The 144,179-nt window shown below is 41.8% G+C and overlaps 6 protein-coding genes across 6 annotated transcripts in view; 1 reads left to right on the top strand and 5 right to left on the bottom strand.

The window, feature by feature from the left end:
* The window catches only part of LOC120064664 (RNA-binding protein 12-like), a 21,123-nt gene extending 14,820 nt beyond the window's left edge, over positions 1-6,303 (bottom strand). The window contains exon 1 of the mRNA XM_039015291.1: positions 6,215-6,303. The gene's annotated coding sequence lies outside the window, so the exon portion shown is untranslated. The remainder of the gene's footprint in view (positions 1-6,214) is intronic.
* Positions 6,304-24,328: 18,025 nt separating this feature from the next.
* Positions 24,329-25,324, bottom strand: LOC120022236 (odorant receptor 131-2-like). The gene has a single exon (XM_038966122.1). It carries the CDS (start codon positions 25,322-25,324, stop codon positions 24,329-24,331), a length of 996 nt encoding a protein of 331 aa, XP_038822050.1.
* Positions 25,325-31,367: 6,043 nt separating this feature from the next.
* Positions 31,368-67,673, bottom strand: LOC120022226 (matrilin-4-like). Its single transcript, XM_038966111.1, has 12 exons — positions 67,601-67,673; positions 67,181-67,356; positions 66,545-66,935; positions 64,459-64,581; positions 63,566-63,688; positions 54,117-54,239; positions 44,487-44,609; positions 44,262-44,384; positions 43,329-43,445; positions 32,235-32,639; positions 31,743-31,895; positions 31,368-31,504 (listed from the first exon to the last, which is right to left on the bottom strand). The coding sequence occupies exons 1-12, from the start codon at positions 67,671-67,673 to the stop codon at positions 31,368-31,370; spliced, it is 2,067 nt and encodes a 688-aa protein (XP_038822039.1).
* A 10,632-nt stretch (positions 67,674-78,305) lies between these two features.
* Positions 78,306-103,547, top strand: rbpjl (recombination signal binding protein for immunoglobulin kappa J region-like). Its single transcript, XM_038966099.1, has 11 exons — positions 78,306-78,334; positions 78,657-78,791; positions 79,153-79,223; positions 79,334-79,449; positions 91,027-91,201; positions 91,712-91,849; positions 92,314-92,426; positions 93,592-93,732; positions 94,161-94,316; positions 94,652-94,755; positions 103,274-103,547. Exons 1-11 carry the CDS (start codon positions 78,306-78,308, stop codon positions 103,545-103,547), a joined length of 1,452 nt encoding a protein of 483 aa, XP_038822027.1.
* An 11,974-nt stretch (positions 103,548-115,521) lies between these two features.
* LOC120026745 (cytochrome c oxidase subunit 6C-1-like) lies at positions 115,522-115,977 on the bottom strand. Its single transcript, XM_038971468.1, has 2 exons — positions 115,873-115,977; positions 115,522-115,647 (listed from the first exon to the last, which is right to left on the bottom strand). The coding sequence occupies exons 1-2, from the start codon at positions 115,975-115,977 to the stop codon at positions 115,522-115,524; spliced, it is 231 nt and encodes a 76-aa protein (XP_038827396.1).
* Positions 115,978-125,102: 9,125 nt separating this feature from the next.
* On the bottom strand, positions 125,103-129,470 carry LOC120026736. Its single transcript, XM_038971459.1, has 3 exons — positions 129,309-129,470; positions 126,639-126,765; positions 125,103-126,387 (listed from the first exon to the last, which is right to left on the bottom strand). Exons 2-3 carry the CDS (start codon positions 126,686-126,688, stop codon positions 125,583-125,585), a joined length of 855 nt encoding a protein of 284 aa, XP_038827387.1. The 5' UTR covers positions 126,689-126,765; positions 129,309-129,470; the 3' UTR covers positions 125,103-125,582.
* Positions 129,471-144,179: the final 14,709 nt, after the last annotated feature.

Genomic DNA, 144,179 nt, shown 5'->3' with positions numbered 1-144,179 from the left:
TCCATGCCATTGAAAACTTGTATTTCATTGCTCAAGTTTCCCTCGATAGCTTATCCTTACTTATTACTAAAGTGTTCTATGTAAAATGATGTCAACTATATGGCCTACATATGTAAATAAGGTATAGTAATATGGTAATGGACCGGTCAGTTGGAAGAATGATTCTCATCTCCCACCAAACACATAATCTGATCATGATTATCAAGAGACTCTGAAGCCCAATACCTGAACATACTATGGACAAACCTAAAATCAGGTCTGCTGCGTCATCAGTCTCGCACTGAGGATTGTATTCAGACCCTGCCCCATGAAAAACGTACGCCTGGGCCTACACTAAAATGTAGCCTCGCATATTCCTTATTTTTTATGCAAAATGCTAGAGAAAAAACAATCACCTGCAAGTGTGTGAACTCAAAGCTTCAGCACACTACAATATCTAAATTGTGTGGGAATCTTTCCACAAAACATACAGGGGACAATGGTCACTCCTGTGAAAGCACCTAACAACATGGTCCACATCTGCAACAATGGACAATAAGTGAGGTCATCAACTGTGGTTGTCCCACCTAGCCATCTTAAAGTGGCAATCTGCAGTTGAAACAATAACAAAGCGGCACCTTGCCTCTATTTTGGGTAAAAACTGAGGAAAAGGCCTGGAGAAATGTAACCACTTTCAAATTCATAGATGGCTTTTGATGCAATGACTGGCAATCCAAGATATCAAAATCATATTTTTAAGCATAATTTGAGGCCAGTATCATTTACTCAAAATAGTCAATCTAAGATTAAATAAATTACAGATTTCTTGAGTTTACGTTTTTGCAGAGGAAGTTTTAGTCGCGCAATTTTACTTCTAGCCAAGGTGTGACATGTCTTATGTAAACAAACTCTGATCTGTTGCACTGCTAGGCAGGTCTGTCTCACTGTATGTGTATTCTGTGGTAGGATTGGATAGTGCGCAGCAGTGTGTATCCCGTGTTAGTGGGCAAGTTAGCTTTGTTGAAATCAAAACCAAACCCTCAAGTCATGACATACTCACTTTTTTTTTTTAAACTGTTTTGGATGAGACTGACTTTATGACCAACATTATCCTATTTACACTAGTCGATTTTGAAACTAGAATAAATGTTTGACTTATCTGATAGAAAACGGCCTAAGTGGCATCGATATGAGTTGTTTATTGCCTTCAGTTGCGCTTTAAACACGTGGTAGGCCCCCATCATTACGTTTGCAGACGACACAACAGTGGTAGGCCTGATCACCGACAACGACGAGACAGCCTATAGGGAGGAGGTCAGAGACCTGGCCGGGTGGCGCCAGAATAACAACCTATCCCTCAACGTAACCAAGACTAAGGACATGATTGTGGACTACAGGAAAAGGAATGACCGAGCACACCCCCATTCTCGTCGACAGGGCTGTAGTGGAGCAGGTTAAAAGCTTCAAGTTCCTTGGTGTCCACATCACCAACAAACTAGAATGGCCAAAAACAAACCAAGACGGTCGTGAAGAGGGCACAACAAAGCCTATTCCCACTCAGGAAACTAAAAAGATTTGGCATGGGTCCTGAGATCCTCAAAAGGTTCTACAGCTGCAACATCGAGAGCATCCTGACTGGTTGCGTCACTGCCTGGTACGACAATTGCTCGGACTCCGACCGCAAGGCACTATAGAGGATAGTTGCGTACGGCCCAGTACATCACTGGGGCTAAGCTGCCTGCCATCCAGGACCTCTACACCAGGCGGTGTCAGAGGAAGGCCCTAAAAACTGTCAAAGACACCAGCCACAGACTGTTCTCTCTACTACCGCATGGCAAGCAGTACCGGAGTGCCAAGTCTAGGACAAAAAGGCTTCTCAACAGTTTTTACCCCCAAGCCATAAGACTCCTGAACAGGTAATCAAATGGCTAGCTGGACAATTTGCATTGTGTGCCCCCCAACCCCTCTTTTACACTGATGCTACTCTCTGTTTATCATATATGCATAGTCACTAACTATACATTCATGTACATACTACCTCAACCAGTGCTCTAGCACATTGGCTAACCGGGCTATCTGCATTGTGTCCCGCCACCCACCAACCCCTCTTTTACGCTACTGCTACTCTCTGTCCATCATATATGCATAGTCACTTTAACCATATCTACATGTACATACTACCTCAATCAGCCTGACTAACCGGTGTCTGTATGTAGCCTCGCTACTGTATATAGCCTCGCTAATGTTATTTTTCACTGTCTTTTTACTGTTGTTTTTATTTCTTTACTTACCTATTGTTCACCTAATACCTTTTTTGCACTATTGGTTAGAGCCTGTAAGTAAGCATTTCACTGTAAGGTCTACACCTGTTGTATTCGGCACACGTGACAAATAAACTTTGATTTGGTGGACCATTTCAGATTGTCAGTGATGTGTACGCATCACTGAGGAACTTGAAGCTTTTCACCTTCTCCACTGCGGTCCCGTCGATGTGGATAGAGGCATGCTCCCTCTGCTGTTTCATGAAATACACGGTCAGCTCCTTTGTTTTGTTGACGTTGAGGTTATTTTCCTGGCACCACTCCTCCAGGGCCTCACCTCCTCCCTGTAGGCTGTCTCGTCATTTTTTATTGTTGGTAATCAGGCCTACTGCTGTTGTGTTGTCTGCAAACTCGATGATTGAGTTGGAGGCGTGCATGGGTGAACAGGGAGTACAGGAGGGGGCTGAGCATTCACCCTTGTAGGGCCCCTGTGTTTAGGATCAGCAGTGGAGGTGTTGTTTCCTACCTTCACCACCTGGGGTCAGCCCATCAGGAAGTCCAGGACCCAGTTGCATAGGGCAGGGTTCAGACCCAGGGCCCCGAGCTTAATGATGAGCTTGGAGGGTACTATTGTGTTGAAGGCTTAGCTATAGTCATTTAGTTCAGTTACCTTTGCTTTCTTGGGTACAGGAACAATGGTGGACATCTTGAAGCAAGTAGGAACAACAGACTGGGATAGGGAGAGATTGAAAATGTCCGTAAACACTCCTGCCAGCTGGTCTGTGCATGCTCTGAGGACCTGGCTAGGGATGCCGTCTGGGCCGGCAGCCTTGCGGGGGTTAACACGCTTAACTGTCTTACTCACATTGGCCACGGAGAACGAGAGCCCACAGTCCTTGGGAGTGGGCCGTGTTGGTGGCACTGTGTTATCCTCAAAGCGGGCGAAGGTGTTTAGCTTGTCCGGGAGCAAGACGCCGGTGTCCGTGTCTTGACTGGTTTTCCATTAGTAATCTGCCATATACGTATCGTGTCTGAGCCATTGAATTGCTACTCCACTGTCTCTGTACTGACATTTTGCCTGTTTGCTTGCCTTACGGAGGGCATATCTACAGTTTGTATTCAACCATATTCCCAGTCACCTTGCTGTGGTTAAATGCGGTGGTTTGCGCTTTAAGTTTTGTGCGAATGCTGTCATCTATCCACCGTTTTTGGTTTGGGTCGATTTTAATAGTCACAGTGGGAACCACATCCCCTATACACTTCCTGATGAACTCAGTCACTGTATACGCCAATGTTATTCTCATAGGCTACCCGGAACATATCCCAGTCTGATGTGCGAGTACTATAGGCAATGTTTTGATGTGTCAAATGTGCTGAGTTAAAATTCCCAGCTACATAAATGCAGACTCAGGATATGTGGTTTCCAGTTTGCACAAATTCCAGTGTAATTCCTTGAGGGCCATCGTGGTATCGGCTTGAGGGGGAATAAACACGGATGTGACTATAACCGAAGAGAATTCTCTTGGGAGGTAATACGGTCAGCATTTGATTGTGAGGCATTCTAGGTTGAGGGAACAAAAGGACTTGAGTTCCTGTACGTTACCACAATCCCATTATGAGTTGTTAATCATGAAACATACACCACCTTTCTTCTTCCCGTAGAGTTCTTTATTCCTGTCTGAGCGATGTACTGAGAACCCAGCTGGCTGTATGAACGGGGACAGTATATCTGGAGAGCGCCATGATTTTATAAAACAGTATGTTGCAGTCCTGATGTCTCTCTGGAAGGAAATCCTCTCCCTGATCTCGTCTACTTTATTGTCCGGGGACTGAACATCAGCGAATAATATACTCGGAAGCGGTGGATGGTGTGCACGCCTCCTGAGTTGGACTACAAGTCCACTCAGAATACCTCTTCTCCACCAGCAGCGTCTTGGAGCAGCCTCTGGGATAAGTTTAGTTGCCCTGGAGGGTACGAACAAAGGATCCAGTTTGGGAAAGTCATATTTCTGGTTGTAATGCTGGTGAGTTACCGCCGCTCTGATATCCAAAAGTTATTTCTGGCTGTATGTAATAACACAAAAACCGTTCTGGGCTAATAATGTAAGAAATCACACCAACAAAAAAATAATAATACTGAAAAGTTGCTTAGGAGCTAGAAGCAGAGCTGCCATGTCTGTCGGCGCCATCTTCATATACAATGGTGCCACTGGACTCAGATCTACAGTTGCGCTCAGCTCAACCACTGGAGTCGCTATGGAGTGAGTTTGGGGGGGGGTGAATGTAGCAGATGGGGATCTGTGAAACTCACTCATCAGCCTGATGTGTGACCCCTTGCGCAATTGAAGGACTTTTTCAACAGCGCGGGGGGTTGGAACTCTTCAAGAGGGCAGTCACATGTGTTTGCGAGGCAGAGGTCCTGAGTTCGAGTCTCGATATGAGCTGAATCGGGGGGAAACGGTACTCAATAAGAAAGCAGCGTGTCGTCCTTTACATTAACTTCCTGAACTTATCCCTATAGGCTTTAGCCAAGTGGGCCAACACAGTCTTGTGACATGCAGGAGACCTGGTTGGAACCCAGTCAGTCAAAATATTAAATATAGAGTGAAAAGTTTATCCATGTTTTTTTTGTGCCACTCCCTTCTATAGTATCCTGGCGAGGCCTGTGGTCATCATGCCACATTGGCTTCAGAAACCACCAGAAGCTTTTGTTTACCATAGAGTTTACCTATCCTGGCTGGCAAAGTACCAGGGTGTTGTCTCTGGTTTTTAATCTGAAATTATGAAACTTTGATCAACTTTAAATGATAGTCTGTAAATTTGATACAAACAATGAATGCAATCTACCATATTCAAACTGAATATATAAATATTAAATTCGAAATCACATTTTAAAACTGAATGCAATATTCATTCAATTCAGTTTCAAATCATGAAATATAAATTCAATTTATGAATTCAATGATTCAATTTGTGCATTACAACCATGTTTGGACTAATGGTTACACCCCTGCTGGGTATACCGTTGTAAAACTTTTGCAACAGAAATCGTTCACTCCAAACAGAAACCCTTTCCAACGAAAACGAGTTTCTATTGGACAAATCCAGGTAGGTCCCTCCCCGTTTCGTTCTTAAACGGTGAACGGTTTCCGCTGCAAGACGTAATGAATACACCCCTGGACTGCCCAATCCATGGTTGTTGTCCCCCAATCTCTGGTCACGACAAATAGCACACATTGGGGGAAGTTGATGAAATAGCAATGGAATTGCATGGGCACGAAAACGCTGTCAACATGAACGAGACTTCATTGTAAAACACATTTGCCAATAACGTAGCTAAAAGCTCAGTCTGTCACAGTACTAAAGCGGTTTCCAAATGTGAAGGGCTACAGGAAGAGACCACAGACAAATTATATCCAGCCATTTCAACATTTTTGCCAATATCCATTTGGATGTGTACAACATTACTCGAGTAAGGGCGTCGTGCTAGCTAGCTAACGTTACTTGGATTGATATTAAGAGCAGACAGCCAATATGGCGTTGGTCCTGCAATGAAAACCCCTTCTCCGACCTAGAAGCTAGCTAGTTAATTAGCAAGATGGGTAGCTAGCTAGCTAGCATCATTGGCTAAAGAGAACAAATGCCCTTCAACGTAGTTATTCAGACTAGTAGCTACCTAGCGAAACACGAGAACAGCAAACCCAAATGTTTAGCTAGCTAGTTCCCACATTCCTAAAGCTCACGAAAAGCATAACGTAATACATGAGTGATATAGCCTGTTGTTCGCTAAACACATAGCTAGCTAACGTTACCCCATGTGGGCAGGCCGAACATCTCAAATGCACACCCAAATAAATATCTAACGCTATAGTCACCACTAAATGCAGGTTTATATTTTCACTCATCTGTAACAACCATTTCATTATTACTGTCTCTGTAATTGCATGTCTGCTGTGTTTTTATTTGGTCCTTACCGAAATATCTGTTAACAAACAGATCTGTATTTTATGGTGCGTCCTCCTCTCTTGCTCTTCTCTCTCTGCTTGTGTAGCTTTTCTTTTTTGTAACAATAAATAGACAATACAATATTAAATTCAGGCAAGAACACATCAAAAACCACCGTACACTATTTTAAATACATTTTTAAAAAGCTAATCACATCATACATAAAATATAACATTATAATATTCTACAGTACAGATCCTTCAAATTACATAGTAACATAAGTAATTTAAAAGCTACAAATTCATAGGGGAAGGCTTGAAATCTGGGTTCTTGGGAAATGTACATATCTTGAATTTACTCAGTGTTGAAGTTAACAATAAAATCTAGCTTCTTATTAATGTTAAAAAAAAATTAAAAAAATTGCTCAAGGTAAGGTTTAAACAGACTTATTTGAGAAATGTCCAACAAGATCCCAGAATTTGGATATTACATTGATACAAAACAACTTCTAAATAGAGGCGTTTGTTGGATATACACTGAGTGTACAAAACATTAAGAACAATTTCCTAATATTGAGTTACACCCCTTTTGCCCTCCAAACGCCTCAATTCGTCGGGCATGAACTAAAACAAGGTGTCGAAACCATTCTTGATACACACAGTAAACTGTTGAGTGTGAAAAATCTAGCAGTGTTGCAGTTCTTGAAACACAAACCGGTGTGCCTGGCACCTACCACCATACCCCATTCAAAGACACTTAAATATTTTGTCTTGCCCATTCACCCTCTGAATTGCACACATACACAATCCATGTCTTCTTCTAGATTGGGTTGGCGGATCGCATCCAAATTTTAAAGTGCATACACTGCCAATTACTGTACTGGATTGTGAGGCCAGTCACAGCCTAACTACATTCAATTGTCTTCATTAGTCCGGTTCCTTTAAGAAAGTAAAATAGAGTCCTGGACAACACTTCCCTGCCCCCACTACACCACCCAAACCCCACCCAGCCTCTCTAACCCTTTCACACACTCTCCCTTCCTCCACTAAACCCTCACACAGACCTGTTTCATGTATCCCTATTATCAACAACGTGGCATTCAAACCTGTGCCCAAACCATAGTCTACTCTACACAGCTTCCTCTCCTAAATCCCATACTGCCCACCTCTTCCTTAACTGCGATAAAATTGTCTCCCCTTACTACTAGCATCCTACTCCCTTTGCCAAATGGAGCCCTTTTGCCCAGATCAAGGACTTGACTTCCCTGCGGCCCAACGGGACCTGAATATCTAACCCCTCTCCTCATGCACTCTTAGCCACCACATCAGCCTTCTCATTACCCTCCACACCCACATGGGCAGGAACCCAGCAAAGGCTTACCACCACTCCCATCCTCTCCAATCCCATTAACAGCACCATCATCTCCACAAACAAGTCTCCCCTATCTGACCAGCCTGTCTTCACACTACAACATTGCAGCCGATTCAGAGCGTTTCACCTCCTCCACCCATCTCAAACCTATAATCACGGCCATCAACTCGGCCACATACACTGACACAATCAGTTAACCGCTTACATACTGACATTTAAATCTGGGATATACACCCTTGCCCCCACCCTACCATATCACTGACTGCATCCTTTGAACCATCTGTATATTTCCTTAAAAACAAATACAACTGATCTATGTATCAATCCATTAAGGCTTAAAAATCCTTCTTTAACCCGTCTCCTCCCCCTTCATCTACACTGATAAAAGTGGATTTAACAAGTCTCAGAATCTCAGATCCAATATGACCTCATTAGGTGAATAAGGCCATTGGGGATCGCATTGATCACAGCACCAAATTATGTATGTATGTATGTTTTGTATTATAATGAAGTAACTCATTATTCAAGATTTTGGTTTGATAAAGGGAAAAGTTGTGTACGAAGCTCAACTTCCACACCAACAGATGCTCATTTTTATTTCTCCTTTATTTAACCAGGTAAGCTAGTTGAGAACAAGTTCTCATTTACAACTGCGACCTGGCCAAGATAAAGCAAAGCAGTGTGACAGAAACAACAACACAGTTACACATGGAATAAACAAGTGTACAGTCAATAACACAATAGAAAAAAAGAAAGTCTATATACAGTGTGTGCAAATGGCATGAGGAGGTATGGAAATAAATAGGCCATATTAGCAAAGTAATTACAATTTAGCAGATTAACACTGGAGTGATAGATGAGCAGATGATGGTGTGTAAGTAGTGATACTGGTGTGCAAAAGAGCAGCAAAGTAAATAAAAACAATATGGGGATGAGGTAGGTCGATTCATGACGTTTTGATAGTTTTACGGGCAATTTAGATGTAGTCACATGTTAACAAATTCTAACCAACAATCTTCTCAAAGATATAGTGGAACGAAGTACCAAATGGAGTCAAGTGCAACGATACACCTCTTCATCCAGTTAACTTTAAAAGGTATTATTTCCATCAAAAAAGTCTAACATATCAAACCCTCCTGCTTTCTTCCCAGCTTTAACTGCTTCCTTAAGATTTGTATGCTTATTCTTCCAGAAGAAATCCACAAAGGCCTTGTTAATGTCTTTGCAAGTAGTTTCATGGACAAATAATGAAAGTGCAGGGTATATGAAACAAGACAACCCATCTGCTTAAACCAAAATAACTCTGCCTAGTATAGACAGGTCCCTTTGTAACCAATTATTGAACAGGAGAGTCACTATCTTAAGTCTGGATGAGAAATTAATCTGCTGTCTGACAATGTGGTTTTTGGGAATATGAATACCCAGATACCAACACTGTCTCTAACAGGAATATTACCTATTGTAGTTTCTCATTATCATATAAACAGAGATCACACTGAGACGTTCCAACTTTAATCATATAACAGAAAACAAATCAATAGGTGTCAAGTGCTTTGGCAATTTGATATTTGCTTTCCAGGAATATTGTCAGCCAACTGTGAGATCCTAACCTCTCCCAAATATTGATAGACCTTTGATGTATGGGCCATTAAGGATACTTAGAGATATTAATTCCAAAGTTAAAACCAGAAAAGGTGAAATTCCGCATAACTGGCAAACCAGTTACTATTGATAAATAGTTTGATTGTAAAATTACTGAACTTAATGTCCTTATGTCCTCATTGACAGTTTTCAATTTTTTTCCAACAAACAACATTTTTTCCAAAGAAAAAGGAATTGATGTTCAATGGTATCAAATGCCATGTAGAAATCTAGAAAGAAAATAACAGCTTCTGCTTGTGTGGCTAGCTAGTAAAATGTCAGCATTTCTCTCCCTAATGAAAAAAATAATTATATACAAATATTGCTCCACAAGGTTGGGATTCAAATTCACAAATTGAGATGAGGCAAAAACAAATTCTCCATTTTCTCCTTTACTGTGACATGAAACCAGTGTTACTGTCAACCTCATTAGCATGCTGAATGTTGTCAATGTATAGTGAATAATGATCCATTAACTAAATGGAATGTAACACATACAGTTGCAGTCGGAAGTTTACATACACCTTAGCCAAATACATTTAAACTCCGTTCACAATTCCTGACATTTAATCCTAGTAAAAATTCCCTGTCTTAGGTCAGTTAGGATCACCACTTTATTTTAAGACTGAAATGTCAGAATAATAGTAGAGAGATTGATTTATTTCAGCTTTTCTTTATTTCATCACATTCCCAGTGGGTCAGAAGTTTACATACACTCAATTAGTATTTGGTAGCATTGCCTTTAAATGTAACTTGGGTTAAACGTTTTGGCTAGCCTTCCACAAGCTTCCCACAATAAGTTGGGTGAATTTTGGCCCATTCCTCCTGACAGAGCTGGTGTAACTGAGTCAGGTTTGTAGGCCTCCTTGCTCGCACACGCTTTTTCAGTTCTGCCCACAAATTTTCTATGGGACTGAAGTCAGGGCTTTGTGATGGCCACTCCAATACCTTGACTTTGTTGTCCTTAAGCCATCTTGCCACAACTTTGGAAGTATGCTTGGGGTCATTGTCCATTTGGAAGACCCATTTACGACCAAGCTTTAACTTCCTGACTGATGTCTTGAGATGTTGCTTCAATATATCCACATAATTTTCCAGCCTCATGATGCCATCTATTTTGTGAAGTGCACCAGTCCCTCCTGCAGCAAAGCACACCTACAACATGATGCTGCCACCCGTGCTTCACGGTTGGGATGGTGTTCTTCGGCATGCAAGCCCCCCATTTTTCCTCCAAACATAACGATGGTCATTATGGCCAAACAGTTCTATTTTTGTTTCATCAGACCAGAGGACATTTCTCCAAAAAGTACAATCTTTGTCTCCGTGTGCAGTTGCAAACCGTAGTCTCGCTTTTTTTTTTATGGCGGTTGGCTTTTTTATGGCGGTTTTGGAGCAGTGGCTTCTTCCTTGCTGAGCGGCCTTTAGGTTATGTCGATTTAGGACTCGTTTTACTGTGGATATAGATACTGTTGTACCCATTTCCGCCAGCATCTTCACAAGGTCCTTTGGTGCGAAAAGTGTAAATCAATCCCAGAACAACAGCAAAGTACGTTCATCTCTAGGAGACAGAAAGCGTCTCCTTCCTAAGCGGTATGACGGCTGCGTGGTCCCATGGTGTTTATACTTGCGTATTGTTTGTACAGATGAACGTGGTACCGTCAGGCGTTTGGAAATTGCTCCCAAGGATGAACCAGATGTTGAAGGTCTACAATTTTTTTTCTGAGGTCTTGGCTGATTTCTTTTGATTTTCCCATGATGTCAAGCAAAGAGGCACTGATAATGTTGCAAAATAAAAGGCTAATATATAGTATTCCATTAGCTCAGGGATGGGCAACTTTGATGGGGGTGTGGACACAACAAAAAAATAGGAACTCATGAGGACCGCAATGGCTCACGGGTCAATCTAAAAAAATGTTAGCTGACATGGGCTAATTGAGTGACTGTCAGTGGACCAGAAGACCAAATTCATAAACAAAAATGTATTTAAAGCAAATTGTGTATTCTACTATTCTAACTCTCAACATCGGAGTTCCTCCCAAAAAATATGTGTCTTTGGAAATTGATCCACAGTCCTAGAAAGGGCCGGTTTCCTGGACACAGATTAAGCCTAGTCCTGAACTACAAGGCAAATTCAATGGAGATTCTCCATTGAGTTTGCTTTGTAGTCCAGGACTGGGCTTAATCTGTCTCTGGTAGAACTTTGTATGAGAATGTTCTACTCATAATCTCTCACATCTCTCTCAGGCGTTTGACCTGCTGAATGCACTTGTCCGCTGTATAGTCCACTTCTGCGCTAAATCGGCCAATTCCAAATCATCAGGCAATTTGGAGAAACAAAAACAGACTAGGTAAGACACCTAAATAATACCATTCAGCTGCAAAATGTTCTTCATGACCCTGCACTTTTTCAATTAGGAATAATAAAAAGGAAAGTTTACATCTTTCAAATCCCATGACCATCAATGTGAGGTCCCCCGGTTTGTGTTTCTGTTACTCACCTGACAGAGGAGTGGGCCAGGTCCTCATCTGTTCCAATTGCTCTTAAGACACATGAAGGCTCCAATGAAGCAGAGGTGCAGGCACTGCATGGAATCAATGTATGAACAGTGTTTCATAAAGTCAGCAACAACAAAAAAAGCGTCCCTTTTTCAGGACCCTCTCTTTCAAAGATAATTCGTAAAAATCCAAATAACTTCCCAGATCTTCATTGTAAAGGGTTTAAACACTGTTTCCCATGCTTGTTCATTGAACCATAAACAATGAACATGCACCTGTGGAACAGTCGATCAGACACTAATAGCTTCCAGACGGTAGGCAATTTAGGTCACAGTTATGAAAACTTAGGACAGTAAAGAGGCCTTTCTACAGATTGAAAAGCCCCTTAGAGAAAGATGCCCAGGGTCCCTGCTCATCTGCGTGAATGTGCCTTAGGCATACTACAAGGAGGCATGAGGACTGCAGATGTGGCCAGGGAAATAAATTGCAATGTCCGTACTGTGAGACACCTAAGACAGCGCTACAGGGAGACAGGATAGACAGCTGATCGTCCTCGCAGTGGCAGACCACGTGTAACACCTGCACAGGATCTGTACATCCAAACATCACACCTGCAGGACAGGTACAGGATGGCAACAACTGCCCAAGTTACACCAGGAACGCACAAACCCTCCATCAGTGTTCAGACTGTTCGCAGTAGGCTGATAGAGGCTGGACTGAGGGCTTGTAGGCCTGTTGTAAGGTAGGTCCTCACCAGACATCACCGACAACAACGTGCCTATGGGCACAAACCCACCGTCGCTAGACCAGACAGGAGTGGCAAAAAGGGCTCTTCACTGACGAGTCACGGTTTTGTCTCACCAGGAGTGATGGTCAGATTCGCATTTATCGTCGAAGGAATGAGCGTTATACCGAGGCCTGTACTCTGGAGCGGGATCGATTTGGAGGTGGACGTCCGTCATGGTCTGGGGCGGTGTACCACAGCATCATCGGACTGAGCTCGTTGTCTTTGCAGGCAATCGCAACGCTATGCGTTACAGGGAAGACATCCTCCTCCCTCATGTGGTACCCTTCCTGTAGGCTCATCCTGACATGACCCTCCAGCATGACAATGCCACCAGTCATACTGCTCGTTCTGTGAGTGATTTCCTGCAAGACAGGAATGTCAGTGTTCTGCCATGGCCAGTGAAGAGCCCGAATCTCAATCCCATTGAGCACGTCTGGGACCTGTTGGATCGGAGGGTGAGGGCTAGGGCCATTCCCCCCCAGAAATGTCTGGGAACTTGCAGGTGCCTTGGTGGAAGAGTGGGGTAACATCTCACATCTGGTGCAGTCCATGAGGAGGAGATGCACTGCAGTACTTAATGCAGCTGGTGGCCACACCAGATGCTGACTGTTACTTTTGATTTTGACCCCCCCCTTTGTTCAGGGACACATTATTCCATTTCTGTTAGTCAGATGTCTGTGGAACTTGTTCTGTTTATGTCTCAGTTGTTGAATCTTGTTATGTTCATACAAATATTTACACATGTTAAGTTTTATGAAAATAAATGCAGTTGACAGTGAGAGGACGTTTCTTTTTTTGCTGAGCTTATATGGATCCAACTTAAAAGCCCTAAACAATCTAATAGGTCTTAATCTAAAATAATATACTTTTTTTTTTAAAGAATCTAATAGCTCTTAATTTGCCTCCGACCTGCCGGATGAAAGAGCAACATCCTTCAGGGCCATCAGACTCCCTCCCTCCACATAGTCATAAGACAAAATAATACATCCTGTGTCAGACCGAAAACATTCAAGTTAATAATAGCGGATCAACAAACATTTAAGGAATTCTTCCATAAAGTGACTACAGAGTACAATCCACCAACTATTAAGTGCTATACTTAATCTGTTGGCATATGCAACATACTATTGCTCTAATGTGATTAACTCATACACCACTTAGAACATAAATAACAGCTCAAAAAGAATACATTTCATGAACAAATTACCAGCCAATTACATCTAGATGGTTCTTGTGAAAAATATAATTCTACCCACACATCCCCTGCTCTGTGCTTCACCTGAGTATCTTTGCTCTGGATCACCATTCATCACAACATCAGGGATCTCTGATATGATCTTCTGTACAAGGCGGTTTGCCAACATGGACACCTGGCTGTGATCATACTGGAAAGGAGATCAATAAGTAACAAAAAAAATCTACTACTACACGTTTACATTTTTTTTTTATCTAGGCAATTCAGTTAAGAACAAATTCTTATTTACAATGACAGCCTAGGAACAGTGGGTTAATTGCCTTTTTCAGGGGCAGAACGACCGAATTTGACCTTGTCAGCTCGGGGATTCGATCTAGCATCTTTTCAGTTACTGGCCCAACGCTCTAACCCAGTGGTCACCAACCTTTTCTGAGTCAAGGTCACTTTCAGTCAAAATGCATGCCGAGATCTACCGCTCTGATTTTTTAAATTAACATGACTTAAAAAATGTAAGACTATGCAACATTAACCAATTAAAAACAGTACTGTAGCAATGATGTTTGTGCAGTAAGCTATAAGCCCAATATAATATCACCGCAAACGGACTTTGCTTGAATTTACCTGCCAATGCATTGTTGTTTGGGACATTTAAAAAATATATATTTCCAGGGTGGGTATAATTTCCGGTGTTCCTGCCTTCGCCGGTGAACTCTGTTGCTCCTCAATTAGGGAATCGCTATGGTTGAAATGTAACTAATGACCGCTAGCCCCAGTATTTTATTAGCTAGGTAACTTTTACACAACTCTTACCGATGATACTGTATATACCAGCCTACTCGTACTACAGAAACATACATTGTATTTTGCCAAATTCTCTCTGTGTTAATCCTATTTCCCAATTATAGCAGGTAACTTGTGTGGATGTTGTTGAGTTCATGTTGCCTAGTTAAATAAAGATTAAATAAATTAGAAAATGTAAAATATATGATTTGACAAATTTCAGGTAACCTCAAGATGCTTGATTCACTACAGTTGCTTTTGAAGAACTTTCCAGTCGTTTGTGCTTTACATTCCGACTTTTGAAAGTCTGTTTATTGGACATATATATTAGTGTCTAATAAAAAAGAGCTGTTTTAAGGTTATAGAGTGTGTGTGTGGTGTAGTTCCTCTTGATGTCCACTAGGTGTGAGCACAGTTTCAATAATGACACACCAGGTTCACAACATGTTTTCATGTGTAACAAATCAAATTGTATTTGTCACATGCGCCAAATACTACATGTGTAGACCTTACAGTGAAATGCTGATTTACAAGCCCTTAACCAACAATTTAGTTGTAAGAAAAATATGTGTTAAGTAAAAAATAAGAAATAAAAGTAACAAATAATTTAAGAGCAGCAGTAAAATAAAAATAGCGAGGCTATATACATGGGGTACCGGTACAGAGTCAATGTGTGGGGGCACCGGTTAGTCGAGGTAATTGTTGTGTTCCTTTCTAGTCCATTGGTGTAAATTACTTAACAAAAATGTATTTAAAGTACTCCACTATATTCCGTTTATATCTGTTTTTTTTGTATCTGTACTTTTACTCTTTCTGTTTCTTTACAACTTTTAATTTTACTTCACTACATTTCTATAGAAAATAATGTATTTTTTACTCCATAGTTTCCCTGGCACCCAAAAGCATTTCGAATACCAAGCCGGATAGGAAAATGGTCCAATTCACACACTTATCAAGAGAACATCCCTGGTCATCCCTACTGCCTGATCGAGCGGACTCACTAAACACATGCTTAGTTTGTAAATTATGTCTGAATGTTGGAGTGTTCCCATGGCTATTTCTTCAATAAAAAAATAAGAGAATAATTTATACTTTTACCACTGATACTTAAGTATATTTTAGCAATGACATTAACTTAGTATTTTACTGGGTGACTTTCACTTTTACTTGAGTCATTTTCTATTAACTTTTACTCAAGTATGACAATTGGGTACTTTTTCAACCACTGTTCAAGACATTTAGCACCCAAGACCCAACATTCACTTGGTGGCTTGAAGTAGGAGTGCTGAACTAGGATCTGTTTAGCATTTCTGAGTAGAAATAATAACATTACTTTGACGGGGGGTGGGGGGGGCTGATTCGAGTTCAGCATTCTTAGCCTGAGACATTTCATAAATGCGTACAGAGGAGTACTGTTCTATGACCCTAGGTCATACTGAATCAGTTCTCTCCGGAATAAGATTATGGATAATAATCCTCGTTTGGAGATCAACCACCATAACCACAACTCTACCGGTCAGACAACTCAAAATGTTAAGGGGTACTTCAAAATGCACACACCAAAGACAACATTTCAGAGGTTGGAGAATGGTGTGGGGGCTGGTACTTTTTGGATCTATCAACCATTCCTCAATCTTCTTCCGATGACTACAATCATAGAATATGAACCTTCAAAACCTACACTATAGGATGGATGTGATTAGGAATGGGGGACGAAATTCGAAAGGTACGTGTTTCACATTACCAGCAAATAGACGCTAGAAAAGTTATACCATTAGTTTATTATTGTACTTTTTTCCCTTCATTTGCCTACTACTGTTTCTAAGCTATCATAACATGTGGGTTTTTTCAGGGGGACCAGGTATCGGAACGCCTTTGAATGGTCTACAAGGCTTGTTCAGAATTGCTGTGGGCTCTCCATTTATTTCCAAGTTGGTTCTTTACTCATTTAATGAAAGTTGTGCATTGGACTTTTATTTAAGTCCAGGTAAAAGTAGGCTTTTGCTGACAAGGATTGTTTGTTACTCCACAACATAATATGTTATCACAACACTATTAAAAGGACATTCTATACAAGGTGTCACTTCATTCGTGCTATTTTATGGGAACTAGCCCCTATTCCCCTACAAACCTCAAGTTGTTCTTTCATGCCCAAAAGGCAATAACAAAAATGTTTCGCTATTAATTGCTCCTCTGGGATTTGAACTCTCAAATGCTCATTTGGAGAGCAACCACCTTAACCACTACTCTAGCAGTCAGACTGAGTTAACCCTGAGCATTTGGATGTATTGAGACTCCTTCCCCTTTTTCACATGCTATTACCTTACAACCTTACATTTAAAGTGTCCCTCAATCTACATGCAATACCCTATAATGATAAAGGTAAAATCGGGTTTATACATTTTAACAAATTCATTACAAATAAGAAACAGAAATACCTTATTTACATAATGATTCTTCCTCTTTGCTATGAGACTCAAATTGAGCTCAGGTGCATCCTGTTTCCATTGATCATCCTAGAGCTGTTTCTACAACTTGATTGGAGTACACCTGTGGTAAATTCAAATGATTTGACATGATTTGGAAAGGCACACACCTGTCTATATATATATATTTTACTTGTCACATGCGCCGAATACAACAGCTGTGGACCTTACCGTGAAGTGCTTACTTACAAGCCCTTAACCAACAATGCAGGTCAAGAAATAGAGTTAAGAAAATAATTCCTAAGTCAAATTTTTTTATAAAATCCATAAGTAACACAATATAATTACATAACGATAACGAGGCTTTATACATGGGGTACCGGTACGGAGTCCATGTGCAGGGGTACAGGTTAGTTGAGGTAATTTGTAAAGTGACTTTGCAGTTATAATAAACAGTGAGTAGCAGCAGTGTAAAACACTTGGGGGGGTGTCTTTGACAAATGTTTGGCCCTTCCTGTGACAACGCTTAGTATATAGGTCCTTGATGTCAGGAAGCTTTGCCCCAGTAATGTACTGGGCCATACGCACTACCCTTTGTAGAGCCTTATGGTCAGATGCCCAGCAGTTGCCATACCAGGTGGTTATACAACTTCTCAGGATGCTCTCGATGGTGCAGCTTCACAACTGTGTTGGTGTGTTTCGACCATGATAGTTTGTTGGTGATGTGGACACCAAGGAACTTGGAACTCTCGACTTGCTCCACTTCAGCCCGTCGATGTTAATGGGGGCCTGTTCGGCCCTCCTTTTCCTATAGTCCACAATGAGAGAGAGAGAGAGAGAGAGAGAGAGAGAGAGAGAGAGAGAGAGAGAGAGAGAGAGAGAGAGAGAGAGAGAGAGAGAGAGAGAGAGAGAGAGAGAGAGAGAGAGAGAGAGAGAGAGAGAGAGAGAGAGAGAGAGAGAGAGAGAGAGAGAGAGAGAGAGAGAGATAACAGATTGACCCTAGCCCTCTGACACAAACTATTGCAGCATAAATACTGGAGGATGAGATACGAGGGGTAGGGAGACACTGTGGCCCCGTCCGATGATACCCCCGGACAGAGCCAACATGCCATGTAGTTGTAATTAGTTTAAACCTCTGGACATTATATCGATTCGACACAGTATCAACACAATAGTAGCCTTGGTGTGCAGGTTTCCAATGGTGGCAGGGTGGGCACATCCATTGTAAGGCAGGATTATCTCTGTGTTGATGGTAAATGGTGATGGATACCCCAGTACAGGAGGTGTAGTACCAGCTGGAGCATGTGGAGCACTCCATCTGTGAAAGTAAATGTCAATGAGGCCATTGATTCCATTATATGATAGCTCAACAATCCAGAATTGAGTTTTGTTTAACTGGCCATTTCCATTACATTCTAGGTGAAATCATTCACCAACAATCTACGCAAGAGATTATTTGGCCATGAATGTGGCAAAGAGGGGAAATTGACAGTTTGGTGAAGAAATTACAATTAGCATTTGTTGGCAGTGGCTAGTTAAAAAACCTGAAGATATAAGTCACCTTGCAAAGTATTCATCCCCCTTGGCGTTTTTCCTATTTTGTTGCATTACAACCTGTAAATTAAATTGACATTTATTTGGATTTCATGTAATGGACATACACAAAATAGTCCAAATTGGTGAAGTGGAATGAAAAAAATAACGTTTCCAAAAATATAAAAAATTTCCAAATGGGAAAGTGGTGCGTGCATATGTATTCACCCCCTTTGCCATGAAGCCCCTAAATTAGATCTGGTGCAAACAATTACCTTCAGTAGTCACATAATTAGTTAAATAAAGTCCACCTGTGTGCAATCTAAGTGTCACATGATCTGTCACATGATCTTAGTATATATACACCTGTTCTGAAAGGCCCCAGATTCTGCAACACCATTAAGCAAGGGGCACGACCAAGCAATTGGCACCATGAAGACCAAAGAGCTTTCCAAACAGGTCAGGGCCAAAGTTGAGAAGTACAGATCAAGGTTCGGTTATAAAAATATATCCGAGACTTTGAACATCCCACGGAGGCAACTGAATTTCCCTTGTGCACTCGTGAGTTCTAGTCCATCTTTTTTCCTTGTTATTAAAAAATGGAAAGAGTATGGCACCACAACAAACCTGCCAAGAGAGTGCCACCCACCAAAACTCACAGACCAAGCAAGGAGGGCATTAATCAGAGAGGCAACAAAGAGATCAAAGATAACCCTGAAGGAGCTGCAAAGCTCCACAGTGGAGATTGGAGTATCTGTCCATAGGACCACGTTAAGCCATACGCTCCACAGAGCTGGGCTTTGGGGTAAAGTGGCCAGAAAAAAGTTATAGTTCAAAGAAAAAATAACACATTTGGTGTTTGCCAAAAGGCATGTGGGAGACGCCCCAAACATATGGAAGAAGGTACTCTGGTCAGATGAGACTAAAATGTTGCTTTTGGCCATCAAGGAAAACGCTATGTCTGGCGCAAACCCAACACCTCCCATCACCCCGAGAACACCATCCCCACAGTGAAGCATGGTGGTGGCAGCATCATGCTGTGGGGATAATTTTCATTGGCAGGGACTGGGAAACTGGTCAGAATTGAAGGAATGATGGATGGCGCTAAATACAGGGATATTCTTGAGGGAAACAGGATTCAGTCTACCAGAGATTTGAGACTGGTATGGAGGTTCACCTTCCAGCAGGATAATAAGCATATTGCTAAAGCAACACTCGAGTGGTTTAAGGGGAAACATTTAAATGTCTTGGAATAGCCTAGTCAAAGGCCAGACCTCAATCCAATTGAGAATCTGTGGTATGACTTGAAGATTGCTGTACACCAGCGGAACCCATCCAACTTGAAGGCGCTGGAGCAGTTTTGCCTTGAAGAATGGGCAAAAATCCCAGTTGCTAGATGTGCCAAGCTTATAGAGACATACCCCAAAAGACTTGCAGCTGTAATTGCTGCAAAAGGTACAAAAAGCTACAAAGTATTGACTTTGGGTGGTGAATAATAATAATAATAATATGCATATATTAGCAACTATGACTGAGGAGCAGGCCGTTTACTCTGGGCACCTCTGTGCACCTTTCATCCAAGCTACTCAATACTGCCCCTGCAGCCACAAGAAGTTAACGACTTTATTCATATTTACAGATGGCATACAAGTTTGTTATGTAGGCACATGAAAGTTCACATGTTCCAGAAGGCAATTCTGCCAAAAATGTTGTTTTGATAAATAAAAATAAATGTTCAAATGCCTCTCCTGTGAAGTCGTGACTTGTGACATTATGCCTAGTTTCCTGAAACGAATCACAATTTGACAAGCACTTGATAATGCCTCGAATTTCCCGGCGGCAAATACATCATTCACAAGTCATAGGCTAATATTGTCAACATCAGACTATTTTTGATTTAATTTTGCCTTTACATATACTAAATAATATACAGTGCATTCGGAAAGTATTCAGACAGCCTTAATTTCTCCCAAAAAATTACATTACAGCCTTATTCTAAAATGTATTAAATCTTTAAAAAAGAAAATATCTACACACAATACCCCATAATGACAAAGCAAAAAACGTTTTTTAGAAATGTTTGCAAATGTATTAAAAAGAAAACTTATCACATTTACAGAAGTATTCAGACCCTTTACTCAGTACTTTGTTGAAGCACCTTTGGAAGCGATATCAGCCACAAGCCTTCTTGGGTATGACACTACAACCTTGGCACAACTGTATTTGGGGAGTTTCTCCCATTCTTCTCTGCAGATCCTCTCAAGCTCTGTCAGGTTGGATGGAGAGCTTCGCTGCACAGCTATTTTCAGGGTTCTCCAGAGATGTTAGAACAGGTTCATGTCCGGGCTCTGACTGGGCCACTCAAGGACATTCAGAGCCACTCCTGCATTGCCTTTGCTGTGTGCTTAGGGTTGTTGTCCTTTTGGAAGGTGAACCTTCTCCCCAGTCTGAGGTCCTGAGTGCTCCACATCTGGAGCAGGTTATCATCAAGGATCGCTGTACTTTGCTCCGTTCATCTTTCCCTCAATCCTGACTAGTCTCCCAGTCCCTGCCGCTGAAAATTCCCACAGCATGATGCTGCCACCACCATGTTTCACCGTAGGCATGGTGGAAAGTTTCCTCCAGACATGACACTTGGCATTCAGGCCAAAGATTTCAATTTAGGTTTCATCAGACCAGAGAATCTTGTTTCATGGCTTTGTTTTTGCTCTGACATGCTAAGTCAACTCTGGGACCGTATAGAAAGGTGTGTGTGCCTTTCCAAATCATGTCCAATCAGTTGAATTTACCACAGGTGGACTCCAATCAGGGTGTAGAAACATCTCAAGGATGATCAATGTTAACAGGATTCACCTGAGCTCAATTTCGAGTCTCAGAGCACAGGGTCTGAATACTTACGTAAATAAGGCATTTCTGTTTTTTATTTGTAATAAATTCACCAAAATTCTAAGAACCTGTTTTTGCTTTGTCATTATTGGGTATTGTGTGCAGATTGATGAGATTTTTTTTTTATTTCATAATTTTAGAATAAGGCTGTAACGTAACAAAATGTGGAAAGAGTTCAGGGGTCTGAATACTTTCCGAATGCACTGTATGTGTGAAATTTGTTTGGATTTAAAATGGACCATTATCATGCACCTGTCTCCAAGCAGGGGGAAAAAATGTCATATATGCACTTAAATAGCAACTGGAGGAAGCTATTCCTTTACTTAATTTGCATTGCCCTCCTGTTATAAAGAGATGCATTGTGCTTAATATTAGGAAAGTTGAGAAATAAATATAATAGGCCTAGCCTATAGAAAGCTGATGGGATCCTCTTTTTAATGGAGGCCATCACTCTGTTTTCTCACACGATCTTAATTTTTTAATTTAAGCTTTATTCAACTAGTCAAGTCAGTTAAGAACAAATTCTTATTTACAATGATGGCCTACCCTGGCCATCTCAGATGGCGCTGGGTCAATTGTGCGCCGCCCTATGGGACTCCCAATCACGGCCGGTTGTGATACAGCCTGGAATCGAACTAGGTCTGTAGTGACGCCTCTAGCACTGAGATGCAGTGCCGTAGACCGCTGCGCCACTCGGGAGCCCCCAATTGCATAGCCTATAGAAATGTTGCGCAACATGAGCTCATGGGCTCTCATGAAGTGTTTGATTTAGATTTCCGAAACATTTGCCCTTGATATTAGAGGGACAATGGAGTGCTGAGTACCAGGCAGTTAGCAAGTTTGGTAGGCTACTAATGTCCATCCGCTGCATCGGAGCTTGAAGAAGCCTAATTACCATGACTAAACGGTCACGTGGAAGTTGACTGCCATCATGACTCGTGACCGCTGGTGTGGTGGTAATACGGTCACCGTAACAGCCCTACCCATAACATAATGCAGCCACCACATCAGCTTGAAAATATGGAAAGTGATACTCAGTAATGTGTTCTATTAGATTTGCTCCATACATTGCGCTTTGTATTCAGGATAAAATGTTAATTGCTTAGCCAAAGTTTTAACATTATTACTTTAGTACCTTGTTGCAAATAGAATGCATGTTTTTGAATATTTTTATTCTGTACAGGCTTCCTTTTCACTCTGCCAATTAGGTTAGTATTGTGTAATAACTAATATTGTTAATCCATCCTCAGCTTTCTCCTATCACAGCCATTAATAACAGGCTATAAGTAACATAAAACAATCCCCATCAAAAATCTGTCAATTTATGGCTGTCCGCATCTGCGTTGGAAGGTCGCCGAGCTACAGGGGTGTTTGTCAGACCATGAGACATTCCGAAAATCAGCCTTCTCACGAAAACGTCTGTAGCGTTCGAATCATTTGGGCTACAAACTAATATGACCCCACTTTGGAAAGGGGAGACTCTCACAAACATGGTAATGGTTGGTCTACATCACCAAACAGTGTCACGGGACTCTCTGAATTTAAACCATACAAATTAATGGATGTATGGAGGTAGTTTTGTGCCAACAAAAATATATATTTTCCTGAGCTTTCTTATATCTCCTAGACATAGGACATGCATTTTAAAACATTATGATTTATTTTTTTGTAAATGTATGAATGTGTTATTCAATACATTTCTATGGGCTGTAGTAGTAAAGGCCAAATAAAATATTTTATCAAATAACTTGTACATATTTTTGTACACCTAAAGGGGTCCTAAAATTCCAAATCAAATAGCTAAATGATCCATGGTATGGCCACCTTAAAACAATTCCATATTTTAGCTTAGTAGAATTTTTACCCATCTACCAATAGGTGCCCTTGGCAAGGCATTGGAAAAGCTCTCTGGTCTTTGTGGTTGAACCTGTGCTTGAAATTCACTGCTTGACTGTGGAACCTTAAAGATAATTGTATGTGATGGGTACAAAGATGGTGTAGTCATTCAACAATCCTATTAAACACTATTATTCCATGTCCATGCTTTTTATGTGACTTGTTAAGACATGTTTTACTCCTGAACTTATTTAGGCTTGCCGTAACATAAGAATACTTATTGACTCAATACATTTCAGCTTTACATTTTTTATTAATTTGTTTAAAAAAATGACTCTGACATGATGGGGTATTGTGTGTAGATCAGTGACACAATCTGTTTTTTTTAAGCCATTTTAAATTCAGACTAACACAACAAAATGTGGAAGAAAAAGTCAAGGGGTGTGAACTTTCTGAATGCACTGGTGTGTATACATGCATACATACTGAGTGTACAAAACATTAAGGACACCTTCCTAATATTGAGTTGCAGCCCCCCTTTTGCCCTCAGAACAGTCTTAATTCGTCAGGGCATAAGGTGCCAAAAGCATTCTACAGGGATGCCTGCCAATGTTGACTCCAATGCTTCCCACAGTTGTCAAGTTGGCTGGATGTTATTTGGGTGGTGGACCATTTTTAATACACACAGGAAACTGTTAAGCATTAAAAACCTAGCAGCATTGCAGTTCTTGACACAAACCGGTGTGCCTGGCACTTACTACCATACCCCGTTCAAAGGCACTTAAATCTTTTGTCTTGCCCATTCACCCTCTGAATGGCACACAGACAATCCATGTCTCAATTGTCTCAAGGCTTAAAAATTATTCTTTAACCTGTCTCCTCCCCTTTATCTACAATGAAGGGGATTTAACAAGTGACATCAATAAGGGATCATAGCTTTCATCTGGATTCACCTGGTCAGTCTGTCATGGAAAGAGCAGGTGTCCTTAAGGTTTTTTTACACTCAGTGGATAGATAGATATTGAATTACAATTTTTTCCTACATTTTCATTACAATTCAGCTTGCTGCCATAATTATTTGGTGAAGAACAATAAAACTCTTTCTCTATATATATCATGAGAAAATTAATTTAGTTACACACCTTTCAAAATAAACCACTGAAAATATAGAGTATATACACATGGAGAAGAATTATCCTGCTATGTGATCTATAAAGACCTTTTCATTTGGCTGGTGGTGTTTGAAAGGGACACATTTTGAGGATAAATGCTCATTCACCCTACATATCAAGTACCTCTTCAGATACTTACGAAAGGTCTGATCTCTAAGCCCATAAACTATTGGACTAATAAACCTGGGCAAAATATGAACAATTACATAGCTAGTAAACCGGATCTCCAGCGCATGTGTGGAAAATATATATAGCAGCAGGCTGTCAATCAAAGGGCCTGTGTAGGTGAACATGCACATTAACAACTGTACAGCATGAAGCAAGATGGTGTTGCGAGCCTTCTTGGCATCCGCATTAGCCGCCTTGGCAGTGAACATGATCCTGAAATACGTATAGAAAAGAGTGAACCAAACAACAGTCAGATACACAGCGTGGGAAATGTTTTTCTTCTCTATCAGGTACGGGTTGCGGAAAAGTGAGTCTCGACTACAGAATATTTTGGAGTGGAAGAACTGAAGTGGTTCTGTGGCCAAGAGAATGAAAAGGTCAGGTAAAATTGGAATGGCGGCCATGATCCAAATGATGCCAATGAGAATGTAGGTCCTGTGCACTGTACATATCTGAGAATGGCGCAGCGGTATACATATAGCTATATAGCGCTCTAAGGCCATGGTAGCCAGGTTCACAGGAGTATTCAAAGTGGTAAAAATGGCGATCATCAAAAGAAAGCTGCACAAAGACACATTGATTGTGAACAGGATGTAGCTTATGACATGCAGGAAGACAGCAATGGTCAATTGGATCATGTCATTGATCACCAGGTGGATGAAGAGGATGTAGCGAGGGTTGACATTGAAGATCTCGTGTTTGAAGAAGGTGTGGACAAATGTGCCATTGATGTAGTTGATGGAGATCCACAGCGCCACCACAATAATGTTCTTTGTCAAAGCCGTGACAAACGTGTCTCTGACCTTGAGAGAGATGTGTGTGACGTTGCCATCGACTGAGAAATTCATCGCTCAATAGTTGCAACCTGTAAAGCAGTAGATTAGCAATATTTGGGCTGAAATATAAGGTAAATCAGATAGCGCTTTGTCATTTACATCCTCAAAAGTTCAGATATTTACCTCATCATCCATGAGTTTATCATACTGCTGCTATTTCTAAATCTTGCTGTAATAATGACTTGGTTAGATACAGTAATGTACCATCTACTCACCTTTCTAGATGTCCTCTAATCTCAAGATCAATCTAACATAATATGTGAGTCTTCATCTCTGGCATGAGTTTATATAGTATAATTTGAGTCCTGGGACTAACTTCTGACAAGGAGGGGCATTCCCTTAACACGGGCCATATTGCTCACACATACAGCTTTGCCACATGAGGGTGTTGATTACATTATATTTTTTAAGTGATGTTTGACTCATAATCTAATGTAACACCTTTTTCCCACTTACTTTGGCTGTCATCGATTGCCCAAGACAGATTCTTTGATATTTTCCAGCTAAATTACATTCCTTTAATTGTTTTTTTTTCTGCTGCTTTGGATTTGATAAATGGGTATGGTTTGATTTAATATTTGTCATTCTCACATTCAATTTCAAATCAGCATCCCTTTGAAAATAATCGGATCCCCAATGGACACGTTAGAATAGATCATTCACAGCTTGTGCATAATCAAGGGAAGGCTACAAAGCCCACGCCCAAATAAATGTTCATATATTCATGCTTATTGACATAGCCTAAACAAATACACTGTACATATTCAATCTCCAATCTCCACAGTTGGATCTGTGGAGAGCCTATCCCTCTCTCGCTCAGATTTCTGGCTCACAGCCTATGAGTACATTAGATGTACATTATGTACTTACTGACCTCTGAAGTGGGTTTAGTGGGTTTAAGTTGACTGCAAATGCCACTTTAACACTATGGTTTAAACAGGTGTTATCCCTGTTACCACCAAAGTTCATCAAAATCACAATTTACATATGTTGAACATTTTGTCAAATTTATTTTACCAGTTTCTTGTGGTTCCTGAATGGGGAAACATCACTGTTAATGTGTTAGTTGCTAAAGGGTGGTGACTCAAATATGAACTGCTGTAATAAAATCACCAAAGTTGTATATCATCAGTGCTTTAGACTCCAAATAACAATGTGCAATTCTGTTTACTAACTTAAAGGCATTTTGATACTGTAGACCATGCACTGCTTTTAAAAAGGTTACACAATATTCAGCTATGTACAACTGCTATTGTTTTGTTGAACTGTCTTTCCATACATTGCTGGCATTGTTAACCGAGTGCTTAATTGCAACATGCATGTTTGCCTATGGGTTCTCTTTTCCTATTTCATTTTAAAGAGTGGAATATTTGGTATATATTCTGTCCACTCATCTATGATTTATCACTTGATGTGATTATTAAAATAATTATTTTTCATCCAAAATTAACCAAAGCAAACTCAACCATGATGCACTTAACACCCGGTGAATATACAAGGCCACACACTGTTTAGCATTGAAGGTGTAGTGGGCCCCACTTCAGGACCCACAGGATGGTCATAGGTAGGCTGATATGTGCCTGGGCTTGTGCCATCATGGCCATTGAGGCCAAAATAAATGATTTGATTGGCTGAAGATTGTGCTCTTTAGCTCAAATTTCTGTAATCAAACCCAGTAAACCAACACATAAAGCATGGTATGAAGGGAAGCTGAATCAATACAGGTGTCTCAGGAAGTGGTTTTACTTTTAGACAGCTATATGGTGTGTGCCAACACTTCCTTGTCTGAGCTCCTCTGCTTCTTCCGTTCACTTGGCAATGTTACACCAGACTGAGAACTTTAGAGGCTGATTGTTGTTGAAAAGCAGTTGCATATGTTTTTCCACGGCTCCTTGTGAGTCGAAGGCCAGACTACCTATTGGGACAATTAACATGTCTTTACCAAGGCTTGGGGGACCATCTGGCATTTCACATTCTCCAGTCTTGTCTGGGAGTCAGCAAACACGGCAATGGAAAGGGGAGCTCCGTCCCATTAGCCTTAATTAGAAGCTACTGACAAAGGTCATCCAGGGCGGGACACTTGTGGAAAGACAACATGGCATCCCAGGGACTTATTAGAGCGTCTATGGAGATAAGAACTGAAGTTCATCACCATAAAGTATGTCTCTGTTTGCAAACAATATTGAAGCAAGATCCCATTACACATTACTTGTCAATTTAGTCCCTCAGGGGTACACACCACAACACTTCTCAGCCCAATTACAGGGTGACTGCTCTCTGGTTGCAATGATTCTACGCGTCGGTTCAGAGTTATGAAGAAACAACACAGAGAACAGTTCAGTCTTTATTACCATCTGTGCCAGAATAGAGAGTCTTCAACCATTACAAAAAAGGTTATTAGAAAAAATACAAAAAGTACAGGTAACCAAATATAGGAGTATAAATCTTTCCATCACATGGTCATTTAATACAAGACTAAATAAAGAACAACAAGAAACTAAAAGGCCCTCTTGTTCATTTACATAGCTCAGTGACATTCTCTCGGTCTCAAGAAAATGCAGTAAAATGCTTCAAAGATAGGGCAAATCAGTTCAACTGTAAAAGCTCACTCCATTTAAAAGAAATTATAAACAGGGTGGTTCGAGTCCTGAACGCTGATTGGCTGACAGCTGTGGTATATCATACCATTTACCACGGGTATGACAAAACATTTAGTTTCACTGCTCTAATTACATTGGCAACCAGTTCATAACAGCAATAAGGCACCTCGTGGGTTTGTGATATATGGCCAATATACCACGGCTAAGGGCTGTGTCCAGGCACCCCGCGTTGTGTCATGTGTAAGAACATATACCACACCTCCTCAGGCCTTATTGCTTAAGTAAACCACAGCAATAGTTGGGCATAAACTTCCCTTCCTTTGTGGTGGTATTTTGATTTCACATAATATACCAGTAAATTCATGACCTCATTCAACTTCATACATAGTTACAAAGTAAGACAATCAATGTGATCTTAATTACTCATTAAGGATGTCTTTTTGGAGCTCAAATTAATACAGAACTTTCTCATCCTCTTGACAGTAATGTTTTGCTTTGATCTAGGTAATTTTGTGACGCTTGGTTTCACTTTTGTGAATCCAGGAACCCTAATTTTGTATTCTTTACGACTCTCCCATCATTTATTTCTCTGAAAATATTGGATTATATTACTTTCTATGAGAAAATGCGTCCGAATTTGAAGTGGTAATAATAATAATACTTATTAGTTATTTTTTCCCCCAGTTTTCTACTGCTGATATCAAACTTGCTATAAACACATTACATTAACAAACCATATAAAACATATTAAGGATTAATAGAGCACAAATAAAAACCGTCTGGTGTGAGAATGGAAAAATACTGTGTATTTAAGACGCACTATGCAGAAATCGCCCCGGCATTTCCTGGTTGCTAAAATTCTAATAGTTTGCCTAATTGAAGTTCATAGTGACATTATAGAGAATCAGAATATAGAGAATCATTGTACCATGTAAACCGTTGTGAAATATATTTTCCATAACCAATAATATTTTATTTTCAGCTGTTTGAAGATGTACAAAAATAAAAGTTAAAAGACACACAAACAAAACTTTAAAACTGGAAGCATAGAACCGATCTACCAGCTTCTTAGACTTTCAATGACAGATCTATAACTCATATTTCTATGTGAATTTGGTTGGGTGCCCAAAAAGTTACATATTGGAGCTTTAAGTTATAAAAAATGGCTGTACTTTCTAGTTGCCTGTGCTTATGTCTACATTAAGTATGGATGTGCTTGACATGACTTAAGTCCATTGCATGTCCACATGCATGCGCTGAAATGAAATTTTCTACATAAAATATTGTTTTGGGTCATTTACATCATGGAAATTCGACATTGATAGGACTTGTGTTTTTACTGTTACATTCTTGACAGAAAAATGATTCTATGCTCAACGCATCTCCTTTTTCTTGTTGGGTTACTTGAATGACATCCCTCATTTTCGTGACAGCAGCTGGTTCTAAATAAGTCTAAGTATAAATGGGTTAAGGAAATAAACACATCATTCAATTTTATTGTCAAATGGCCTGTATGAAAAAAGTTGGGCTGAGTTTAATGATATTGTGGTCAGTAGTAGTAGAATGGGATGGCATTATCGGATTGATGTTGGGCTGAATCTGAATTTGAAACTGGGCTGAATTTGAAAAGTGTGCACAAAATTTGGACTTTGGTATAAATTATGCATTGATGTCAATGGAAGATCTCTGCAACAACTTGAGTTACACACACACACACACACACACGCACACACACACACACACACACACACACACACACACACACACACACACACACACACACACACACACACACACACACACACACACACACACACACACACACACACACACACACACAGGCATTAGGATTTGGGCCTACAGTATATCACTTAAATGCATATTTATAAAGTATCTAAGGTAATGATAAAAAAAAAATATATACAGTACCAGTCAAAAGTTTGCACACCTACTCATTCAAGGGTTTTTCTTGATATTTACTATTTCCTACATTGCAGAATAATAGTGAAGACATAAAAAATATGAAATAACACATATGGAATCATGTAGTAACCAAAAAAGTGTTCAACAAATCAAAATATGTTCTTCAAGGCTGCCTTGATGACAGCTTAGCACACTCTTGGGAACTGGGAACTTGGAAAAATACGAGAACTTGGGAAAAATACAAGGTCAAATCATGATGTCAGTGATCTTCAGGTCAGAAAGTCAGGGCTCTAGAAACAGGCTCGAGTTTCCGAGTTGGAATTCCGAGTTCAATGACCGTTCAAAACGATTTTTCCCAGTCGGAGCTCGTTTTTTTTCTGCAGAGTTCCCAATTGTTTTGAACGCAGGAATAATCACAACCCATACTAATTGTCATAGCTCTCCACCATGCATGAATCTGCAGTTAGCTAAAGTTAACCAACCAGGTAAAGTGTTAGCTAGCTCGCTAACATTAGGCTATAACTAGCAAGGCAAATTGCTTTCTGAGATACTAATATTACTACACAGATCATACATGTAACGTTAGCTAGCTAGCTAACCATACACTTTAATTTGCAATGAAAACAACTTTCTGACAAAATTATAAACTTATATCTGAATGTTGCTAGCTAGATTATCTTACCCGTATGCATGGATGAATGCTTCTCCCTCTCTGTCACGGATGCCATGATTGCCCTTAGTTTGAAGATGGAATCCAGAGACCGGTGTTTTATAAAACAGCTCTTTTTGTTCTCTTTTTGACTCCCTCCACATTTTTGCAATCAAATGCCAGAATTTTTTCCATCTTCTTAGCTATCATACTCTGCTTCCACCGGGTAATCCACTGATTTCAAAACTCGGTCAACGTCTTCCGTGACAATAACACTGTTGATCTCCATTTCAGAAGACTCTACAATGTCTGGTTCATTGAAAATGTTTTTACGTAAATCAGGGATTTTCTCATGTTCTGATTCATTTTCAGTCAGAGAGAGTCAGCATGGCTCGATTGTTCTCCAGAAAGTGGAGGGCATTAGCAACACTTTTGCACTTCTTCATGATATCTTTCACAAAAGGCCACGGTAGAAAGGATTACCTACACATACTGAGCAGCACATGCTACATGGCAGCACATGCTACATGGCAGACCAATCCGAACTCATCTCTCGGCATGTCCAGCCCACCCATTATCTCAGCCAATTATGGCTAGCAGGAAGGTTCCCCTTTTTCCGGGGCTAAACCAACTAGGTTAGTAATTTAACAATTTTATTCGTATTTACAGATGGCATACAAGTTTGTTATTAAGGCACATGAAAGTTCACATTTTCCGGAAGGCATTTCTGCCAAAAATACATTTGATCAAAAATAAATGTTTAAGTTAAAATACTTCTCCTGTGAAGTAGTAATGTGCGACACGCTTATTTTCCTGAAACGAGTCACATATACAGTAATCGGTCATGCTACAACAGGGAAAAGACAAGCTACAAAGTGTACCTTTAATGAACAAGTGCAGTATATAGAAGGATATGTTTTGTTTTCAGCTGCTCCAGAGTGGACATTGTTGCTTGCTGGAACTCAACCAAACTCTCACAGGCACATGGGTCTTTCACCTCAATCTCTCCCTGGCTCTCCTCTGAAACACACACACACACGATTTGTTTTACTATCTTTGTGGGGTCCACAACAGACACAGACACACAAACACACACACACACACACACACACACACACACACACACACACACACACACACACACACACACACACACACACACACACACACACACACAAACATTGCCTGACTGTAGATAGTGTTCTAAAATAACATGTTCTAATGTGTTGTGATTTGCTTTGATCATGGAATACAGTACCTGCACAGACATTGAGCTTGAGGTTCTCGGCTATCTGGTTGATGAAAGTGAAGTCAGTGGTATAGAAGAAGTGCTTGTCTAGTGGCTCTGAGGCAATCTCACGCAGCTCATCCTCCACGGCCTTCCCAACACCAACAGCATACATGGTGATACCTGACAAGGAGGACAACACAGTATGTCACAAAAATGTTGGATGAAGTCCTAAATTGTATTTAATTGCAAGAACTGTTTTGTTGAAACAGCCAGTCACACTGCGAATGGCGAATGGCAACCGATTTGGACACATTTGTTGTCTGTAAGTAGTACGTATTATGCTTTAAAGAAAAAGTTATTAAACTGTTTTCATGTATGAACCAATTGATTCCATATTTCCTAATCATGTTATATGAGCTCTTATCAAAGCAAGATATTCTCATTTTAATGCAATCTTTGTCATTCCCTTGGCTTTATGTAAACATTACTGCAGGCGCTTTATAAGTTTATGTCACCGACCTGCTTCTTTGGCCTTCTTGGCCCACTCAGTGATGTCGTCCTGAGAGCGGCCGTCAGTGAAGACCAGGCCCACGCGAGGGATGTTCTTGCGGGCCCCCTCGGCCTCCGAGAAGCTGTTCTCCACCATGTGCTTGAGGGCCAGGCCCGTCATGGTGCCCTTCTCCATGTACTCCACGTTCATCACCGCCTTCTTGATGTCATTTGCCTTCTCGTACATTTTGAGGGCGAACTCTGTGCGCACGTGGCTGGAGTACTGCACTACGCCCACTCGAGTCCCATGGGCGGACACATCCAGGGAGTCCACCACCTGGTTGACAAACTGCTTGACCAGCTCAAAGTTCTGGGGACGCACGCTCTTGGAGCCATCGATGAGGAGGACCAGGTCAATGTTGGCCGATCTGCAGGCTGGGTGGGACATGGGGGTAATCAGGGCCCTTTTCATACAGTAACATGCCCCTTTCATTTACCATGCATGGATTGTAGGTCTTTCATAAAACACTGTGGGATGTGCAGTTATTATGCATTTTACCAGATCGGCATTGTAAAAGATAATTTGTTCTCAATGACTTACCTGGCTAAATATTTTTACTGTATTTATTTGTAGGTTATGTCATTTCAGTAGCAAGGCTCAAGCCACGCCCACCTGAAAATACAGCTCAGTTCAGCTTTCATTTGGTTTTGTTTGAGAAGTGGATTATCCATTTGTCAACTAATTGTCACGTCACCGATTGAACTGACAACATTCATACAATTACCTGTGCAAACCACATTTTCTCTTGGGATTTATTATCGTGGAGAAGTGTGTAACTATGTCTCAAAAGGATGGGGGTATTGTCAGAAGTCGTAGACATGGGGGTTCTATTTTTACAAAGCTAGCGCAATGATAAATCTTAGCGCTGGCGGTATGGCTATAGGTCCGGGGGTGTATCAAAAATATTTGATCTATTTTCACAGGGAATTGAGTGAATAGCTGGCGGTGGCGCAAAAGGGTTGGGTTTAACTCATTATAGGTGTGAAGAGGGCTTAGAAACTCACAGGCCAATCAATGCTGTTCACTGCTTAATACGGCATGCCGTTGTCTCAAGTTCTGTAGGTTACTGACGGTCTTTGTGTTGTCTTAATTCGGCTGGGGGCACGGAATAGTCTCTTCCTAGTCCATTGCGGATTGATACAGTTTAATAAATAGCAGCATACCACCCTGCATCCCACTGCTGGCTTACCTCTGAAGCTAAGCAGGGTGGATCTGGGCCAGTCCCTGGATGGGAGACCAGATGCTGCTGGATCTGGTGTTGGAGGGCTAGTACGGGGCACTCTTCCCTCCGGTCTAAGGAAATCCCAATTCCCAAGAGCAATGAAGTAGGGTGCTGTCTTTCAGATGTGACATTAAACAGGTGTCCTGACTATTTGTGGTCATTTCAAAATCCCATGGCACTTATTGTAAGATTAGTGGTGTTAACCCTGGTGTCATGGCTAAATTCCTAACCTGGCCCCATTCCATCATGGCCACCTAATCATCCACCTCATTCCTAATTGGCATATATCACTTCTAAACGGATGTGTGATGAGTGTTCTGGCACAAAAATGGTTGCTGTGCATCACCCAGGTGGGTGCCACACATTGGTGGTGAGTTTCCCTCTACTATGTAAAGTGCTTTGAGTACCTCAGTTGGTAGAAAATAGCTATATTAATTATTACAATAACCAGTAATAGCAACAGTGAAAAACATGGTTTTATATGATTGAATATGTTTGGCGTGTATTTGGTAACCGGACAAGAGCCGCTCTTTGGAAATGGGGATGGATACAAGCCGAATGGAGTAGCTTATGCACTGCAGGTATGCCTATGTGAATTGTGAATAATGCAAAAGCCTCTTGAGTAAACCATTTTAGAAACCTTTTATGGATAGGCTACTTGGCTAATGCATGTCCAGGATAAAAAAAGACACTAGACGCATTGCTATTGAACCAGCTTTCGTTATAGTAGGGTAGCCTATACGGGCTTGCTTTTTAATCAAACAAAACGTAAAACAAGCAATTGTTAGACATGTACACATATACAGGTTTAAAATAGCATTTGGCACTGATAAACGCCTAAATTGGAACGCGGTTGCTGTACAGTAACATGCTATACATAACGTCAGACTTCAGGCTATGCGTGTAACGGTTGTCGTTGGTGGAAGGAGAAGAGGACCAAAGTGCAGCGTGGTAGGTATTCATAATAATTTAATAAAGAATGAATACTGAACAAAAACAACAAACCGACAAACGAACAGTTCTGTAAGGTGCAAACAAAAACACGGGACGTGGACCCCACTCCACCATAGTCTCGGCCCACTTATGTGGCACCTTAGGAGTAGCGACCCTCGCCACCGACTCCGGATTGGAGACCCTAGTAGAGGGCACCACTGGACTGAGGAGCGCCTCTGGACAGACGGGCGGCTCAGGCGGCTCAGGACAGACGGGCGACTCAGGCGGCTCAGGACAGACGGGCTGCTCAGGACAGACGGGCGGCTCAGGCGGCTCAGGACAGACGGGCGGCTCTGACTTGGATAGAGAACCTGGAGCTCTGGTGCGCAGCCTTGGCACCACTCCCCCAGGCTGGATGACTACTCTAGCCCGGACCCTCCAGAGTGCAGGCACAGGTTGAACCGGGCTGTGAGTGAGCACTGGAGATCTGGTGCATACCACTCGCACCTCTCCCATAGGCTCAATGCACACATTCGCCCGGCACGAGCGGAGCGCAGGCATAGGACGCACTGCACCCTCCCAGCGTCCCGGAGACACAGCACGCAGAGCCGGCGCAGGATACCCTGGACCAAAACGGTGTACCGGAGACCAGACACGCTGAGCCGGCACAACACGCCCTGGCTGGATGCCCACTTTCGCATGGCACTTGCGGGGGGCTGGCCTATAGCGCTCCAAGCTATGACCGCGTACTGGCGACACCGTGCGCTTAACCGCATAACACGGTGCCTGACCAGTAACGCGCTGCTTACAATAAGCACAAGGAGTGGGCTCAGGTCTCCAACCTGACTCTGCCACACTCCCCGTGTTCCCCCCCAATTTTTTGGAGGGGCTGCCTCTCGTGCCTGTCGCGCTGCCGTGCTACCTCCTCATATCGCCGCCGCTCAGCTTTCGCTGCCTCCAGTTCTTCCTTGGGGCGGCGATATTCCCCAGCCTGTGCCCAGGGTCCCTTACTGTCTAGTATCTCCTCCCATGTCCATGAGTCCAGAATCCTCTGCTCCCGTTTACCACGCTGCTTGGTCCTTGGTTGGTGGGTAGTTCTGTAACGGTTGTCGTTGGTGTAAGGAGAAGAGGACCAAAGTGCAGCGTGGTACGTATTCATAATAATTTAATAAAGAATGAATACTGAACAAAAACAACAAACCGACAAACGAACAGTTCTGTCAGGTGCAAACAAAAACACTAAACAGAAAATAACTACCCACAACCCATAGTGGGAAAACAGGCTACCTAAGTATGATTCTCAATCAGAGACAACGATCGACACCTGCCTCAGATTGAGAACCATACTAGGCCAAACACATAGAAATATAACGACTAGAACAAAACATAGAAAAACAACATAGAATGCCCACCCCAACTCACGCCCTGACCAACTAAAATAAAGACATAAAAAAGGAACTAAGGTCAGAACGTGACAATGCGCTTATCAGCGCTCTATGGGTTTTGAATGGAAGCCATTCTGAACATGATTACAGTGCGCAACAAGATGTTGCCCCATCCCTCCCGCTAATTGGGTAACTTTTGCTAATGTTTTGTAGACTTAGTGAGGGAAATGCTATAAATTAAGAGGACTTGCCACGTTCAAAAGGGTTTATGCTGATTGAACTTTCTAGTTTTTCATTGTTTTCACTTAATGTACTTTGCCATCTCCCTTGAAGTATGGTGGGCGGCTTGTCTAGCCAGCAATAAAGGCATTCAAGCAAAAAACAACACTGTCAGAAATCTTAAAGTAAATGATGTTGTCACATCGTTGTTCAGTGATGACAGTAATCCGTCTGAAGGTCATAATACATTTCTTAATGTATTTGATGATGTGTTTTGAAAATCTTGGTAAAATAGTGTTATTCTATCATTTATGTATTCAAATAGCTACCGTTTTCTTAAACTGAACATTACTAATGTTGTGTGAGATAGAACCTTCCCACTGGTTGAATCAACATTGAATAAAAATATTCCAAAACATGCATCCTGAACTTTATGTCCTGAATACAAAGTGTTATGTTTGGGGCAAATCCAATACAACACATTACTGAGTACCACTCTTCATATTTACAGTTTGTATTCAGGACAAAATTGCTTGCTTTACCACATTTTTTTCAGTAAATATTTGTATGAACATAAGATTTAACAACTGAGATATAAACTGGCCACCAGCTGAATTAAGTACTGGAGTGCATCTCCTCCTCATAGACTGCACCAAATTTGCCAGTTTTTGCTGTGAGATGTTACCCCACTCTTCCACCAAGGCACCTGAAAGTTCCTGCACATTTCTGGGGGGAATGGCCCTAGCCCTCACCCTCCGATCCAACAGGTCCCAGACGTGCTCAATGGGATTGAGATCCAGGCTCTTCGCTGGCCATGGCAGAACACTTGCAGGAAATCACGCACAGAACGAGCAAAATGGCTGGTGGCATGGTCATGCTGGAGGGTCATGTCAGGATGAGCCTGCAGGAAGGGTACCACATGAGGGAGGAGGAGGTCTTCCCTGTAACGCACAGCGTTGTGATTGCCTGCAAAGACAACAAGCTCAGTCCGATGATGCTGTGTCACACCGCCCCAGACCATGACGGACCCTCCACCTCCAAATCGATCCCGCTCCAGAGCACAGGCCTCGGTGTAACGCTCATTCCTTCGACGATAAACGCGAATCCGACCATCACCCCTGGTGAGACAAAACTGTGACTCGTCAGTGAAGAGCACTTTTTGCCAGTCCTTTCTGGTCCAGCGATGGTGGGTTTGTGCCCATAGGCGACGTTGTTGCCGGTGATGTCTGGTGAGGACCTGCCTTACAACAGGCCTACAAGCCCTCAGTCCAGACTCTCTCAGCCTATTGCGTACAGTCTGAGCACTGATGGAGGGATTGTGCGTTCCTGGTGTAACTCGGGCAGTTGTTGTTGCCATCCTGTACCTGTCCCGCAGGTGTGATGTTCGGATGTACCGATCCTGTGCAGGTGTTGTTACACGTGGTCTGCCACTGCGAGGATGATCAGCTGTCCGTCCTGTCTCGCTGTAGCGCTGTCTTAGGCGTCTCACAGTACGGACATTGCAATTTATTGCCCTGACCACATCTGCAGTCCTCATGCCTCCTTGCAGCATGCTTGAGGCACATTCACGCAGATGAGCAGGGACCCTGGGGATCCTTCTTAGTGGGTAAAGCCTCTTTAGTGTCCTAAGTTTTCATAACTGTGACCTTAATTGCCTACCGTCTGTAAGCTGTCAGTGTCTTAACAACCGTTCCACAGGCACATGTTCATTAATTGTTTATGGTTCAGTGAACAAGCATGGGAAACTGTTTAAACCCTTTACAATGAAGATCTGTGAAGTTATTTGGATTTTTACGTTTTATCTTTGAAAGACAGGGTCCTGAAAAAGGGATGTTTCTTTTTTTGCTGAGTTTACATAGAGCCATGACTACATGGAACTCTATTCCACATCAGGTAACCAATGCAAGTAGTAGAATCAGATTTCAAAACAGATCAAAACAGTACTGTTTTATCTTTTGTTTTATGTGTGATGTAAGTGCCTTAATGTATTTGGACCCCAGGAAGAGTGGCAGCAGCTAATGGGGATCCCTAATAAATACAAAATACTTTCTGAAGGCACTATATGCATATTGAAATGAGTTATTTAAAACTGAATTATTCTGTCAATATAATAATAAAACATATACAGTAACAGTCAAACGTTTGGACACACCTACTCAATCAAAGGGGTTTTCTTTATTTTTACTATTTTCTACATTGTAGAATAATAGTGAAGACATCAAAACTATGAAATAACACATATGGAATCATGTAATAATCAAAAAAGTGCTAAACAAATAAAAATATATTTTATATAGAGTTGAAGTCGGAAGTTTACATACACCTTAGCCAAATACATTTAAACTCAGTTTTTCACAATTCCTGACATTTAATCCAAGTAAATATTCCTAGATTTAGGTCAATTAGGATCACCACTTTATTTTAAGAATGTGAAATGTCAGAATATTAGTAGAGAGAATGATTTATTTCAGCTTTTATTTCTTTCATCACATTCCAAGTGGGTCAGAAGTTTACATACACTCAATTACTATTTGGCAGCATTGCCTTTAAATTGTTTAACTTGGGTCAAACGTTTCAGGTAGCCTTCCACAAGCTTCCGACAATAAGTTGGGTGAATTTTGGCCCATTCCTCCTGACAGAGCTGGTGTAACTGAGTCAGGTTTGTAGGCCTCCTTGCTCGCACACACTTTTTCAGTTCTTTAGCTAAGTAGCCCAGAATTGTAGCCTACTCCCGACCATCACGTTGATCAGCGCCATATTTTCTGTTCCATCCTAACGGAAACTCAGAGCAAAATTTCTTAATCAGTCCCATATACTATGTTTTTACAAAAAAAGGTTTTCTATTCTCTAGTACAGCCACTATTGAAGGCTGTCAAATGCTTTTCAAAGATGCCCTCTGGTGGTCCAACTAGCACTAACTAGCATTCATGGTACCAGTGGGTGGCACTTAAATAACGTGCCATAGAATTCTGCGGCACCACGCAAGCTTTGCTGCAGTACGCTGCAACTTGTAAAGGATGAACCACTGTAGCCATCCTTTGCCTTGATGACAGCTTTGCACACTCTTGGCATTCTCTCAACCAGCTTCATGAGGAATGTTTTTCCAACAGTCTTGAAGGAGTTCCCACATATGCTGTGCACTTGTCTGATTGTCCTTCACTCTGCGGTCCAACTCATCCCAAAGCTCAGGTGTGTTTTGGGTCATTGTCCTGTTGAAAAATAAATGATAGTCCAACTAAGCACAAACCAGATGAGATGGCGTATCGCTGCAGAATGCTGTGGTAGTCATACTGGTTAAGTGTGCCTTGAATTCTAAATAAATCACTGACAGTGTCACCAGCAAAACACCCCCACACCATCACATTCCTCCTCCATGCTTCACGGTAGGAACCACACATGTGGAGATCCTCCGTTCACTGACTCTGTGTCTCACAAAGACACGGCGGTTGAAACCAGAAATCTCTCATTTGTACTTATCCGACCAAAGTACAGCTTTCCACCAGTCTAATGTCCATTGATTGTATTTCTTGGCCCAAGCAAGTCTCTTCTTCTTATTGTTGTCCTTTAGTAGTGGTTTCTTTGCAGCAATTCGACCATGAAGGCCTGATTCACGCAGTCTCCTCTGAACAGTTGATGTTGTTACTTGAACTCTGTGAAGCATTTATTTGGGCTGCAATCTGAGGTGCAGTTAACTCTAATGAACTTGTCCTCTGCAGCAGAGGTAACTCTGGGTCTGTCACGACTTCCGCCGAAGTCAGTTCCTCTCCTTGTTCGGGCGGCGTTCAGCGGTCGACGCCGCAGGTCTTCTAGCCATCGCCGATCCACCTTTAATTTTCCATTTGTTTTGTTTTGTTTTCCCACACACCTGGTTTACATTCCCTCATTACGTGACGTGTATATAACCCTCTGTTCCCCCCATGTCTGTATGTGGAATTGTTTGTTGTAAAGTGTATGTGCATTATAGACTGTTGTTCTGGGTGCTGTCGGTTTTGCCTCAATAAACTGCTCCGGTTATTACCCAGTTCTGCTCTCCTGCGCCCGACTTCCCTGCAGCCAGTTACGCACCTCTTACAGGGTCTTCCTTTCCTGTGGTGGTCCTCAAGAGAACCAGTTTCATCATAGCGCTTGGTGGTTTTTTGTGACTGCACTCAAAGTTCTTGAAATGTTCCAGATTGACTGATCTTCATGTCTTAAAGTAATGATGGACTGTCGTTTCTCTTTGTTTATTTGAGTTGTTCTTGCCATAATATGGACTTGTTTTTTTACCAATAGGGCTACCAATAGGGTATAACAACCCTACCTTGTCACAACACAACTGATTGGCTCAAACGCATTAAGAAAGAAAGAAATTCCACAAATTAACTTTAACAAGGCACACCTGTTAATTGAAATGCATTCCAGGTGACACCCTCATGAAGCTGGTTGAGAGAATGCCAAGAGTGTGCAAAGCTGTCATCGAGGCTAACTTGGCTACTTTTAAGAATCTCAAATATAAAACATATTTTGATTTGTTTAACACTTTTTTGGTTACTACATGATTCTATATGTGTTATTTCATAGTTTGATGTCTTCACTATTATTCTACAATGTAGAAAACAGTAAAAAAATTAAAAAAGCATTGAATGAGTAGGTGTCCAAACTTTTGACTGGTACTGTTAAAGTGCCATATGTTGTTTAAAAACATTTGTATCATTTCAAAGAAGAAACAATTACATTTGACATTCAACTGAATGTCTGAAATCCCACCAAAATATATCGATTCCATAGATTTACTCTCATTATACTAATGTTAATGTGCTATAATGCAGTCAATATTTGAAGGATTTTTTAAAATTCAAAATGAGTTGAGTATTTTACTCCATTATGCAGCTGTTACATTTACAGAACTTTATTTTTGACCTTTAATCAATTTTGACGACCTTTGCTAATTTCATTTCTGGAGCACGTTAGATACTGTTTCCAAGATACTACAGAGACAACTGTATAGAAGTAGTTGTATAGAGCCATTGCATCCAGGGGTGTATTCATTACGCCGATTTGTTTGCAATACATCTCTTAAATGGAAGCAAATGGAACGAAACCGGACCTAGCTGAATTTGTCCAATAGAAACTCTTGTTTTAGTACACAACATTTTACAACTGTTTGAACTAATGACTAAACCTCTGGTGAACCACATGAGATGTACACTCTTAGAAAAAAGGTGCTAAGTAGAACCCTTTGCAGAGAGTTCTACCAAGAACCCTTTTATCTTTGAAGGGTTCTTCCTAGAACCCTCTATGAACAGTTCCACCAGTCTTATTAGCCTTTAAAATTCAACTCTATTTTAGTGATGAGTCATTCGCGAATGAACTGCTATTTTTGAACAGATCTTTTTGGTGAACGTCAGGAACCGAATCGCATCTGTGAAAGAGCTGTTCATTTGGTTCCCTGATTTGCATACTGCTACTGTTGCTTTTTGAGCTCCAGACAATGACTTCTGTAGATAAGTTATAAAAACATTCTGTGAAGATGGTAATTCCTCACTGCAGGAACAATAGGCAGTGAGAAGAGAGCCTTGTTATGGTCCATGCAACATTTTTGCAAGCTATCTAATATCATCAGGTAAAATGTATTTGAACACAGATTTCAGGATCTGACATAATGATAGGCAACCTTTTAGGCTTTACACTACAAATTAGCTATTTTTTCATGGTTTTTCATACATTTTTAAGCACTACTGAATGACGAGCCATTTGGGAGCCAAATTAATGCCTCATTTAGGTGAGCAGAGCCAAAAGATCCGGCTTATGGAAAATATTTGGAATACCCATCAATACTCTTTATGACAATACATTACATATATCATAAGGCATTTATTTGAGGGCCTTGTTATACCCTAACAGTCGTCAAACTCCTGGTTTACAGGCCACATCAGGCCTGCAAATCACATTATGCTGGCATGTAAAGTGATGAGTAATTCTTATTGGAATCCAGCCAGAGTCAGGATATCCAATAATTGGAACTTTTTGCATTCAGAATGACTGCCAGGGTAGGAAAGACTATCTAAAGCATCTAAACTGGTACAACCATCTTAGTAATGGGTGCAATACATCAGACTCCTAACAGATTGGATTAGTTTAGAAAAATTTATGTTATTTATCTTTGTGTAGCATATGATTAATCAACCAACTAATGTATACTACCGTTTAAACTTTTGAACGGTAGTGTACATGAAAAAACACAGATATTGAAAAACAATTCTGAAAATCAACCTACAATAGAGAATGCTGGGAAATACAGTATGATAATTATGGGTGTGGTTTTGTGTGTTTTACTCTACACAGAGTTGAATGACACAATCACACTAAACTTATTATTTAACTCCTGAATCAACACTAGAAATGTTACACTGAATAATCAACTCAAGGTTACACTGGCCAATTCTCTGTGGACCATACATTACACTGCTGGTTCACTTGTACTTTGATTCTCCTAGTCTCTGCTCAATAAAATCACATAAAATACTCATTTGAAAGACAGAAATCATGGCAAAGATATCAACTATGTCAATACTGTCTATGTAAAATGATTAAGGGAATACCAGATATATGCACAAATATTCCCATATAGGTACAATTTCTCATAGAACCCTTCTTGCCTTCCAAAGAATCCTTCTTGCCTAACAATGAATTATCAATGAACCATTTCTTGCAAAAATATTTTTTTAGGTCAAAAAAAGTTCTAGGTAGGCCTCCCGAGTGGCGCAGTGGTCTAAGGCACTGCATCGCAGTGCTAGCTGTGCCACTAGAGATTCTGGGTTCGAGTCCAGGCTCTGTCGCAGCCGGCTGCGACCGGGAGGCCCATGGGGCGGCGCACAATTGGCCCAGCGTCGTCCGGGTTAGGGGAGGGTTTGGCCGGCAAGGATATTCTTGTCTCATCGTGCACTAGCGACTCCTGTGGCGGGTAGTGCATGCTGACACGGTTGCCAGGTGTACGGTGTTTCCTCCGACACAATGGTGCGGCTGGCTTCTGGGTTGGATGGGCATTGTGCTAAGAAGCAGTGCGGTTTGGTTGTGTTTCGGAGGACGACCTTCACCTCTCCCGAGTCCGTACGGGAGTTGCAGCGATGAGACAAGACTGTAACTACTACCAATTGGATTCCATGAAATTGGGGAGAAAAAGGGGATTGAAGCAAAAGTTTTAGGTAGAACCCTTTGCCTTTAAAAGAAAGGTTCTTCAGATGAAGAGAAATAACCATTTTGGAAGTGAGTGTAGTGAGGGTGTTAACAATATTTTATTTAGTGGGTGTGTGAAGTATACTTACTTCTGCAGGCCTTGCCATCCTCCGCCAGTAGCTGTCCCTCAGGGCAGATGCAGTAGTAGGAGCCTGGTGTACTGATACACTGGTGCTCACAGCCATGCTCCACTGTGTTACACAAGTCTGTGGAGGGACAAACACACATGGACACACTGAAAAACTGGAGGGCAGTGGATGAGAAGTGTGTGGTGTCATAGGTTAGGTCCAGTATCAATGGAACGCCGTGAGGGACAGCACAAGGATGCTGTTATTGGTACCATTTTCAAAAGCTGATGCTAACAACGTGCACATTTTATACAATGTCTAATGTGGTTACTAAAATTCAATTTGGATATATTTGGCATATTATTTAGATATTGTCCTTTTTGGGTGTAGAAGAATGTTTGCTAAATGGTAATTCCATTTGTAAAAGCTGAAAGCATAGATAGTCAGTAATTGCATTCTGGTTACCAATGCAGTTAAAAAGTAACTAGATAGCATAAAAGCAAGATAATGTTATTTGATTGTGACCAACAGCATAGGTGTTTCTATAATAAACAGACCTTCGTTCAAATAGTATTTGTATTGTTTTGACTACTTTAGCTGCTTTCGATTAGTCCCAAAAGTGCAAATGTCGCCCACCTGGCATTCCAATCATGCTCAAAGAAAAAACATACTATTTGAACGCAGATCAGAAATATGAACAAAGTCCTGTTGTGTGCAAGTAATAAGGACCAAAAATAAGACCTTTAATCTTCACAACCTATTTTCAAGTGTGGATTTCCAATATCTGTATGTTAATGCTGGGTCTCAAGCTTGATAAACACGGAATAGTACATACTTTAGGTTTATTGCGTTGCAATGTTCACCGCAAATCTCACCCAGCAGCTGCCTCAAATATGCTGCCCCTAGCTACAGTAAATACATTCTACTGTTTGGCCTGATGATGGCCTCACTAACTTGTGCAGGTATTCTTGTCATTGTTGAGTTTAAAGCCAGCGTTGCAGTCACAGGTGAAGACACCAGGGGAGGCGATACAGATCTGCTCACATTCATGCTTTCCCTCAGCACACAGGTCTATCACTGGATCATAAAAACAGAGACACTGATTATTGCTTGAAGGGAAGGTTGTAGTTTCATATCTGGGCTTCCTCAATTGTTTGGCCTGATGATGGCCTCACTAACTTGTGCAGGTAATCTTGTCATCGTTGAGGGTGTAGCCAGTCTTGCAGTTGCAGGTGAAGGTGCCCGGAGAGGTGATACAGATCTGCTCACAGTCATGCTTCCCCTCAGCACACAGGTCTATCACTGTATTATAAAAAACAGAAACACTGATTACTGCTTGAAGGGAAGGTTGTGGTTAATGTCCAGAGTTCTATTGTTTGAGACCTTCTATACCAACTTGGGCTCTCAAGTATTCCTAAGGAAGACACGATCATTCTTCTTGGGGATTTTATTGCCAGAGTCGGCCAGGACCACAATATTTGGAGAGGAATGATTGGGAAAGAAGGTGTCAGCAAACCAACTAAAATGGAGTTATTCTCCTAACCAAATGTGTAGAACATGATCTTATCACCAACACATTCTTCCATCAGAAAAAACAAATATCGTGGATTTATCCCCACTCTGGCATATCGTTGACTGTTATTGTCTGAGGCAAGGATCGTCTCAGACTGAGGCATTGTCTGAGGCAAGGATATGAACATCACAAGAGCGATGACAAGTTCAGACAACTCTTGGACAGGACAGACCATTCCTTTTTCTACTTCACTATGTCCATTTAGACTGATGGAAAAAGAATGGTGCATACTAGGGCTAAGACAGCCAATGCTTAACAGTATGGGTGATAACATGAAACTACAACACCACAAGACTGTTTCTGGTGATGAATTCCCGAAAGAATAACCGAATGATATAAAAACATCATGTAGCATGCTCAAGACCTGCAAGCATACCATTGGCTATAAGATCAAAAAGCACAAGGACTGCTTTGATGAGAACAATAATGAAATTGTAGAGGCCATCAACACAAAACCAAGAACCGTTTGCGCCTGGCAGAATGGCATAAGCTGTTAAGGCAAAAGAGAGACTCATGCCAGAGCAAAGGTGGATGTCCAAACCTGGGTGAGGGGACTCCAAAAAATAGTGGACAGGTAAGGCACTGGAATTGCAGTAGCTGGTAGACTCTGGCGATACCCAAGTCTTCTTTGATGCCACCAAGGCAGTATACAGACCCAGTTACCGTGGCCTAAATCTGTTTCGCTCCAAAGATGGACAAAAGCTGCTGAAGGATGATGAATCAATCCCATCCTGGTGGAGAGAACACTTAGAAGAACTCTTCAAACCGAAGTACAACCGTTGAGACGGAGATCCTCGACCAAACCCTTCAGCGAATCATAAAGGAAGACCTAGGAAAAATAGGAAGGAGCAGGTACAAAATACCATCAAGAAGGTAAGAAATAGCAAGGCCACATACCTGAGCCTAAGTGCTCTTTCTTACACCACATACATGCCCTGCTCCTGAAGATCTGGCACAAGTAGAGAATTCCCACAGAACTCAGATTTTTACCATCTTTAAAAAGGGGGACAGGAATATTTGTGGGAACTACATAGGCATCTATGTAGTATCTTCCTACTGTCCACCACTGGGAAAATACTTAAATCACATACTGGCCAACTGACATCTACCCCTCCCAGAATCACAATGAGGCTTTCGCCCATCCAGAGGCACAACGGACATGATTTTCACAACACAATAACTGCAAGAGAAAAAGCAAACACTTTACATTACTTTTTATAGATCTTACAAAAGGATTTGACTATGTAAAATATCAGCTGCCCTGAAAAGCTCACCAGGGTACTGTGACTTCTGCATGACAACTTCTGCATGTCGGCAACACTGATCATTTACAGTGGTGCTAAAATGGAACCCTTCAAGATGGAAACTGGGATGAAACGGCTACATCAATGCCCCACCCTTTTTGCAATCTCCATTGCTGCCATCCTTCACTTCACATGTAAAATCTGTCGCAGGAAGTCCAAATCCCGTAAAAACATACAGCAGATTCTTCAACCTAATTAAAGTCAAGGCAAACAGCAAATTCACTTCTATCATGGAGCTCAAGTTTCAAGTGTTATTAGTCGTACAATATGTACAGGATACACCGTCCACTGAAATGCTTACTTCTTGACAATACAACAAAATTAAGAAATAATAACACATAAGAATACGAACAAAGTAAACGGCTCAGTAGAATATAATTTTTTTGCATAAAACGGAAGGCACAATTTACAGTCCAATATTTACTTGTTTTGGGGAACGTGGGATTAGGGGGCATTTTTTTAATTGTGCAGCATTGCTTGTAGATAAACTGTCTCTGAGCCTGTTGGTATCAGACCTCATGCTCCGATACTGTCTGCACGGCGATAAGAGAGTGAACAGCTCGTTGCTGGGATGTGTGGTCCTTGATGATGCTGGGGGCCTTCCTCAGGCACAGTTTCAAGTAGATGTCCCGGATGGGTGGGAGCATGGTTCTAGTGATATACCGGGCTGTCTTCACCACCCGCTGGAGGGCCTTGTGGCCGTGGACGGAGCAATTCCCGTACAAGGCTGTGACGTAACCGGTCAGGATGCTCTCAATGTGCAGCGGTAAAATTTGGAGAGGACACGGTGTGGCATGCTGAATTTCTTCAGCCACCTTAGGAAGTAGAGATGCTCATGCGCCCTCTTACAAGAGTGGTGGACACAGATTAACTTAAAACTGCTGACTCTCTACTTCAGTCCCGTTGATGTGAATTGGGGCATGTTCCTCCTCTGCTTCCTGAAGTCTACAATCAGCTCCTTTGTTTTGCTGACATTGAGGGAGAGGTTGTTGTTCTGGCACCACAATGACAGTTCAATTACCTCCTCCTTATAGGCTGACTTGTCATTGGTTATCAGGCCTACAACCGCAGTGTCGTCAGCCAACTTGATGATGGAGTTGGTGTCAGCCTGTGGTCTGCCCGTCAGGAAGTCCAGGATCCAATTCCAGAGGGTGGTGTCTAGACCCAGGGCTCTGAGCTTGGTGTTGAGCTTGGAGGGAACAATAGTGGTGAATGATGAACTGTGGTCAATGAAAAGCATTCTCACATAGGTGTTCCCCTTGTCCAGATGTGTTATGCCTGTGTGAATAGCGATGGAAATGGCATCTTTTCTGGATTTGTTGGAGAGGTAGGCAAATTGGAGTGGGTCTGTTTGTACATGATCCAGCAATAAAGACTGCTTACAAGTAAGAGGATTTTTGTTGGTTAATGATCTTGTACAGTTCGCCTTGGTGTTTGCTTGTGGCGGTATGTACACAGCTGTGATAACACGTGAATTCCCTCTGCATTTAGTGGGGTCGGCATTTTAGCATCAGGAACTCCAGATTGGGAGAACGGGAGCTCGAGATATTTTCAACTTTGTTTTACCAGGAATTGTTGATGAAGAAACATACCTCTCCCCCTACTCTTACCAGGAGCCGCAGTTCGATTGATAAGGAAAAGGGAAAAGCCATCTGGTTGAATAGCAGTCGAGTGTATCGTCTGTAAGCCAGGTCTCTGTAAAATACATCCTTCTGTGATTGAAGCCTTGCTCTGAGTTCAAAGTATTTTCCAGCGATTGGACATTGGCCATCAGGATACTAGAAAAAGGAGGCTGTGTAGCCCGTCCGACTAGCTTGGAGACCCCTTTCCTTCCTCTTCTTCATCAACGGTGTTGCCTTTGGTCATCTTGTTTAACAGCAACATATAAGCCGATGTGCGGTGAACAAAGGAGCAAACAAAGTAATATATATTTTTTTAAAGCCATAAAAAAGCAAAGTCGAGCAGGAACCGGCAAGACGCGCACCCTCCTCAGAGCCGGCATATGTCTCCAGTATGCACATGACAAAGCAATGCCTGCCCACTTAGAAGACTTTGCAAAAACGTACACACTCCTGGGTCTGGCACCGAACATAAAAAAGACACAAATTATCCACTAAGCCCCACCAGACAATACAACACCAGTGACAACAATACTTCTTGACAATACCAGACAACAAAGGTCACAATAATATATGTTGACAATACCACCCGTGTAAATGTGGATCACTTTCGATACCTTGCCAGCTTTCTCTCCTCCACAGCTGACATAGACGCAAAAATACACCACCTCCTAAAATATGTCAGTGGAGCCTTTGACAGACATGGGAAATTTGTCTTTGATGACTGTGATATCTAAACTAAAGTCCTCATTTACAAAGCCGTAGTTCTCTACACCCTACTGTATGGGGAAACCTGCACCAACTCCTGAAAAAGCTCTTGTACTCCCAGCTTAACATAGGGCAGTGGGGCCCGCAGGAGGATGGAAAAATCACTACAAGCACAAAATCAGGACCAACCTGAAAAAGTTCCCCATCAACACCACTAACTAGGAGGACATTACATGGGACAGAATCACATGGAGGAAGACCATCCACATTCTACAAGATCTCTGCTGGATCGCAGAAGACAAGTGGCAACAATGTAATGAGAGCTTTACCGCCAAGAAGGCCCAACAATCATCCACCACCATCACATACCCTTGTCCACACTGCAGCAGAATCTGTATCTCTCGGATTGGCCTTCAGCCATCTAATGACCCACAAACAGGACCCAACAGGAGGACAATTATTCTCAACTCACATGGTAGACTAGCCGTCCTGGAAAAAGTGCTTGCTCTTTTTTGCTTGTTACTGGCTAGATCAAACAATGATGGGATGATACACAAAGTTAGGCCAGATAACACATTACATTTGGATTCTGAAGGAAATGTTCAATGGGTTATAGGTCAAATCTGGTGAAAATGGGAGTAATGGAAATAGTCATATATTTCTGTTAAATATCCAGAAATTCACAACAAGTGGATTGTGTGGATTGTGGATTGTCAAACAAACACTTAGACTATGGAATGGATGCATTAATAGTTACTTTTCTTGAAGTTATATTTAAGGCATGCAGATATACAGAAAGCATAAATTCTGATGTTTTCAGCTACAGTTGTTGTCACGCCCTGACCGTAGAGAGCTTTTTATGTCTCTATTTTGGTTTGGTCAGGGTGTGATTTGGGTGGGCATTTTATGTTGTATGTTCTATGATTTTGCATTTCTATGTGTTGGGCCGGGTGTGGTTCTCAATCAGGGACAGCTGTCTATCGTTGTCTCTGATTGAGAACCATACTTAGGTTGCCTTTTTCCAAACTGTATTTGTGGGTAGTTGTCCATGTTTAGTTGCCTGTGAGCACTATGTTGGCTTCATGTTTCGTTTGTTAGTTTGTTAAGTGTTCTTCATTGAATTAAAATATGTATTCCAATCGCGCTGCACCTTGATCCACTCCTTTAAACGGTTGTGACAGTTGTGGTCAGTAACACCACCAAGGACCCTTCTCAGATGACGTAGAGTCTCTGAGAAAACTGTGGGAGACCCCACTAAACCAGGATAATTTTTCCTCACAAGAATCTGACTTTCTGGGCCAGAGATAATGAAACTATAATTTCTTATTTAATCTTTATTAGGACAGGGATTCAATGCTGGGAGTCAGTAAAAAGGTCCTCCAACAACAATTTGAAATGCCCTAGAGCAGGTTTTCCCAAACTGGGGTACCGCGTAATGCCGTCGGGGGTATGGAAAATAAAAATGTGATCCATGAAAAGAAAAGAAATCTTCACATTTTCAAACAGTACATTTCTGTTTTCCAACGGGGCTATACATTTGGGTGAGTTTTTTTCTCTCTCCTGAGTAGCATCGTTTCACATCCAAACATAAAATGAAACCATGTCGTGTTCAGCGAATAACAACACAATGTCAAATACAGGTAGCCTAGTCAAATAATTAACATCCAATCACATTAACCGTTACTCTCTCGTGGGAAACCTTCACTCTAGCGCAGACATTTAGAAATTAAACATGACAATGTTCTCAATGGGATAGTTTTCCAGGCTCTTCCATGGCCATGGCAGAACACTGACATTCCTGTCTTGCAGGAAATCACGCACAGAATGAGAAGTATGGCTGGTGGCATGGTCATGCTGGAGGGTCATGTCAGGATGAGCCTACAGGAAGGGTACCACATGAGGGAGGAGGAGGTCTTCCCTGTAACGCACGGCGTTGAGATTGCCTGCAAAGACAACAAGCTCAGTCCGATGATGCTGTGACACACCGCCCCAGACCATGACGGACCCTCCACCTCCAAATCGATCCCGCTCCAGAGTACAGGCCTCGGTGTAACTCATTCTTCGACGATAAACGCGAATCCGACCATCACCCCTGGTGAGACAGAACCGCGACTCGTCAGTGAAGAGCACTTTTTGTCAGTCCTGTCTGGTCCAGCGACGGTGGGTTTGTGCCCATAGGCAACGTTGTTGCCGGTGATGTCTGGTGAGGACCTGCCTTACAACAAGCCTACAAGCCCTCAGTCCAGACTCTCTCAGTCTATTGCGGACAGTCTGAGCACTGATGGAGGGATTGTGCGTTCCTGGTGTAACTTGGGCAGTTGTTGTTGCCATCCTGTACCTGTCCCGCAGGTGTAATTTTCGGATGTACCGATCCTGTGCAGGTGTTGTTACACGTGGTCTGCCACTGCGAGGACGATCAGCTGTCCGTCCTGTCTCCCTGTAGTGCTGTCTTAGGCTGTCTTAGGCTCACAGTACGGACATTGCAATTTATTGCCCTGGCCACATCTGCAGTCCTCATGCCTCCTTGCAGCATGCCTAAGGCACGTTCATGCAGATGAGCAAGGCACCCTGGGCATCTTTCTTTTGGTGTTTTTCAGAGTCAGTAGAAAGGCCTCTGTATTGTCCTAAGCTTTCATAACTATGACCTTAATTGCCTACCGTCTGTAAGCTGTTAGTGTCTTAACGACCGTTCCACAGGTGCATGTTCATTAATTGTTTATGGTTCATTGAACAAGCATGGGAAACAGTGTTTAAACCCTTTACAATGAAGATCTGTGAAGTTATTTGGATTTTTACGAATTATCTTTGAAAGACAGGGTCCTGAAAAGGGGACGTTTCTTTTTTTGCTGAGTTTAAGTACATTTCATTTCTAAATCCAAATGAGCGGTTGTTGGGGTGCTAAATATACATATTTAAGATGAGCGTATTATTCAACTGTATTTACGATAGGTGAATTCCTTTGTCTCTTCTTCTCCCGCTCTTTCTTACGTGCCCCTCCCTTTTCATTGTGTAACAAGCCGTCATATAGGGTTAGTCCACTAATGTCCTGTTGGAAGGTGAACCTTTGCCCCAGTCTGAGGACCTGAGCACTCTGGAGCAGGTTTTCATCAAGGATCTCTCTGTACCTTTCTCCGTTCATCTTTCCCTCGATCCTGACTAGTCTCCCAGTCCCTGCTGCTAAAAAACATCGCCACAGCATGATGCTGCCACCACCATGCTTCACCGTAGGGATGGTGCCTGGTTTCCTCCAGAGTTGAAACTTCCCATTCAGGCTAAAGAGTTCAATCAGACCAGAGTATCTTGTTTATCATGGTCTGAGAGTCCTTTAGGTGCCTTTTGGCAAACTCCAAGCGGGCTGTCATGTGCCTTTCACTGAGGAGTGGTTTCCGTCTGGCCAATCTACCATAAAGGCTTGATTGGTGGAGTGCTGCAGAGATGATTGTCCTTCTGGAAGGTTCTCCCATCTCTACAGAGAAACTTTGGAGCTCTGTCAGAGCGACCATCGGGTTATTGGTCACCTCCCTGACCAAGGCCCTCCTCTCCCCCGATTGCTCAGTTTGGCTGGGCTGTCACATTGGTATAAAGGGTCAGGAGACAGGTGTGTGCCAATTAATTGAATTTACCACAGGAGGACTTCAATCAAGTTGGAGAACCATCTCAAGGATGATGTGGAAAAAGTCAAGGGGTCTGAATACTTTCTGAATGCACTGTACATTTCACTTTAGCATTAGTTTAACATTTTGCATCATTCCATTACATTGTTAGTTTACCTTTCTTTCCTCTGTCACGTTCATTTGGTAGTTCCTGAGTATTGCGAGCAATAGAGAATCATATTAGGCTAAAGTATTACAAGTTGTGCAATAATTTGGGACGTGTAGCCTATTTGAATTATTATGGAACGCAGACCATACATAGCAGTTTAAACCTGGAGCACGCTTCATGACAACTGGATCGTTGTTATCACAGTTCCATAATTAGTGAGGATTATTAGGGTTGATGTTTTGGGACTACTGTTCAACCCCTGTCACTTTCCAATATTTCATGGATTGAATATGGCAACTTTCAGGATGAATCAAACCACTGTACTTTTGATTTTGATATTTTGAAGTGGTGTAAAGTACTTAAGTAAAAATACTTTAAAGTACTACTTATGTCACGATCGTCGTAAAGATGAGACCAAGGCGCAGCGTGCATAGAGTTCCACATACTTTTAATAAAGAGAAACTCACTTAAACAAAAAACAATAAAGAACAACGAACGAAACGCTATACGAATAGTGCAGACAGGCAGCTAAACATAGAACAAGATCCCACAAACACAAAAGAGAAATGGCTACCTAAATATGATCCCCAATCAGAGACAACGATAAATTGTCTCTGATTGGGAACCATATCAGGCCAACATAGACATACACTACACCTAGATGACAACACCCCTAGACATACAAAAACCCTAGACATGCAAACTAGCGTACCGACCCTAGTCACACCCTGACCTAACCAAAATATAAGAAAAACAGAGATATCTAAGGTCAGGGCGTGACAACTTAAGTAGTTTTTTTTAGGGTATCTGTACTTTACTATTTATATTTTTGGCAACTTTTACTTTTACTTCACTGCATTCCTAAAGAAAAGAATGTACTTTTTACTCCATACATTTTCCTGACACCCGAAAGTACTCGTTACATTTTGACAGGAAAATTGTCCAATTCACACACTTATCAAGAGAACATCCCTGGTCACCCCTACTGCCTCTGATCTGGCGGACTCACTAAACACAAATGCTTTGTTTGTAAATTATGTCTGAGTGTTGGAGTGTGCCTCTGGCTATCCGTCAATTAAAAATGTATATTGTGCCGTCAGGTTTGCTTTAAATTAGAAACTTTAAATTATTTTACTTTTATTTTTGATACTTAAGTATATTTAAAATCAAATATGTGTATAAAAGTATTGCTATGGTAAATATGCATTACCAGGAGATAATTGCATACATTTGTGTGAGTGCATTTGATGGACCAATGGGACCAGATGATGAAGTAATAAATTAATAAAGGCTTTGATATGTTTGGCGGTACAGTCATCTATGGATGTGGTCTGGGAAAAATCTTAGGTTTCACTTCAAGGGACCTATCTTTGAAAGAATGGTTTTGTTGATCTCAATATTCTTGAGACTTTCTTGAGTGTTACTAGGCAAGTGAACATATCAAGTTGAGTAAAATTGATTTAAGTGAGTTGCACAACTCAATGAAAGCAAATTGTATAACAAAGGTTTGGCTGGATAGATTTTTTGTATGTTTGTTTTTAAGTAGAGAGGTCATAAAGCTTATTAAGCTAGTGTTGGTTCAGAACATAAAACAGTAAGATGTATGGACTACCTGTAACAGCACACAGATATTTGTCACCACTTTTTATGAACATCCAAATTACAGTACATTTTCCCCCCATTCAAATGGCTGTATAGACTAATGTAAAACAAGTCAATGTATCTTACATAAAGACTTCGCTTTGGTATTTGTGCTAAATATTTGTTTCTATTTGTCAGTTTCAGCTGAAGTAGACCTTTGGCATTATAAAGGTTAAATCATCTTACAGTCTGTCGAACTTACTCTGGCAGGTCTTTCCATCCTCCTGGAGTGTGTATCCCTCATTACAGTGGCAGAAATAGCCATTGAGGACACTCACACACTCATGCTGACAGCTGTGATTCCCAAATGAACAGTAGCCAATCACTGAAGGAGAGAAGAATGCAATTAAATGATATGCAAAAGCAGCAAAGCAACTGAAATATGGCATTGAAAAATTATTCATTATGCTTCTAGAAATTCTATAAAGTTATAATGCATAATAGGAAATAGTAATTCAATAATGATCTTTAGTATAATGAATAATGTTTCTGAGTGGAAGTATACTTACTGTTTTTAAAACTATTTCCTCACCCAGGTTTTCACCATGGCATAAAAAATACTGTTTCCAGAGTATTTAATAATCCTCTTAGATGTAAAGTCCACTGTTTAAGGGACCTTCATGGTTCTGGTTCTGACCGACAATTTCACTTATAAATTGATCTGTGGACACCTCCGATTGAAATGGCTTGCATTGAGCAATAGCCCTGGTTCCCATGGACACAGTAGAGCCTGTGACTTAGGATGTGAAATCTGAAACCCCTTGAAGCTGTGCTGTCCCTCCTACCATTTAGTTCGCTCTTCCGACTGTCCATCAACTCCTGTCTGAACCCTACGCCACTGACAAAGCACATGCTTGCAATCCATATATCGTAGTGCAGCGGGAGAGAGTGGTTCCATTGCTGTAGCACATTCAGACATCAGTTTATAGCAATTGTAAGAATATTTTGAAGATAAATACACAACGAAGAGGACGAGAGGTCAAGAGAACTAAAAGTCAATAGAGTACTAACGATCGATGGAAATATTGTTTTTTTCTGTAGTAGAGGATTAATGATCAATGGGGTCAGAGAGACATGGGAGAAATTTCAGTCCAGGACTCATAGATACATGGCAAGTTCTCATTGGTCCAGATTGTTTATACATTGAACCTGAAATAGGAAACTTGTTATTTGGCCATTGGCCCAGTTTTATTGCAAGGAATTCTAATTGGTCAACCACAGGCTAGGGCTGGGTTATAAAGTACACCCTGTCCCTTTGTTCTGTGGAGATAATCACAGGAGAGAATCACTGAAGAGAATCCCTGAGGACAGGGGAGAATGAACATCTAACTCTCAGCATAACACCTCCTCTTTGAATAAACCTATTTTTCTCACCCTGATTTGCTTTGGGGTCTGTGTTATTGAAGAGTAACATCAACGTTAATCTAAAATAATTCATAGATTTTAACCTCTCTAGGGTATGTGGGACGGTAGCGACTCACCTCGTCAACAGCCAGTGAAACTGCAGGGTGCCAAATTCAAAACAACAGAAATCCCATAATTAAAATTCCTGAAACATACATGTATTTCACACCATTTTAAAGATACACTTGTTGTAAATCCAGCCACAGTGTCCAATTTTCAAAAAGGCTTTACGACGAAAGCAAACCAAACGATTATGTTAGGTCAGAGCCAAGTCACAGAAAAACACAGCCATTTTTCAAGCAAAAGAGAGGAGTCACAAAAAGCAGAAATATAGATAAGATTTATCACTAACCTTTGATGATCTTCATCAGATGACACTCATAGGACTTCATGTTACACAATACATGTATGTTTTGTTCGGTAAAGTTCATATTTATATCCAAAAATCTGAGTTTACATTGGCTTGTTATGTTCAGTAGTTCCAAAACATCCCGTGAATTTGCAGAGAGCCACATCAATTTACAGAAATACTCATAATAAACACTGCTAAAAGATACAACTGTTATACATGGAATTTTAGATCCACTTCTCCTTAATGCAACCGCTGTGTCAGCTTAAAAAAAAATTACGGAAAAATCAAACCATGCAATAATCTGAGTACGGCGCTCAGACGACAAATCAACCCAAAGAGATATCCGCCATGTTGTGCAGTCAACAGAAGTCAGAAATAACATTATAAACATTCACTTACCTTTGATGATCTTCATCAGAATGCACTCCCAGGAATCCCAGTTCCACAATAAATGTTTGTTTTGTTCGATAATGTCCATCATTTATGTCCAAATTCCTCCTTGTTGTTCGCGCGTTCAGTACACAATCTAAACTCACGACGCGCGTGCAAGTCCAGCGGAAAGTACGGACGAAAAGTCCAAAAAGTTCCGTTACAGTCCGTAGAAACATGTCAAACGATGTATAGAATCAATCTTTAGGATATTTTTAACATAAATCTTCAATAATGTTCCAACCGGAGAATTCCTTTGTCTTCAGAAATGCGATGGAATGCAGCTAACTCTCACATGAACGCGCATGGTCAGCGCATGGTCAGCTCGTGGCACTCTGGAAGAGACCTTACTCAATCTCCTCTCATTCGCCCCCACTTCTCAGTAGAAGCATCAAACAAGGTTCAAAGACTGTTGACATCTCGTGGAAGCCTTAGGAAGTGCAACATTACCCCATTTCCACTGTATCTTGGATAAGAAAAGAGTTGAAAACCTACAAACCTCAGATTTCCCACTTCCTGGTTGGATTTTTTTCTCAGGTTTTTGCCTGCCATATGATTTCTGTTATACTCACATACATCATTCAAACAGTTTTAGAAACTTCATAGTGTTTTCTATCCACTATCTGCTACTAATAATATGCATATCCTACCCTGCTACTCAGGATCTGGGCCTGAGTAGCAGGCAGTTTACTCTGGGCACGCTTTTCATCCGGACGTGAAAATACTGCCCCCTACCCCAAAGAAGTTTTAGACAAAAAACACTTTCTGTTTTTCACAGAGATGAAAGGCACGTTCCCAACGAGTTCACAAAGCCAAGCTAAAATATTCACAATTTCTCTAACACTAAACACACATATATATTTTAAAGTTATAAGGAAGGTGAAATCTTATAGTTAGTAATTTTATAATTTGATTGTACTACAGTTGAAGTCAGAAGTTTACATACAGCTTAGCCAAATACATTTAAACTCAGTTTTTCACAATTCCTCACATTTAATCCTAGTAAAAATTCCCTGTCAGTTAGGATCACCACTTTATTTTTAGAATGTGAAATGTCAGAATAATAGTAGAGAGAATGATTTATTTCAGCTTTTATTTCTTTCATCACATTACCAGTGGGTCAGAAGTTTACATACACTCAATTAGTATTTGGTAGCATTGCCTTTAAATTGTTTAACTTGGGTCAAACGTTTCAGGTAGCCTTCCACAAGCTTCCCACAATAAGTTGGGTGAATTTTGGCCCATTCCTCCTGACAGAGCTGGTGTAACTGAGTCAGGTTTGTAGGCCTCATTGCTCACACATGCTTTTTCAGTTCTGCCAATACATTTTCTATAGGATTGAGGTCAGGGCTTTGTGATGGCCACTCCAATACCTTGACTTTGTTGTCTTTAAGCCATTTTGCCACAACTTTGGAAGTATGCTTGGGGTCATTGTCCATTTGGAAGAACCATTTGCGACCAAGCCTTAACTTCCTGACTGATGTCTTGAGATGTTGCTTCAATATATCCACATAATTTTCCTTCTCATGATGCCATCTATTTTGTGAAGTGCACCCTCCTGCAGCAAAGCACCCCCACATGATGCTGCCACCCCCGTGCTTCACGGTTGGGATAGTGTTCTTCGGCTTGCAAGGCTCCCCCTTTTTCCTCTGAACATAATGATGGTCATTATGGCCAAACAGTTCTATTTTTGTTTCATCAGACCAGAGGACATTTCTCCAAAAAGTACGATCTTTGTCCCCATGTGCAGTTGCAAACCGTAGTCTGTCTTTTTAACGCGGTTTTGGAGCAGTGGCTTCTTCCTTGCTGAGCGGCCTTTCAGGTTATGTCGATATAGGACTCGTTTTACTGTGGCTATAGATACTTTGTACCTGTTCCCTCCAGCATCTTTACAAGGTCCTTTGCGGTTGTTCTGGGATTGATTTGCGCACCAAAGTACGCTCATCTCTAGGAGACAGAAGCTGTCTACTTCCTGAGCGCTATGACGGCTGCGTGGTCCCATGGTGTTTATACTTGCGTACTATTGTTTGTACAGATGAACGTGGTATCTTCAGGCGTTTGGAAATTGCTCCCAAGGATGAACCAGACTTGTGGAGGTCTACAATTTTTTAGGGCTGATTTCTTTTGATTTTCCCATGATGTCAAGCAAAGAGGCACTGAGTTTGAAGGTAGGCATTGAAATACATCCACAGTTACACTTACAATTGACACAAATGATGTCAATTAACCTATCAGAAGCTTCTAAAGCCATGACATAATTTTCTGGAATTTTCCAATCTGTTTAAAGGCACAGTCAACTTAGTGTATGTAAACTTCTGACCCACTGGAATTGTGATATAGTGAATTATAAGTAAAATAATCTGTCTGTAAACAATTGCTGGAAAAATTACTTGTGTCATAAACAAAGTAGATGTCCTAATTGACTTGCCAAAATGACTCCAACCTAAGTGTATGTAATCTTCAACTTCAACTGTATATTTAGAAAGCATATAAGCCATTTCAAGCCTTATTCATACTGTTTTGTTGAATAGGAAATACATCATAAAATATTTCATATTTTCATAAAAAAACAAAACATATTTGTACTCTGTACTTGAGCTCGTGTCCTCAAACGTGACTACACCTCAGTAATTATTAAATTTTTTACCAGAAAGGTGAGATTTTAACCTTTCTTGTAGTATGCAGCATTACTAGTTATCAGTGGTCGAAAAAGTACTAAATTGTCATACTTGAGTGAAAGTAAAGATACCTTAATAGAAAATGACTCAGGTGAAAGTCACCCAGTAAAATACTACTTGAGTTAATGTCTAAAAGTATTTGGTTTTAAGTATGAAATGTAAAAGTACAAGTATAAATAATTTCAAATTCCCTATATTAAGCAAACCTGACGGCACCGTTTTCCTGTTTTTTATTTACGGATAGCCAGGGGCACACTCCATAACTCAGACACCATTTACAAACGAAGCATTTGTGTTTAGTGAGTCCGCCAGATCAGAGGCAGTAGGGATGACCAGTGTATGAATTGGAAAATTTTCCTGTCAAAATATAATGAGCACTTTTGGGTGTCAGGGAAAATGTATGGAGTAAAAGTACATTATTTTCTTTAGGAATGTAGTGGTTTAACGGTTTAAAACAGTTATTCATAGATTTACTGATCCAGATTTAAAATTAAGTGGTGCAACAAAGCTCTGATTAATTATAAACCCAGATTTACAAAACCTAGATTAGCTCTAATCCATGTTGGTGCAACCCATCCTTACTTACATTTAACTGGTTTAAGGTACTTGCTGAGACCTGCAGATAGACAACATCACCATAATCCACCACTGATTTAAATGTGCTTTGAAAAAGATCCTTTCTGACTGACATTGAAAAACAAGATTTGTTCCTAAAATAAAAAACACATTTCAACTTCAGTTTCTTCAGCATATCAATGTGTTGTTTAAAATTCAGCTTTCATTTAACCAAATCCCAAGAAATTTATAGGAGGTGACCTTATTAATTTGCTGGCCTTTTAGAGTTAAACTCTGCAAGCGACTCCTATCTACTTTCAGAGAAGAGAAAATCATATGTTTAGTTTGCCTTGCATTAAGCACCAGTTTCAATTCGGAAAGTTGCTTTTGAACAGCATCAAAAGCCAACTATCCTGAAAAGCCTTCTCAATATTACATGTGCTAGAATAAATAGTGTCATCAGCATACAGATGGAGATTTGCAAAGTCAACAGTCATCCTTATATAAGTTATATACAGTGTAAAAATGATCACACCTAAAATTGAGCCCTGGGGAACTCCTTTCGTAAGCCTTCGGAACTCCGATTTCATTCCCTGCTGTGCACTGTTCTGCCACAAAAGTAGTGTTAGTGTCACGCCCTGACCGTAGAGAGCTTTTTATGTCTCTATTTTGGTTTGGTCAGGGTGTGATTTGGGTGGGATTTGGGTGGTTTGGGTGATTTGGGTGGTTCTATGTTAATTTTCTATGTTTTGTATTTCTTTGTGTTTGGCTGGGTGTGGTTCTCAATCAGAGGCAGCTGTCTATCTTTGTCTCTGATTGAGAATCATACTTAGGTAGCTTTTCCCCACCGATGCTTTGTGGGTAGTTATGTTCTGTTTTGTGTTTCTGCACCTGACAGGACTGTTTCGGTTTTCGTTCATTCTCTGTGTTATTAGTGTTCAGTTGTAATAAAAAGCATGAACACTTACGACGCTGCGCTTTGGTCCGATCCTTCTTCAACAGATGACCGTTACAGTTAGAACCAATCCAATTCTTCAACACTTAAACCTATTTTTTTTTGGTCTATAGGGCAAGGTCAACAGTGTCGAAAGCCTTTGATAATTCAATAAAAAGTGAAACGGTGATGTTTCTTGTCCTGAGCATCTAGAATATCACCTATAACTTTAGTTACCGCAGTAATGGTACTATGCTTGGCTCTAAAACTGACTGGAATTGAGAACTTATAAAGAAAGTATTTCAACTGTCAGTTCACCAGGTTGTCCAAAACCTTTTCCAGTGCAGACAGTTTGATATGGGACGATAGTTATCCAACTGGGACGGATCTCCACCCGTATGTAAAAGTGCGTTCCAGACCTTTGGAATCGTATTTATCAACAATGAAAGAAGTTAATATATGAGTGAGAGGGGCAGCAATTTTTGAAAATAAGGGTTAAATTCCAGCTACTTAATATCAATAGATTTGAGTGCCTTTACAACTTCTGAAAACTCAATCTCGGTATAATGAAATGGATGAACCACAGGCGGCAGTTTCATTCACAGCCTCATTCGAGATGTTAGGATGGAGTTCATTATCAAATAAATGCCCAGCCTTAGCAAAATGCTCATAAAAAATGTCAAGCAGTTGATTCTTGTCTATCACTTAATGGTTTTCCATAATTTTGTTGGGTTATTGAGGTTTACCTTGGTAGATTCGTAATAGAAGTTAGATTACCATTTCCATATTAACAAGGTGCACTTGTTTCTCAGTGCCCTGAATAACTGCCATTCAGCCTGGGAGTTACCCCTTTTGGCTTTAGCCCATTTGTGTATTTTGTTTTTGGATCAAATCAGATAATTCCTCTGTAAACCAGGGATTGTCTCTACCTCTTACCCAGTACTTTTTGAGAGGGGTATGTTTATCACAGATACTAGAAAACATGGAATGAAAATAGGAGAATGCCTCCTCTGTCTGGCAAAAACAGCAATCCTATCCCAGTTGCATGTGTAAAGTTCATGCAGGAATGCCTGCTTACAGAACTGCTTAAAATGTTGTTTGACTATGTACCGAGGGGGCACTTTAGGGATTTTAGTGTCTCTAATGCAAGCAACTGCACAATAATCGCTTAAATCATTAGGGAAAATACCAACGGCCAAGTACTTATGTGGATTGTTATTTAGAATAACATCAATAAGTGTTGACTTGGAGATGTATTTTGGATTGGGTCTTGTGACTGCATTTATCAATTGAGTAAAATTCAATGTTTTGCACAGTCCTCTTGTGGTCTTGGAGTTTGGAGATAACCACTCCCAGTTTAAATCGCCCATGAGAACCATTTAATTTCCCCCCCAACCACGCTGTAGTTTAGCCAGAGAATCCAGGGATTCTTCTTTTGCAGATGGAGGTCTATAACATCCTATTAACCTGTCTGGGAACAGGACCCCGTTCCGCTAGCGGAACCTCTCGCCAACAGTCAATGAAATTGCAGGGCGCCAAATTCAAACAACAGAAATCTCATAATTCAAATTTCTCAAACATACAAGTATTAGACACCATTTTAAAGATAAACTTCTCGTTAACCTGTTTGGGATAGGTGGCAGCATTTTCACGTTCGGATGAAAAGCGTGCCCAGAGTCCTGCTACTCTGGCCCAGAATCTAATATATGCATAGTATTAGTATTAGATTTGGATAGAAAACACTCTGAAGTTTCTAAACCTGTTTGAATGATGTCTGTGAGTATAACAGAACTCATATGGCAGGCGAAAACCTGAGAAAAATCCAACCAGGAAGTGGGAAATCTGAGGTTTGTAGGTTTTCAACTCTTTGCCTATCGAATATACAGTGTCTATGGGGTCATATTGCACTTCCTAAGGCTTCCACTAGATGTCAACAGTCTTTAGAACCTTGTTTGATGCTTCTACTGTGAGGAGGGGGGAATGAGAGCTGAATGAGTCAGGGGTCTGGCAGAATAGCATGAGTTGGTCATGCGCGCTCACGTGAGAGCGACCTGCGTTCCATTGCAATTCTAAAGACAAAGGAATTCTCCGGTTGGAACATTACTGAAGATTTATGTTAAAAACATCCTAAAGATTGATTCTATACATCGTTTGACATGTTTCTACGGACTGTAACGGAACTTTTTGACTTTTCGTCTGGACCTAGTGATCACGCGTCATGAATTTGGATTTGTGAACTCAAGGCGCGAACAACAAGGAGGTATTTGGACATAAATGATGGACTTTATCAAACTAAACAAACATTTATTGTCGAACTGGGATTCCTGGGAGTGCATTCTGATGAAGATCATCAAAGGTAAGTGAATATTTATAATGCTATTTCTGACTTCTGTTGACTCCGCAACATGGCGGGTATATGTTTGGCTTGTTTTGGTCTCTGAGCGCCATACTCAGATTATTGCATCGTTTGCTTTTTCCGTAAAGCTTTTTTGAAATCTGACAAAGCGGTTGCATTAAGGAGAAGTATATCTATAATTCTGTGCATAATACTTGTATCTTTTATCAAAGTTTTTTATGAATATTTCTGTAAATTGATGTGGCTCTCTGCAAATTCACGGGATGTTTTGGAGGCAAAGCCAAATGTAAACTGAGGTTTTTGGATATAAATATGAACTTGATCGGACAAAACATACATGTATTGTGTAACATGTTGTCCCGGGAGTGTCATCTGATGAAGGTTAGTGATTCATTTTTATATCTATTTCTGCTTTTTGTGACTCCTCTCTTTGGTTGGAAAATGGATGTATGCTTTCTGTGACTAGGTGCTGACCTAACATAATGATATGTTGTGCTTTCGCCGAAAAGCCTTTTTGAAATCGGACACTGTGGTTGGATTAAATCTAAGTTCACAGCTTTTTTTCTCAGCAAGGTGCATTTTTGAATTGCAACACAAAAAAGCTGTAGCCAGGAACATTGCCTTATAGTTCTCTAGAGCCTGAGCTGAATCAAGACATCTAACTTTCAGTCCTCACTAGGTTGTAAACACATAAATTGCATCCACAGTACCCAGTGAAAGCTGATGAAATGTCTGTAATAATTTCTCTGAGTGCTTAAGTGTGTGTGTGAGAGAGAGTGTGTGCATACGTGTGCATGTGTGTGTGGGCGGGGGCCAGCCTGTGTGTGTATGCATGTGTGTATGTATATTTTGGTCTATATATCTCTATCGGGATGGGAGGATTATGCTAACCATGTTGCTTTTAGTGCATTGTATTGTTTGGCCTGCCGATGGCTTCACTAACTTGTGCAGGTCTTCTTGTCGTCGTTAAGGGTGTAGCCAGTGTTGCAGCCGCAGGTGAAGGCTCCAGGGTAGGGGATACAGATCTGCTCACAGTCATGCTTCCGCTCAGCACACGGGTCTATGGCTGTATCATACAAAGAGACAAAAATCACTGTTGCTGTTAAGTCAGTAACTGCTGAATCTTAACTTGACCTATCCTACATGCTCACAATTTCTGACTAGTTTCCCATTGATATATACAAGAACCAGACCCAGTTACAGCTTACCCAGTTACATGCACTTGACTGACATATATACTGAGTATACAAAATGTTAAGAACACCTGGTCTTTCCATGACATAGACTGACCAGGTGAAAGCTATGATCCCTTATTGATGTCAGTAAATTAAATCACTAAGTTAAATCCACTTCAAACATTGTAGCTGAAGGGGAGGAGACAGGTTGAAGAAGGGTTTTAAGTCTTGAGACAATTGAGACAAGGATTGGGTATGTGTGCCATTCAAAGGGTGAATGGGCAAGACAACATATTTAAGTGCCATTGAACAGGGTATGGTAGTAGGTGCCAGGCGCACTTGCTTGTGTCAAGAACTGCAATGCTGCTGGGTTGCTCAACAGTTTCCCGTGTGTATGAAGAATGGTCCACCACCCAAAGGACATCCAGCCAACTTGACTCAACTGTGGGAAGCATTGGAGTCAACATGGGCCAGAATCCCTGTGGAACGCTTTTGACACCTTGTAGAGTCCATGCCCCCAAAAATGTAGGCTGTTCTGAGGGCAAAAGTGTGTGTGTGGGAGGAGTGCAACTCAATATTAGGTATATTCAGTGTATAGTTCATTAATAATAATACAAAATGATTAAGTTGGCTCATTTCTCGCCCCATTGACAGCCTATACCTTTACAGGTCTTGCCATCCTCGTTGAGAGTGTACCCTGGCAGACACAGGCAGCGGAAAGAACCAGGGGAGCTCTCACAGAGGTGCTCACAGCCATGGTCAGACTCCAGGCACAGATCCATCCCTGGAACCCCAGCAGACAAGCAACAATTCAACCTTTAATCACTCTCATACTATTGGCATTAGGAAATATAAGGATTTCCTCATACTGTTTTGAAAGACTGTCAAGTTCCCAAAAGCTAGTGATGCTCTTGTGAGAATTAGATGCTTGATATTGTGCTGCCAAGGATGCAACTAATAGCGAGGGCTAAAAATCCCACAGAGCTTTATTCTGACTTGAGTATATTTTTTATTTAATTTATTTAACCTTAACTGACTTACCTAGTTAAATAAAGAACAAGTTCTTATTTACAATGACGGCCTACCCCAGCCAAACCCTAACAACGCTGGGTCAATTGTGCGCCGCCCTATGGGACTCCCAATCACGGCCAGTTGTGATACAGCCTGTATTCGAACCAGGGTCTGTAGTGACGCCTCTAGCACTGAGATGCAATGCCTTAGACTGCTGTGCCACTCGGGAACATTTTACAAGCTTTGAAAGTCTCAAGTACGAATACAAACCTTTGTGGACACTGGCGATCTTGACACACTTCAGCAACAGTAAAGTGGGATTTGTAAAGTGGGATACTACGGTTGGAACAATAACTTTGATTTATCATGGCAACTGAGTAATGTTGATAATTGCTTATATTGCACATATCGCTGAACATACACAGTACCAGTCAAAAGTTCAAGGGTTTCTTTTATTTTTACTATTTTCTACATTGTAGAATAATAGTGAAGACATCAAAACAATACATGGAATCATGCAGTAATATAATTTTTCTTTAACAAATCAAAATATATTTTATATTTCAGATTCTTCAAAGTAGCCACCCTTTGCGACAGCATTGCACACTCTTGGCATTCTCTCAACCAGCTTCATGAGGTAGTCACCTGGAATGCATTTCAATTAACAGGTGTGCCTTGTTAAAAGTACATTTAATGCGTTTGAGCCAATCAGTTGTGTTGTGACAAGGTAGGGGTGGTATACAGAATATGGTCTTTTACCAAACAGGGCTAAGTCTATATTATTGCAAGAACAGCTCACCTCATATTGCAGCCCAAATAAATGCTTCACAGAGTTCAAGTAACAGACACATCTCAAAATCAACTGTTCAGAGAAGACTGCGTGAATCAGGCCTTCATGGTCGAATTGCTGCAATAAAACCACTACTAAAGGACACCAATAAGAAGAAGAGACTTGTTTGGGCCAAGAAACACGAGCAATGGAAATTTGTCCTTTGATCCGATTCCAAATTTTTGATTTTTGGTTCCAACCACCGTGTCTTTGTGAGATGCAGAGTAGGTGAATGGATGATCTCCGCATATGTGGTTCCCACCATGAAGCATGGAGGAGAAGGTGTGATGGTGTGGGTGTGCTTTGCTGGTGACACTGTCAGTGATTTATTTAGAATTCAAGGCACAATTAACCAGCATGGCTACGACAGCATTCTGCAGCGATACGCCATCCCATCTGGTTTGGACTTAGTGGGACTATCATTTGTTTTTCAACAGGACAATGATCCAACACCCCTCCAGGCTGTGTAAGGGCTATTTGACCAAGACGGAGAGTGATGGAGTGCTGCATCAGATGACCTGGCCTCCACAATCACCCGAGCTCAACCCCATTTAGATGGTTTGGGATGAGTTGGACTGTTGAGTGAAGGAAAAGCAGCCAACAAGTGCTCAGCATGTGGGAGAGCCTTCAAGACTGTTGGAAAAGCATTCCTCATGAAGCTGGTTGAGAGAATGCCAAGAGTGTGCAAAGCTGTCATCAAGGTAAAGGGTGGCTGCTTTGAAGAATCTAAAATATATTTTGATTTGTTGAACACTTTATTGGTTACTACATTATTTCATAGTTTTGATTTCCTCACTATTTTTCTACAATGTAGAAAATAGTAAAAATAAAGAAAAACCCTTGAATGAGTAGGTGTGTCCAAACTTTTGACAATAATTCGATAATATCGCTTATCGACCCAACCCACCGCAGAGCTTGTCCTGGAACTGCAGGCCAAACTGGTAGATCAGGTCAAAAGACTCCACCAGGAAGACATGGTCCTCGATGGGCGGCGACGCCATAGCACGCAGCGAGGTCATATCCGCCCGGGCGACGCCCACCGCATAGATCTCTATTCCCTTGTCACGAGCCTCGGCTGCTACCTCCGCCACGCGGTCCTGGGGCCGCCCGTCCGTTACGATGACGGCCACATTGGGCACCTTGGGTCGGTCGCCCTCGGCTGCCGTGAAGGCATGGTTCATGACGTACTTGATGGCCAGGCCCGTCATGGTGCCCTGCGCCAGGGGGAGGATCTCAATGATGCCTTTCACCATGCCCTGCAGCTTGCCGTGGGTCTTGAGAGAGAATTCGTTCTGGACCTAGAGTCATAGAAACATGCAAAGCATCAGTCACCTCTTCGTACGCAGGGTTTGCATGTCTAGCTAGCTCTATTTAGGTGCAACTGAGTCTTCACCAGTGGCATTTAGCCTTTACAAGAACTACAACTGGAAAGGGAAGCCAAGCTAAGAATTCATCAAGAATGATCTTCCCTTTCCAAGCGTAGTTCTTCACTAATGTGTATAAACAAAAGGATAAATTGTGAAGTTGATAAGAGGTTGTGGACCTGGCTGGAGTACTGCACCACGCCCACTCGGGTGGAATTCGCCTCCATGTCCAGCGTGTGGATGATGTCAATCATGAACTTGCGCATGGTCTCAAACTCGTGGGGCCGCACACTTCGAGAGCTGTCAATAATGAACATGAGGTCCACTGGGCCGGACTTGCACTTCTGCTCCGGTCCTGGTTTAGGCAATGTGAGAATGTGTGAAGCCAGAGTAGGAAATCATGAATATCACATTAGCTACGGCATAAGCAGACACTTAAATAGTAGTTTTGTATTAATTTCATTAACTTCCTTGCAAAGCCAGTTCTCATTTTGATGTATTCTTGGAATAAAATATAAAATGCAAGAAGCAATTGAATGTGGGCTGAACTGCAATCCATTTATGGTCTTTTTATTACTTCACAGTTGGACTTGGCTAACCTGCTTTAGGCCTAGCCACAGCCATGGTGGCCAAGGCTAGCAGGACAGACACACAGATACAAAGCTGTCTCATGTTCAGGGTGCTGGTCTGGGAGCCGGACCTCTCGGGGCTGAGTTTAGGCAGGCTTCACACTGCACCGCAACGAGAGAACACAGAACAAAACAGGTAATCTAGAGTACTTTACCACCAGCACATTCCTGCGATAAAAACCTTGACACCAATCAGATGGCGGAGGTATAGAGGAGTAATTCCTATCCTGATAGACGGCTGCACACAGGACTAATCTGCGAAAGGCATGCTGTCAATTCAAAACAGGCATTATAAAAGAAACTTCTCTTCTTCAGTCCTGAGAGAGGTGTCCAGGTGAAATTTATCGTTATCGCTCAGATAATTGTACCTTGAATAGTAGTCATTCATTGGCCTCATTTTGGTCAATTTGTGAAGGCCCAATGGGAACAACTTCCTCAGAGAGCATAGACAGACATCATATCAAAGACAACTGTGCCATGTGCTTTGCCTACTTGGCAGTTAAGTTTGAGTGAAGGAAACATTAAACCAATGCCAATTGACATGAGCCGGCAAGCTCTCTGATATGAAAATGGATGTCAAAGCCAACAGACTAATTTCATAGATAGCAAGAGAGCGATTGAAAGAAAATAGGGATACAGCAGAATAAAGTGAGATGGAAAGTAATCATGTTTTCAGGTAATCAGACAAAACAAAAAGACGCTAGACAAGGTGGGATCTTTTTGTGTCGGTAAAATGAATTATGCGAGAAATGTTGGTGGAAACGCTTTTATGCACAAATATTGATATAACCATCATATTGAGTAAACTTGGAGTCATTTGATGATATGTTGTGTGGTCCTCCCACTACGACTCGTCAAGAAAGCATGCAGTTTATTTGGCTACAGATGAGGATATTTGCACGAAATGTAGAATGTTTACACGAAAATCTGTCACCAATTGGATGGAAACCTAGCTAGACAGTCGTGAAGAGGACCCGACAGAGTACGACAAAGCCTATTCCCCCTCAGGAGACTGAAAAGATTTGGCATGGGTACTCAGATCCTCAAAAAGTTCTACAGCTGCACCATCGAGAGCATCCTGACTGGTTGCATCACTGTCTGGTATGGCAACTGCTCGGCCTCCGACCACAAGGCTCTACAGAGGGTAGTGCATACGGCCCAGTACATCATTAGGGCCAAGCATCCTGCCATCCTGGATCTTTATACCAGGCGGTGTCAGAGGAAGGCCCTAAAAATTGTCAGTGACTCCAGCCAACCTAGTCATAGACTGTTCTCTCTGCTACCGCATGGCAAGCGGTACCGGAGCGTCAAGTCTAGGTCCAAAAGGCATCTTAACAGCTTCTACCCCCAAGCCATAAGACTCCTGAACAGCTAATCAAATGGTGATCAGCTAATCAAATCAAAAAATTGCTTTTCTTTCAAAAACAAGAACATTTCTAAGTGACCCCAAACTTTTGAACGGTAGTGTACATATTACCTTGACGAACCCCCTGTAAATAGCCTCTCTTCTGTTATCTTACTGATGCTCTTTAATTATTTGTTATTTTTCAGATTTTTACTTAACCGCATTGTTGGTTTAGTAAGCATTTCACTGTATGGTCTACACCTGTATTCGGCGCATGTGACAAATACAATTTTATTTTATTTAGTTAGAGCAAATTAAGGGGTAGACAGACAGAGGTTTATTAAGACAGACACAAAGATGGAGAGATCAGGACCTCGCTAAGAGCCCATATCCAGCTGAGAGAGACCCTTATGCATTGTGGTCTTGATCAGTATCCTCTGAGACCCAGTGCAAAACTCTAGAAGTGTGTTTCAGTAGCCTCCTTCTGTAAGTGCATGTGTGCAGGTACAAAGATGCGTCAGTGTGCCCCACTACTACCTAACTAACACAGCAGTGCCCATACTACCAGGCCCCCTATTCTCACAGGTCACACCACAACAAATACACTATAATTATGCATTAAGAAAAACATTCAGTGCACTTTACTATTCCCCTGTTAATCCACTGCACTGAATGGACTGATTCAGTGTCTATATGGGTGGTGGAATTCTACATTATGTAATGGTATGAGTTGTGAATTGCATACAGTATAATATGTAATTGGATGTTAAATACTGGAGCAGTAATCAAGCAATTATAGCACAATTGACAAAAGAAAAAGAAGACCTAGCCCACTATACTGAATGAAAATATGAACGCAACATGCAACAATATGTTACAGTTCATATGAAGAAATCAATGAATTGAAATGAATTAATTAGGCCCGAATCTATGGATGACAGGGACTACAGATATGCATCTGTTGGTCACAGATACCTTTAAAAAAAAATACCTCACAATGGGCTTCAGGATTTCATCACGGTATTTATGTGAGTTCAAATTGCTATCGAAAAAATGCAATTGTGTGTGTTGTCCGTAGTTTATGCCGTACCATAACCCCACCACCACCATTGGGCACTCTGGTTCACAACGTTGACATCAGCAAACCGCTCGCCCACACGACGCCATGTACATGGTCTGCAGTTATGATGCCGGTTGCATGTACTGCCAAACTCTCTAAAATGACGGTGGAGGCAGTTTATGGTAGAGAAATTAACATTATCTGGCAACAGCTCTGGTGGACATTCCTGCAGTCAGCATGCGAATTGCAAGCTCCCTCAACTTGAGACATCTGTGGCATTGTGTTGTGTGACAAAACTGCAGATTATAGATGGGCCTTTTATTGTCCCCAGCACAAGGTGCACCTGTGTAATGATCATGCTGTTTATTCAGCTTCTTGATATGCCACACCTGTCAGGTGGATGGATTATCTTGGAAAAAGAGAAATACTCACTAACAGGGATGTAAACATATTTGTGTACAACATTTGAGAGAAATAACCTTTTGTGCGTATAGAAAATGTTACGTTTATATTTTTGTTCAGTGTAGGTATGAAAATGAACAGATTGAACTCTGCATACAATTCTTCATCACATGGGAGTAGGTAAAGTAGTATGGAAGAAGATATGTACAGTTGAAGTCGGAAGTTTACATACACCTCAGCCAAATACGTTTAAATTCAGTTTTTCACAATTCCTCACATTTAATCCTAGTACAAATTCCCTGTCTTAGGTCAGTTAGGATCACCACTTTATTTTAAGAATGTGAAATGTCAGAATAATAGTAGAGAGTGATTTATTTCAGCTTTTATTTCTTTCATCACATTCCCAGTGGGTCAGAAGTTTACATACACTCAATTAGTATTTGGTAGCATTTCCTTTAAATTGTTTAACTTGGGTTAAACATTTTGGCTAGGCTTCCACAAGCTTCACATAATAAGTTGGGTGAATTTTGGCCCATTCCTCCTGACAGAGCTGATGTAACTGAGTCAGGTTTTGTAGGCCTCCTTGCTTGCACACGCTTTTTCAGTTCTGCCCACAAATTTTCTACAGGATTTCCTCCAAACATAACGATGGTCATTTTGGCCAAACAGTTCTATTTTTGTTTCACCAGACAAGAGGACATGTCTCCAAAAAGTAGGATCTTTGTCCCCATGTGCAGTTGCAAACAGTGGTCTGGCTTTTTTATGGCGGTTTTGGAGCAGTGACTTCTTCCTTGCTGAGCGGCCTTTCAGGTTATGTCGATATAGAACTCGTTTTACTGTGGATATAGATACTTTTGTACCTGTTTCCTCGCATCTTCACAAGGTCCTTTGCTGTTGTTCTGGGATTGATTTGGACTTTTCACACCAAAGTACGTTCATCTCTAGGAGACAGAACGCGTCTCCTTCCTGAGCGGTATGACGGCTGCGTGGTCCCATGGTGTTTATACTTGCGTACTATTGTTTGTACAGATGAACGTGGTACCTTCAGGTGTTTGGAAATTGTTCCCAAGGATGAACCAGACTTGTGGAGGTTTTTTTTCTGAGGTCTTGGCTGATTTCTTTTGATTTTCCCATGATGTCAAGCAAAGAGGCACTGAGTTTGAAGGTAGGCCTTGAAATACATCCACAGGTACACCTCCAATTGACTCAAATTATGTCTATTAGCCTATCAGAAGCTTCTAAATCCATGACATCGTTTTCTGGACTTTTCCAAGCTGTTTAAAGGCACAGTCAACTTAGTGTATGTAAACTTCTGACCCACTGGAATTGTGATACAGTGAATTATAAGTGAAATAATCTGTCTGTAAACAATTGTTGGAAAAATTACTTGTGTCATGCACAAAGTAGATGTCCTAACCGACTTGCCAAAACTATAGTTTTTTAACAAAACATTTGTGGAGTGATTGTAAAGCGAGTTTGAATGACTCCAACCTAAGTGTATGTAAACTTCAGACTTCAACTGTACATTCTTTCTGCAGCTTTCTACAGCTCTTCTGTGAAACATTTCAAAAACCATGTGGCATATGGTAAATAAATAACAGGCTTAGATGTCAGTGCTCACCCTTGGGGAGCAATGCCACTAATGCAACTTCCATACTTCCTTTACACCGGCCCCCATATGCCCTGAGTTCACAGTAAACTATCAGTTCTACTGTGTGGGTTGTGGCTCCCTGGAAGTCCATATTACTTTTATTCTGGTTTCCTACTTGATATAAAACACAGGTGTCTTATTCTCTGCCATTTATTTTCAGAGACACACCACTCAATTCTTAATGCAATTAAAAGCTACTGCATAGCTGTTAGACAAGCACTCACTGTCTGGTTGGACGTCACTCTTGTCTTTGGGCATTCTCTTGCTATCTCCTGCATTGTTTGCGGAAGCAAGAGGGGTGTGAGAACCCTGTACCTGAGAAACAGGTGACTATCTCTCAATACAAACAAACGGAGACACACACACACTGCCACTGGAATAAGAGATCCGGAATGGAGAAAGGGGTGGGGGTAACAGTAATACACTAACATTAGCGCTAACACACAGTATCCATATTAGTGTGTCACAGTGAATTCACAGGCAGAGCTGTATTGAATGGAGCGGAGTGGCTTCTCCGAGGAAGTAAAGCACAGTAGCAGCAGAACCCCTGTTGTTGGGACATGCATGGTGTAGCTACAAAAGGACTTCCTCTTTTCAGGTTTAGCACTGCTACCAGACCATGCAGAGCCTCATCAGGGAGGCAGAAACTGGGGAAGAGAGGCGAGAAGGTAAGTGAACCAGCTCCAGAATAAGCCACATAGAAGGAGGAATGGATAAGCCAGATGGGTTGCCCAAAAAAATAAATAAATGAAGGTCATTGTTTGCGTTTTCCCTGTAATCATCAAGATCAGGATTTGTGAAGACTGAGCTATCCCTAGATCTGTTCCTAAGAGCAACGTCTACCTGGGGCTAGGGGAGATGAGAGGGGGGAAATAAGGAGGGGGATATGGAGGAAGAGGGGCTAGGGGAGATGAGAGGGGGGAAATAAGGAGGGGAATATGGAGGAAGAGAGTAGGCATGCTGCGAGTTAGCTGTAGGCCTACATTTCTCTATGGGATATCTGTTTATGCTCTACATAAAAAATCTGCTTAACCCGAAGGATCTCCAAGGCATAAGTCCTGACAGTTAAAACATTCTTCACAGTTTGAGTTTGACAGGGGGCTCAGGCACAAGGGGGAGGCTGATAGAAAGTAAAGGAGGTAGTGAGGGGTAGATAGGAGAGAGAGGTGGGAGAGGAATGGGGAGAGAGGGAGGGAGAGACCGGGAAAGTGAGCGACACATTCGGAATGAGTGAAGAGAGCAGTTATGTGGCTGGTAGCGAGTTGAGTGACAGCTTGAGCCCATATTCAGATTAAGACACAGCAGCTTCTTGTTCTTGCTCGATTGGAAGCAGATGTGGACTTTGCTACTGTTAGCAGTTTCTCCTGCCTCCTAACCTCCTCACCTCCAGGCAGCCACTGTGCACCAAGCAAATACAGCCAGTCAGCACCCTCCACATACTCTCACTCTACAGTACACAATGTTGAGTTGGTTACCAGATGGTAAAGAAGGCATTTTTTGAGATGTGGGTTTGTTGTATATTATCCTGTTTGATGATAGTTTTGAAATATTGCATTCTACTAAATAATATAGTGTAAGCCAAGTGTTGTTTAAGGTATATGTTTCAATTTAATAATAGCATTTCATCAAATTATATTGGCAAATACAGATTTTTCTAATTCCATACCATCCCCAGGAACTCTCCAAAAGACAACCATCTAGTCCAGCACAAACAGATATAGGCTACCAGCAACTACTGCTACTATTTCTACTACTATAAAACAATATAAGTTGTAGTAATAGTAAATCAAATTTTATTCATATCAATTAAGTTTGACTTTCATAATACACTCTTAGAAAAAAGGGTTCCAAAGGGGTTCTTCGGCTGTCTCCATAGGAGAACCCTTTTGGGTTCCAAGTAGAACTACTTTGCGTTCCAAGTAGAACCATCTGTGGAAAGGGTTCTACCTGGAACCAAAAAGGGTTCTTCAAAGGTGTTGGGGACAGCCAAAGAACCACCTTAGGTTCTAGATAGCACCTTGTTTTCTAAGAGTGTATGGCTCTGTATAAATTAGCTACACCTCAGGTCTAGACTGCATTTTGGCAACTCTTATTACTACCTTATGGTGGCAAAATCAGAAACAACATCAGAACACCTAAAAAAAATCCCACAGCAGCACTAATGAAGGATCAGACAGGCATTTCCTCACTGGGTCATGTTGCCTGGTTAACCAAACTATTTATTAGCCTATAGACGAGTAGCAAAACAAAACACGTGTTTGTTGTCTTATTTTAAATATACACTGACCTATAGAGACGGAGTCAGACTCAGCGAATACTGACAAATGACACAAACGCACTCTCTCCTTTACATTTTCAGCATCATTGCAGATAACGGATTCATTGGACACCGCCCACACGTACCAACCCTGGGATTCGCTAACTCACCTGGCGACGGTGCTGGGTAGGACAGAACCTCGGCTGTCGGAATGGAACAGGTACTGCGGTAAATGCGACTTCCACACACACGAAACTCCCGCTGTGACTCACAAAATGTCAGTGCAAAAGCAGTGGTATCCAAGCCTCTCCAAAGTCACCAAGCTGGGAAAAAAATTAGATTTCCTCTGCAAAAAGTGAATGGAAAGATCGTCCTTTTATGTTGTGCGGTTGTTACGCCTTGTCTCAACAATTATTTTGTCATGGAATGAAGGAGCGGAGGCTCGTGCAGGTATTAAAAACCAGGGAATGAGAGTTGAAGTGTAGACCCCACCCACCTTTGAAATAGGAACAGCTGGGGACGCATGCCAGGGCTGGGATGCTCTTGTGCCTTTTGTACAGTGTAGAATAGGCTACAATAAATTCGAGCTTATTACGTTAGTAAATATAAATCGAGTACATTTAGCCAGTGTTGGAAAAAGTACCAAATTGTCATAAAGATACGTCAATAGAAAATTACCTAAGTAAAAGTGAAATTAACCCAGTAAAATACTACTTGAGTAAAAGTATAAAAGTATTTGATTTAAAATATACTTAAGTATCAAAAGTAAATGTAATTGATAAAATGTACTGAAGTAACAAAAGTAAAAGTATAAATAAGTACTTTAAGGTGTCAGGGAAAATGTATGGAGTAAAAAGTATATTATTTTCTTTAGGAATGTAGTGAAGTAAAAGTAGTCAAAAATAAAAAATAGTAAAGTAAAGTACAGATACCAAACAAAACTACTTAAGTAGTACTTGAAAGTATTTTTTCTTAAGTACTTTACACCACTGCATTTAGCATTAATAAAATGTGTAGCATTTATGGCATTTCTAAAGTTGTAATAATAGGCTACTGGCCAATGTGGCCAATGGCCAATGTTAAAACTGTATCAACAACTTAACAATAACAACAATAAAAGTAATTTAGCATAGATTTGGCTTAGTTTGTGTAACTACTGGAGTGTATTTATCCTTATGTGGCCATGGTGTGAAATACCAGTACGTCTGTGCTCCTGACACTGTGGAGAATGTCACATTTTAAACTCATGACACAGTGAAGCCAGGGTCAAATAAGAGCCCCAGTCACCTCTTATAAGGTTTATCCGCTGTTGAAACAATAACAAAGCATACCCCCACTGTTTTGGTAAAAAGCTGAGGGATGAGGCTGGAGAAAAGTAACCACTCTCAAATTCATATATGGATGCCAAGACTGACCATCCATGATATCAAAAGTATAATTTTCACCATGTTTTGAGGCTATACGGTGTTTACATTTACTTTTATTTTGGATTCTGATTACCGAATGACAGTTATGTATAGGTTTTATAGGTTATATTTATTCAAGAATCAATGGGTACAAATGATTAATGAATGTCATTAAATGGATATCGCAACTGCAGATTGGCCCTTTAAAGTCTTTACAAGGGGAAAATGACAGTGAATATATAGTGTGTCAATTCTATGAGACATTTTAACATCATGTTAAATGTCTATAGAAACATCATTCTATGTCTATAGAAACTGAGGCCAGCATATAAAACTGAACATATTCCTCTGGTACATAAAGTCAGTGGGAAAACTTGGGTGTTTTTATTGTATTGTTATGATGTGTTTGGCTTATGGGTTTGCCAGTGATTGACAGTTGTTGTCCAGTGTGTTCATGTCCCAATTGTATTATACTGATCTGCTATCTAAGCAGATCACTGTTTTCTCACAGTGTCTTTGGTTGTCTAGTTTGACCTCTGGGAATTTACGAGGAACTCTATTACTTAGGTCGTCTGCACAATAACCACAGCAAGAGTGTGTCAGTACCAATTATGGGTCCTCCATCTTCACAACAGTATCCTTGGTTTATTTTCCCTCTTATCTGTCTATGTCCACCCTACCACTCGTATCAGATAACCTTTTCAACACACCAAATTATAAGGGCACACTCTATGGCCCTAGCCCTGTGGTTAATAAGACATTAGCTCTCTCTCTCTCTCTCTCTCTCTCGTTATTCCTTAGAATATTTCTATTTATTTTATTGTTTATTTAACCCTTCTTTTACTAGGTAAATTGACTGAGAACACATTCTCATTCACAGCAACGACCTGGGGAATAGTTACAGAAGAGAGGAGGGGGAATGAATGAGCCAATTGGAAGCTGGTGATGATTATTGGAAAGAGAATTCTCAAATCTTTGTTCAGAGAGCTGTGCAGTGCTATTTAGTTAGTCTTTGTTCTGATGGCACCATGTTGTTAATTTGTTAATTAAGCAAGAACATTTCGGAAATTTTGTAAAAACAAGTGTTTTCTATCTCGTCACCTTATGGGTGAAGGAAGATTTAATGTGTCTTTCATAAGAACAGAATATATTGCAGATGATTTCTATTCTGGTTAGGGCCAGTTTGCGCTGTTCTGTGAACGGAGTAGTACACAGCGTTGTACGAGATTTTCAGTTTCTTGCCAATTTCTCGCATGGAATAGCCATCATTTCTCAACACAAGAATAGACTGATGAGTTTCAGAACAAAGATTTTGTTTCTGGATATTTTGAGCCTGTAATCGAACCCACAAATGCTGACGCTCCAGATACTCAACTAGTCTAAAGAAGGACAGTTTTATTGCTTCTTTAATCAGGACAACAGTTTTCAGCTGTGTTAACATAATTACAAAAGGGGTTTCTAATGATCAATTAGCCTTTTAAAATGATAAACTTGGATTAGCTAACACAACGTGCCATTGGAACACAGGAGTGATGGTTGCTAATAATGGACCTCTGTACGCCTATGTAGATATTCCAGTAAAAATCAGCCGTTTCCAGCTACAATAGTCATTTACACCATTAACAATGTCTACACTGTATTTCTGATCAACTTGATGTTATTTTAATGGACAAAAAATAGCTTTTCTTTCTTAAACAAGGACATTTCTAAGTGACCCCAAACTTTTGAACGGTACTGTACATATTACCTCAATTACCTCGACTAACCGATGCCCCCGCACATTGACTCTGTACCGGTACCCCTGTATATATCCTTGCTATTGATATTTTACTGCTGCTCTTTAATTATTTGTTACTGTTATTTTTTATTTTTTATTAACACTTATTTTTTCGTAACTGCATTTTTGGTTAAGGGCTTGTAAGTAAGCATTTCACTGTTGTATTCGGCGCATGTGACAAATAAAATGTTATTTGATTTGATCACTCCATGGACTGTGTAGTGAAAGGAATGCAATTATGTCTGTTAGCAAGAGGATCAAATGTGAGTGTGTGTGTGTGTGTGTGTGTGTGTGTGTGTGTGTGTGTGTGTGTGTGTGTGTGTGTGTGCGCACGTGCGTGCGTGAAAGAGAGAGAGTAAGAGAAAGTGAGAGCTTTTACTGTATCCCGTAGTCTAGTAGAGAAGAGGTTTCCTGCCACTGCATTGTTCAGGAATTAAAACATCCACTTTCTCTCTTCTACCCGTATGCACACCTAACATCATAGTGGAAACTATCTTCAGCATTTTGTTGTATACATTGTAACCTTCTCTCTTTGCCAGGTACCTGTATTACTCCTTTGGAGTGCTTAATAGCATAGTGAGTTCAGAATATCTCGGAGTGAAGGCATGTCAATTAAAGGGATAGTGCAACATTTAGCCTATTAAGGCTTTTTTCTACTTACCCAGAGTCAGCATGCTATCTGTTCTGGTAGACTTCCAGTCATTGCGCTAATGCTAGTTAGCAATGACTTGCGAAACTACCTTCAACTTCCTTCAAACTGCACACAGGTACATAAAAATGGTACCCATGAGTTCATCTGACTTTGGGTGAGTAGAAAAGGGGAATGATTGCCAAAATGTCGCACTATCCCTTTAAACCCACACTTCCCGTCAATGGCAATCAAGAAAGCAATAATACTTTTTTATAATGGTAGGCTAATTTGTTCTTTTACTTTAATATGTTCACCTAAATCAATTATGGGATTGTATAGCTGTTGAAATGATCGGGAAATTATGGCAAAATCTTGAATTCTGAGTAGTACTCTACATTTTAAGAAATGTCAACCATTTTCGTAACGTCACTCTTCTAAAAGAGGAACAACAATGGAGAGTTTGTCTCTTTTTAATTGATTTTCTATTCATTCAGCAGATTGGACCAAAGTTTTTCTCCACTGCCCAGAGTGACCAGGGAGTCAATGAGACAGTATCTGCAGTTTCCCCCTGACCAATCTGTGCGAATCCTCCATGCAAAGGTCGCCCAGAAATCATACGGCAACGAGAAACGGTAAGTCGACAAGGCCCAATAGACTTAACATGGTCATGTCATCATGACACATGTGTAGTGGAGTTAAGAATGTAACGTAACCTCACTCCACAGCTAGCTTGAAATGTCGCCAATGGAGCTATCCACACGTTCACACGTTGAAAAGCGGGTGGTCACATGTGTTTTACGAGGTAGAGGACCCTTGTTCAAGCTCAGTCAGAGGAATGTTCAGGGAGGCAGCGCTATATGCTAAGCTAGCAAACTGATGTCGGTGATACATGCAGGGAGTTTATTGGGTTAGATTGTCGGCAAACTAGCCTTAGCCAGATTGCAGTTGCTTTTTGTATGGTATGAAGGAACATTGTGTGTCTACATACAATAGGTTCTTCTGCCCTCCTCCTTGTGTTTACATCAGTGGCTCAGGATGGAAACTGAAACAAGACCTTTTGAATGGTGAGCCCGAGGATACGTTCCCCCACACATTTGGCATTTATTTATTTATCCAGTAAGCAATTAAAGTACTGTACTACATGATCTGATTTAAGTTCTGTAACCCTACCCAGCCACTGGTGCAGGGGACTCCTGCTACAGACTCTATGGTTATATGGGCCTGGACAGCTCCTGTGTTGCCCAGGCAGACACCTCCAAACTAGCCTTCGAGGACCAGCCTGATGCCAGGGTGAGAGGGGGAATCAAAATCAAAATATATCAAGGTGAAAAGGGTCTCCCGTTTTATGACAAACACATGGCCTCCTGTGTTTCCAGCCCAACCTCAAGACTGACCCCTATACAGGGCTGGGGAGTAACTGATTACATGTAATCTGATTACAAAAAACCTGTAACTGTAATCGGTATATATTTTGACTTGTTTAAAACGTTTTTGGTCACTACATGATTCCATATGTGTTATTTCATCGTTTTGAAGTCTTCACTATTATTCTACAATGTAGAAAATAGTATAGATAAATAAAAAACTTGAATGAGTAGGTGTTTCCAAACTTTTGACTGGTACTGGTGTGTATATACAGTTGAAGTCTGAAGTTTACATAGACTTAGGTCGGAGTCATTAAAACTCGTTTTTCAACCACTCCACAAATGTCTTGTTAACAAACTATAGTTTTGGCAAGTCGGTTAGGACATCTACTTTGTGCATGACACAAGTAATTTTTCCAACAATTGTTTACAGACAGATTATTTCACTTATAACTCACTGTTTCACAATCCCAGTGGGTCAGAAGTTTACTTACACTAAGTTGACTGTGCATTTTAACCTCTACTTCCTCACAAACCCGGGTCCGGGAGCACCCCCATCAGTAAAAAAAGCTGACTAGCATAGGCTAGCATAGCGTCACAAGTAAATAGTAGCATCTAAATATCATTAAATCACAAGTCCAAGACACCAGATGAAAGATACACATCTCGTGAATCCAGCCATCATTTCTGATTTTTAAAATGTTTTACAGGGAAGACACAATATGTAAATCTATTAGCTAACCACGTTAGCAAAAGACACCACTTTTTTTACTCCACCCTTTTCTTACTGCATCAGTAGCTATCACAAATTCGACCAAATAAAGATATAAATAGCCACTAACCAAGAAACACTTTCATCAGATGACAGTCTGATAACATATGCTATACAATAAATATGTTTTGTTAGAAAAATGTGCATATTTCAGGTATAAATCATAGTTTACCATTGCAGCCACCATCACAACTCTCACCAAAGCAACTAGAATAACTACAGAGACCATCGTGTATTAGCTAATTACTCATCATAAAACATTTCTTAAAAATACACAGCGTACAGCAAATGAAAGACACAGATCTTGTGAATCCAGCCAATATTTCAGATTTTCTAAGTGTTTTACAGCGAAAACACAATATAGCGTTATATTAGCTTACCACAATAGCAAACATCACAATAGCATTGATTCAAAACAAAAATAGCGATAACGTATAAACCACCAAAATATATTAATTTTTTCACTAACCTTCTCAGAATTCTTCAGATGACAGTCCTATAACATCATATTACACAATGCATATAGAGTTTGTTCGAAAATGTGCATATTTAGCGCCACAAATCGTGGTTATACAATGAGAAAAGTAGCAAAGCTGCCCAGAAAATGTCAGGAGAAATCTTTGGAGAGGCACCTATTCTAATCAGTAACTATTCCAAAACTTGACTAAAAAATACAGGTTGGACAGCAATTGAAAGACAAATTAGTTCTTAATGCAATCGCTGGGTTACATTTTTAAAATTAACGTTACTTCAAAATACAACGTGCGATAAAGCGAGGCTGCACTGAAATTAATGGCGGCTTATGCATTTGACATTTTTCAACAGAACAACGAATTATCAGCATAAATAGTTCTTACTTTTTGATGAACTCTCATCAGAATCTTGGGAAATGTGTCCTTTGTCCAAAAGAATCGTTGCTAGGTTGTATAACGTCCTCTTCAACGTTGCAATTAGCAGTAAACATTAGCATGTGAGAGAGAGATACCCAACCCCCTAGAACGCCAGGAAATGAAATACCCGAAAATCGCAATATACTGACATAAACTGATATAATTCGGTTTAAAATAACAAGATTATGATGTCTTTAAAGCCTATATCGAATAAAAACACAGCCGGAAATGTCTAAGATCTATAACCGATGGTTCTAGTACAATATGCCAAGGTCCTCAGTGCGTCAGAGCGAAGAGGGAAAAGAACAGACACGTCTTTGCCAAGTGATTTATAACCTTTGAGATCTACGTAGAGACTCCATTTCAAGTCTCCCTATTCGCTAACATCCAGGGGAAGGCGTATGCAGTGCATCTCAACCAATAGAAGACAGGCAGATTTATACACAGGTCTCAGAGCAGCTTGCAAAATTTGGCATTCTCACATACACATAGGAAAATTGCTCTAAGTCCAGTTCTGTTTCACTCACAGATATAATTCAAACGGTTTTAGAAACTAGAGAGTGTTTTCTATCCAATAGTAATAATAATATGCATATTGTACGAGCAAGAATTGAGTACGAGGCAGTTTAATTTGGGAACGTCATTATTACAAAGTGCTAACAGCTCCCCCTATTAAACAGCTTGGAAAATTCCTGAAAACGATCATGGGAAAATCAAAAATCAGCCAAGACCTCAGATTTTTTTTGTATATCTCCACAAGTCTGATTCATCCTTGGGAGCAATTTCCAAACGCCTGAAGGTACCACGTTCATCTGTACAAACAATAGTGCGCGAGTATATACACCATGGGACCACGCAGCCGTCATACCGCGCAGGAAGGAGACGCGTTCTGTCTCCTAGAGATGAACGTACTTTGGTGCGAAAAGTGCAAATCAATCCCAGAACAACAGCAAAGGACCTTGTGAAGATGCTGGAGGAAACAGGTACAAAAGTATCTATATCCACAGTAAAATGAGTCCTATATCAACACAACCTGAAAGGCCGCTCAGGAAGGAAGAAGCCACTGCTCCAAAACCGCCATAAAAAAGCCAGACTACGGTTTGCAACTGCACATGGGGACAAAGATCGTACTTTTTGGAGAAATGTCCTCTGGTCTGATGAAACAAAAATAGAACTGTTTGGCCATAATGACCATCGTTATGTTTGGAGGAAAAAGGGGAGGCTTGCAAACCGAAGAACAACATCCCAACTGTGAAGCACGGGGGTGGCAGCATCATGTTGTGGGGGTGCTTTGCTGAAGGAGGGACTGGTAAACTTCACAAAATAGATGGCCACATGAGGAAGGAAAATTATGTGGATATATTTAAGCAACATCTCAAGACATCAGTCAGGAAGTTAAAGCTTGGTTGCAAATGGGTCTTCCAAATGGACAATGACCCTAAGCATACTTCCAAAGTTGTGGCAAAATGGTTTAAGGACAACAACGTCAAGGTATTGGAGTGGCTATCACAAAGCCCTGACCTCAATCCCATAGAAAATTTGTGGGCAGAACTGAAAAAGCGTGTGCGAGCAAGGAGGCCTACAAACCTGACTCAGTTACACCAGCTCTGTCAGGAGGAATGGGGCAAAATTCACCCAACTTATTGTTGGACGTTTGTGGAAGGCTACCCAAAACGTTTGACCCAAGTTAAACAATTTAAAGGCAATGCTGCCAAATACTAATTGAGTGTATGTAAACTTCTGACCCACTGGGAATGTGATGAAAGAAATAAAAGCTGAAATAAATCATTCTCTCTACTATTATTCTGACATTTCACATTATTAAAATAAAGTGGTGATCCTAACTGACCTAAGACAGGGAATTTGTACTAGGATTAAATGTCAGGAATTGTCAAAAACGGAGTTAAAATGTATTTGGTTGAGGTGTATGTAAACTTCCGACTTCAACTGTATGTATATATATTTAAAGAGAGAAATTATTGTAAAAAAATATATAGATACATACACTTCAGTTCAAAAGTTTGGGGTCCCTTAGAAATGTCCTTGTTTTTGAAAGGAAAGCACATTTTTTGTCCATTAAAATAACATACAATTTATCAGAAATACAGTGTAGACGTTGTTAATGGTGTAAAAGACTATTGTAGCTGGAAACGGCTGGTTTTTATGGAATATCTACATAGGCGTACAGTGGCCCGTTATCAGCAACCATCACTCCTGTGTTCCAATGGCACGTTGTGTTAGCTAATCCAAGTTGATCATTTTAAAGGCTAATTAGGCTAATCATTAGAAACCCCTTTTGTAATTATGTTAACACAACTGAAAACTGTTGTCCTGATTAAAGAAGCAATAAAACTGGCCTTCTTTAGACTAGTTGAGTATCTGGAGCATCAGCATTTGTGGGTTCGATTACAGGCTCAAAATGGCCAGAAACCATTAACTTTCTTCTGAAACTCGTCAGTCTATTCTTGTTCTGAGAAATGATGGCTATTCCATGCAAGAAATTGGCAAGAAACTGAATATCTCGTACAACGCTGTGTACTACTCCTTTCACAGAACAGCGCAAACTGGCTCTAACCAGAATAGAAAGAGGAGAGGGAGGCCCCGGTGCACATCTGAGCAAAAGGACAAGTACATTAGAGTGTCTAGTTTGAGAAACAGACCCCTCACAAGTCCTCAACTGGCAGCTTCATTAAATAGTACTCGCAGAACATCATTCTCAACGTCAACAGTGAAGACGTTGACGTTGACGTTATTCACTGTTGACGTTGAGACTGGTGTGTTGCGGGTACCATTTAATGAAGCTGCCAGTTGAGGACTTGTACGGCGTCTACTGGAGAGATTTTTTTGTCTACACCCATTCAGCATCGTTCACACCCTTTTAAGCTTGATTCACGTGTGAGGCTATGTGCTAAACAACCAAAAATGTCAAGACTAAAGGCTGGTTTATACTAGGGGTGTTCGTAAATTTTAATCTGGAGCCAGTGTGCCCTGGGCATTCGTAAATTCAGAGCGTTGTCAGATTGGCTGTTCGTTAATTCAGAGCGCATACTGGACATAGCCCGAAATGTAGGGTTCATCCAAGTGTTCTGACCCAACAACAGCAGTCAAGCACCCAAGCTAACTGGCTGATGTTGGCTCGCTAGTTCCAGACACAAATGAGAGAACAGCTCACTCTGACCATTTTACTTGCCTTAGCAGAGTTGGTTAGGCTCTTTTTATGTTATCTAGAGCGTTAGTGACTGCAACTGTGCTGCTGGCAACAATTTAATTACACTTTTTTGTCAATGTTTACTGACACCGGCCATATTTAATGGGTATTGAGCATTTGTAAATTCATCAGTTATTCTGTGCTCTTGCACACTCAGACAAGAGTGCTTTGAAATCAGAATAGATAGCCAGAGCGAATTTACCAGCTATGACAGTTGTCGCAGTGACATCATAAACATTATATTGAAATAGGTACTTGCATAGTGGATTCTTGTTTAGACATGTAGCTAGCTAGCTAAACAATGAACCATAATCCCAACTCATAACGTTATTACCCTGCATGAATATGCAGGTAGCTAACCAACCCGGTTCAATTTTAGCTAGCTACCAATAGGCTGTAACTTGCAATGCAAATGGCTCTGAGATACAAATAATATTAATGACACAGACCATACACTGACACAGACCATACACATATTACTGACACAGACCATACACGCAAGCCAGCTAATGTTAGGTAGCTAACAGTACACTGTAACTTCAAAAGAAAATGACTTTCTGACTAAATTAAAAACGTGTAATAGCTAGACTCTCTTACCCTACATGGATGGACGCTTCTCCCTCTCTGTCATGGATGCCATGGGTGCCCTTAGTTTGAAGATGTAATCTAGAGACAGGTGTTTTATACAACAGCCTTCTGTGTGTTCTCTTTTCGACTCTGTCTGCATATTTGCAATCAAACACCAGAACTTTCTCCATCTCCTTAGGTATCATACTCTAATTCCACCAGGCATTCCACTGATTTCAACTTGGTCCTCCAGAAAGTGGAGAGCAACTCTTGAAAGAATTACCTACACATACTGACCAGCTCATATTATAGACAGAAGCGGGCTACATGGCTGACCAATCTGAACTCATCTCTTGGCATGTCCAGCCCACTCATTATCTCAGTCAATCATGGCTAGTGGGAGGTTGCTGTCTTTTTCCATGGCTAAACTAACTAGGCTCATAATTTATGAAATGTATTCATATTTACAGATGGCATACACGTTTGTTATTAAGGCACATGAACGTTCACATGTTCCAGAAGGCATTTCTGCATTTTGATTTAAAAAAAGTTTACATTCAAATGGCGCTCCTGTGAAGTAATGACGCACGGTATACCAAGATGGCATAGCAGTCAGACGTCCTTTGTCCTCGTCTTGTCGTGTCCCGTGTATATATATATTTACATCTTTCTTCGTATATCTTTTATATATTTTATTTTCCAAAACCTCAACTTCAAAACACTCTCCTGCAACCTTCCTCACCAATTAAAAAAAAGTAATATTTACCTCAAATCTGAAATCCACAATAGAAGCTAACCAGAAGCTAGCCAGAAGCTAACCAGAAGCTAGCCAGAAGCTAACCAGAAGCTAGCCAGAAGCTAACCAGAAACTAGCCAGAAGCTAACCAGAAGCTAGCCAGAAGCTAGCCAGAAGCTAACCAAAAGCTAACGAGAAGCTAACCAGAAGCTAGCCGGAAGCTAGCCAGAAGCTAACCAGAAGCAAGCCAGAAGCTAACCAGAAGCTAGCCAGAAGCTAACCAGTTTACTGGCTAACGTTAGTATTCAGCTAACCACGGTTTGTGGTCATCAGCTATCCTTTAGCTCGAAAAGCTATCGCCAGTTTTGTACAACGCGACTCAGACCAGAGCATACCGGACCTATTTTCTCTCCATTTCCCCGGATTTCAACCGCAAGCTCTGGACATTTACACCTCGATCTCGCAGCTACCTAGCTGCTATCCGTGTGACTATTGGCTTACGTCGATCCCGGAGCAAACATCAAATATTCCGGAGCTAGCTAGCTGAAGAGTTCCATCAGCCACTCCTGGGCTACAATCACCTATCCGGACCCACCGGGCCTTCACGACTGGACTACCGACGTTATCTGCCCGAGGGAGTTATCCAACTGGCCCCTCCGTCGCGACGTTACCTGAACGCCCAGGTAGCTGTCTTATCGGCTGCTATCTATCGGCTGCTATAACTATATCTATTTTGCCAATTGGATTGATCCCTTCTACCACACGGAACCCCACTAATCTACTGACGGAAATGCACGAGGTGGCTAAAAACAGACCTCCATCCTCTGCTAGCTTGCTACCGATGGCCCGGCTAGCTGTCTGAATCGTCGTTACCCCAACCAACCTCACTACTCACTGGACCCTTATGATCACTCGACTAAGCATGCCTCTCCTTAATGTCAAAGTGCCTTGTCCATTGCTGTTCTGGTTAGTGTTTATTGGCATATTTCACTGTAGAGCCTCTAGCCCTGCTCATTATACCTTATCCAACCTTTCAGTTCCACCACCCACACATGCGATGACATCACCTGGTTTCAATGATGTTTCTAGAGACAATATCTCTCTCATCATCACTCAATACCTAGGTTAACCTCCACTGTATTCACATCCTACCATACCTTTGTCTGTACATTATACCTTGAAGCTATTTTATCGCCCCCAGAAACCTCCTTTTACTCTCTGTTCAAGACGTTCTAGACGACCAATTCTCATAGCTTTTAGCCGTACCCTTATCCTACTCCTCCTCTGTTCCTCTGGTGATGTAGAGGTGAATCCAGGCCCTGCAGTGCCTAGCTCCACTCCTATTCCCCAGGCGCTCTCTTTTGATGAGTTCTGTAACCGTAATAGCCTTGGTTTCATGCATGTTAACATTAGAAGCCTCCTCCCTAAGTTTGTTTTATTCACTGCTTTAGCACACTCTGCCAACCCGGATGTCCTAGCCGTGTCTGAATCCTGGCTTAGGAAGACCACCAAAAATTCTGAAATCTCCATCCCTAACTACAATATTTTCAGACAAGATAGAATGGCCAAAGGGGGTGTTGTTGCAATCTACTGCAAATATAGCCTGCAGAGTTCTGTCCTACTATCCAGGTCTGTACCCAAACAATTTGAACTTTTACTTTTAAAAACCCACCTCTCTAAAAACAAGTCTCTCACCGTTGCCGCCTGCTATAGACCACCCTCTGCCCCCAGCTGTGCTCTAGACACCATATGTGAACTGATTATCCCCCATCTATCTTCAGAGCTTGTGCTGCTAGGCGACCTAAACTGGAACATGCTTAATATGTCATGTTTTGTCTTTCATCATGTCTTGTCCCTGTGCTTCCCTCTGCTGGTCTTATTAGGTTCTTTCCCTCTTTCTCTCTCTCTATCGTTCCGTTCCTGCTCCCAGCTGTTTCTCATTCTCCTAACGACCTCATTTACTCTTTCACACCTGTCCCCTATTTTGCCCTCTGATTAGAGTCCCTATTTCTCCCTCTGTTTTCCGCTTCTGTCCTTGTCGGATTCTTGTTTGATGTTTGCTGCTCCTGTGTCCTTGTTCCGCCCTGTCGTGTTTTTACCTTCTTCAGATGCTGCGTGTGAGCAGGTGTCTATTTCAGCTACGGCCTGCGCCTTCCCGAAGCGACCTGCAGTCTGTGGTCGCGTATCCAGTTGTTCCCCTCTACTGCCTAGAGGATTTCAGTTTTCCTGGTTGACTTTACCTGAGATTATTTCCAGGATTATCGTTTTTGTTATTGACTGGAATAAAGACTCTGTTTCTGTTAAGCCGCTTTTGGGTCCTCATTCATCAGCGTAACATAATACCCCAGCCATCCTACAATCTAAGCTTGATGCCCTCAATCTCACACAAACGATCAATGAACCTACCATGTACCACCCCAAAGCCGTAAACACGGGCACCCTCATAGATATCATCCTAACCAACTTGCCCTTTAAATACACCTCTGCTGTTTTCAACCAAGATCGCAGCGATCACTGCCTCATTGCCTGCATCCTTAATGGGTCAGCGGTCAAATGACCTCCACTCATCACTGTCAAACGCTCCCTGAAACACTTCAGCGAGCAGGACTTTCTAATCGACCTGGCAGGGGTATCCTGGAAGGATACTGATCTCATCCTGTCAGTAGAGGATGCATAGTTATTTTTTTTAAATGCTTTCCTCACCATCTTAAATAAGCATGCCTCATTCAATAAATTTAGAACCAGGAACAGATTACAGCGCTTGGTTCTCTCCAGACCTGACTGCCCTTAACCAGAGCAGCTCACAGATTACTGCACCTGTACATAGCCCATCTATAATTTAGCCCAGACAACTACCTCTCCCCCTACTGTATTTATTTATTTATTTCGCTCCTTTGCACCCCATTATTTCTATCTCTACTTTGCACATTCTTCCACTGCAAATCTACCATTCCAGTGTTTTACTTGCTATATTGTATTTACTTCGCCACCATGGCCTTTTTTTTGCCTTTACCTCCCTTATCTCACCTCATTTGCTCACATTGTATATAGACTTATTTTTCTACTGTATTATTGACTGTATGTTTGTTTTACTCCATGTGTAACTCTGTGTTGTTGTATGTGTCGAACTGCTTTGCTTTATCTTGGCCAGGTCGCAATTGTAAATGAGAACTTGTTCTCAACTTGCCTACCTAGTTAAATAAAGGTGAAAGAAAATACGCCTAGTTTACTGAAACTAGTCACATATGGATAGTACCAAAACAAATGGTCTAATGATTCTGTGTCTTCACAGCAAAATCTGCAGAGCTAGGATGGTTGTATCTCCCATATATATATACATACATATACATATACATATACATATACATATACATATATATACATATACATTGTGTTGTTTAAGTGTTCCCTTTATTTTTTTGAGCAGTGTATATATATATATATATATATATATATATATAACATTCTATTCGTTGCAAGAATGTTGTATAATAATTTAAATTGAAAAACTCTAAGTTTTGAATCTGGCGTCGGTTTGTGTATCAGTTTATAAACCATGTGCCATGCAATTGGTACATCGAAAATCTCTTCCCAACTATTTTGCAATGTGTATGGCACAGCTGTTTCTTTTTTGGTCCTTAAATGAAACTGGTATACTTTTTTATTTATCACAATTTTCTTTTAACCAATTTTGGTCATTATTACAGGGATGACAGACAAGTTCCTTACTTTCTCCCCCTTCCACTTGCCTCTTCCATTTTTGCAGTAATGCAGATTTTTGTTAGCTGCATGTGTGACACAACTCCACCAGTCCTATTTATGATATACTTTACAAATATTATACAGTTTTAAACATTTATTCCCAAAATATGTTTTATCAATTAGTGTATTTGAGTTTAACCATAATATTTTTTTCAATATTTGTTCCATCTTTTCTGGTTGATTAAACTAAAATTGCAACCAACTTTCTGTGGCTTGTTTTAATATTTTGGAAATGATTTCAAAGTGAGAGGTTGAAATCTGAATAAAGGGAAAAAGTCAATTCATGAGCACAGGGGGAGCCATTCTTACTAATCTACTAGAGAACTATTTTGCATTTAAGTATAGATTTTGTATTACTGAAGCCTTTAGTGAGAGGTCTAATGCTTTAATATTTAATCATTTCTGCCCTCCGAATTCATATTCATTATAGAAATAGCTCTGTTTAATTATGTCTTGCTTGCCGTTCCAAATAAAATAGAATATTTTTTTCTCATATACTTAAAAAAAGTTTTTAGGTGTACGCAGGGCCATAAGCAAATAGCTAAACTAGGATATGAGTTAATCAGGGTGATTTTTCTGTAAATAGACAGCTATTTTCCTTACATGTAAATATATTTTTGCTAACTTTATATAAAAATGTATAGTAGTGAGAATTTCTTTCTTCTGGGATATGAATACCGAGTATGTCCACTTCACCATCAGACCATTTTATTGGTAAACTACACGATAATGTGAAAGTTCAATTTTTTTAGTGATCCAATGCGTAATATAGTACACTTCTTATAATTTTATTGTAATCCAGAGAGGTTAGAACAGTTATCTAGATCCTCTATGAGGCTGTGGAGGGATCCAAATTGTGGATTTAAAAGAAAACATGAATCATCAGCGTACAATGCCACTTTTTCTATTTAAGCCCTGGATTTCTAGCCCCTTGATATTATTGTTGGATCTGATTTTAATAGCTAACATTTCGATGGCCATAATATGATATGCCAGTAGTGGACAACCTTGTTTTACTCCTCTTGACAATACTTTCCGAGAAGTAGCCATTATTTACTATTTTTCACCTAGGGTTACTTACATAACTTTAACCCATTTTATAATAAATTCTCCAAATTGAGATATTCAAGGCATTTATATATAAATTCCAGTCGTACTTTATCAAAAGCCTTTTCAAAGTCAGCTTCTTAGACTTGCTTTCAATGACAGATCTATAAGACACATTTCTATTTGAATTTGAAGTTACATATTGCAGCTTTAACCACTCTCAAATTCATAGACAGAGCTATGGATGCAAGGACTGACTATCCATGATATAATAATTATAGTTTTTACTATGTTTTGGTTATATAGTATTTAATTACATTTATTTTGTTTAGAAACATTCGAGTAAAACAAGCTTGTGTTCTATTTTGGGTTCTGATGGGGTACAACAGTTGAAGTAAGTAACCTACTCTGCCGCTATATTGACCCAGACAAGGTTTCAAAACACTTTATTACCAGAGACTATTGACAGAACAAACGCAGCGTATGAGGCTCTTCTGAATGTTTGCTTTCTTTTTTAACAGATGTTTGCCTGCGCCAAGTCCCTGTACATCTCTGACACAGACAAAAGGAAGCACTTTCGCCTGGTCCTCAAGCTCTTCCTTGGTAACGGGCAGGAGATTGGCTCCTTCCTCAGTAAGCTGATCAAAGTTATCTCCAAACCGTCCCAGAAGAGGCAGTCTATGAAGAACGCTGACTGTGAGTGAAAGGTGATCCTAAGGTGCCACAATCCCCAGGGTCACGGTAGGGCTAGAGTGGAGGTGCAGGTTGCCACTCCTAATTAGGCCAGACATTTGTCCTTATGATCCAGGAGCACACACTACGAGTCCAGCTCCTACCCCTTGCGAGATAAAAAGGAAAAGCGCCAGAGAGGTTTGACAGCTGAGATCAAAAGTGGGGTGACATTGAATTTCTCACCTTGCCGCAGGAGAATGCGTCACGGTGCACCGTGTGCGAAAGGAAATACCTGCAATTGTCATGCTGCATCAGTCATTAATGAGAATGGTGTATGCTTATTTATGGGCTTATTTGTGGTGTGTATTTATGTATTTAAGGTAGGGAAATGTGTCATGTGCACAACATGTGAAAATTAAATGTATTTGTCATGCTGCATACTACGGCTGTGTGTGTGTGTGCATATGTGTGTGTTTGTGTGCACTTTCGTGTGTGTACTCACATCTGTATGTTTGCGTGTGTGTCCATTTGCAGTGTGTATTTCCACGGGGTCGAGGGTGGCTCTGTTCAACCGCTTGAGGTCCCAAACGGTCAGCACACGTTACCTGGCCGTAGAACGAGGGGCCTTTGTAGCCAGTGCCAGACAGTGGACTGCATTTACAGTCACTTTAGGTATGAACGGTTGTCTGAACCACTGTCTCTCAGTCCTCCATCTACACACTCTCTCTCTCTTTACTGCTGTGGGCAGAATGACTTGTCAGAGCCCTTTTGAAAGGAATAAATAAATCTTCTAGCTGGTGGTAATGCTGGGACAATATTTGTTTTCCATCATGAAATAAAAAAACATCTGCTAATACATTCCAAGACGGATTTTCAACCGTTCTCTGATTGGAATCAGATCCCAAAAACTAAGATCAAGCTCACCTCAGAAGTAGACTCCATAGGGTCATCTATTTTTCATGTTTTCATCCTACTACTATTCATTCACTTACATTATTCTAACTTATTGTCTGTCTGTCTGTCTGTCTGTCTGTCTGTCTGTCTGTCTGTCTGTCTGTCTGTCTGTCTGTCTGTCTGTCTGTCTGTCTGTCTGTCTGTCTGTCTGTCTGTCTGTCTGTCTGTCTGTCTGTGCGCAGTGGATGACCAGCATGCTGACTCGGAGGAGTTCACGGTGTGTGAGGGATTCATCTGCTACGGCTGTGTGGTTCAGCTGGTCTGCACTGACTCCGGGGTGGCCCTGCCCCCCATGGTAAACACACACATGCAATATAATCGGATATCACCTCAATGGTACCATTATACTGGAGACCTTGATAGCTGCAGTAGTCTGACCACCTTAATTCCACTGTATTTCATAATTGGGGTATATAATAATGTGTTATGGTTTTTCCAGATGTTATATGGTTTGCTGTACAGCATAATTCTATTGTTATTATTGTCTTACTCATGTTCATAGGATGGGATTAGTTTTAGGCAACCCTTCATGGCGATTCGCTGATCAGACCCCTTTCACGTACCCCCAAATTGCCGTTTGAATAATACAGCTGATGGTTTAGAGTAACATTCACCTACATTGTACACATATACATGTTATTTAAGTTGAGGCAATTTGCTGACTTTTTTTTGTTTGTTTCAGAGGCTTGTATATTTTCCTATTTAAACTCTAGAGCGCTCTCCACCACGTTTACTGTGTTTGCTTACAGTTTGGTTCAGCTCAGGCCTTTGGAGGGAGATGAAATAGTGCTAGCCCACTGTTGTGCTGAGACTGCAACCCCAGTGATGCTATCTCTGGTAAACTCTTAGACAAAATGGTTCCAAAAGGGTTATTTGGCTGTCACCATAGTTCTCCTTTGAAGAACCCTTTTTGGTTCCAGGTAGAACCCTTTGGGTTCCATGTTGAACCCTCTGTGGAAAGGGTTTTAACATGGAACCCAAAAGGGTTCTACCTGGAACCAAAAGGATTCTACCAGGAACCAAAAAGGGTTCTTCAAATGGTTCGCCGATGTGGACAGCCGAAGAACCTATTTAGTTTCTTTTTTGTCTAAGCGTGTAGCTCAGGACCAGCCAGGAGTTATCTATAATGGGAAGATGATACATTGGCTTTCCTTGACAGGAAGAAACAATCTTATTCAGGGGCCTCCTCCAGACATAACATCATCTAAGCCCATCTAAGTCATGTTATTAACAAAGCTATCATGTCGTAAATAGATTTAATAGAGGTCCAGTTTATTTTAAAAAGAGAGTAAGCCAATGATGTGTCATATTGGAATATATAGATTCCATTAGATTCCTATTATACTAGTACATATATTTCTTATTGTCGCTGTTTATTTTTTTTTATAGAGAGGAGGCCAACGATGTGTCAAACGATGATGGATTCCGTTAGATCCTTGTTGTTTTTGGATTCCCTCCAGGTGATCCGCAAGGTGAACAAGCAGCACGCCATCCTGGATGTGGACGAGCCCGTCTCCCAGCTTCACAAGTGTGCCTTTCAGTTCAAGGACAACAGCCAGATGTACCTCTGTCTGTCTAACGAGAGAATCATACAGTACCAGGTTAATATAACCCTATTCACACGATTTTGCCGACCCAAACCTGCGCTTGCTCTGATATTTTCTCTTGTCATTATGCTTTTCAACATGGTTCCTGCAAAAGTGGGTGGTATTGGGTAACCAGACCAGCTTAGTACAGCTTGGTTTGGCTTTGCTCGGTTTGACTAAGTAGTGTAAGAAGCCCTCATGAGAGGTAAAATGTCACTTGTGGGACATGATGATACATGTCCATTCCATAACACTCGCTAGTACTCGCAATCATTATTTAGCCCAGAATTAGGTCACATATCTAAATTAGTAGCTAAGGGATAGTGTCACTGAACCTATTCCTCAGGCCCTGGGTTCACGAGCAGTGAGAAAGTTGTGAAATGGGGGGGTTCAATGGGAATGGGGCATGGAGGAGTTAACTTTTTTAACTTGGGTCTTCCCAGGTCTCATCCAGTCTGAGGGAGCAGAGCAGAGAGGTGCTGAACGATGGATCATGTTGGACCATCATTGGTACAGAGGCAGTGGAGTATACGTTCTGTGAGGGCTTGGCCTGCGTTCAGGGCTCTGTCAGCCCAATACCTGTCATCACAGGACTGGAGGTGCGGTCTTAACACTACTGAAGCTGACAAAAAAATCCATTGAGGAATAAGGAACTGCAGTGATTTGTTTTCTGTTCCTGTCAGTAAGACAAATTGTGTTTTTTTTCATGTAAATTGCACACAGTAACATTTAAGAGATGTGGATGTGGAAAAAGGAGTACTGTACAATACAGTACCTAAATAATACAGTACTAAAACTACTACTATTGGTAGACTCCACTTGTAGGTAGATCATTCCAGTTTACAGAATAAGAAGTGTGTGTGTGATGGTAGTAAAATAAGTTTAATGTTGATATGATGGTTTGATTGAATTAATGTTGAATGTGTCCTTTTAGGTGAATGGTGGAGGACATGTAGCCATGCTAGAAGTAAATGGAGAAAACTTTGGCCCCCATCTGAAAGTTTGGTTTGGAAATGTGGAGGCAGAAACTATGTTAAGGTACATTTTAAATCTCACAAGTAACTGTTCTTGTTCCATAATCAAGTAAATGCAATGCCTCAACCAGACCAGTGTGGTGTCCTTACAAAGGAGGACACATATAAAATGCACAGTGCACACTTGTTGTTTCAATTTACTAATACCTATGTAATTATTGTAGTTACCAGGGTTATAGGCTTAATGGCCCTCTGGCCTACTTTAGTTTGTATTGCTTAGTTGCTTTTTATGGCCACTTCCAGGTGAACGTAGACTGTTCCTGAGGATTACAAGCATGCCAAAATAATACTTGGAGAGGCCCCAGTCTTATTTAAAACTTCCGCTCTCATTAATTTTACCACATGAACTCTAGGTGGTACATGGGACAGCACAAGTATACAGGACTTTGAGTTACATTTAAACAAGGCCGTTAGAGCTTGGTTCGTAATAAAACATTTCTGAAATGTACATTTGGAGGACATTTTCCCATGGGGCTTGGCCATAGGATTACAATGCAGCCCCAGATGCTTGACCCAAATATGAAAGTAGCCATTTTGTGATGTACATGGGTATTCAGGTGAACAGAAGGGTCTTTAAAGGGGCAGTGCGGTTAAAACCTTTTTTTCTCCTTCATTTCCACACTATGAGGTCAAAATTACACTCAGAAATTGTGAACATGCCTTTTTTGCTTAAGAGCTGTTTGAGAAAAAAAATGCCAGGATTTTTAGTTAATCTTTGATTTGCATTTCTCCCACTACCACTGCTGGTCCCGCACGATCAAATTGGTACTCCTCATGTTGACATGCACAGGAGAGAGGTAGGTAGTTATGCATGGCCAAAAGCATTTAGAGATTGTACAGTAGTTGTTGGCTACAAGGCAGCAATTGTTTGCTTGTACTTCCACTTGTTTGTCTTCCATCAGAACAATCACTTTGTCTGATTTGGTATATGCACAGCAAACTTCAACAAGTTAGCTAGCTAGCTACACTTACACCAGCCAGTGAATTTGCAGCTGTCATCGTCCATCAAGGTTCTGTCCCATACATCTAGCATCCGGCAGCGGCAGGTGGCAGCCGGGAGCAACCTTGCAAGAAGTAAGTCTCTAAATAGTTATTCTTCAACCTACTTAATATTATTATTATTAAAAGTAAAGAACATGATATTGTGGTTCTAGCTAGCTAACTACTAGCCTTGACCGCAACTAGGATAGCTAACGTAAACTCACCCCATTCCGTACAAATGTGCGCAACCGCAACATTCAAACGAGGCTACAAAGAAAACTAATGGGACTGTAGCAACTGTGTTGACTTCAAAATCTGGGGTGTGAACTAGGTTTATATTCAAGCGTTGATCGACATGGTAATGGTTCTATAGTATTGGAGAAAAGTAGAAAAAACGGACCCTCCGTTACATCGGGACATGTCATGTCGTAACGTACAGCACGCATAAAGCAACTATTTCTGTCTTACAATCTCTCTCCACCAGGTGTAGCACTTCTCTCATCGTTTAAAAACAAGAAATGGACAGTGACGGGGGTAAGGGGGGGATACCTAGTCATTTTTTTTCGTCATCATTGCATGCGATCATCATTCTCAAAGCCGCTGTTTACTTCTAAGATCACTTTAGCACCGCCCTAAAAACCAGATTCAAATTCGACACAAACCTTCAAATAGGTATGTAATGACACATTATATAAACTCTTTATAGTGTTTTATTTACATTTTAGGGGCGATAAGGTGATAAGTTGGACAGATCGAGTGAAAAAAGCAATTTTCCCACACGACATCTGTCCTTCTCACTATCACGCATTAGTTTCGCTTCCCCACCCGCCATTTTTTTTAAAGACCCGACGGGGCTCATTGCCTGCTTGAATTATGCAGAAACGGGCAGTGTTTAGGTAATGTAATTGATTTTGTTGGAAAGGGGAGAAATTGTGCCTTACAATGGTATTGACATTACAGTTGATCTGGAAGTATTACGTTTTTGGGGCGCTAAAATAAGGGCAATTGTACATACCAAGGCGATGTACGAGTTTACGTTAAGTAGCTACTGACATAGGTACGTGTAGCTAGCTACATAAAAAGTAATGTCAGAATCGTAAAGGGGAAACACAGGGAAACAAGTCAGACATTGCCGCCCACAATGTAAACAATGTTCCCACATTGCCAGCTACACTTTTCCCCTATGTCTGGGATTCAGCTAGCTAACGTTAGCTTGTAGGAAGATAGTTAGGTAACATGACTAACACCGATTCGTACACATTTGCGCAACCGCTGCATTCAAACGAGGCTGCAATGAAAACTAATGTAGCGACTGCATTGGCATCAAAATGCGATGTGAACAATGCTTCTATTCAAGCGTTGATTGACATGGTAATGGACCAATAATATTGGAGAAAAGTTGAAAAAAACTGACCCCTCTGACGCTGTGTGTTAAATTATGACGTGTCACGACGTAATGTACGGCATGCATTATGAAACTCATTCTGTGCAATACAGCCTCTTTCCACCATGTGTAGCGCTTCTCGCAGACTAAAAACAAGAAATTATCAATGGTGAGTGTAATGGTGATTGTAAAGTTAATTAGTTGTTGTGAGTTCATCAATCAATCAATTGTTATTTTTTGTGTAATCACTGCGAGCCATCATGACTCTAAAACCCTGTCAGCAGCAGTTTAATTGTGAAGATAAATTTAGCACTGCCTTAAAAACCCTATGCAAATTCGACACAAACCTTGAAATAGGTATGTAATGAGACATTATATAGTGTTTTATTTACATTTTAGAGGTGATAAGTTGGACAAATCGGGTGAAAAGAGCAGTTTTCCCACACGACATATCTCCCCTTTCACTATTACGCAGTAGCTTTCGCTTCCCCACCCACCATTTAAAAAAGACCCGGCGGAGCTCCATTGCCTTCTTCAATCATGCAGAGATGGGATGCATGCAAGGTCTCGTCATTGATTTTGCTGGCAAGGGGAGAAATTGTGCTTTACAATGGGATTCATATTAAAGTTGACCTGGAAGTATCATGTTTTTGGGGCTCTAAAATAAGGTCAAATGTACGGAACAGCACGATGTACAAAAGTGTGTTAGCTATTGTTAGCTAGCTAACTTATACTATAATACTAGGATACTGACGAGACATTTTGCTATATTAGTGATTCTGACATTGCTTCATTATGTACCGGTACCTAAGTAAATGAACGTCATGTCAGTATCCTACGGTCGAAGCTAGCTAGCTACTTTGCTAACTGGATCCCCATAGAAAGTGTAGGCTGAAAATGTTACAGTTTCAATTGTGGGTGGCAACCTGACTGTCATTGCCGCCTTTCCCAAACGCTTCGCCAGATTTGAACATTTATAAAATAAAAATGTGTCCCTAATTTAGTACAACCGTTAATAGAGTGTGGTTGTGATAAACAGAGGGCTTTCTGTTTTTGTCCTGCAAATGTGGCTCTAATTTTTTAACGGTTGGAGCTATAAGCTTATTATGACCCCATTCCTGTGAAACCTAAGATTCTTAGGAACACAAGCTGTGTAGGACTTGTTAGAGAAGAGAGTGGACAGGACCAGGCATAATCAGACTGGGGGGAAAAGCAACGCAATAATGTTATTTTCTACACAGAAGATCATACACAACTATTGCCTGGTGATCTTCTTATCACTTTACAATATCTTTCTGAATCATTTCAGTCACTTCAAACCATACTTCCTTGAGATTGAAATACTGTCAAAGTACTTTCAGACTGACTTGTAATAACAGACCGTTATAGAGCTAAATAACTTTTTTAACTTTGGCAATTGATGGGGTAAACTACTTACCAATAACTATTTTTATGTCACCACATTCTATACTGACCAAAAATATCAAAGCAACATGTAAAGTGTTGGTCCATTGTTTCATGAGCTGAAACAAAATATCCCACAAAAGCTTATTTCTGTCAAATGTTGTGCACAAATGTGTTTACATCCATGTTAGTGAGCTTTTCTCCTTTGCCAAGATACCTGACAGGTGTGGCATATCAAGTAGATGATTAATTAAACAGCATGATAATTACACAGGTGCACCTTGTGCTGGGGAACCTCTAAAATGTGCAGTTTTGTCACAGCACAATGCTGCAGATGTCTCAAGTTTTGAGGGAGCATGCATTTGGCTTGCTGACTGCAGGAATGTCCACCAGAGATGTTGCCAGATAATTGAATGTTAATTTATCTACCATAAGCCACCTCCAACGTTGTTTTAGAGAATTTGGCAGTACGTCCAACCAGCTTCACAACCGCAGACCAAGTGTAACCACTCTTAACAAAAAGGGTCAGATGACAATTAGGGGAAAGAAAAAATAAATCTATTGAAGCTCCCTCAGAGGAGATCTGTGGTGCTCTCTGAAATGTCAAACTAGTACTGTATTTGTAATTTTTATTTTTACACTTCAATTATCTTGGCAAAGGAGAAATGTTAACTAACGGATGTAAACAAATTTGTGCACAACATTTGAGAGAAATACACTGTTTGTCCTGTGGGTACCTTTGCCACTGTTCCACGCCTTGTGTATTGCGCTGTCATGGTGGACCAGGACCTCCACATCCGGCTTCTTCACCTGCAGGATCATCTGAAAGCCAACTGGACAGCTGATGAAACTGGGTTTGCACAACCAAAGAATTTCTGCACAAACTGTCAGAAACCGTCTCAGGGAAGCTCATCTACGTGCCAGTCCTCACCAGGGTCTTGACCTGACTGCAGTTCTGCATCATAACTGACATCAGTGGGCAAATGCTGACCTTCGATGGCTACTGGCACGCTGGAGAAGTGTGCTCTTCATGGATGAATCCCGGTTTCAACTGTACCGGGCAGATGGCAGACGGTGTGTTTGGGGTCATGTGGTCGAGCAGTTTGCTGATGTCAACGTTGCGAACAGAGTGCCCCATGGTGGCGGTTGGGTTATGGTATGGGCAGGCATAAGCTACGGACAATAAAGACATTTGTATTTTGTCGATGGCAATTTGAATGCACAGAAATACCGTGACGAGATCTTGAGGCCAATTGTCGTGCCCTTCATGCTCCGCAATCACCTCAACCACCTTGGTATTAGGGGTCAAGCCAAATAATAACTGGTGTTTGTGCCTGATGCTGTCCGCTCCTCTGTCCTGGAGTGGACCCACTCCTCCAGGCTTGCCTGCCACCTGGGTTACCGTCGGACCCTGGACATTGTACGACAACGCTTTTGGTGGCCTACCATGGTCCTGGACATCTCTGCGTTCGTCACCGCCTGCACGGTCTGTGCGCAGAACAAGACTCCTCGGCTGGTCTTCTTCAACCACTGCCTGTCCCTCACTGTCCCTGGTTTCATATATCCCTGGACTTCGTCACGGGTCTTCCCCCGCCATCCTGAGAGTAGTGGACCGGTTTCCCAAAGCTGCCCACTTCATTCCTCTCCCAAAGCTACCCTCTGCCAAAGAGACGGCCCAGCTCATGTTGCAGCACGTCTTCCAGATCCATGGACTCCTGGTGGACATGGTCTTCAACCGGGGCCTCAGTTCTCATCCCGGTTCTGGAAGGCATTCTGCACGCTCATTGGGTCGTCGGCCAGCCTGTCCTCCGGGTTCCACCCACAGTCCAACGGCCAGTTGGAACGAGCCAATCAAGACCTGGAAACGACTCTTCGCTGCCTTGTCTCCGCCAACCCCATCACCTGGAGCCAGCAACTCGTGGGGGTTGGATAGCCCCGCAACGCCCTCCCCTGCTCTGCCACTAGGCTCTCGCCTTTCGAGTGTTTCCTGGGGTATCAGCCCCTGCTCTTCCCCGGAGAAAGAGGAAGAGGTCGGCATACCCTCGGCCCAGATGTTTGTCCGCCGCTGTCGCCGTACCTGGAAGACAGCTCGGTCGGCTCTTCTCAAGACCACCTCCCGGTTATCGATGACAAGAGGACCGTCACCGGACCCCGGGTCCCTGGTATCATCTCGGGCAGAGGGTATGGCTGTCCACTCGTGCTCTGCCCCTCCGGGTGGAGTCCCGCAAACTTTCCCCTTGCTTTATCGGCTTTTTCCCCGTCTCCAAGATCATTAGCCCCTCTGCTGTTCATCTTCTGTTGCCCCATACCCTCCATATTAATCCCACTTTTCATGTGTCTAGGATTAAACCTGTCTCACAGCCCTTTGTCTCCTGTTTCCATGAAATTAACTTTGTGATGATACTGAATATTAATATTATTTTAGTCTGCCTCGTAGATAATCATGGCATTCTGCAATGAGTAGACAGCAGACAGGGTATACTGTAGGCCAGGATGGTCCCCCATGTAAATAGGCTGTTCTGGGCCTGCATCTTCTGGTGACCTACTGCATCTTCTGGTGACCTATTGAAGACAGTACAACAATGATATAACAAATTAAGATGTATTATGAATGCCTTTTGTTTGGATGACATGGCAAAGTAGCCTACACACCTGTGGAAGTTCGTTGCTTTCAGGGTCCAGCTCCAACTGACAGGTTGAATACCATGTGCCTTTGTTGTTTTTTGAAGGGGTAAGGGGGTGCGCTCTAGATGATTCTTTCAGCCCATCAGGGCTGTATGTAAATATATTAACATTTGTATCCCCACATCCACACAGTCGGACTGAGTATTTCAGTGGGCCAAGAAGGTTCAGGGAAATAAATTATAAAAAATATATTTGGAATTTATATTCAAAAATGTAACACACACAGTAATTTATTAGACCTAAAGTGAAAATAAAAACATACAATTAAAAAGACTGTTCCACTTGGCCAACATTCTCATGTAAAAAGGAGGTACAGTATTTCAGATGAAGATTCATTTTTGTCCTCCACAAAATATGTTCTTTAATTAATCCAATGGATAGGCCCAGTAACATTGGAATTGCTTGGCTCAGCTGTCCAACTCTTCAGCCCGTTGTAATGGTGTGCGGAATGTTCCACTGCAGCATCAGGTGTCTCTGAGGTTTTAGGTAATTTGACCAAATCCAAGCATTTGTTCTGATGTCATCACCACCCATAAACCTCACCCAAAATGCTGATATATCATATGCTAGGGTCTTGCCAAAAGGTTCTGCAAATATCCTCACCACCGCAAGATCCGTGTTGGTATAACATTGTAATCCACAATATGCTCTTCGTACCAAGGCTGCAGGAAATGTGTGAGAGAAACATAATCTTCCACTGCCATGTAAATTAAGCTGGATTCATAATTTTTCAATGAAGAGCTTAACATCAAACACTATTAGTCAGAGATTTTGTGACTTGAAACAACACTTGACACTCGACTTGGACTTGAGCGTCTATGACTCGGGACTTAACTTGGACTTGAGCTGTATGACTCAAGAGACTCGAGAGACTTGGATTTCCCCCTCCCAAAAGAGCAGCACCACCTTCCTCTCCTGTTAAATTATGTTATTATACCGTGAACATACATTTGTGGCAATTACGTTACGCAAAGCGGAGAATCTTAATGGGTTATATGGGAAATGACTGTTAAATTCTGTTCTGCCTAGCACCGCTGCGCTGGCAGGTGCGGAAAGGCAGAGGGAAATATAGAGCATTGTCCTATATTTTCAACGCTTTTCACTTGAAAATATGCACTCTTGAGCAAGAGTTTCCGTGAATGTTTATTCTCAGCCAACCACAGACCACTCAACGCGCATGTAGTGGGCGTGGGGAAAGCAACAATACTTGATTCTAATTGAAAATGTCACAATATCAGTCAAACTGTAGCTGTACTATCAACACTAGCTGTAAATCATAATTTGGATGGCCTTTCTATTGGTAATGGTGATTCAAAAACCATTTATCTCATGATCTATGAAGTTTATTATGTAGGCGTATGTAGTGTACTAGTAGGCCGAGTGTAAGGAAAACAGAAAATATAACCTGAATTAAAAAATTGCATTGATATTGGTATAAAACACTTAACCATTGACTTGAGGACTCAAAACCCAAAATTAGGGACGTGACTTGACTTGACCTGAGCTCTGGAACTTGGGACTTGACTTGAGACTTGCCCATTGTTACTTGGGACTTGACTCGAGATCCGAAGGGTAAGACTCGAGACTTGCTTAGGACTTGCTAAATTGTGACTTGGTCCCATCTCTGCTATTATTTGTCTCAAAACTGAAATGTTTGCCAATGCTTCCTGGAGAACCCATGGAGATTAAGGCCGGGATTCAATCCAATTAACGACTTGAATACAGCGCTAAACTTTTAAAGACAATTTCAATTGCAACAATGTGCGCGTTCCCTGTGGGTCCTGTGGATGTCAGCTCAAGCTGAAATCGCTGCAGTCCATTGTTTCTCTGTCTTTGAATCCTTGTCTAAAACCCTGTCTAATCTAGTATTGGTGAGACCATAAGCAGTCTATTCCTTCAAAAGAAGCACATTTTGATTAACCAGTTTAATCCAAAAAACGTTCAGATGTTCTTCTAAACAACTGTGCTTTAATTCTAACTTAAACCACAACTTATTTAGTAATAAGCGATCAGGACTGGAATCTACAGCAAGAGCTGCCTGACTCACCTCTCTATTGTGTCACTGCAGGTCACCAAAGTCCATGCTGTGTGTGGTTCCAGACGTGTCCGTGTTCAGTGGGGAGTGGAGATGGCTGCGGCACCCCATCACCGTACCTCTGTCCCTCATTCGTCTGGACGGTCTGATCTACAGGAGCACCTTCAGCTTCACCTACACCCCTGAACACAACACCCCCCCGCAGGCCAGAGGGGCACTGCAAAATGCCCCAGAGTCTGACACTCTCATAGACTTCATCCACCAAGAGTTCACACGCACCAACTTCCACTTGTTCATGCAGAACTAGCTAGTAGAGCTGGGCTGCATTATGATTCTTTACCCTTCTCCTGAGGTGTGCACTCATTCACTCCCCCTCCTGCATTTAAAAGCATTGGATTGGAGTAAGCATGGCTGGGGGAACTTTCCACCATATTCCTGACAGCAGCTCATTCCTTTTTTTTCTTGTTTTTTTCCCCCACAGTAGGGTTGTTTCACGAATAGAGTGCTTTTTATGTCCCTCAGGAATTATGTATGTACATTTAGCTAAACACTCAATTGAACAGTTGGATCACATACATACATAGTGCTCCCGAGGCTCCCGAGTGGCGCAGCTGTCTAAGGCACTGCATCTCAGTGTTAGAGGTGTCACTACAGACCCTGGTTCAATTCCAGGCTGTATCACAACCGGCCGTGATTGGGAGCTCCATAGGGCGGCGCACAATGTGCCCAGCGTCATCTGGGTTAGGGTTTAGCCGGGGTAGGATGTCATTGTAAATAATAATTTGTTCTTAACTGACTTGCCTAGTTAAATGAAGGATAAATAAGTACATCTATGCAGTAAAGTTACTACTGTTTTCATTAAAATAAGTTATTTGTTTTCTCTGTAAATCCCCATTTTGGCATGTCCCACGTCATGTACGTCCAAGTTTTCACTACCATTTTGAAGCCCTAGTTATTTTGTTGCTTGGGAAAGAAATTTCGAACGATTTTTTACTTATATAATGTGGTTAGTAATTAATGTACATGTGTCCCTCAGGTGAGCTGGTTCTACTCTTTTTGGACATTTTCTGGTATTTTGTGTTGGAAAACCTAGCACGTCGAGCGTAACACGTCAACCCTGTTACCCATAGATAGAAATGTATTAAAAAGTAAGTTTTTATGTTAAGGTTGCATAAAACCCCCCCCCCCCTCCCCCCCCCCTCTGCACACAAAAAGCTCCCATTCCCCCTATCACAAGGGGAGATATTGCTGATATCAGATGAAATCCACAACCCTTTTACGGTCAACCCTGTAGCTGTAATAGACATTTTATAGTAATCTTTCTTTAATTTAACCTTTTGACAAGGAAAGCATGTTTACTATGACCTTGAACATGTGCTCTTTATGACAGTGTTAAAATTAGGTGGAATAAATAGTTATTTTTGACAAATTACACTACCCAAAAGGCACTCTATTTGTGGAATGACACAGCAGTACTTACTGCATCTTCATTACAATGGTATTCTCTTCACATCTTCGGTAAGGACAGAAGAGGCCTGTGTTCAAACAACTGTGACATGTTGCCTAAAATAGGTACAGTTGAAGTTGGAAGTTTACATACAACTTAGCCAAATACATTTAAACTCAGTTTTTCACAATTCCTGAAATTTAATCAGAGTAAAAATTAATTCCCTGTCTTAGGTCAGTTAGGATCACCACTTTATTTTAAGAATGTGAAATGTCAGAATAATAGTAGAGAGAATTATTTATTTAAGCTTTTATTTCTTTCATCACATTCCCAGTGGGTCAGAAGTTTACATACACTCAATTAGTATTTGGTAGCATTGTCTTTAACTTGATTAAATTGGGTCAAACGTTTCAGGTAGCTTCCCACAACAAGCTTCCCACAATAAGTTAGGTGAATATTGGCCCATTCCTCCTGACAGAGCTGGTGTAACTGAGTCAGGGTTGTAGGCCTCCTTGCTCGCACACACGTTCAGTTCTGCCCACAAATGTGCTATAGGATTTAGGTCAGGGCCACTCCAAAACCTTGACTTTGTTGTCCTTAAGCCATTTTGCCACAACTTTGGAAGTATGCTTGGGATCATTGTTCATTTGGAAGACCCATTCGCGACCAAACTTTAACTTCCTGACTGATGTCTTGAGATGTTGCTTCAATATATCCACACAATTTTCCTGCCTCATGATGTCATCTATTTTGTGAAGTGCACATGTCCCTTTTGCAGCAAAGCACCCCCACAACATGATGCTGCCACCCCCGTGCTTCACGGTTGGGACGGTGTTCTTCGGCTTGCAAGCCTCCCCCTTTTTCCTCCAAACATAACGATGGTCATTATGGCCAAACAGTTCTATTTTTGTTTCATCAGTCCAGAGGACATTTCTCCAAAAAGTATGATCTTTGTCCCCATGTGCAGTTGCAAACCATTCTTCCTTGCTGAGCGACCTTTCAGGTTATGTCGATATAGGACTCGTTTTACTGTGGATATAAATACTTTTGTACCTGTTTCCTCCAGCATCTTCACAAGGTCCTTTGCTGTTGTTCTGGGCTTGACTTTCACTTTTCGCACCAAAGTCCATTCACCTCTAGGAGACAGAACGCGTCTCCTTCCTGAGCGGTATTTATACTTGCGTACTATTGTTTGTACAGATGAACGTGGTACCTTCAGGCATTTGGAAATTGCTCCCAAGGATGAACCAGACTTGTGCAGATCTACAATTCTTTTTCTGAGGTCTTGGCTGATTTTTGATTTTTCCCATGATGTCAAGCAAAGATGTACTGAGTTTGAAGGTAGGCCTTGAAATACATCCACAGGTACACCTCTAATTGACTGAAATTATGTCAATTATCCTATCAGAAGCTTCTAAAGCCATGACATCATTTTCTGGAATTTTCCAAGCTATTTAAAGGCACAGTCAACTTAGTGTATGTTAACTTCTGACCCACTGGAATTGTGATACAGTGAATTATAAGTGAAATAATCTGTCTGTGAACAATTGTTGGAAAAATGACTTGTGTCATGCACAAAGTAGATGTTCTAATCGACTTGCGTAAACTATAGTTTGTTAACAAGTAATTTGTGGAGTTGTTGAAAAACTAGTTTTAATGACTCCAACCTAAGTGTATGTAAACCTCTGACTCCAGCTGTAGATAATGAATGCATACATGAGCATGCATGTCTCAGTTAAGCTCAGAGAGAAACACATTTTTTGGCAACATACCTTTTTTGTCAAGTATGATTTCCCAAAGCATTTTTTAATAACATGCCATGATGAGGCCATGGTGTGTTAATCTATAATCCAGAGGATGCCTGGCATATTTATTAATCTCAACATGAATAATTTATCGCTCCATTTATTCAAAGTATAGGATGGCAGCGACACCACTCAGTCAGTGGGCCAATTACGAGGCTCTGACATTTCAGACTACATTATAGGTCCTCATTGGCTAGTTGTCTACTTGCTGCTGTAGTGCAGCTGCCCTGAGAGCTAAAGGCTGATTTGTATCACTTAACCTGGGAAAACCAGGCCTAAGAACGAGAACAATACAGCCTTGTGTCACACACTAACCGGGCAGTGTGTGTCACTCTGTGCAAATCATCTATGATGTGATGTGTTCAGTGATATTGGTACTACCAGAACATTTTTGGTGGTTTGTATTCACAAAAACTGTTGTAAAACCACTGTTGCAAGGACATATGGAAGAGTTTAAATGTGAAGGTTTTGCTAACCTTGTGAATGCAAACGAATGATAAAACAGGGAAATGTAGCCTACACGCAACAGCTGGCTGGACCGGAAAGTTTTCCTCTAGTGGATTTTTATTCCTTCGATTGAGGTAGAAATATTAGATGTAAATTATAACCTTAAATGATTCCAGTGCTTCAGACAATTTTCACACATGGCTTTATTTAGCTGCACTTTTACTGGACCTTTAAAGGTAGTAAATCTTTAAACGTAATGGGATAGTTCAGCAAAATCATGTGCTCAGATATTTGTTTCCTTACCTCGTAAGCAGTCTGTAAACTTGTCTAATTAGTGACTGCAATCCACACTTTGGTTTTGACAGAAAAGTCACTGCCAAGAAACGCTAATGTTAGCATTTTCGGGTGAAAAACGTTATTTTACTCAGCCTAGAGTGTGTCTGAAGTTACATATCACACTATTCCAACAGTTTGACTGTTTTGGAATAAAATGTTTAATATATTTAAACATCCTTTGTATTGCATGCTTATTGATATGTTCTAGGAGACAATGTCTACCAATGGCATGCCCATCTTTTTGTGACAAATTACACTGGTCACTCAAAACATTTGATAAAGTATTTGTAAAGTATAAATAGCCCACACTAGATTAGGCCACGCAAGACTGTCAACGGTGGGTGTAGATGGTGCATGGAAGTCAGGCGCAGGAGAGCAGAGTTGAGTGGACAAGAAGCACTTTACTGAGGCAAATAGTAAGACCAGAACGCAACAGCGTCACCAAAACCAAATGCCCAAAACAAGTAAGGCAGCACAAAATACTACAAACAAAGTACAAAGTACAGGCTGCCACAACACACAGGTATACATAAAGCCTGGCGCTAACCAGCCGGAAGCGTGCCAACCTTGACAAATAAACAATGCCCCACACAGACATGGAGGGAACAGAGCGTTAAATACACATAGTAATGATGATGAGATGTAAACCAGGTGTGCAGGAAAACAAGACAAAACAAATGGAAAATGAAAAGTGGAGCGGCGATGGCTAGAAGACCGGTGACATCGACTGCCGAACACCGCCAGAACAAGGAGAGGGACCGACTTCGGCAGAAGTTGTGACAGACTTAACTAATTATTTAGTAAATTGTTTATAAGGACCAATATTAAACATTGTATGAATGAAGTAATGATTAACAAATGCTAAAAAAAAATATGTACAAATCCATTATGAATGCTTTATTACGTGGAGTTATTAGAAAGTGCTACCGGTGTAGGCTCTATAGGAACTCCAAAATTACATGTGTGATTGTCTGGAGGGAATAGAGACGTGCTTCTCTTCCTTTCGTCATTAACAAGACAAACATGCGTGAGAGGAGGCCAACTGGCTGTGGTCCCCTAAACTGTTTAATGTGTTGAAGAATAAAGAACTCCTCAAACCCGCAACATGAAAGGGCCCATTATTGCAATTGGGTCTTTCTATAAACTAGGGTACCAGTGAGGATTTCCTACACTGGACAACTTGTTACAACTGTTGATAAGTTATTGATAATAATCAGCCAATTTTTTCATGTCGTTCCATTAGGATATAAGGGGGAATCATAGCTATTTTCAATCAAATTGATTTAAAACCTATGTTTAACCCTTTAAATTGTGTGACATAAAACAGTACTTTTCTGTCCTTGCATTTATGGCAGTCTAAGTTGTTGTTATATCATATATTAAGCATTAATCAGTTAAATTAGACATTGAACTTGAACCCTGTAAGAATCCTGGATCTAGCTGTCTGAAAGTTTTTTGTATTGCGATCTCAGAAATGCAGTGTAACTATAATATTCATGTCTCCTTATGTTACGCGGTGAAAACAGTTTTCATGGGCACATAAATCCAAAATAATAAATATGATGGCAAAATGGAATGCTTCTAACCAAAAGAGTCATCTTACCTTGATGGTTAAAACCTAAATCAATTCTGTCATTAAACGTGGTTCTTCAATAATTATGTATAATACTAATGGATGCGCATTTGGTGTCCAGCTGATTAGTTACGCCGTGGTTTCCACACATCCTCATCTGATCCAGGAAGGAATTTTCTGAATGACAGTCAAGTGACAAACAGCTGTTGTGATACCGCATGTAATGCAACAACAGCCCAAGTGCTGGAACAAAGGTGTTTGTGACGAATGTCCAGAATATTTTGGTGTCTCATTCGTTACATTGGTTGGATTGGTCCCCTCTACCACACGGAACCCCAATAATCTACCGACGGTAACGCACGAGGTGGCTAAAAACAGACCGCCATCCTCTGCTAGCTTTTTTTCTCTCTTTTTCTTATTTGGCTAAAGTGTATGTAAACTTCCAACTTCAACTGTAGATTCAATGATTGTAAAGATGGGGAGAGGTCTGTCCGTAATAAAGAGATGCTCTGCTTTTTTGACACCACACTCCAAAAACCAAGTTCTGCAGGCTCTAGTTTTGTCTAATCTTGATTATTGTCCAGTCATGTGGTCCAGTGCTGCAAGAAAGACCTAGTTAAGCTGCAGCTGGCCCAGAACAGAGCGGCACGTTTTGCTCTTCATCGTAAATCAGAGGGCTGATATGAATACTATGCATGCCAGTCTCTCTTGGCTAAGAGTTGAGGAAAGACTGACTGCACCACTTCTTCTTTTTATAAGAAACATTAATGTGTTGGAAATCCCACATTGTTTGCATAGTCTTCTTACACACACTTACCCCACCAGACATGCCACCGGGTGTCTTTCACAGTCCCCAAATCCAAAACAAATTCAAGAAATCGTACAGTATTATATAGAGCCCTTATTGCATGGAACTTCCTTCCATCTCACATTGCTCAAATAAACAGCAAACCTGGTTTCAAAAAACAAATAAAGCAGCAACTCACGACACAACGCTTCTCCCCTATTTGACCTAGATAGTTTGTGTGTATGCATTGATATGTCGGCTACGTGTGCCTTTTTAAAAATATATAGTTCTGTCCTTGAGCTGTTCTTGTCTACTAATGTTCTGTATTATGTCATGTTTCATGTTTTGTGTGGACCCCAGGAAGAGTAGCTTCTGCTTTTGCAACACCTAACGGGGATCCTAATAAAATACCAAAAATACCAAATCTGTTATTAGCTAGCTAGCTAGTTAGCTAGCTAATTTGACGTGGTTCATCAATCAATGTAGCTTATCATGTCTGTCAGCAGCCATCGTAATTAAACAATCTTAAAAACAATGTTAAAAAGGGAATAAGGTTAGCTAACTTCACTAGGTAGGCTTATGTTGGTTGAAGAAAAAAGTATATTAGGTCTTCTTACCACTATGTTTAGACAACTGTACAAAGTTTCTACCGGTAGCTTGCAAAGTTAACATCAGCTGACAGTACATCGGCAAATGCGCCCTTTTGCTTGACAGGCAGAGCCCACAAAGGACGGGAAATGAATCTAAACCCCTCAAACCTGTCAGGCATATATACACTGAACAAAAATATAAACGCAACATGTAAAGTGTTGGTCCCATCTTTCATGAGCTGAAATAAAAGATCCCAGAAATGTTCCATACGCACAAAAACATTATTTCTCTCAAATGTTGTCCTTTGCCAAGATATTCCATCCATCTAACAGGTGTGGAATATCAAGAAGCTGACTAAACAGCATGATAATTACACAGGTGCACCTTGTGCGGGGGACAATAAAAGGCCACTCTAAAATGTGCAGTTGCCGCTCAATACAATGCCACAGATGTCTCAAGTTTTGAGGGAGTGTGCAATTGGCCTGCTGACTGCAGGAATGTCTACCAGAGCTGTTGCCAGAGAATTAAATGTTAATTTCTCTACCATAAGCCACCTTCAATGTCGTTTTAGAGAATTTTTTAGTAGGTCCAAACAGCCTCACAACCACAAACCACATGTATGGCGTTGTGTGGGCTAGCAGTTTGCTGATGTGCCCCATGATGGTGGTGGAGTTATGGTATTGGCAGGCGTAAGCTACGGACAACAAACACAATTTCATTTTATCGATGGCAGGTTGAAAGCACAAAAATACTGTGGCGAGATCCTGCGGCCAGTTGTGAGGTCAATTTTGTTATTATCTGTATTCCCAGTCATGTGAAATCCATAGATTAGGTCCTAATGTATTTATTTCAATTGACTCATATGAACTGCAGCTCAGTAAAAACAATGAAATTGTAGCGTGTTGCGGTTATATCACTGAAATATCAAATTAACGGTGGCCAATATTGAGAGATATCGTGAGGCAACCCTCACATATCTGAAATTACATAATCAATTGATATTTACTGATCATGAAAAGCGTGCAGTTACTTGCTGTATAACTCTAATTGAGCTAAATGTGTGTAATGGTTTTCATTGGAATAATCTGAAATGTGTAGTTCTCACTATGCTCTTCTAGATGTGATGATATTACAACCAAATAATTCACATTTATTTAAAGATGCACTATGCAGAAATCGCTCAATTTCCTGGTTACTAAAATTCTAATAGTTCACCTAATTTCAGTTTGTGACAAAACCAGCAGATAATCATACCACCTAAACGCTGTGAAATATACTTTCCATAACCAAAAATATAGTTTTTTTCAGCTGTTTTAAACTGCTGTAGAAAACAGAAAGCAAAATATGCAAAAACGAAATGTAACAACGGAAAGAATAGAAATATCGCATATAGATCAGAACTACCTCTTCTTAGACTTGCTTTCAATAAGTGACAGATCTATAACTTATTTATAAATATGTGAATATGGTGGTGTCGCCCAAAAGGTTACATATTGCAGCTTTAACAATCCCTTAAAGGAATGGTTCACCCGTTTTGAATGTTATACTGTTGTTGTGCATCTTCGAGTGATGTTCTTTCGAATCGCTGGGTCATTGCATGTTTTCATGTATATCTGAAGTATTGGCGTTCAAGCAGGCAGACATCTGTTTGAGCAGACACATGCACATTTGTGGCCTGCTGGAGGTCATTTTGCAGGGCTCTGGCAGTGCACCTCCTTGCACAAAGGCGGAGGTAGCGGTCCTGCTGCTGGGTTGTTGCCCTCCTACGGCCTCCTCCACGTCTCCTGATGTACTGGCCTGTCTCCTGGTAGCGCCTCCATGCTCTGGACACTACGCTGACAGACACAGCAAACCTTTTTGCCACAGCTCGCATTGATGTGCCATCCTGGATGAACTGCACTACCTGAGCCACTTGTGTGGGTTGTAGACTCCGTCTCATGCTACCACTAGAGTGAAAGCACCGCCAGCATTCAAAAGTGACCAAAACATCAGCCAGGAAGCATTGGAACTGAGAAGTGGTCTGTGGTCACCACCTGCAGAACCATTCCTTTATTGGGGGTGTCTTGCTAATTGCCTATAATTTCCACCTTTTGTCTATTCCATTTGCACAACAGCATGTGAAATTTATTGTCAATCAGTGTTGCTTCCTAAGTGGACAGTTTGATTTCACAGAAGTGTGATTGACTTGGAGTTACATTGTGTTGTTTAAGTGTTCCCTTTATTTTTTTGAGCAGTGTATATCTGCAGTTGCGATATTGATCACAGCGATATTGATCGCAACTGTGACATTGATCTGCAGGGTGAACATGGTGAGATTGTAGACCCCTACATTGATAGTGCAGTTTGTTTAAGCGATTTTAGAGCCAACTAACTACGTTACATGCTGACATTTTCTTTGGTGTTATTGTGTGTGGCTACGCTTGCTTCCATAGAGAGCATTGCATTGTCGATTTGAGTTGCAACTGATTTCCACAACGATTTTCCATATTGCTACCAACCTTACCGACAAAATTAAACATTTGTTCACAAAAAAATATTCTCAAGTGTTATTTGACACTGTAAATTAAATGAAGTTTTTTTTTCCTTTAAATGGCATGCAGTCAATGATTTTATTGGAGCTGGGTGTCCCCTCCCCATGTAACAGTATAACTTTAGTACCGTCCCCTCGCCCCGACCGCGAACCAGGGACCCTCTGCACACATCAACAACTGACACCCACGAAGCGTCGATACCCAACGCTCCACAAAAGCCGCGGCCCTTGCAGAGCAAGGGGCAACACTACTTCTAGGTTTCAGAGCAAGTGACGTAACTGATTGAAACACTATTAGCGCGTACCCGCTAACTAGCTAGCCATTTCACATCCGTTACACTCACCCCCCTTTCAACCTCCTCCTTTTCCGCAGCAACCAGTGATCCGGGTCACGGCACCAATGTAACAGTATAACTTTAGTACCGTCCCCTCGCCCCGACTTCGGGCGCGAACCAGGGACCCTCTGCACACATCAACAACTGACACCCACGAAGCGTCGTTACCCATCGCTCCACAAAAGCAGCGGCCCTTGCAGAGCAAGGGGCAACACTACTTCTAGGTTTCAGAGCAAGTGACGTAACTGATTGAAACGCTATTAGCGCGTACTCGCTAACTAGCTAGCCATTTCACATCCGTTACACCCACACCAGGCAAATCTAACGCTCAGCACATTGTGACATTTTAATGATAACGACCTATAGAAATCCCCTATCACACAATTGGTTTCCATCCAATTGGCGACAAACTTTAATGTGAATATTATAAAACCAGTGTGAAGAAAATGTGCATTTTCCCACCAGTGTTTTTCTCCACCAAACAGACTTGTGGATAAAAAGCAGTGCGTGATGACGAATTGCACACAAGTAGTTTCACATGTACGAAATAAAAGAGTTCATTGTGTTTCCATCGCAATTTCAACTCTACCTCTGGTTGTCGTCACAAAACCTGATGCATTACTACTCTCCTACTCTGATCTTGGCACTTGTGCTCTAGCCAACAGTTTACAGATACATTGTGGGTAGGCTAGTCTACATGAGATTATCATAGATAAGAGCAGACTATTTGTGAAAACTGCAGTCAAGCATCGATAATGTCTCCACAATAAGACCCTCGATATTTATTGAAAAGGTGCATCAGGCTCACCACCCTTTTTTATTTTATTTCACCTTTATTTAACCAGGTAGGCTAGTTGAGAACAAGTTCTCATTTACAACTGCGACCTGGCCAAGATAAAGCATAGCAGTGTGAACAGACAACAACACAGAGTTACACATGGAGTAAACAATAAACAAGTCAATAACACAGTAGGGGAAAAAAATGTGTCTATATACATTGTGTGCAAAAGGCATGAGGAGGTAGGCAATAAATAGGCCATAGGAGCGAATAATTACAATTTAGCAGATTAACACTGGAGTGATAAATCATCAGATGATCATGTGCAAGTAGAGATACTGGTGTGCAAAAGAGCAGAAAAATAAATAAAAACAGTAAGGGGATGAGGTAGGTAAATTGGGTGGGCTGTTTACAGATGGACTATGTACAGCTGCAGCGATCGGTTAGTTGCTCAGATAGCAGATGTTTAAAGTTGGTGAGGGAAATAAGTCTCCAACTTCAGCGATTTTTGCAATTCGTTCCAGTCACAGGCAGCAGAGAACTGGAAGGAAAGGCGGCCAAATTAGGTGTTGGCTTTTGGGATGATCAGTGAGATATACCTGCTGGAAGTTATTCATATTTAATCCGTAGCCTAATAATAAACGGCATGGTTACTCTGAGTCTTAGTGTGAGGACCACACACACATTATCACATGACAAGTTTAACTTTGATATCATGGTTCTCAATGTTTGTGCATACAGGTGTTTCCACCAGCATTTCTCGCATAATTATTTTCACCCAACACAAAAACATCCCATGTCAAACAATCAAATTCTGTTGCCATTTATAAAATGTAAAGTTCTAGTTTCCATCACAGGTGTCATGATTTTAAAAAAAATTATGGTACAACTTTACTCGCATGACTTCAACTGAAGTGTATTTTTATAATGCCGATTCTGTTGCTAAACATTTTTTTGCTAAATCTTTCTGATTGCTTCGGTTTGGTTTGTAAATGGTGTTCGTTGCAAGACGTAATGAATACACTCCAGGTATTCTTTGGGAATGAAAGCATTGTTGAATTCTTAATCAAAAAGTTTTCAAAACAGTTTATCACAATAACACAGATGAATCATAATGAGGCACTGGCACCCATAGAGAATAATTTATTCACGAGAACATAACCGCAGTGTTCGATGAGTAAACCAGAGCTGGAACATCAGACCAGGAATGCACAATGGGACACCAGCTGTAATACAGAAAGGGACATATAACACATTGCAGTATTGCAGCTATAACATTGACAAATTATTATAAAACCATCCACTCATGGTCCAAGAGGACTGCAGCATTCTTTTATCCTCCTTGTTAAGGTTAGCACCAAAAAACTTGGCTCAACAAATCATCGAGACCTTGTTTAGCAAATTCAAGGGCTTGTTCAGTAGGCAACAATGTTCTGAAACATTTTAGAAACATTTGCACTCTTACAGGACAAGTTGAACATTGACAAATGTTCTGATTTGAGCCTACAGAACACAACCGAGGTGTGCCAATGTGGGGCTGGCTGGGACAAAAGCCTGCACCCAATGCAGCCCTCCAGGACAAGGAGTGAAGAACACTGGCCTAATAGATAGATGAAATGATGCCTCATTGATTGTAAAATACTCACAGGGTTTTATTTGCCAGTTGGCCTGACACTTTCAAAAACGCCAGCTTCCCTGATGTTGTTGAACTCTGCTGTGGTGTCATATTGTTTGTAGAAATTGGCATAGGCCTGTTTCCTGGGCTCTGTTACACCGTACTGAGAAGACAAAGACAATATTACCTCATCAGAAGGAAGTATTTACTTATGAATACAAAAACATGCCCGTTGCTGACGATATCCATTCATTGTGATAAAGTCCATGATGGACTTTAACCATTCCATACTTCTCTCCCCATGGCTTTTCCTACATAGAAAATGCTAAGGTGGCCGTCTTGCTGAAATCCCAGGCCGCCTTAAACAAAAACAAGATTGTCAGCTGACCTTGAAAGCTGCTGCAGCCACCAATGGCAGAGCGAAGGCAATGGGCAAATGGAACCGCAGACGCTTCCCAAGGAGTCCTCGCATTGCAGGCTTAGCCAGAGACATTGTGGAATTCCTGGAATGTTCAGAAGAGAAATGGCACATCATTTACTTGGTTTGAAGTACAACAATGCTGCTTCCAGAAATGTCCTTATGTCAAGAAATATATTGGTTGTACTTAAAGATCGTACATAAGTTGATTGTAATGAATTTGCTGTGTGGTGAAGTTTAATCAGGCATTTAGCTGCGTGACCAACATCCAAGTCACATTTGGATCAATCCCAAGTGGGAGCTAGCAGATTCCCCTTCAAAAGAAAGGACACCAATCGGATTGGCAATTCAGAAAAACATGGTTGAATATCTCCATCTGAAGCTGGTGATGCTATTGACATTGGCCAATGTGATCCATATATATTGCATGTAAAATGCCTCTATTTAGAAATAGCCCATTAGAAAAAGTATGGCTAGCTATATCAGTCTAGCCAATGTGTGCTGGTACAGAATCAAGTGCTACCTTCGTTAACTACTGGCAGCTAGTTGTGTCAAAAGTTTACTTACTTACCTACCTAGCTACTTAACTTAGTTTTAATGGTTCTCTGAAAATGTGACACTATCAATGTCATGACTCAAATGTAAAATGTAATGCTAACAAGCTCCTTAGCTTAGATAGCTAACGTAGGTTCATCTACCCTAGCGCTGTCAGCCGCTAATCTTTGTAAAGAAAAGAAAGTCAACATAATTACCTAAATGTTAGCTGCAATTGGCTAGATATATATCTGTGTATTCTGACAGTAAAACTACTACACCAACAACTGAAACATTGAATAGAGAACATATCGAGAGGTTAGCAAACTTAGCAACAAACTAATGGGTAATGTCGACAATTACAAATTGACCATGTAATGGAAAGAATCATAACATTTAAACAACTTTAAGTATATATTGTCTGTACATGTTTAATAGAAAGCGTTTGGTTTCACATTTACTGAATACTTACAAGAAGCACTCACGACCTTCACCAAAATGTGTTAGCGCACCTCTGATTCGTTGATCTTTCGGATTTATGCGGATGGGATATTTATTCTTCTTTAAATTTGTATTGGCGGATCGCAACCAACTGAAAGGCGCATACACCGCCACTTACTCTACTGGAGGTCGGTCGGTTTCCCTATTCATATTCATATATATGGTAGTGAGAGGAAGCCCACGGGCAAGTGGGAGAAGATGGAACGAGATGGATTTTGGCCTACATTCTGCAAATTTTCTCATTGATGAAACATTTGATCTCAATACAGTTTACCGTTCCCAAACCAGATATATGCAGATGTTTGCTAGAACGGGCCAATAGAATCTTGCTAACTCGTGCTTGGCTCTGCCCACCTCCTTGCTTGTTCTGCCCACTATGACTAATCTGTTCCCATTGGAAACGACAGGCTGTGGTCTATCTTGGTTTAGTTATGAAAATCTTTGACGTTGTGGCACAAAAGGAAAGGGAAAGGGTGATGGAAGGAATTGGTCTTGCGAAGGGACAATCTTGGTTTTACGAGATACATTAATGGAAACAAAAATGTGCTTATTGGTCTTAATTCAAAGGTTAAGGTTAGGTTTAAAATCATATTTTAAGAAGATTGTAGAAATATGCAGGGTTTATGACTTTGTGGCTGCTAGTGAAGACCGACAGTCTTGCAGAAGGAATACTACGGGGAAAATCCAGGACTCGAGAAATATCCATCGATGGAAGTATCCGCGCACAAGAATGATCATCAGAGATGCCCTAGTGATTCCTGCTTATATTCTTTATGGTGCAATAAACTAACATAAAATATATCAGTATACCTGATGATGACATTGCTCTTGCACACGTTTTTTACTGACATCAATGACTCATGATGTATAGAGGTATAATAGTAATTGGAGACTGTGTCCAAGATGTCTGACCTTGTCTTCAAGGTAATCTACTCATATTTGCATAGGCCGATTCATGGACCTTCTAAATCCGGGTTTCATCCTGTTTATACCTCAAACATCCCATGCGCACTAGCACTCGGTGCACACAGCGAGCAGCACGAGCAGCTATGTAATCATCACGTCATCCAAAAACATGGCAGATATTGGATGAATATATAATGTTAATATCGTCGGTGTGAGTGATGGGGGAAAAAGTGGCCTCAGCGACAATTATTTGAATATTTCAATGGATGTTTTGTACACAAAGCTGATGACTAAAGTGTCTTATTAGGAATTTTAATATCTGACTTCTCTATGTGGCCGTTTATGGAAATTGAAGCAAAACTGTAAGTGCAGTCTAAACCGTGCTTCTGGACTGGAAACCTGGCCCCTTGGTATAGACCAGCCCCCCAGTGTCTGGTCTGGAGAGTGAAATCATGAGCTCTTGCTGGTCGGCTACTGCGTAGCAACCTAGCGGTGCTAAAAACCCTGTTCTGCCCTAGAAAGTATATGTAAATTACAATCGTCAGAATGGCCAAACCCCCCAAAACGACACGCATTTTGGGCAATTAAAAATAAAATATGATCAAGTTCGATTCACACAGTGAATAATTTTAAAGTTCGCTACAAATCGAGATATCTTTTAAAATAGTGATCCATTCTGGCTACTACATTTAGTCACACAGGACCACGTGCCAATCACAGACCAATCACGGTCTTGCGCCCTCATGCACGCTTTTTGCACGTGTCGCTCAGGCAGGATGAAAATAACTACATCGACCATGAACCTTTGCTAGTTACGGCCACTTTCAACATGTTCCTTAGCGATTTTTTTGGTGCCATTCAACCCCATTCAGCAATATGGCACGCTTCAAATTCAAATACTTCCAGCTTTATGCGCCATCAGCGCTATCACTAACTACTGGTTTTAATGTCTATCGGAGGCTGTTGAGGTGAGGACGGCATATAATAATGGCTGGGATGGAGTCAATGGAATGGCATCAACCACATGGAAACCACATGTTTGATATTTCGGATACCATTCCATTAACTCCATTCCAGCAATTATTATGAGCCGTCCTCCCCCCAGCAGCCTCCACTGATGTCTATGGTATAGATAGTGGAGACTAGTTGAACAATGAGTGGTGATTATTTTTGTAGACTGAGTCAAGTACTGTATACCTTCAACGTGAAGTTCCATCCTTAAATTACATTTCATAGATTAACTCAGACACTACACTGGTGGCAGAAGGTACCCAGCTAGCACATAACTTTCTGAGCTTGGTGAGAGCCTGGTTATCCTGTAGTTATTTTCAACACAACCTTCCCACAATGTTCTAGGAATGGTGCAGGATACCCAGCTAGCACATACTGAGAACCATATGTACTTCAGCATAAAGTTTCCTCATGGTTCTATTTAAAGTAATGTTCTCATTATTCAGATAATGTTAAGAAACAATGTTCTTCTGTGGGAATTTCAGTAGTTCAGTATAACAAAACAACAAATCCTTGCAAACTCCTGCACGTCATCTCTAGCTGACACCTTTGTTAACAGGGATTGTGTCAATTTAAAACTTGCGCAAGACAGTTTACAAAATTGTCAATTTAAAGAAATTTTGCCAATTTATTAATTACTACCTTTAGCTAAGATTAGATAGTTAATCCAGAGATTCTAACCTTTGCCTTGATTCATCAGTCTCGTCCAGATCAATATGACATTTATAGTTCCTTATGATAGCCACATTAGCAGCTAGATAGCATTTCATTGGGGGGGGGGGGGGGGGGGTAAATACAGGCAAATATATTGATAAAAGTCATCTTGTCCTAGAGACTTAAATCAAAAGGTCATGCCAGTGTAAGCCTACACGAAACACAGCCCTTTTAAGTGTTTCTAAAATCCCCTATGGAAAAATGAATGGTGGAAAAACGATTGGAACCATTTCCCTGCAAGACCACTAGGTTTTATGGGTATTGAGACTCATACTGTGGTACTCTATAGGGCCTGGCTTTTTGTGCGAGTTCTACCCCGCATTTCGATCAACCCACCTTGAGCACAACCTGAGAACAAACTGGCCTGAGGTTTCCTGGCTGTTCCTGTCCCCAATCCACCTGGTCATGCTACTGATCCCATGCTGCTGTTCTGACTGCAGCTGGACCCCTGACCTGACTTTACTGGGCATGCTACCTTGCTGAAAAGTCATACGACTTTAGAATCTTCAAGTGTTGTAAGTTTTTTGTTCTGTTGTCATTTTTCATCTGTTGTCATTCATCCAGCATGGATGACTCCTATTGACAAAGTATTGGCTCCATCGAAATTCTCGGACACAAAATCCCAATGTGCCAATGGCTTAACAGTGCTGTCACAATGCATATGATGTAGGCCTATGCATTTGTAGGCCAATTAGCTAGCACATTTGGTTCCTTGGAGATTATGGGAACAGATGTTTTTGGTTTTCCATTGGTTCTGGGAACGAAGCCATATGTTTCCTGACCGGTAAAACTGAACGTTTTTTAAATGTTCTGAGAACAGAAGTGAAAATTTAGCCTGTTCTGGGAACGTACATTTTTAGATTGCAGGGAGGTTCTGATAACATTTCACTATGGTTCTTTGAAAGTTGTCCTGGAAGGTTTTATTAATGTTCTGAGAATGAAAATTATAGGTTATTTGAAGGTAATTAAATAATGTTCAGAGGACATTCTCCAAATGTTATGAGTGTTTTCAATTACATTTAAAGGTTATTTGGAGTTTTTTTTAACTTCTTATGGATGGCGGGGCAGTATTGAGTAGCTTGGATGAATAAGGTGACCAGAGTAAACTGCCTGCTACTCAGGCCCAGAAGCTAAAATATGCATATCATAAGTAGATTTGGATAGAAAACACTCTGAAGTTTCTAAAACTTTTTGAATGATGTCTGTGAGTATAACAGAACTCATATGGCAGGCAAAAACCTGAGAAAAAATCCAACCAGGAAGTGGGAAATCTGAGGTTTGTATTTGGCTATCCAAGAAACAGTGTAAATTTGGTCCGATTGCAGTTCCCAAGGCTTCCACTAGATGTCAACAGTCTTTAGAACATTGTTTCAGGCTTCTACTGTGAAGGGGGAGCGAATAAGAGCTGTTTGACTAAGAGGTCTGTCAGAATGCCATGAGCTAAATCATGCGCACGGCCGTGAGAGCGAGCTGCGTTCCTTTTAATTTCTAAAGACAAAGGGATTGTCCGGTTGAAACATTATTGAAGATTTATGTTAAAAACATCCTAAAGATTGATTCTATACATCGTTTGACATGTTTTTAAGAACTGTAATATAACTTTTTTGTGTGCCTGCGCCTCGTGAATTTGGATTTGTGAACTAAACGCGCGAACAAAAAGTAGGTATTTGGACATAAATTATGGACTTTATCGAACAAAACAAACATTTATTGTGGAACTGGGATTCCTGGGAGTGCATTCCGATGAAGATCATCAAAGGTAAGTGAATATTTATAATGCTATTTCTGACTTCTGTTGACTCCACAACATTGCGGTATCTGTGTGACTTGTTTTGGTTGCCTGAGCGCTGTACTCAAATTATTGCATGGTGTGCTTTTTCCGTAAAGCTTTTTTGAAATCTGACACAGCGGTTGCATTAAGGAGAAGTATATCTTTAATTCCATGCATAACACTTGTATTTTCATCAACATTTATGATGAGTATTTCTGTAAATTGATGTGGATCTCTGCAAAATCACTGGGTGTTTTGGAAGCAAAACATTACTGAACATAACGTGCCAATGTAAACTGAGATTTTTGGATATAAATATTAACTTTATCGAACAAAACATACATGTATTGTGTAACATGAAGTCCTACTAGTATCATCTGATGAAGAACATCAAAGGTTAGTGATTAATTTGATCTCTATTTCTGCTTTTTGTGACTCCTCTCTTTGGCTGGAAAAATGGCTGTGTTTTTCTGGGACTTGGCGCTGACCTAACATAATCGCATGGTATGCTTTCGTCGTAAAGCCTTTTTGAAATCGGACACTGTGGTGGGATTAACAACAAGTGTATCTTTAAAATGGTGTATAATACTTGTATGTTTGAGGAATTTTAATATTGAGATTTCTGTTGTTTGAATTTGGCGCCCTGCACTTTCACTGGCTGGTGTCAAATCGATCCCGTTAACGGGATTTCAGCCCATCTCATCCCTAAGAAGTTTTAATAACTTTTACTGAATGTTTCAATAAGACTTTTAATAACTGTGGTATCCTATGGAACGCCGTTTGGGTCTTTGCGTGTCAAAAAGATACACGTCAAAGAGTGTTATTTTTTTATCAAATAACACTATTTGATGCGTCAAATAACAATATGTAAACTATATGCAAATGTTGGCCAATCACTATATGAAAAATTTCTCATTCATCATCACCAACAAACGACTAAGTCATGTTGAACCTTGAAAACATGAGACCGCTTTTTAAGTTTTGCCAGCCAAGTGCAACCACCTTTACAACCACCCCAGGAGGATCGGGTGGTTCAAAGGTAGGATTAATTCTGGTAGGTTAGGTAATACTTGGCAAAAGTCAACATTAACTGGCACAACTACCTAGTAACGTTAGCTTGCTAATGATTGCAACAGCTACCGTGGGGTGTGCGAGAATGGGCGGCATCAATTATGCTGAGTGTCATTCTTATAATTTTTATAACGTTTGCACATGTCAGATTTCAATCGTTCAGGGACGGAATAATGCTGGAGTCCAAAGGCGGCAAACCGGGAGAAGCAGGTTGATATCTATGAGGGTTTGCCTGATCGCTGACCCTACCATCCGGCAGCTGAACAGTATATGTACATTTTCCCTATATCCATGTAGTACATGAGGCACAGTGCGATGCACAGTGCTTGCTTTGTAAGTAAGCTAGGTGTGAATCTATCTTGTGATTAAACATAGACTTATTGTAGGTTATTTTACTGATTTAAAGATCATGGACTGAATCCCTGTTTTATATTAGGATACTTTTTATTAGATTTAAATAATGTTTCCATATCTCAGTATCTTTAGAGTATCCGGTGAGGCAGATTAAAGTGCCCTATTGTCAGGAGGGGTGCAGCTTCTTGAAGGTTTTGGGGGAAACATTCCCCCAGATGAATCCAAATCTAGAGGCCTTTAAGACAGACAGGAGGCTCGTTCCCCTACAAAAAAAGGATTGTTGTCAAGACAATGGAGGACAGAGATGGTGTGGTTGAATTGGTGACTCAACAATTTGTCCAAGGGAGCATGCAGGTGGCCTTGGAGCAGTAAGTCAACTCTGTTATAAATCTGTGAAATACTTGTCATTACCTCCTCTAACATAAGTATTTTTAATCAGTCCACCCCCCTAAATCAATACACATCACTATATTGTCCTTAACACTTATTTTAAATATACATACTGTCTCTAAAACATAACAGGTTCAAATATCGTCTCAACTCTCTTGGGCTGCTCGAAGCATTGGGGAACAACCCGGACAACTTCCGAGCACTTTTTGTGGACTCCATATAGCCTCCCACTGCCAGGGACCTGTTTAAAGTAACCTATTCCATACCTGCCGGTAACCGGCGGTGTTTGGAGAACGACACCATCTGCCACTGGTTCAACTGGCTGGCTGAGGTGCAAGGTAAATAGTTCAAGTTTATCAGTAACTGCATATTATTCAATTTTGTGATTTAAATGTGTATTTTAAATGTTTTACTGTGTACTCCTCAGGTGGAGAATGTCCTCCTCTAACAGTGGCGATGGTGTTGGAGTTTGCTACTGGGGCAACGGTGGTGCCACCCCTTGGGTTTGAGGACACCCCGACCATCGAATTCCCCCACACAGCGCGAGGGCGTCTCACTGGGCAGCAGAATAAAAAGTACCCAGAGGCAAACACGTGTGCTGTGACACTAAGGCTCCCTCTTCATAGCACCTACAATGCATTTAGGGAATTCATGACCTCCGGTATTGTGAATTCCCCACATTTCGGTGTTGCATAAAAACATTTTTACAATACATAATTGTATCTAGTAGCACTAAACTACAGTAGCAATTGAGTGTTTGAAAATGTAACTGCACATCAACATTTAAGCATTATCTACTTAGATCTGTATTGTTTGTACAGTGCATTCGGAACGTATTCAGACCCCTTGACTTTTTCCACATTTTATTACGTTACAGCCTTATTCAAAAATGGATACACATTTCCCCCCCCTCATCAATCTACACACAATACCCCATAATGAGAAAGCAAAAACAGGTTGACATTTTTGCAAATGTATAAAAAGATGAAATATTACATTTATGACCCTTTACTCAGTATTTTGCTGAAGCACCTTTGGCAGCGATTACACCATAGAGTCTTCTTGGGTATGACCCTACATTTTTATTTATTTAATACATTTTAGAATAAGGCTCTAATGTAACAAAATGTGGAAAAAGTCAAGGGGTCTGAATACTTTCCAAATGCACTGTATTTCCATATTGGCTGTTATTGTTCACTTAATGATCATTAAAATGAAATTATACAATCCATATTGCTTGTCTTGGTGTTAAGGTTTAGTTTTTTTAGAAACACTTTACTGACACTTCACTAATAACCAATACCGTTGCTGATATTGACTGAAGTACTGCTGCCATATTGCAGCCAACTTATCTAAATCTGATAATTTGATGTCCTACATTAAGAACAAATTAACTTCAGCCATTATCATTTAATTAGAACTACATGAAATAAGGCTTCCCATCCACTGCATTAAGTGACAGCTCCACTTCTGGGAACTGCACCTTCGTAGTGACTTATCGAATTTCAAATGCATTGATCTAAGAACTAGATCCATTAGTCCTAGGCTCTCCAACCCTGTTCCTGGAGAGCTACCCTCATGTAGTTTTTCAATCCAACCTCAGTTGTTACTAACCTCATTAACTTATTAAGCAGGTAATTATTAAAATCAGGTGCACTAGATTAGGGTCGGAAGTGAACCTACAAGACAGTAGCTCTCCAGGAACAAGGTTAGGAGCCCTGCACTAGTCCATCTTCAACCAGATAATTTGAGCGGTCACAATGTGTCAACAATATTATGTTACTAACCGCAATAGGTTGCTGTTAATCACAATTATATAAAATGAAACAGGGGCGAACCACTTTCTTCAGTTTATTTTTTTAACTATAGGGCGTTCTCCACACAATTATTTATTTTAACAATTTATTAAAATCCCGATTGGGCATTTCAAAAAGGTAAGTTCTGTTTTAATAATGTCCATTCAGAATGTTCTGTTGTCCTCCCACAGCAGGCGCGCTCTGAAGGCTCCAAACCAGTGCTTGCAGTAGGCCTCTCCTGGGTCGTGTTCTACTGAGTGGAAGACAAATATTGTGTCAGCAGATGGACTGCTGTGCTAAAGCGCCATAGAGCAAAATACAATAACCATAGGCCGTATATCTTAACAGTACCTGACTCTCTCCAAATATGACCAGACAGAATGGGAAGTACTTAACAAAAGTTAAGGCCACCTGTGTCCAAACTCTGGTCCCCATCCGTTTAGAGTTGAAGATGTCTATCGTACCTTTCTAGAGACCAAATCATACAGTGTGTGAAAGAGGGGGAATGTTAGTATTATAAAATGTATAATAGTATTATAAAAATGAACTGATTCAAAGGAACGAGTGGCGCTGAAGATATAGCGTCCAATCCCTCATCCCAGTAGGGGAGTATCAGGGGTGTATGTAGTAAGTCAGGTTGGAGTAGGAACGAGTGGCGCTGAAGATATAACTGCCATAACCCTCTGTAGATTGTTAACTTCCAGGCTGCCTCTGGGGCCTTCCAATGGAATTATTGTCCGCAACAGTTCCATCTGTGTGTTGCTGATGGTGAACTGGATTTGTGGCACAATCACCCATTCCAACCAATAAAGAGCTGCGGTGCCAGTGGTTGGGGGAGCTGAGGTGGTGGTTGGAGGAGCTGAGGTGGTGGCTTGAGAGCTGATGGTGGTTGAATTTGGGGTAAACAAATCCCTTACTGCTGTCAGATTGGCCCTCTGCATTGCCAGGGAACCCGAGACGAACAACTGCAGAGGTGACTGTCGTTGTTCAGTCCTCAGCCCATGGTGGTTCCACTGACTAGCAAACACAGCAAGATCTCTGTTCACCTGTGGCAGGAACACAAAGTGCAGTGTCCACAGGTGCACCTCATTGTTGATGTCGATGATCTGCTCCGTCTCCAAGAAGGTGAACAGGTCATGGTAAATGTTGGAGACTCCATGCCAGACATCCCCCCACAGCCGCTCTATCCTCTGGTTGTGAGTGCTCCTTCCTCTGAGGGCACTTTCCCTCTCACCACCCCTGAACTGCTCCACAGAAGTCACAGATATGGTTGTTTTCACCACCCGGTCACATCTCACCCGGGATGGTACTCCGTAGCTGGTGATGGCTGCTTCGAATGACTCCATGACTGTGGCACTCTTGTTGTTGTCAGAGGCCTTCAGAAACACAACAAGTCTGCTGTAACCATCCACAGCACCATGGATAACAATCCTCCACCTTAAAAACAAGATACGTTTGTTTTACAAAACCTTTTTTTTCTCTTATAGTGACGCCATTCTGTTTTTATTGATATCAGCTCTTTGATCCTCTCATCCAGCTGAGTGTCTGACAACAGTGAGTAGGACCTGAAAAGCTGAAAATGACTAAATACAAAAATAACACAAAAAGATACATCAATCAGGAATGTGATCAAATCTAGAGATCTCCCTCTTCTGTTACAATTTCTTTATTCAATTACAATAACTTACCCCACAGAGTGCGACACATTGAGAACATCTGCCATTTGTCTGATGGTCATATGACAATCTATGAGGAACTCAAGCTGCTCCTTGGTGACGTGATACCGCCTTCCCTCCAAAGGCACTTGATAGGATACTGAAATAAAAAATACAATAGATGATTAATTACAAAACACACTCCTAAAAACGTTAGGTTAAAAGACTATAAGATCACCATATAGAATATAGGAACAGCATTATAGGCCAACCAAATGTTTTTTTCATTGATTGACTTGACACTGTCACGGTCGATTGTAGAATTAACGGACCAAGGCGCAGCGTGTGTAGAGTTCCACATGTTTAATTAAAGAAACTCACCAAAACAATACAGAACAAAAACGTGAAGTCAAATGCAGTGCACACTGGCAACTACACACAAACAAACAAGATCCCACAAAAACCCAGTGGAAAAGGCTGCCTAAATATGATCCCCAATCAGAGACAACGATAAACAGCTGCCTCTGATTGGGAACCATACCAGGCCAACATAGACAAATAATAACCTAGATAACCCACCCTAGTCACACCCCGACCTAACCAACATAGAGAATAAAAGGATCTCTATGGTCAGGGCGTGACAGACACAGGAGACTTAACACAGGACAAGTAAAATTAGACAATCTCAGCCTTTACCACTCATGCCGTACAAAAAAAAATGATACAATGTTGGATGTCATTTGCCTCTTGTAGGAACTCCTCTGCAACAGCAATTAGATTGCTGGCCATCTCTTCATCAATCAAATGACCGCTTGCCCACCGAAGGCTCCGCAACATGGTATCTAGCCTGAAAAATAGACCGCAGACCCGATGGGTCCAGTGACATTTTATCTGTATTCTTATGGATAGGGGGCGGCATTTTCACGTTTGGATGAAAAGCGTGCCCAGAGTAAACGGCCTGCTACTCAGTCCCAGTTGCTAATATATGCATATTATTAGTAGATTTGGATAGAAAACACCCGGAAGTTTCTAAAACTGTTTGAATGATGTCTGTGAGTATAACAGAACTCATATGGCAGGCAAAAACCTGTGAAAAAATCCAACCAGGAAGTGGGAAATCTGAGGTTGGTCGTTTTTCAACTCATTCCCTATTGAAGATACAGTATGATATGGGTCATGTTGCACTTCCTAAGGCTTCCACTAGATGTCAACAGTCTTTAGAACCTTGTCTGATGCTTCTACTGTGAGGTGGGGCCGAATGAGAGGGGAATGAGTCAGAGGTCTTGCAGAATGCTTTGAGCTCATGACGCTCGCTCATGTGAGAGCGAGCTCTGTTCCATTTGCTTTTCTGAAGACAAAGGAATTCTCCAGTTGGAACATTTTTGAAGATTTATGTTAAAAACATCCTAAAGATTTATTCTATACTTCGTTTGACATGTTTCTACGACCTGTAATATAACTTTTTTTACTTTTCGTCCGTACTTTCCGCTGGACCTGCAGGCGCATCGTGAGTTTGGATTTGTTTACCAAATGCGCTAACTAAAGGAGGTATTTGGACATAAATGATGAACTTTATGGAACAAATCAAACATTTATTGTGGAACTGGGATTCCTGGGAGTGCATTCTGACGAAGATCATCAAAGGTAAGTGAATATTTATAATGTTATTTCTGACTTATGTTGACTCCAACATGGCGGATATCTTCTTGGGTTGTGTTGGTCTCTGAGCGCCGTACTCAGATTATTGCATGGTTTGCTTTTTCCATAAAGTGTTTTTGAAATCTGATACAGCGGTTACATTAAGGAGAAGCATATCTTTAAATCTGTGAATAACACTTGTATCTTTTATCAATGTTTATCATGAGTATTTCTGTGATTTGATGTGGCTCTGTGCAAATTCACGGGATGTTTTGGAGGCAAAGCCAAAAGAGGTTTTTGGATATAAATATGAACTTGATCGAACAAAACATACATGTATTGTGTAACATGTTGTCCCGGGAGTGTCATCTGATGAAGAATATCAAAGGTTAGTGATTAATTTGATCAATATTTCAGCTTTTTGTGACTCCTCTCTTTGGTTGGAAAATCACTGTATGCTTTCTGTGACTAGTTGCTGACCTTACATAATGATATGTTCTGCTTTTTCCGAAAAGCTTTTTTGAAATCGCACACTGTGGTTGGATTAACGAGACGTTTATCGTTAAAATGGTGTCTAATACTTGTATGTTTGAGAAAATTGAATTATGAGATTTCTGTTGATTGAATTTGGCGCCCTGCAATTTCATTGGCTGTTGGCGGAACCCCAGTCCTAGACAGGTTTTAACAACCCCTAAAGTGTTCTTTTGTCTAAACTGTGCCAACTGAGCCTCCGACCTATGAAGACAACCGTGCATTGACAGGCGATGCAATTTTAACTAACGTACAATCTAGCTAAAAAAAAGTATCTTCATTCAACATCGCTAGCTAACGTTACTGTACAGCAGTAACTAGTTAATGTTTTATAGATTCCATAATTAACGTTAGCTAGCTATCTTGAGTTCAGTTAAATATCAATGGCAGGCAGATCTAACGTTTGCTAGCTAACGCCGTTGGTAGTTAGGTAACGTTAGTGTTATATTATGTAGTTACTTTTTTTTGCAGCTGTTACATCACTCACTCTCAACACCTACGTTAGATAGATAGCTAACATTAAGTTAACGTTACCTGGCTATTGGTGGTTGAAGTCCATCTCTTCTGTCCGTGAGCAGCAATCTGGTGCAATCAGAGATGGTAGATTTACAATTTTCGAGAAATTAAGCCACCATTGTTAACTAGCTAGCTAATTTTACCTCAGAAGAACAGAAGTTGAGTGAACGTCTTTCATCAGTACTTGAGACTTGGGCGGAGTCCAAACGACCTTAATGCAAATGTTATCATCAGTGACAAAATCTATGACTCATAGCATACGTATCGGTGAATCGTTGTGACATATGAAATACGAGTGAGAGTGTTATCATTCCAAATAGTAATGGTATGGGTGGTAATGGTAATGATAGCAGTTTAATGATGGTGGTGGTGGTAGTGGTGCATTACACCATACATTACATTCGACTATTGACTTACCATTTTATTGTTACTATTTTTATATTTAATTTTGTATTATTATTTACTGCCATTCTATATTATTGTTTGTCATTGTTTTAATTGTATTACAATGTATATTGTATACATTGTTGCTTTGGCAATATTGACACAATGTTTTTCATGCCAATAAAGCAGCTTGAATTTGAATTTGAAAAATTTGAATTTGAAAATTTGAATTTGTGTAATCAATGTGTAATAACTACGTACAAAATGAATGAACGTGTTAAAATATTATGTGACGTGGAGTCATATTCAGGTCCTGATTGGTAAAGAAGCTTATTTGACGTGTCAAATTGTGTTATTTGACATGTATCTTTTTGACACGCAAAGACCCAAACGGGGTTCCATAGTATCCCGCCCGGGAGGTCTACCCCGGGGAGTTGGTGATAGAGGTGCCGCGACGTTGGCTCCCTCTGCTGGGAGTACACGGGCTGAGCACCCCGACGCCGATGTCCCCAAGTAGAGGTAATTAGGGGAGAGTGCCAACCAGCCGTGCATGCCACATAAAGGGAGCACCATGGCACCCACAAAGAGGACAGAGAGAGAGGCAAGGAGTGAGCCTACGGAAGGGAACGAAGCTCACAGAGCTGAATCTGAGAAGGGCTGAGCCAAACTTAAGTTATTTTGTTATGTTTCTTTTGTTCCCTAGTAAAGTTGTGTTTTCTGACTAGAACCTCCCTGTCTCTGTGTTCATCTCTGCACGCTCAACCCAACACCCCATGGTTTACCACATAACACAGTTTGGGTTAACCGTTTTGAACTCGAAGCACAGATAAGACACATGGAAATTAATTTGCTGAGGCATTAATCATGAAAACACTTTTTTTATTGTGGCACAGTGTCAGTGAGATTCGACCTGATCTTCTGTTCTCTATCCATTACATTTTGTCCACTGTGCCACCAGGATGGATCTAGCATGCCATGTTTTTTTAAACTCATACAAAGCAGTTAATTTTTGTCTATTCTAACAGACCACATTTCAAAAGCAAACAAGCACTAATTAAGATCAGTTGCGGCCAATTAGTGGGCACAGCCAACACCTGCACACACTTAGCAAGATAGAGGAAAGAGTTTTATTGACGCTGAGAACGGAATGTTTAGGATTTTAAATAACATTCTTAGATGTTCTTTGAACATTTGAAGTTTTGTATTTTCAATGGAAAGTTTTAATGTTTAAATAAACCATGAGAAAACCTGCAGAAAATGTTATGCTGAAGTACTGAAATTCCCACAGAATATTTTTTTCTTTCTTAAAGGTCCCTCGCATTCTTCCTATTTCCCCAAATAAAAATAGCTTTTGAATGAACAAACATCACCCATAATATTTTTCCACTATTTTAATGCTCAGAATTTAAGACATTTTACCTTTTTTCCTGTCACGCCCTGACCATAGAGAGCTTTTTATTCTCTATGTTGGTTAGGTCAGGGTGTGACTATGGTGGGTTAGCTAGGTGAATATATATATCTATGTTGGCCTGGTATGGTTCCCAATCAGAGGCAGCTGTTTATCGTTGTCTCTGATTGGGGATCATATTTAGGCACCCATTTCCCCATTGTGCTTTGTGGGATCTTGTCTATGTATAGTTGCCTGCGAGCACTTCATTAACGGTTCGGTTTGCGGTTTATTGTTTTTGTTGAGTTTCACTTCAAAATAAAGAGGATGGAACCATACCACACCACGCTGCATCTTGGTCCACTCATTATAACGAACGTGACATTTCCTCATCCCTAACTATCAGGAAGCCTGAAAGAACAGCTCGCCTTGACGGATGGCTCTTTGAAACACCAGTTAAACAATGGGCCACGTCATTCTGAGCCTAAATAGTATCCAAAATGCTCTCATGGTCAACAGAGCTGATCATGGCCTCTTGGATATCAGACAAACAGCAGCAATACACAATACAATAAGTGCATTTCTATTGTTTTGTAGCTATTTACAGAATAAAGTTCACTGATACACTTCACAAGAATTAGTAAAGCCAGAGTCACCTTAGAAGCTTTGACATAAGGGAATGTACATGAAAACAGGATACAATAAGTGTACTGGACAATTTATTGGTGCCTCTGCATTAGCATTGTAAATGGCAATATGTTCAGAATTGTATGTTTTGATCCAACATTTATTTGATAATATACAATAGGCCAGCATAGCCAAAATATTGATCAACATGAACACTCATGCGAAATAAAGGTTAGAAATAATGGTGAAACATAATTTAACATAAAAAATTATTAGAGCCATTAAGCCTAATATAGGGCCCCGGCCGTCCTGTAGTGTACAGGACCCCATTGATTCGTACAATTTGTAATACTCATCTCCCGTCCGAATGCTTGAAAATAAAACTATACAAAGTAGCAAAATGTGATATCATATCCCATAAAATTGAATTACTTAGACTTTAAGAAATGCAACCAACTACAGAGATTGATGGGGATGGGGAGAGGAGGGGGACCCATGTACCCCACTTCAATCAAGCAGGCTTCAGTCACCCACTTTGTTTCAGTTACCCCCAAGATTGAAGTGGGAGACAAATCCAGCTATTGCCTCCTCCTTGACAGGCCTCTCATGCTGGGCAGACAGTGTTCTTGGGATGGATAGCTCGCACAGCTTCCCCCATACGGCGTGGATCAAGGGTGACCTTGTTGAAGAGGAGATCCAGGAGCCTGTAATGTTTTTTTAAAAGGGACATGTTTGTTAAATGGGTAGTGAATTTAATTTCCTTTTTATTTACTGTTATGATGCTATCAATTCGTGGATGTAGTGATCTACTCATTCTACAATGTGTTTTCTGGTGTTTTTGAAGTACTCAATTTGAAATATGCAATATTTGGTCATGCACTTGTTGCCACATATAATTGGGTGGTGAGTAGAATGATTGAGCCTGACACCTTGGATATCAAGTTTAAAACAATGAGTTCATATCTGGTTGCTCTTCTTAGTACAGCTAGAGTTGGCTTTATCAAGGCACAAGGCGAAACCCAGATGCAGACACAGGAGGTAGATGGTTGGAGTCTTACAATGTTTATTAATCCAAAGGGTTAGGCAAGAGAATGGTCATGGACAGGCAAACAGGTCAAACCCAGATCAGAGTCCAGGAGGTACAGAGTGGCAGACAGGCTCGTGGTCAAGGCAGGCAGAAAGGTCCAGAAACAGGCAAGGGTCAAAACTGGGAGGACTAGAAAAAGGAGAATGCAAAAAGCAGGAGAACGGGAAAAACGCTGGTTGACTTGAAAACATACAAGATGAACTGGCACAGAGAGAAACACAAGGATAAATACACTGGGGAAAACAAGCTACACCTGGAGGGGTTGGAGACAATAACAAGGACAGGTGAAACAGATCAGGGTGTGACAGTACCCCCCCCTCTAGGGATGCCACCTAGCATCCTACCTGGGCGCATACCGGGTTGACCGGGGTGTTGGTGGTGGAAGTCGGTGATGAGGGCTGGATCCAGGATGTCTCTAGCGGGAACCCAGCACCTCTCCTCCGGGCCGTAACCCTCCCAGTCAACCAGGTACTGGAACCCCCTTCCCCGTGGTCGAACACCCAGGAGACGTTTTACCGTGTAGGCCGGATGGCCATCAATGACACGAGGAGGAGGGGGGGCCTGGGGACAGAAGACAAAGAACAGTGATACACGGGCTTAATCTTAGACACATGGAAGGTAGGGTGAATACGGAGGGTACGGGGTAACACAAGACAGACAGCAGTGTAACTCAGGACTCTGGAGCTGGGAAAATGACCAATTAAACGAGGGGACAGTTTGCGGGACTCTACCCGAATGGGCAGGTCCCGTGTGGGCAGCCATACCCTCTGCCCAATGCGATAGCGAGGAGCTGGGGTCCAGCGACGGTCCGCTTGTCGACGATACCTGGAGTTGGTCTTGAGAATAGCCGCCCTGGCTCTTCTTCAGGTACGTTGACATCGGCTCTTGTTCAGGGAAGAGTGGAGGCTGATACCCCATGGAGCACTCGAAAGGGGAGAGTCCCATGGCAGAACTGGGAAGAGTGTTCCGGGCATACTCCACCCAGACCAGTTGACGGCTCCAGGTAGTGGGGTTGGTTGAGACCAGGCACCTTAAGGTGGTCTCCAGGTCTTGGTTGGCTCGCTCTGACTGACCGTTAGTTTGGGGATGGAATCCGGATGACAGGCTGGCCGACGACCCGATAAGGGGGTAGAATGCCTTCCAGAACTGAGACGAGAATCCCAATCGGAGACCATGTCTACTGGGAGTCTATGGATCCGGAAGACATGCTGCACCATAAGCTGGGCCGTCTCCTTGGCAGAAGGTAGTTTGGGGAGAGGGATGAAATGGGCGGCCTTGGAGAACCGGTCGACTACCGTCAGAATGACAGTGTTGCCATCAGACGGAGGGAGCCCAGTGACAAAGTCCAGAGATATGAGACCAGGGATGATGAGGAACTTGTAGTGGCTGCAGGAGGCCAGAAGGAGCTTGTGGGCCACCAGAAACATTGTCGAAGGCAGGCTAATGTTCGATGGGACCCTGGATGACAGGTCAGCCTGGAGGAATGAGCCCATTCCAGGACCCGGGACCAGACTAGATTAGGGACAAACAGCCGGTTAGCCGGGCCTCCTTCAGGTCCAGGCTGGGACCGTTGTGCCTCGCGGACCAGGTTCTCAATACCCCAATCCACAGTGGCAGCAAGGCATGAGGTAGGGAGAATGGTTTCAGAGGTCGAGGGTGTGGCAGAGGAACTGTATAGGCAGGAGAGGGCGTCAGGCTTCACATTCTTTGACCCTGGGCGGTAGGAGATGGTGAAGTTAAATCTGGTGAACCCGAGGGCCCACCGGGCCTGCATGGAGTTGAGGCGCTTGGCTGTACGGAGATATGCCAGGTTTTTATGGTCGGTCCAGACCAGGAATGGCTGTTCTGCTCCTTCCAGTCAGTGCCTCCACTCCAACGCCAACTTCACCACCAGGGGTTCTCGGTTGCCAACATCGTAGTTCCTTTCAGCAGGATTGAGACGATGGGACAGGAAGTCACAGGGATGAAGCTTCTGGTCCTGGGCAGATCGCTGGGACAGGATGGCCCCCATTCCAACATCTGAATCATCCACTTCCACCATAAATTGACGCGAGGGGTCAGATGGATGAGGATGGGCGCTGTTGTGAACCGATGCTTCAGGTCCACAAAGGCTTTGTCAACAGCTGGAGACCATTTGAATGGTGCCGAGAGGGGGGCCGCTAGGGTGCTGTAGTCCCAAATTCAACGGCGGTAAAGGTTTGCAAAACTAAGAAAACGTTGCAACTGCACCCTGGACGTTGGTTGAGGCCAATCCACCACTGCTTTCACCTTTTCAGGATCCATCTGAACATTCCCCTCAGCAATGACATATCCCAGAAAGGTGATGGTAGAGCGGTGGAACTCACACTTCTCAGCTTTCACGAACAGTTGGTTCTCCAGGAGGCGCTGAAGGACCTGTTTGACATGAAGAACATGTTCTTGTGCAGATAAGGAAAAAAACAGGATGTCGTCAAGGTACACGAACACAAACCGGTTTAGCATGTCCCGGAGCACATCATTGACAAAAGCCTGGAAAACAGCGTGACCTGGTACTTCAACACTGGCTGTGTTGAAGGCTGTCTTCCACTCATCCCCCTCGCATATCCAAACCAGGTGGTAGGCATTTCGAAGGTCCAATTTGGATAATATGGTAGCCCTCTGGAGAGGTTCAAACACCGAGGAGAGGTAGGGGGTAGAGATTCTTGACAGTAATATCATTAAGTCCCCGGTAGTCAATGCACGGACGCAGGGTATTGTCCTTCTTCTCCACAAAGAAAAACCCTGTGCCGGCAGGAGATGCAGACGGACGGACTGCCCCAGTGGCCAGAGACTCCTCTATGTACTCCTCCATAGCTTTGGTCTCTGGTCCAGACAGAGAACACAATCGACCCCGAGGTGTTGTAGTGCCTGGGAGAAGATCAATGGCACAATCATAAGGACAGTGCGGGGGAAGGGAAGTAGCACGTGCTTTACTGAACACTTTCAGAAGGTCATGGTATTCTGTGGGGATAGCAGAGACATCCACAGTCTTGCTAACATCCTGAGGAAGATGACTTGAGGAAGGCTGTGCTACTTGAAGGCAGTGGGAATGGCAAAATGGACTCCAACCCAGGATGGAGCTTGTGGTCCAATCAATCATCAGATTGTGTTTTTGAAGCCAGGAAAATCCCCAAACAACCAGAACATGGGGAAATGTAATGAGAAACTGAATTGTTTACCAGAAACCCGTAATTGAATGGGCACAGTACTATGGGTGACTTCCCCTATAGAGTGGCCGTCCAGTGCCTTAGCACCCATGGGCACAGAGAGAGGCTGAGTGGGAATACCAAGCTCCGAAGCTATCGTGGCATCCATAAGATTTTCATCAGCCCCAGAGTCAATGAGCACTCGGAGAGACTTAGATTGGTCTCCCCACAGCAAAATCACAAAAAAGGTGTCAGGGAACCCAGTCTGGCTCACCAGAGTACTTGTACCCACCAGAGACAAGGGTTTCCTAACAGGGCAGGTAGCTATATAAGGTACTGCCCCTCCACAGTACAGACAACAGTTTGAACTCAGCCTACGTGAGCGTTCCCCAACCAATAATCTAGCAGTGATATTTCCAGTGATATTTCCCGAGCTGCGAGCTTGTCCTTTATCCCCTCCGACAGTCCATGGTGGACGGTGTCAAACAGAGCCTCCGGATTCCATGAACTCTCAGCGGCCAATGTGCAAAAATCTACTGCGTAGTCTGCCACACTACTGGAGTTCTGATGTACCTGCAGTAGTTTGAGCCACCTCCCTCCTGGGCACCGGAGAATCGAAAAGCTTCCTCACTTCTGCCATGATTTCATCCAGACTCTGGCACACAGAGGATTGCTGCTCTCACACAGGTGTTTCCCAGGAGAGCACCCTTCCAGACATTACTGTGATTAAATACACCATATTCGATCGGTCCGACGGGAATGAAGAGGGCTGGAGTTCGAAGATGAGGGAGCACTGGGAAAGGAACGCCCGGCAGGTACTAGAATCGCCTGCATAACGCTCTGGAGGAGGTAAGCGGGGTTCTCGGGGAGCCGGAGTAGGTTGACCAAATCCACCAGTAGTAAAAAGGTTACTGGGTGGTTGGGAGGTCTCAGAGGGGACGTGCTGCCTATGAGCTGATTCACAGATTTGCACCGTTATAGCCTTGAACCCTTGGTCATGGCGTTCTGTCAGGGAATGCAGCCCTTCCAAAAGGCTCTGAAGTAGCTCCTCATGCCTCCCAATGGTGGCTCCCTGCAGGGAGGCAGCGTGACGAAGCTGGTCCAAGTCTGCTGGGTCTGTCATGGCCAGTTCGTACTATAAGGACACAAGGGGAGACCCAAATGCAGACACAGGGAGCAGATGGTTGAGCGCCGATATTTATTAATTCAAGGGGTAGGCAAAAGGTAGTCCAAAACAGTACCAGACGAAAGGCAGTCTCGAGGTCAGGGCAGGCAGGGGTTCAGTAACTAGATCAGAGTCCAAACAGTACAAGGTGATAGGCAGGCTCGAAGACAGAACAGGCATAGTGGTCAGGCAGGTGAGTTCGAAGTCAGGACAGGCAAGGGTCAAAACCAGGAGGACTAGAACCAAAAGAGATTGGGAAAAAATAGGAGCAAGGAAAACTGCTGGTTGACTTGGCAAACAAGATGAACTGGCACAGAGAGAGAGGAAACACAGGGATATATACACTGGGGATAATAAGCGACACCTGGAGGGGGTGGAGACAATCACAAGAACAGGTGAAACAGATCAGGGTGTGACAGCCCCAGGTCATGATCAGTTGTGCAGTGTAATGTTTAAGCGTCCATCTGATGAGGTCATACATGTTCTCCTGGGATTATTTCATAAGATTTGTAGTGAGGGGGATATACTCTTCTTGTTGGAAATGTACAGTAATCCGTGGAGGCTCCTTCTGCGGAGGAAGGGGGGTGACCACCCTCTAAAACATAAAAAAAGTATTCCTTTTTAGATAAAACTATACTAAATATATTCACGTCACCAAATAATTGATTAATGATGAAGGTCTACAGTAGCCTCAACAGCACTCTGTATGGTAGCATCATGGTGTAGCCGAAGGACAGCTAGCTTCTGTCCTCCTCTTCGTACATTGACTTTAATACAAAACCTAGGCGGCTCGTTGTTCTCACCCCTTTCCATAGACTTACACAGTAATTATGACAACTTCCGGAGGACGTCCTCCAACCTATCAGAGCTCTTGCAGCAGGAACTGACATGTTGTCCACCCAATCAAAGGATCAGAGAATGAATCTAGTACTGAAAGCATAAGCTACAGCTAGCTAGCACTGCAGTGCATAAAATGTGATAAATAGTTGACTCAAAGAGAGAGAAAGACAATAGTCGAACAGTTTTGAACAAATTAATTGAAGGAGAAGCAAGAAAGAGTGAGAGATTACATTTTTTTTCAGTTTCACTTAATGTTTCTTAGCTAGCAAATTCAGCTGGCTAGTTTAGTTACTCAAACACTTAGCTCAAACAGAGGGATGCTGTCACGACTTCTGCAGAAGTCGATGCCTCTCCTTGTTCGGGCGGTGCTCGCAGATCCATTTTAAATTTTCCATTTGTCTTGTCTTGTTTTCCCACACACCTGGTTCTCATTTCCCTCATTATGTGTTGTGTATTTAACCCTCTGTTTCCCTCATGTCTTTGTGTGGTATTGTTTATCCTGTTTCATGTTATGCCACGTTAGTCTGTTGCGCTGGGTTATGTTAACCCGTATTGTTATTTCGTGTTCACTTTGCCGTGTGCTTTTGGTTTGCCTAAATAAAAGGCTACGTTAGCTACCCAATATCTGCTCTCCTGCACCTGACTCCCTTACAGCCAGTTATGCATACCTGACAGAATACCACACCAATTATGGAGTCAGCAGGAACAGGTACCTATGGTAGCGGAGTCGAGGAGTGCGTCCAGGAGCACACGGCATTAATTCACCATCTTGGCACCGCCATGGACCGCGTCTGTCAGACGATGGATCGCTGGGAGAGACAGGGAGGTCCTCCAGTACCTCCTCCAGCACAACAGGGGTCCTCACTACCCGTCCTTCCTGTACCCGGTTCCAGTGGGATGCGTCTCGCCCTTCCCGGAGAGTATGATGGGACGGCGGCACGGTGCCAAGACTTCCTACTACAGCTGGACCTCTACCTGGGCACCGTTTATCCAGCTCCTTCGGGAAGGGAGAGGGTGTCCGACCTCGTCTCGTGCCTCTCAGGGAGAGCTCTGGAATGGGCCAACATCGTGTGGGGAGAAGGAGATGCGGCGTTGGATTACTTCAGGGATTTCACCCGTCGCTTCCTGGCAGTCTTCGACCACCCGCCCGAGCGTCTGTTCCAGGTGGAACGTCTGTTCCACCTGAGGCAGGGGACGAGGAGCGCCCAGGAGTTCGCACTGGAATTTCGGACCTTGGCCGCCGGAGCGGGATGGAGCGACAGGGCCCTCATCGACCACTACCGTTGCAGCCTGCGCGAGGATCTCCGTTGGGAGTTGACCTGCAGGGATACCACTCTTACCTTCGACCAGCTGGTGGACATGTCCATTCGGCTGGATAACCTGTTGGTCACCCGCGGCCGTCCAGAGAGGGCTCTGTCGATTCCATTTCCCAGCACCACCGCTCCGGTGCCTATGGAGCTGGGAGGTGCTGCGCACAGGGAGACCGGAGGAGGGGCTTTCACGTGTACCATCTGTGGCCGCAGAGGTCACACTGCTGGTCGGTGCCGTGTTGTCTCCTCTAGGGTTCGAGGCAGCAGGCAGGGCAGGTGAGAAGGTAAGAAGGCACCATTCTCCCTCAGAGTCCTCTGTTGCGCACATGTTTTTGTTTGTTACTTTCCTGAGTTTTCCCCGCATTCCCAGCATAAGGCGCTCGTCGATTCAGGCGCAGCTGGGAATTTCATTGACAGATCATTTGCCCATAGTTTAGGGATTCCCATTGTTCCCGTGGATGTGCCCTTCCCCGTTCATGCCTTAGATAGTCGACCATTAGGGTCAGGGTTGATTAGGGAGGTCACCGCTCCTTTGGGCATGCTGACGCAGGGGGGTCATACGGAGAGAATTAGTCTCTTTATTATTGACTCTCCTGCATTTCCCGTGGCGCTGGGCCTACCCTGGTTAACTTGTCATAACCCACTGTTTCTTGGCCACAGAGGGCTCTCACAGGGTGGTCGCGAGAGTGCTAGGGTAAGTGTTAAGGGGTTTCCGTTGGTGCCACTATGGTGGAGAGTCCAGACCAGGTCTCTACCGTGCGCATTCCCCCTGAATATGCCGAGAGAATGCAACTCAATTACCACCTCATCGACGGGGCGATTGTGCGATAGATCTCCTGGTAGGCACTGCACTTCCCAGGAGTCACGTGTATCCCCTCTCACAGGCGGAGACGGAGGCTATGGAGACATATGTCTCCGAATCCCTGCGTCAGGGGTACATTCGGTCCTCCACTTCACCCGCATCCTCAAGTTTATTTTTTGTGAAGAAGAAGGAGGGAGGTCTGCGCCCATGTATTGACTATCGGGGTCTGAATCAGATCACTGTGAGGTATAGTTACCCGATACCGCTCATAGCCACAGCGATAGAGTCAATGCACAGGGCGCGCTTCTTCACCAAACTAGATCTCAGGAGCGCTTATAACCTGGTGCTTATAACGGCTTTCAGTACCACCTCTGGGCACTATGAGTACCTCGTCATGCCGTACGGGTTGATGAATACTCCATCAGTCTTCCAAGCCTTTGCAGACAAGATTTTCAGGGACCTGCACGGGCAGGGTGTAGTGGTATATATTGATGACATTCTGATGTACTCCGCTACTCCGCTACTCCGCTGAGCATGTGTCCTTGGTGCGCAAGGTGCTTGGTCGACTGTTGGAGCATGACCTGTACGCCAATGCTGAGAAATGCCTACTACCAGAGGTTTATCCGAGGTTTTGGTCAGGTAGCAGCTCCCATTACCTCACTGCTGAAGGGGGGCCCGGTGCGCTTGCAGTGGACAGCTGAGGCAGACAGGGCTTTTAGTCACCTGAGGGCTCTGTTTACCTCGGCTCCCGTGCTGGCTCATCCTGATCCCTCTTTGGCGTTCATAGGAGCTGTGCTCTCTCAGCGCTCGGGTACGCCACCGAAGCTCCGCCCCTGTGCTTTCTTCTCGAGGAAGCTCAGCCCGGTGGAGCGAAACTATGACGTGGGGGACCGGGAGTGGTTGGCTGTTGTCAAGGCTTTGAAGGCGTGGAGACATTGGCTTGAGGGGGCTAAACACCCTTTTCTCATCTGGACTGACAACCGCAATCTGGAGTACATCCGGGTGGCGAGGAGACTGAACCCTCACCAGGCAAGGTGGGCCATGTTTTCACCCATTTTGTTTTCACCCTCTCTTACAGACCAGGTTCCCAGAATGTGAAGGCAGATGCACTGTCCCGGTTGTATGACACAGAGCAGCAGCACATGGATCCCACTACCATACTCCCCGCCTCTTGTTTGGTGGCGCCGGTAGTGTGGGAGCTGGACGCGAACATTGAGCGGGCGTCACGTGCAGAGCCCGCTCCCCCTCAGTGTCCAGCTGGGCGTCTGTACATTCCGTCTGCTGTCCGCGACCGGCTGATCTATTGGGCCCACACGTCCCCCTCCTCTGGTCATGCAGGTATCGGTCGGACGGTGCGCTGTCTTAGTGGGAAGTACTGGTGGCCCACTTTAGCTAAGGACGTGAGGGTTTATGTTTCCTCCTGCTCGGTGTGCGCCCAGTGCAAGGCTGCTAGACACCTGCCCAGAGGTAAGTTACAACCCTTACCCGTTCCACAACGGCCGTGGTCACAGGGCAACACCACGATCCTGGTCGTTGTGGATCGTTTTTCTAAGTCCTGTCATCTCCTCCCTTTGCCTGGTCTCCCTACGGCCCTACAAACTGCGGAGGCCCTATTTACACACGTCTTCCGGCACTACTGAGAGCCTGAGGATATAGTGTCTGATTTGGGTCCCCAGTTCACGTCAAGGGTCTGACGTGAATGGAACGTCTGGGGGTCTCGGTCAGCCTTACCTCAGGTTTTCACCCCGAGAGTAATGGGCAGGTGGAGAGAGTTAACCAGGATGTGGTTAGGTTTCTGAGGTCTTTTTGCCAGGACCGCCCGGGGGAGTGGGCGGTGTTCGTGCCCTGGGCAGAGATGGTCCAGAACTCGCTCCGCAACTCCTCCACTAACCTTTCTCCCTTCCAGTGTGTATTGGGGTATCAGCCGGTTCTGGCTTCTTGGCATCAGAGTCAGACCGAAGCTCCTGCGGTGGATGACTGGTTCCGGCACGCGGAGGAGACATGGGACGCCGCCCATGTCCATCTTCAGCGCGCCGTGCTGCGCCAGAAAGTTGGCGCAGACGTCACCGCAGTGAGGTACGGTCTGGAGGAGAGATGCTGGGTTCCGGTAGAGGACGTGTTAGATCCTTCCCTGCTGCGAGAGGTCCTCCGTCTCCATCCGGATCACCCAGCACCTCGTCCTCCGGGTCGTCCCCGAGGCCGGTGTCGACACGCTGCTGGAACCACGTATCGGGGGGGGGGGGGGGTGCCTCTCCTTGTCGATGCCTCTCCTTGTTCGGGCGGTGCTCGGCGGTCGATATCGCCGGTCTTCTAGCCATCGCCGATCCATTTTACATTTTACATTTGTCTTGTCTTGTTTTCCCACACACCTGGATCTCATTTCCCTCGTTATGTGTTGTGTATTTAACCCTCTGTTTCCCTCATGTCTTTGTGTGGTATTGTTTATTCTGTTTCATGTTGGGTTTGTGTGGTATTGTTTATTCTGTTTCATGATGGGTTATGTTAACCCGTATTGTTATTTCGTGTTCACTTTGCCGTGTGCTTATGGTTCGCCTAAATAAAATGCTCCGTTGGCTACCCAATATCTGCTCGCCTGCACCTGACTCCCTTACAGCCATTTATGCATACCTGACAGATACTATGTTAGCTAGCTGGCTATGACTATCCAACACAACACTGGAACTCTTCCAAGCCAAGGTAAGCTTTTGGTTTTATTAATTTATTGCCACCGCGGCCCGCCGGTGTAACTGCTTACTGACTATACACTGTAACATTACTGCATGATTGTAGCGGGTTGACTAGCGCATTAGTTCTATTAGCTATATTGACTAGGACGTTACTTTAGCTAATATGGGGACAACGATGTTGTCACGCCCTGACCTTAGTATTCTTTCTTTTCTTTATTATTTTGGTTAGGTCAGGGTGTGACATGGGTGATTATATGTTTTTGTCATGTCTAGGGTTTTTGTATGTTTATGGGGTTGTCACCAGTCTAGGGGTTTTGTATGTCTATGGTTGCCTAGATTGGTTCTCAATTAGAGGCAGCTGTTTATCGTTGTCTCTGATTGGGAACCATATTTAGGCAGCCATATTCCTTGAGTATTTCGTGGGTGATTATCTATGTCTATGTTTAGTTGCTTGTGTCAGCACTATGAGTATATAGCTTCACGTTCGTTTTGTTGTTTTTGTATAGTTTATTCTGTGTTCTTTCTTTATTAAAAGAAGATGCATTCAAATCACGCTGCACTTTGGTCTCATCGCTATAACGAACGTGACAGATGTAGACTATGTGTAGCGGTTATGACATGGCTTGGAAAGGTTTTTTCGCCTGGTCACATACAGCTGATGTGTTGTTCATTGAAGTCCTCAAACGAAGGGAAAAGGTGAGAGGAGGAGAGTACATAGATGCAAGAAGGAATACAACGTGGCTGCTATGAAAGTGAACTGTGTTTATGAGTGATCAGGGGTGTATTCATTCCCGCCAATTCTGTTGAAAAACTTTTCTTAAACGGAAGCAAACGAAACGAGGATAAAAATACCAGAATAGAAATAAAAACTCTCGTTTGCAACTGTTGGACTAATGATTACACCCTAGATAAGCTAGATGCAGGCAAGAGTATGAAAGGCGGTATTGAATGTGTCACTGTCTGTCCATGTGTCACTGTCTGTCATCTAAAAAATGTCTCTCGACCTGTGTGCACCTACATTGTAAACTTTCATTCATAGACTAGGTTGTAGCAACCACATGATGGGTACAGGGAAAATTAGAGTATCATGTAGTAGCCTAAACCTATCGATGTTACATTGAACTGGGTGAATGGAATATGAATAACAGTCATCCAACGTGTTGTAATAGAAATAAGGCCATGCTCATGACAAACCAATTCGTCCTCCCACTGGCAGTAATATTACCTTTTGTAAAGCCTGGTAAGGACCCTTCATGTGCTGATTGTTAGAGACCAATAGCACTGACCTTTAACTTGTGTAAACTGATGGAAAAGATGATAGTCAAAAGATTGTCATATTTCCTGGAACTAAAAAAAACACATTTTAATTTAACCTTTATTTAACTAGGCAAGTCAGTTAAGAACAAATTCTTATTTACAATAACGGCCTACCCCGG

The sequence above is a fragment of the Salvelinus namaycush genome, chromosome 2, assembly GCF_016432855.1.
Source record: "Salvelinus namaycush isolate Seneca chromosome 2, SaNama_1.0, whole genome shotgun sequence".
Taxonomy (NCBI): domain Eukaryota; kingdom Metazoa; phylum Chordata; class Actinopteri; order Salmoniformes; family Salmonidae; genus Salvelinus; species Salvelinus namaycush.
The sequence above is the reverse complement of the archived record's forward strand: the minus strand, read 5'-3'. Positions and strand labels throughout refer to the sequence as shown.

Bases quoted from the DNA above. Each gene is read 5' to 3' on its own strand.
- LOC120022236 (XM_038966122.1), bottom strand. From the start codon at position 25,324: ATGAATTTCTCAGTCGATGGCAACGTCACACACATCTCTCTCAAGGTC.
- LOC120022226 (XM_038966111.1), bottom strand. From the start codon at position 67,673: ATGAGACAGCTTTGTATCTGTGTGTCTGTCCTGCTAGCCTTGGCCACC. The intron at 54,240-63,565 runs GTTAGTGAAGCC...TCTCTCCTTCAG, and splicing joins CGACAAGAAGACCTGCACAA to TGATTGGCTACTGTTCATTT. The intron at 32,640-43,328 runs GTAAGTATACTT...TGTCCCACCCAG, and splicing joins GGATGGCAAGGCCTGCAGAA to CCTGCAGATCGGCCAACATT.
- rbpjl (XM_038966099.1), top strand. From the start codon at position 78,306: ATGGTACCCATGAGTTCATCTGACTTTGG. The intron at 79,450-91,026 runs GTGAGAGGGGGA...CTTTTTTAACAG, and splicing joins AGGACCAGCCTGATGCCAGG to ATGTTTGCCTGCGCCAAGTC. The intron at 91,202-91,711 runs GTGAGTGAAAGG...GTCCATTTGCAG, and splicing joins GTCTATGAAGAACGCTGACT to TGTGTATTTCCACGGGGTCG.
- LOC120026745 (XM_038971468.1), bottom strand. From the start codon at position 115,977: ATGTCTCTGGCTAAGCCTGCAATGCGAGGACTCCTTGGGAAGCGTCTG. The intron at 115,648-115,872 runs GTCAGCTGACAA...TTGTCTTCTCAG, and splicing joins TGGCTGCAGCAGCTTTCAAG to TACGGTGTAACAGAGCCCAG.
- LOC120026736 (XM_038971459.1), bottom strand. From the start codon at position 126,688: ATGACCATCAGACAAATGGCAGATGTTCTCAATGTGTCGCACTCTGTG. The intron at 126,388-126,638 runs GTAAGTTATTGT...CTTGTTTTTAAG, and splicing joins AATGTGTCGCACTCTGTGGG to GTGGAGGATTGTTATCCATG.